At 36.4% G+C, this 144,179-nt stretch overlaps 1 long non-coding RNA gene across 1 annotated transcript; it reads right to left on the bottom strand.

The window, feature by feature from the left end:
• Positions 1-48,963: 48,963 nt before the first annotated feature.
• Positions 48,964-142,338, bottom strand: LOC139083124 (uncharacterized). Its single transcript, XR_011539695.1, has 3 exons — positions 142,162-142,338; positions 64,592-64,731; positions 48,964-50,279 (listed from the first exon to the last, which is right to left on the bottom strand). It is a non-coding gene; the product is annotated as an uncharacterized lncRNA (long non-coding RNA).
• Positions 142,339-144,179: the final 1,841 nt, after the last annotated feature.

Below are 144,179 nucleotides of genomic sequence, written 5' to 3'. Positions count from 1 at the left end.
AAGGATCTGAACAGAGATTTCTCCAAAGAAGATATACAGATGGCCAACAGGCATATGAAAAGATGCTCAACATCATTAGCTATCAGGGAAATGCAAATCAAAACTACAATGAGGTATCACCTCACTCCGGTCAGAATGGCTATAATTAACAAGACAGGAAACAACAAATGTTGGAGAGGGTGTGGAGAGAAGGGAACCCTTGTTCACTGCTGGTGGCAATGCAAATTGGTGCAGCCACTATGGAAAGCAGTTTGGAGTATCCTCAGAAAATTAAGGATAGATCTACCATATGATCCAGCTATTCCACTGCTGGGTATTTATCCAAAGAATTTGAAAACACAAAGGCATAAAGATACTTGCACCCCATGTTCATTGCAGCATTATACACAATAGCCAAGACTTGGAAGCAACCTAGGTGTCCATCAAGGGACGAATGGATAAAGAAGATGTGGTATTTATACACGATGGACTACTACTCAGCCATAAGAAATGACGAAATCCAGCTATTACTGACAACATGGAAGGACCTTGAGGGTATTATGCTGAGTGAAATAAGTCAGAGGGAGAAAGTCAAATATGATATGATCTCACTCATAAGTAGAAGATAAAAACTACAAAAAAAACCCACATAGCATTGGAGATTGGACTGGTGGTTACCTTTGGGGAAGGAGGGGGGGAGGGCAAAAGGGGTGATTAGGGTCACATGTGAGGGGATGCACTATAATTAGTGTTCAGGTGGTGAACATGATGTAATGTATACAGAATTCGAAATATGATGTACATCTGAAAAAAATAAAAATTAAAAAAAAAATAAAGTAGTTTATAATTTTATTTTAGTTTTTGAAAAAAATAAAGAAGAAATTCAAAAATCTTCCTTCTTATTAAGCTATTCTTTGGCTTGGCAAATCAAAAAATCATTATAGTTTCTCTCAACTTTTCAAAATTATCTTAATCTCATGACTTTTGAGGCTATTTTAAAATTTGATAGTGTATTGTTTGCTCTGACTGAGTTTAATTAACACATTTTCTTCTATGTCAAGCAATCTCTCTGCTGGAAAACAACTTTTTCATTAGTGACTCCAATAGTCTTTCCTAATCATGAACAATGTCTCTCTGTATATCTGTTTCTCTATCTATGTTTTCCCCTCTATTTAAGTTATTCATATGTATTTCCTTGAATTCCACTCCCCGTTCAAATTGATTTCTCTATCATATTCAACCTAACCTTATATTTTGACTACAGCTGAAGCAGGAACAGTTCAAATAACATTCCTGATACTTCACAGAAATTTTTAATACTTCTTGAGACTTTAAGCATAAGCATCAGATGATCTGGCAGCTGATACACGAGGCATCATTATGGATAGAAGAAGAAAGTACTCCAAACTGTGAAGCTCTGAGATGCTTTGAGTAGAGAAAGACCACTGCCACCTACCAGGCATGAAATTAAATGGGATTGTTAACTCATCAGTGATTCATAAACTTATCAGTAATTATCTACATAGCTTTCAAAAACACAAATTATTCCAAAAAACACCAGATTTCCTGATTTAGGAGGTCTAGGTTGAAGGCTTGGCATTTGTGTGTTTGACAGTCCACTCTAATAAAAAGGAAAACACAGGTTATTCATTTATTTCTAAATTTATAAAGAAGCAAAATAAACCAGTTTTTGGTATATTTGGTTCAGAAAACAAGGATGTGCTATGTAAAACATTTCTTTGAGCTTTTTTTAGAAAGAGGAAAACTTAGTCGCATAGTGAAGATTATCACTTTTCCCCTATTCCTTCCGAAGACAACTCAATATTTGAAGGGCATCTGGACAAGGAGACGCAGTAAAGCAAGCCTACGGCTTGAGAGACGAAATTAAGACTGCAGCAGTGGGCAGCTTCCATGCACCACTGTATAGGCTTGGCTTGGTGGTAGTGACTCAAGAATCTAGCTGAAAGGGGCCCCCTTGATGCAGGAAATGAGATATCCCTGGAGCTCTCTGATTGGGCCAATAAATTATACTGAGCTTAGGCCATTTCTGCACTATGTCTAGGAGGATTTTGACTCTTCTTGCATGTTTTCTTCACCTCATCTGTCTTCTAATGCGGACTATCTTCAAACTTTCTCCAATGGAAAGGAATGGTCCATCTGCACTCAAAGTGCACCAACTCTGAGCACTCAGAATTTCCTCTCTCACTAGTCAACTGAGAGACTTCCCCTTAAACAACAACTTACTGATAACGAGACCTCTCCTTTTGTCACTTTGCCTGCCAGTCACCCCTGGCTTGGTGCTGAGAAAATACACCATGCAAACAGTAATCATAGCTCTGCTCATGTAGATTTTGGGGCAGGGGGAGAAAATGAATTGATACTGGGCCTTTTTGATGGAATTAATTTAAAGGAGTGATATATCATAATAAATCACAACAGATGGCTCCAATTTAAAAATATTTAATGAATGAAAGAAAGAAGATCTTTAAAAAGTAAATTTTAAGGAACAACTGAGTGGTTTTTAAAAGAGTAATGTAAAAGCTGAGGAGTCATATATTAAAAATAAATTTAAAAATATACATACACGTATATAAAATCATGATTAACATAAATACTGTAAGAATTATAATTAAGACTTCAAATCAAAAAAGTAAAAAATTATTAAAGTAAAATACACTAGTGGTTGATCCAGGAGACCAATTACTCAAATGACAGAATGTCTAGAAGAAGGAAAGAATGTGTGGCATTATGAATATATGTATTGGGAAACTGAATCAAAGGAAGCCACAATTGTATGTTTTCCCCAAAAGAAGTCTCTGTATGATGAGCAAATTTAACAAAATAAAGGTGTAGCCCCCAAATGTTTCCTCCTTAAATATTCTAACCTTTAGAATAAAGAAAACATTATGCAAATATCAAGATAGAAAGAACTGGCTATGTATAAATAAAAATGATAAATTATAAATTGCATCAGATTTGTCATTGCAACATTTATCCTGTAGCCTACCAAAATGCTATTCATGGATGCAAGCAAAGGAATACCATTTCAATAGGCACAGATTAAAATTATATTATAACCACGTAGTACAGTTTGCAGATTGCCAGTAAAAAGTATATACATTAATACTTGTGTATTAACAAATACATGAAATTGGAACAAGCTTGATATGTTCTAGAAAAAGCTAAGAAGCTCACTGTGTGAGGCTGCAGGATTTTAAATGAGAAGGACACTGCTCTGAAATTAAACAGGGAGATATGGGATGAGGCCCTGGAGTTACTGACAGAGTATTTAGAGCATTTTTAGCCATGCTTGGAATCAAGGATTTATTATAAAAATTAAGTATTTTTACTGTTTTGTTAGCTCAGTTGCCCATAAAGAGTTTGGCTTTTATCTCATCTGTGTTTATCAGACTTCCTCTGCTCCATGATATAGACCATTGGCCAAATTTTTTGTACACATGCTGTTAGTTTTCTTTTCTTCTTTTTTTTTGGTGAGGAAGATTGGCCTAAGCTAATATCTGTTGCCAATCTTCCTCTTTTTGCTTGAAGAAGATTGTCCCTGAGCTAACATCTGTGCCAATCTTCCTCTGTTTTGTATGTGGGACACCATCACAGCATGGCCTGATGAGCGGTGTGTAGGTCTGTGCCTGGGATCTGAATCTGCAAATGCTGGACTACTGAAGTGGAGTACATGAATGTAACGACTACACCACCAGCCCAACCCCATGCTGTCAGTTTTAAGCTTGAACATGATAAGTATTGTGGGTGGATGAGCACAAATTTTTCAACTACCACAAAAAAGAGGTGATACAGCCTGACAAAAAGTACCTATTCTAGAGTCAGGTGGGAGAATTTTAGGATAGTTAACCCACAATATTGCTGGAAATAAAAGTCTGACCACTAGCCCTCACTTCAAAGTCTTTGGCTGAAGCTAGCTCATTTATCTCTGTCCCAATATCCAGAGATGTTAGTAAAATGTAGGTTAGTAAGTTAGTAAGTTTGGGTTCTGGATGCAGATGTGGATTTTGCATTCCACAATCATGCATATTGTGGAAAATCACCCCAAACTAGGAAGAGTATTTAGACAGAGGGGAGCAAAAAAATGGAAAATGTTCATTATGGTGTGGATTTTAAAGGAACTATATGAAATGTGACACAGGCTGAATATTTAACATGTAACACTCAGCTTCAATCAGAAAAGCAGTATTATGCAGGATGAACACAGAGCAAAAAACCATAAGGAAAACCTTTAGCATTTAGCAAATGCATGTGGTGGGTGAAGGAGGCAAATGAATCAAGAAGAAAGACCCTGAGCTAAAGATCTAGGCCATAAGGATTTGTTCCTCTCAATATCTAAATGGATTTGGGCAAACGCTCTTGGAGCCACTATGTGCAAATCTGTGTAATGGATGTACTAGTCAAGATGGTTTCTGTGATTCCACATTTCCAAGCTTGAGAATGAGGTAGATTGGTGATAACCTACACCCAAAGACGTTAATAAAGAAAAAGGACGGTTACATGATGAAAGTGGTCTTTTTTTTTTTTTTTTTTTTGAGGAAGATTAGCGCTGAGCTAATACCTGCCATTAATCCTACTCTTTTTGCTTAGGAAGATTGGCCCTCAGCTAACATCCGTGCCCATCTTCCTCTACTTTATATGTGGGACGCCTACCACAGCACGGCTTGCCAAGTGGTGCATAGGTCTGCACCCTAGATCCAAACCGGCGAACCCCGGACCGCTGAAATGGAAGGTGTGAACTTAACCACGGCATCACGGGGCTGGCCCCAGATGAGAGTTGTTTTCAACATGTGCTGTTTGAACTGATAGTGAAGTATATCAAGTAGAATGCTTGGGGGCAGCTGTTTTGAAGATAAAGCTCAGGTGAAGAACAGCATAGGCATTAGTTTCATTTCTAAGCAAGGAAATGTTAAAGTTCCTTGGTTAGAACATTAACAACCAATTTTATTAGTATTTTACACATCATTAAATTAAACAAGAGTAACAAATGGGTCTTCAATTAGGTATGCTATTTAGCTAGATCTGTGAATATTAATAGAAAATTTTAGTTGCTGATTTGTATAACATATGCTTTTATCGTGGATTTGTTAAAATAAAGGAAAATGCCATTAGTAAAAATGCTTTGATTGGTTCTTGCATCTGGGTTTCAAAGCCAACGGTCAGCACGTTCTGTAACGGTGCCAGTCAGATTTAAAGCCAAAACATGTAAAGGGAATCTCAATAAGAGGACAGCTTGCCAACAGAGGAAACAAAGAACATTAATTTAGACTATTGACATAGATGTGCATACATAAGTACGGTTATGTGAATGCAAAAGTTAAGCAAACAGGTCAATGTACAACTTAAATGTTTGTACTACAGCCATCACACAAATTTAACAGTGATGTTATCAAAAGAAATAAAGGAATGGAATCAAAGTTCAGACACATGGCAAGTTATTTATATCAGAGATACACTTATGACCTTACAAATTATCACACAGACCACCTCATATTTCTAGAAATATATGAGGAAGACAAAGGGAGTAAAGGTTTTACTAGCTTGAGAAGGCACAGCTCATCATATACATTATCACTAAAACTACATAAGGACATTAAACGAGCACTGATTGATTATGGTCTGTGCAGTTTCAGTACCTATGGGCATATCAAGATCTAATGCAGAAAATAAAATATATGAAAACTGTGTCTTGAAATGTAGACAGTTTCTATGCACTTCACTGAAGAGTTTCTTTTTTACTACCATGAAGTGCTATCAGTTCACCTTGTTTTAATTTGTCTTTTTTCCTCCACTTATGTAAATACACGCTCCACAAAAATAGAGACTTTACCTGCCATTTTCACAATCGTATTATCAGTCCCAAGTATACTACTTGGTGTATAGCAGATGTCAATCAATGTTGACTGACTGACTCAATGGATAAACGACTTTCAATTTCTTCAACAATTTTAAGGGAACAAAATAATAGCCATTTTATGTTTGTTATAAGAATTCGAGGTACCATCTTTTAGAAACACATTTTGTTTATAACTTCAGCATCTGGCAAATAGTAGGAAATCAACTAGTGCTAATTCTCTCCTTCCTTTTTTCTGAACACACATATACTCAAGAGCTATCTCAGGTATATTTTTACATTGATGATCACATTACTCTCCATGACTAGATAGATGAGAGAAATTTTAACTTATCACACTTAAAATCAGACTTTAAAATTGCGTTACATATATGAAAGATGTATATTAGCAAAGCATTGCTTTCTTTTTTCTTTTTTTAAAAGAAACAAGTTTTGTTTTTTTTAAAGATTGGCACCTGAGCTAACATCTGTTGCCAATCTTATTTTTTTCCCCCTTCTTCTTCTCCCCAAAGCCCCCCAGGACATAGTGGTACATTCTAATTGTGAGTGCCCCTAGCTGTGCTATGTGGGACTTGGCCTCACCGTGCCCTGACGAGTGGTCTCATGCCCTCACCCGGGATCCAAATGGGCTAAACCCTAGGCCACCAAACTGGAGCGCACGAACTTAGCCACTCACTCGGACACGGGGCCAGCCACACATTGCTTTCTTATTACTTTTGTCAAACTGACTTGTAATAGAACCACATCTTTCATGTAATATAATGGATGGAAATATGGGATTTACAATTTAAGCATGTCAAATTAAGTTGAACATAGAAGTATTATATCAAATGTAGGTTTTCTACTGTACATAATTTTAAATGTAAACCTTTATGTCAAGTCAATGTTTTACCTAGTTATCTAGACCCCGGAATGTTTTTTTCTATTCATTTAAATCATTAAGAGAGTTATGCTATCCTTAGTTGATCCCTCAAACATTAAAGCATTTAAGATATACGTCTTTTCTATGTTATCTCAAAAACTCATACTTCATTATTTTCTCCATTGGTTTTAGTCATTTATACAATATTATAGCATATCATATTATGTTGTATATCATATCATGTTACGTTACAGATATCTATAAAATCTCTCACTGCATACCTATTAACCAGGGAGGCAAAGTTTGGGTGTCCTTAACAAGAATAGGTAATGTAGAGGCCGGCCCCCTGGCTCAGTGGTTAAGTTCACGTGCTCCGCTTCGGCAGCCCAGGGTTTCGCTGGTTCGGATCCTGGGCGTGGACATGGCACTGCTCATCAAGCCATGCTGAGGCAGCGTCCCACACGCCACAACTAGAAGGACCCACAACTAAAAAATATACAACTGTGTACTGGGGGGCTTTGGGGAGAAAAAGAAAAAAAAAATTTACAAATCTTAAAAAAAAAATAGGTAATGTATTGTTTACTATAATGTATCATCTTTTAGGTGAAATAATTGAAATGATGCTAGTTCAAGATTTGGATCGAATCTCTTCACATTCAAAGTCTTTGTTTTCCACACCTTTGACAGCGATATGGTTTCATTTTAGTATTGGTTTATTTGATAGCACTGAATGAGACGAGATTTGTTTTTATATTTCACATTCTCATTTAATGCATTCCTACAACACAGCTGGGAACACTTGCAGTCATAAACTCAAATGATTATGTGGTTTCTAAAATGAAGGAAAACTAATAGAACTGATGGAGCACAGTTTTTAAATCAAAAGTTAAAATGTTAGGAACGATTTGTGGTTCATTTGTCGCTTTAGGCCAGTCTGGTCATTCTTATCAGCCCCAATAAAATTAGTCCAGTTGAGTATAATTCAATTACTATGTTTAAAGACAGGTAGCCTCTCAGGAGGGTGGGAAAAACATTGTTGCAAATGTATTTTATGGTGCGTGAAATAGTTTGTATTTTTTACAGCATGTATAGGAAGTAAATAATTTTCCATTTGGTAGATGAAGCAAAAAGCTCAGTCAAAACTGCGCGGAGATAAATAATAGGAAGCAGAGTGAGATTTAGATTACAATATTACTTTTAATAGTTTGAGTTTATTTTGCTGTGATTTGTGTGTGTGTGAATGTGAAATTCATTAGATTCTCCAAGGGTGAAGTGGCTGATTTTTGCATCCATTCACATCTCCAATCGAAAATAAAATATGAATATATAAAACAATACAAAATATATAAATATTAACAGAAAATTAATAACCATTTGTAATAATGTATTAATTTTGTTCCATAGCAAATTAAAAAACCCAGCAGTTATAACTAATTGTTTGCTCTATAACAGATAGGGAAGGGACATTGCAAAGAACTATAGCAAGCCTGTAATTACCACCGACTGCGAATATCAGGTAAATGCCTACATGTAAAACAAGTTCCTCCAGGTGCACACAAGGTCAATGCACCAAACGTTTGGGACATTTCTCCGTACTCCCTCTCCTGGTTTGCATAGGCACTCAGGTTTGAAACAAAATATTAACTATCTTTGGTGTGAGATTTCATTATCTAGATTACATTGCTTAGTTTACACATTTAATTTTTAAAAGTCCTATTGTTTCTTTCTAGACTTTAAAACCATAAATTTATAGACTAGGATTTGAAGATAGAACAAACTCATACCAAGATATGCATGTATAAAATTGTTGGGTTTATTCAAAATCGATGTCATGAATTAAGTAAAAAATTGTAAAACTTCTATTCTATGTATAGTAGAAGTCCCCTTGGAGTAAAAGGCATATAGACTACATCGCACACACGAAAAAAGAAAGACAGGAAATAGGGAATTTTGGTCTCTCAGGTTGAGAGCAAATTTCAGTATATTTTGTTTTAATATTTAGGTAACGTAAAGTATAATGGTTACTGAAAAATACAAGCAACGTAAGGAGGGAGAAAGATGCTGTCTACTGTATATGAAAATATTCCTTCGAGCAACAAACACCATCCATTTAGTTGTGCTCTGTTCTTACTAGAACAAATCCCTAAAGGCAGGAAGTTTCAGCCAAATTTTCTCATTCATCATGAAATGACATTTTGCTTTCAGTTTCTATAACCCAACCTGGTTCTTTAATATCTGCCCATTTTATTATCTAACTGGTGCGAGGACCTAAAAAATAAATCTAAAAAGCCAATACATTTCTGCCAGCTGTGATCTGTGCTAATGCGAAAAGAATACATGGAAGTATTGGTGGGCATCTCCCTGTAAGCCGTATGCATGCAAGGGTGCTCTCACAAATATGCACAGGTACGCTTTCACAAATTGCCTTACTGACAATGTGGCTCCTGGGCATCAGCTGGTAAGCCTGACTTTGTTCTGTAATGCTTTTTTATACATTTTTAAAGTAAAATTCTTAAATATATAGAAAATGAGGGAAAGATACTAAACTATAATCAGTGTATATATTAGATGAAAATTATTAATGCCAATCAAATAATATATTTCAGAGCACTGTGGTTTAAAATATATCCGATTATTTTGCTAGCTCAGATCACTTTGCCTTAATGTTTATTTTGTACAGAGAAGAAAGAGCAGGATGCAGATGGGGAGAAAGAAAGATGCAACAGATGGAATTATGGGAAGATAGTGAACTCGTGTCTCTGAAATACTATCCTTGCACCCTGTTTCTCTGGTTTAAAAGAACAAGTGCAGCATACTCACAGAGCCTGCAGTAAACCTCATAGCCATGGTTTCAACCAAGATCTCCAGAGGTGGGTGCAAGTGAAGAGATTGGTCCTCTGAGCATTAGGCAATAGCTGGGGAAATGGTTTCAGAAGAGTAGGCTGTATATCCTACTCTGAGGCCCCAAGTATACTGCGTAACACTTTACCAGCTAGTTTTAACTCAGGCAGTTATTGCCACAGCATCCACTAATACGGGTTTGCCATCACCCAAGCACTCTCACGAGCCTGCCTTGTACAGATCATGAAAGAACACAAAATGCAGCATAATTAAAGAAAAATAATACTAGATCAACTTGTTGAAGGAGGGTCAGTAACCTGAAGAAGGAAGATATAGCTGAAAATACCGTATCAGTGGCTCCTATTGAATTATAACCAATGGAAAATACAGAAAAGCTTTTTAGGAAAAATATAATAAAAACTCCCAGTGACATAAAATTACAGTGCAAAAGCCTTCCAGAATTAAAAAGAAAAGAAAATGAAAATATGACTTTTAAATGAACATATTAAATAAAAAACCAAAAAATAGAATGCCATTGATAAAATCTAAATTAATGTTCTGAATGATGAAGTGGAAATATCCAAAATAACAAGAATGTAAGTTCCAAGAATGCAGGTACACACCTGCATACCTTTCTCATACACCTTCGTACCTTTCTCTACTTTAAGCACCTAAAACAGAACCCAGCACAGGGAAAGGGCTTAGGAAATGTTTGCTAATGAACACATAATCAACAGATAAAGAGTTAGAGATTAAGAATGAAAAAGAGTAGAGAAAACGTAAAAATTGAAGAGTCTAAACATGAAGAAAGAAGATCTAGAGGGAGAAAATCATTAGCTTATGATACAATAAAAAAAGAATGGTAGGACACATTCCCTGGCAGTGGAGATATCCACTATATATACATACATATATATATATATATATATACACGTGTGTGTATCTTAGTGGAAAATATAAGTGGTAGAGTAATACATATAGTGTGGTCCCATTTTTTTTAAAACAAAAACATAATTATGTCTTTAGATAATTCAAAATATTTTTAAATGAAGGAATCAATGTGAGTGTGAACTTGAATAAGGAAATGTAAGCAGACATTTATCAATGTTTACATCAGAGGAGTAGGGTGGGGGGTCCAAGAGTGGCAGTTTTTATTTCTCTTTATGCCTTCTGAATATTTTATTCCTTTTTATATTTTCTAATAAAGATCAATTCAAAAGGAATATACATTACACATACAAAGCAAATAAAGCTAGGTTATCCAAGATGGATGTTGGTAATCTCAGCAGCTGCGAGTCTAAAAGGCAGGTGGTATACTATTTGTTGATATTACTATAATATGCGAAAGTATAAGATTTGTTTGAGAGTGCAGACTCGGATTAAATTGCTTGGACTGAAAAAGCCACAGGAACATTGTCTTCTCTTTTCCTTAGTTTTTTCACCTCTAAAATAAGGATGAAAGTAATGGTGCCAGCCTCTTAAGATTGTTGTGAGGATTTATGAATTAACATATGCAAAGAATTTAGCAGAGTGGAGGGAACATAAGATCTTCATAGCCCTTAGGTGGCATTATTGTCTTGCCCAAACCTTGAACCAAGTATGGGGTATTTTAGCCACATCTAAAATCCCTGAAGAGCCTAGCAAATTGGAAGGTCAGAAAGACAGGTGAATTCAGTTTTACCAAAGAACCCTCCCTCACAAGTTTTCTCAGTCAGACTGGACTTGGAAGGCAAGCTGAATTCTCTCCCATTGTCCCCAGCCTGAGAGGATAATTTGAAACTGACTCTTTGCTCAAGGCCTGTAAGCAGTCTGGCCACTGCCCTAGATATCTCCCCTGGCAGCGCCCTGCAGGGAGCAGAGCTGGAGGAGGAAGCACCAACCCAGTGTGTTTTGGCTGAGAGGGAGATTTCTTAATACCTCTCCGCAGGCTCCCTAAATCTGAAAATGTTGCTGTAGATAATTCTAAAGGTGAAGTACAAATATTCTTGGGTCAGGTTACAATTTATATTTTCCTGCTAATGGGTTTTAGAGCTTTTCTTGAGAGCAGTTTTTCAAAGTCACAAAATATAACTGAAGTAAGAAGAAAGGTTTGTCACTGGAAAGCCAGGGGAAACTACTTCGCAATTCGGCCCAGGTCAGTACTGCCCTCACATAGAAACAGGCGTGTAGCGAACAGTCATCGACATCTTCCCTCATCCATTTGGTAAGAGCAGCTATTGATTACCTTGTAGGCCATTCTCTCACAGCTTTTGTTCATTTTAGAAGTTATGTAACTTGATGATACCTTTGATCCAAGGGAGGGCAAGAAGACAGATCTTCTGAGTCTTTGCTACAACTCTTAAAATCATAACTACTAATGTATACCTTGTATTGCTCATGATTTTGATTTTAATGTTTGCTTAAACTTATTTATTAACTGCCGTAACTTTTTTTCCTCTTTTGATTCAACATGGACTATATTTTGTTTACAGATAAATTAGTATATGTGTTTGCGTGCATGTATATGTGTATAACGCAGTTTAACATGAATGTCCTATACCTCTTTATCTACCCATCTACGAACCCAGAATGTCCTATACCTCTCTGTCTATCTCTATTTAGTGGCTGTCTGCTACTCTTTTGTAGGACAGCATAATTTACCTAAGTAAATCCATATTAAAGGCTACCTATTTAACAAAAGTTGTAATATACATGCTGTTGCATGTATTTTTGTGAATTTATCTTATTCTCGCTTAGAATAAATTTCAAATATAGAATTCTGGATCAAAGACTTAATTTTTTAAGTTTTTGGTACCTAATGACAAAGTTTGCAGTGTATTATATATACACAGGCACAAAAATATTTGCTCTTAGCCATTTTAAACTTTGACAAGTGGAAAGATGGAAAAAAATACATCAGATTATTGTTTTTCTTTGAAATTCTTTCATTATTAGTATGTGTGAGTATATTTTCCATATCACGTTTGGCACCTATTCCTTTTTCAAATTTTGCAAATTCACATTCTAAGCTGATTTTTCCCTAACATTTGGGGATTTTCTTGCTGATCTGTAAGGAGATTTTTATAAATTAAAGATATTAACCCTTTATATCATTTTGTATTTTACTCCCTCCAAGTTTGCTATTTGTCTTTATTTTAATGGATTTCCTTTTAGTCACCCAGAAGTTTTACATCTTATGTAATATGCATTCCAGCACCTCAGGGAGGAATTCCCCATCCATAAATTTCATGAACATTAAATATTCTAAATGTAAAGATATTTCCTTTATATCAGGCATGCAGAAATACTATTACATTCAGTATTTCACAATACCTGTCATTAGATCCACAGTTTAAACGATTAAATCTATGAAAAGCACAGAAAACGTCTTGGTTTTTCAGTTAGAAAACAACCTCCTGATAGCCTTTCACTGGCATCAAGAATTTCTCCAGGCCACTAAAGAGTTTTATAATCATTATCCAATTAATCACTACCACTCTTTTTTCAGAAAGAGAGAAGGCACATTTGTTAACCTTTGTTGTAGAGGAAGAAACTGCAACATTGTGCCATTTTGCCTAGCGACCTGTCATTCCACAGACCAGCAGAAGAGAAAAACTCCGCCTCTGCTCTCCAGACTCTTCTAACTTGCCCAGTCTCTTATTTGGCCTCAGCTACTGGCAGCTGGGATTTCAGTTATCACTCAACTGCTTAGATTCTGAGGGTCAACAGCACGAAGTACACTGGATTTGCAATATTCCTGAGCAGCCTGGGAGAACACAGCACACATGATCCCAGGACGCAGGAGGTAAAGTAAAATAATTACAAAATGCTGGGATGGAAGCCATCCCTCAGTATGAACATGAATAAAATTCTTAACATTGTCAAGAGCCCAAGTGTGAAAATTGTTAAGATAGCTGTCAGAATAAGTGCTGGGCGCAGTTCCAGAGTGAGAGGACGTTGAGATGCAACAAATACAATCTGTCCTTCAAGTTACTCCCATTAATGAAATTCCACCTACTGAGTACTTAATTGTGTAGAAGACTGTGCTAGGAAGAATTCTGGTCACAACATTGGGGGTTTAACACAAATCCAACATTTAAAATAATGAATGTGAACAAGAAGAAGAAACACTGTCTCCTCAAGTCCTTTTTGAATCTCCGTAAACAGACTGCCAGCTGGCATGTAGGAAGTACCAGATGTGGGTTTTTACAATTAAACCCCAAAAACATGGTTTGCCCACAAGTATAAGACAATGAGCTAGGGTAAAACATGGCATGTTTATCTAAACAATCGTCCCTTCATTCATTTCAGCTGTACACCCTAACCGATTCTGACTCAGTACTCCTATTATGATAATCATCATCTCATTTTCAAAGCATTAGAGTTGTTCTGATATTTTTCTTTATTGCCTAGATGTACAGTTTGGGTAAGTTGCACAGCCCCAGTCTGGATTATCCCTGGAGGTGCCTGGTCACTTACAGAGGCTCAGGGGATAGTCATTGCACTTGTTGAATCGCCTTACAATTAATATGCAAGAAATTCAAAAGTAAACAGAGTTCCCATGAGCCTCATGGACTAGTGCAAAAAGAAGCCAGACATGCTGGACCTGACTTGAAAACTGGTGGCTTCTAAAAGGTAGTAACTCCAATAAAGTTAGTGGGAGGCTCCAGACTGGGAGCACAATGTAACGAACTTCTGGATAACTTCTTACGCACCTGTCACTTTTGGTTAAAAAAAAAAAAAAACTACTGGGGACTAAATGGAAGAGAGTTGTTCACTTGCCTGGATCTCTGATCTATTTCCCCATTATCTTTATTTTTTTATTTGAATCATCATCTTAAATATTTGCTTCCCCATAATTCATTTTAGCACCATTCATTCCACCTCTAGTCAATGCTCCACTCTCCCTCTCATTTAGGTAAGCCACTCAGTGCCCATCCCATTTAAGATAGACATAAATGTGTTATAAGATGGACATAAATGTGCTATAAGATAGACATGTTTATATTCCGGAATTAACAATTTGCTAATTGAATGACCCTGAGAAAATTGGTTAACCATTCTGTGCTTCGGTTTTCTCAGTTGTAAAACTTCATAACAATACCTAGTTCATGTGGATTTTAATAGAAAGTGAATATATAACACTAAGTGCTGACAATATGTCAGGGACTATTCTAAGCACTTTCCATACAGTGACTCATTTAATACTAACCTTTAATATAATCCTCTGAAGGACAGTATCATCTGTACTTGACAGATGAAGATACCGCAGTGTACAGTGGTAAATAAATATCCAAGTGTTGCTTAACTATTTAGCGGTGGAGTTTGGATTTAAATGTAAATAGCTTCTCTCCATAGCCCATAACTTTAACTTCTAGCCTGTGCTAGCATAAAGTCAATAGCTGTTAGCTCCCTTCCCAATTTCACCAATCCTAAATGTAAAAGAAAAATAAAAAATGAAGGAGAAAGTGTAACTGACTAAGCATTGTTCCACCCAAGCTGACAGTTTAGAGAACGTTTGTTCTAGTGATTTTTATCTTCCAGGTGATCTTTATGGTGTCTTGACTGACTGTTCTTCATGAGGAATGAAAAGCAGCAGAACAGGGTCACAGATAGTAGCCACTGTATGTTTCCCATGGCACTTGATCATCCTTCCCTTCCAGGCTCCATCCCCCACTGTCTCACCCCAGGGAAGAGCTGTCTCTTTGGCAAAGCTTGCGACATCAAAGTAAAGACACCACTTGAAAACATATATTCCCTCAGTTCTCTGGTTGCCTGACATACTTCTATAGAATGACTCCAGCACAGTATGTTTGAAAGTCTTGCAACCAAGACATTTAGTTATCACCCCTCCGAAGAAGCATCAAGTCTCACTAGGAAGGCGTGAAATGAGAAGAAGGTGTTGAGGCTTCTATTATACCATCTCCAAACACCAATAAAGAAATATTTGTTTAATATTAAAATAATGTTATTTTTATGAGTCAGATTTTTGTGTTGCCTGTGTGTTAGTGTATACTGTTAATGATTCCAAACACAAGAATAAACTTCCATTAGATTCCTTTCATTTCTTAACTACAGGAATTCTGTACCAACCAGATAAAACTAAATTATGCTGTGTGACAAAACAAACACAGAATATCAGTGGCTGATAACACATGGTTTACCTCTCACCCATGTTAAATGTCAGCTATGGTTTGGCTACAACCCTGTTCAACCCGGGTTCAGTCAGGAACCCTGTCCCTCTTCACTCTAGAATGGAGTCTGAAGAAGTAGATCATATCTGAGACAATATTGGGCTGCAATAGAAGGAAAGAACAAATGGAATCACAAAATTGTTCTTAAAGCTTCTCTTCAAAAGTGGGATATGTCATGTCTGCTCATATCCATTGGCCAAGGGAAGTCACACAGCCAAGAAGCATGTCAGTGAAATAGGAAGTACAAGGCTTGCACAGAGAGGAGTACTAAATGCTTAGGGGAAAAATAACGTTCACATCATCTTCCCAAATACCTATACCTATGAAAACAAGGAGGATGTTGTTAGAAACCATGATTAGGTCATTTTAAAGAGAATCTGTCCCTATTATACGTGAAGAACATTCGAGCACACATGGTTCTGAAGTATCTTTATTTCCCTTGGAAAATACGTAATTCCAACAAGTAACTGGCTTATATATTTATTTCAAAGTATATTTCACAATATCAAAGGAAATTTCCTCAATCATCTTCCTTAATTGAGGTACTAAGTTCTTTATGCTTTTGTACATGTAGTTTCTCCTCTTTAACTTCAGAAATATGGCAGAGAGCTGTAAAACTCCCTAGGTTCAGGGATGATTTTGTTATGATAGGGGCCCAAAGAAGAAAGCACCCACAAGACAAATCTCTGGCCTTTTTCTTCCAAAAGCTTGGATCATTCATAGAGCCCTCATGAAGAGCATCAGTGCCCTTAAGAAAGGGACCCCAGAGAACTCCCTTACTCCTTCTGCCACTTGAAGAAGTGTGAAGACAGCCATCTATGAACTGGGAAGCAAGCTCTCATCAGACACCAAATCCGCTGGTGTCTTGATCTTGGAATTCTCAGCCGCCATAACTGTGAGAATAAATTTTTGTCATTTATAAGCCACAGAGTCTGTGGTATTCTCTTACAGCAGCCTGAACGGACTAAGACATTGGGCCATACTTAACTCAACATCCTAGCCCTACTGTTCTCCCCACTCACTATTCCCTCCTCCACGTCTTTTCTCTGGCTTCAGCTCCCACATGAAACATCCTTCCACTTCCTCTCTGCCTTCATATTTTAGAATTGAAAACTCAATTTTTTGAACGTTAGCTAAACTATCTTAAAATAAAGGACAACTAAAATAACTGTTGAGGGTTGTGATAAGAATTGAACGATAACTTTTCTGAAGTGCACAGGCCAGGATCTATCATGTGATTGATGCTTAAGAAATGCACATTCCAGTTCCTTTTTTCTATTTTTCTTGTAAACTTAATTGAATATTTCTACTTTTAGGTGATTATTCTTTACTTCAGTTGTTCTTTTTCTTATGTAGAAACTTACATCATGTACCACCACCCAATTATCTATTCATACTCACCATGGCTATTATTTCTTTACTCTTTTGTGCCTCTAGTTACCACACAGCCTGACACATTTTGCTTTTAATCCAGTCTCTATGCTGGTCCCCAAATTATTTCATATCTCATGCAAGTAGACATTATTAGACTGTGTTGTATTTGTTGGATTAAATTTCTGTCTTCCTTCTAGACTATAACTACCTTGGGGGAGAAATCAGTTCCTTTCATTTTCCTATCACAGTGCTTGGCATATTTTCTGAATAAAAGAATGCTGCTTTGAAACACTTGTGAATCTGTTTCACAGAGAAACAATAAAATACAACATAATATGAATACATAGATGAGTCAGAAGATCCGGCTGCTAGTCCATGTGCACATCCTTGATATGTGACCTATGGAAAATTGCTTGCATTGTCTGACTTTCACTTTATCATCTATAAAATGAAATAAAAAATACCTAGGTGTTTATCAAATTTACTTTTATAATGAAACAAGATAATGAATGTGAGATTATTCCACTTGCTATTGCTGAATAACAAACCACCACAAAACGTACTGGGATAAAGACCATTTTATTGGGCTACAGAGTTTGTGAGTTAGGAATTAATTATGGAAAGGCTCAGATGGAAGCTCTTGCTCAGGGTCTCTCTGTGGCTGTAGTCAGCTGGTAGCTGGGACTGTAATTATCTGAATGTTCTACCCTTGTTTGCTGGAACAGTCCTTTGCGTAAGAAATTCTGCTATCCTGAGGCCACATGCTATGAGGAAGCACACACCACATGTAAGCGCTCTAGTTTGCGGCACCAGCTGATTCCCAGATAATGCCATTTGGCTTATTCACATGGCTTGCAGTTGATTCTGGAGCTCACTTGGAACTTCAGTTGATGCTGTTTACTAGATAGAGCACCTATAAGTGACCACTCCACGTGGCCTGAGCTTCCTCACAACACAGCAGTCTCAGAGGAGCTGAACTTCTTATATGGGGGTTCAGGGCTCTAAGCACAAGTAATCCAAGTGGAAGACTAAAGCTGCATTATCTTTTATATCCTAGAAGCGGAAGCCATGAAACATAACTTTCCCTGTATTCTTTTGGTTACAAATAAAGCGCCCAGTTTCCCAGATATAAGGGTATGGAACATAGGCACGCCACTTACTGAAAGGGATGTCATAGATCCAATGTCTATTTGAAATCTCAATTGTATAATAAGCATGTTAAACTTAACAAACCTAAAGAGAACATTGGATTTCATATCCCAAACATATGCCCTATCAGAATTTTCCATCACTCCCCATCCAAATTAATTACTAAGACTTTTTCTCTTTGTTGCTACTTGTACACACACTTACTATGGTTTTGCCTGAGTACTTGGGACAGTTGTTTTTGCCAAGGTTTTCTCTTACAGACAGACGTATAGAAATTACAGGTTCAAAGTCTGTATAGAGCATTCTCCCATATAGCATTAGGGAAGTACAAAAGAGATACCAGCAAACTACTAATAGTAACTTTGTCTCTCAGCATGTAATAGGCAATATGCTTTTGTCTCTCTCTCTCCCCTCCCTGCTCTCCCTCTCGAACACATATGCACACACACACATCCAGCGTTTGTTCAATCTTTGCTCAATCTTATCAAAGGTGCTCATAACTGACTCACTGAAATGAGTAAATCTAAAAGGGACCAAGAAGGAAAAAACCGCACAGATGTGGGGTTTGTCTAAAGAAAGTGAGTGTTAATTATTTCAATATAAATTTTGAATCATAGATTCTTAAAAATTTAAAGGGACTGACACCAAAACCCAAAAGCCACTCTCCCTTCTTGGTGGCTAGAAGAGTTTCCCTTTTTTTTTAAGTTGCTCTCTGACCATTTGGCAATCTGTTCACTTACCAAGTGAGCGGATACTGAACAGTGTAAGCCATCCCGGAAATCCTGTTCTCCATACCTGTTATTAGTTTGGGTACGTGTGTGATGTAATTTTGGTTAATAAGGGGATGATTACTGAAGAGCTTCTAAGGAAGAGTTTCTTAGCTTTTCAGACAGCGATATGAGGAGAATTTCCCTTTTCTAACTTTGAAAGGGACTATGTGAGGAGGTGCTACCAGGAAAAGTGGCATTATACTGAATCAGGAAGAAATCTATCTTAAAAAAAAAAATCCCTTCAAGATGCAGATAAGACAGATGGAAGAATTTGGGTCCATGGTAATATCATTGAGCCATCAAATTAACTAGCCATGGAATAATCCTTTCTCTGTGCTTCTAGTCATGAGAAAAAATAAATTACTTATTAATTTAACCATTTTTAGTTGGGTCTTCTGTTAGTTGTAGCTGAAAGTATCCTAACTTATTTAGGGACCTTAGAGATTAACTAGCCCAGTCTACATAAGGAAAGATAAAAATATTAAGGAACTTGTTCCAAACCACCTAGCTCTTCTCTCTCTTTCTTTTCTCTCCTCTCCTCTTTCCACCCCTCCTCTCTTCTCCTCTTCTTTTCTTTCCCCCTTCTCTTCCTCCTCCATCTTCCTCTCTGTCTCCGTCTCTCCTTCCTCCCTCCCTCTTCCTTTCTGTCTCTGCCTCTCCCTCCCCGCTTCCCTCTCTATCATACACCATCCCATAAACATTAACCATGCACGTGCATGCACACATGCACACTCATTCAGTCTTCATGCAATTCTGCCGTCACCTCGTCCAGAGGAAGACAGAGATTGAGCACAACTGACTCAACTGAGTGCACACTTGATTTAACACATTGACTACCAAGCTAACCTGCTCATTAGATATTTAATAATTGTTTTTGTACTGTAACTTCCAGAAATTTTAGATAATGGGGCTATAAAAAGTATTTGGCTTTTCATGCAAAAAAATGATCTTGGATATATTAACTTCAGTTCAAAATTTAATACGTGCAATAAAATTGAATCTGTATACAGAATATATTCTGAAAAATGGGAGCCATTGAGCAGGCAATATTTTAATCGCTATTTATTTCTAATAAAAAAGAATCCTATGGGCTTAATAAACACTCACAATATTATTGAATCATAAAGTGGCTAATTAGTTTTGTGAATTTAAAGTGCTGTGTTTGCACATGAAAACTAATTACTGAGTATATGAAGCCCTGAATATTTTTTTCACGTACAATTCTGACGGTTGTAAACCTAAATGCACCCGAGGTTGGAAGCATTTCCTCAGCAACCAGATTTCCCAGAGTTCAACACTCAGTCAGCAAATAATTTTATATTTATGATATATACATATAGCTTTCCCCTCAAGCAGAATCACCAACAAATATAATCTCAAATCTTTAAGAAACATCTTATGTTTATTCTTTGCAGAATTATACACCACGGAATCTAATCTAACTTTGATGTATGATACGTCAGCTGTAGTGTTTTAATTAACACTAGCAGAATTCTGGCAATTACAGCACAGAGCACTCAGCTAACTGAGTTTAAATTCTACACACACGTCCTGGATCAATTAAGAATACAAGCACAAACACTTGAATAAAAAAGAAAGAAATCATTTACTTGTATATTTTTTCTAATGACAAAAGGAAAAACATGAAATTAAACAAATAATCACGGCTGATTCACAAAAAATAAATCCACACAAAACACTGTTTGTCAAATGGGCATTTATTTTATGCAATATACATCGGTCTTCAAAAGCTGGAGTTATTCTGCCTATAGTGTTATTCTCCCCAAGGAACCATCTGATGAAAGTATGTCACCATGACTTCACTGTCTTGTTCATTATTTGTCACTAGTCAAAAAAGGAACAAGAATGAGCTTCACTGTTTCTCTCGCATTTTCTCTAAACCTCTTTGGGATCTCCTCAGAAGGATATTTTATCTTAGCCAATTTTCACTTGAATAATATAATATTTCAGATGAACAGGGGAGAGAGAGAAAGAGGGAAGGAGGGAGGGGAGGGGTGGAGGGGGTTAGGGGGAATGGAGAGAGAGAGAGAGAGAGTTCTCCGGTATTAGCCTCACTATCTTGGAATATAACTTTACCTTAGGCAAATATACCAAAAAGGTAAATGTGTCTGTGGTCCTTTTATAATCTTCTTTCCTACCTTGTGTACTCCTTTGCTGTCCCTCTTGTGTACACCTTTGCTCTTACTACCTAACACTCTGATCTCTTAATTTCTCTGGATCTTTTCTTCTATGTAATTTCACACCCAGAAAGAAAATATTTCTACAATCATTTATTTATTCATTATACTTAAATATATGTAATTAATAAAGATTAATACACAGAATATATTATACAATTCATAGAAAAGGAGTAGATTCTGAAATTTTAAGTAATGGTCACCTGAAGAGATGGGAATACTTCCTTGATACTACAAGTAGAAGAGATATCAGAGTGAGTTCCCCTTTTCCTCTGTTTCAATTTTGTCTTCTTTTTCACCCCAACAGAAGTTTTCACCCATCTCCACTTCTATTTTCATACTTTACCCTGAATTTCAGGTATGCTTGGAGAATGATTTTATTTTAACAGCATTTAAATTTAGTCAAAATAAACCCTTGTTTTAAAATAGTGGACGTAGGTGATTCTGACAAAGGGTGTTTCAAAATATTCAGTCCTCGGTACACAAAATTCTATACTTAAAAAGTTGTTGGTCAACATCTACTTTTTTATTCTCATTCCTTATTCCTGTTTCAACGTTCCACACAGATCTTTTACATTTAAGACCACAGCCATTTCTGTCATAGGTTATTATCGTTTCATCTTTTTAAAGTAGAAACATGTGTTTCAGCAGGGAGACCATATAGTCCCCGGGATCTTCCTATGCAGCTGAGGAGTGCCGAGTGGTGACAGCTGATCATGCCTACACTGCGGTTTAGAACCCACAAGGCCACAGCAGCATGGACAGAGGTGGTGTTGACGGGGAAAATAACAGGAGCCATGACACTAAATGCTCTAATACTCGGAAAGGGTACCAATCTTTGTCATTATTTTCAGGAAATACATTCTTATTTTGAAAACTGCCTCTCTTACTTCAAATGGATATTACACAAATATCCCATCCCACACACATACAAAAGTTAAAGATTTTTATACAATCAACAAAGAAAAAGTTCCAGCAACTGAGCAGAGATTGACCTTTGAATAAAGCCTTGTAGATTATTATCAATTCAGTTAAGACTAACAACCAAAATACTGAGAAGACTGAGTTGCAAACGAAACCAAAAATCTTAGAAAAATAAATAGAATAGCCTCTTTCTTCAGTTTGTCCTTCCACTAGAGCACAGCCTTCACTCTAACACGCCACCTTTAAGAAACAGACATAGGCGCATTGAAGAGTTGAGAGGACAGTGATGAACTGAAGAAAAAGTTGAAAGAAAAAACTGAATAGAAAGCCTAATAATTAGTCAAGATAATCTTTAAGACATTATATCCTAATATTTCCCTGAAGTCAGTATTTAAACAGTGATTGAACTTTTTAAAGTTCATAGTTGAACTTAAAGTTATGGTTGGAATTTCTCAATAAACTTTATAAGAGCAATTAAAAAATGAACCACTCCATATATATTTTAAACCTTTTGTACCCTTGAGACTGGCTCACAGTGTTTACGATTTGTTGAGAAAAAGTTTAACAATTTTTTTAACACAGTTTCCAGTTACAAAAATCTCAATCTGATCAGTCCCTGTGTTTAATGAATGCTTAATTTCTTACAATCAGTCCTTATTTCCTTTTTTTTTTTTTTGAGGAAGGTTAGCCCTGAGCTAACATCTGCCACCAGTACTCCTCTTTTTGCTGAGGACTATGGGCCCTGAGCTAACATCTGTGCCCATCCTCCTCCACTTTATATGTGGGACACCTGCCACAGCACAGCTTGACAAGCAGTGTGTAGGTCCACATCCAGGATCCAAACCGGCAAATCCCAGGCTGCAGAAGCAGAACGTGTGAACTTAACCTCTGCGCCACCAGGCTGGCCCCAATCCTTATTTCCTGATAGGCATATCTCTGTCTTTAAAATTAACCTTTTGGCAGAAACTCAGATAATAAGTAGGTGCAAATATTTTTCTCATACTGGTCTTGTTAGTACGGTAAAAATAAACTGAAATGTCTCGATTGCCTCCAAAATAAGTGCTTCTTTCACATAATAAAATAAGAAAGAATTTGATATCTTGGGAAAACTCATAAAAGAAAACTTTGATAGATTTGACTATACGTAAATAAAACAACTTTGTAATACCAAAGACAACATATAAGCTGTTATATGACAACCTATCTAAATTGACAACCTATTTGCTATAAACATAAAAGAAAAATTGTTTTCAAAGTAAATGATGATGCTTACAAATCCATTAGAAAAATATAAACCACCCAATAAACAGACAGTTCAAGGAGAAGAACCCAAATCCTCTAACAGAGTTTTTTTAATGAACATTTTTCCCCACCCATAGTTTTAGCCAACGTTCAAGGTGCCAAAATGATATTCTAAAGCAGGTTTTGAAAATAGCATGAACGAATACCTGCATTTGTGACCTTTAGCCCATCACTCACAAGAAGGTCATAAAGAGAAATGGAAATTAGAGAGAGCCCTGGTTTGCTGAAAGTGGTGCCATGTGATTTAAGATTACAGAGCACTTTCATAGTTGAGGAGCACCAAGCCTGGCTGGCATTAGACCAGTGCCTAGGAAAGGGAAAGACTGTAGCTGGCTAGCTGCTCTGACATCAGTTGCAGAAAAGGGAATTTCTTGGGGGAGAGCCTGAACTTCCAAGTTTTTTCAGGGTGAAAATATGAAACTGAAGGGTTGGAACTGAGATGGCCATTGAGAGGCACATTGCACCCCAACAAAGAGACTATCCTGGATGTGTCACCCAAAGTCAAGAGCTGAGTGTCAAGTCATAAGCTGCCAATCAGAGGAAACATTATCAATATAACTGAAGATGAGAGATCCTCGGCAGCAGCAACAAACTTTTCACGGAACCAGAAGGCACCTCACGAGAGAGTCAGATTTAAAGAACCACCAAGTCCATGAAGCTTTATTTGAATAAACCATGTCTATTTCTTATTTTCCTTCCTCTACTATGAAGCTTAGTGACTGATGTGAGAGTGTTTTGAAACTAGAAGAGAGAAAGATATATTTATTATATGAGAGTAACCTATAAGATCATGGGACTTGTCCTAGATTTTTACCCAGGGATTGGGAAAATAGAACTGAGGTTTGGGTGTTTTATGAACATTTGAGAAGAAAGAATGAAACGGCTTTACCAATGCACTATATTGGATTCCAATTTTTTCATAAGTATTACAAACATATGAAATAAATGGTAACTTTACTAGTAATCAAAGATGTACATATAAACTAAAAATGAAATTTTATTTCATAAATATCAAATTTGCAGGAAAACTATAGGCTTGCAATATCAAGTGTTGACAAGAGCTTGGAGAAATGAGAACTCTCATATACTACGGTTGGTAGCATAAGTTGTTAGAGCAACTGTACATTAATAGCTAGTAAAATTTATCTCCATACCCAAATACCAGGCTAAGCAATTCTGCAATGCGTGTGCATGCTTAAGAATCTTCTACATGTTAAAAAGGAGACTTTTACAAAAATTCTTGTTATAGTCCTCTTTGGGAAAAAATAAAACACTTATCTAGTGGAATGATAAATTACCAAATAGAGGGTGAGAAACTATATCACGGTTAAAATTACTGTATTAGATACATGTATATCTATTTAAACATATAGAAATATAACATTGGGTAAAGCATTTACCAAAACATATGAAGAATTAAACTAATTATGAAATTTTAAAACACAGAAATAATGTTCATTATGAACATGAACTCATATATGTTAATGTAGGTAAAAATATAAACATAACGGACTTTAAAGATATATAATAAACTCATGGTAGTGTTCTCCTGTGCTGTCAAAACTGTCTTTGACTATATTTACTCTGGCTGACTGGATTAAGGGTGTATCTTAAATTATTTTTTTGAGTCTAAAACCTCAAATGTTTACATGGTTATCAATCACATCTACTCTCTATTATATTCTTACCACCGTTTCGCAATATAGATGCAATAAGTTATTCTGAGCTACAAGGATTTTATACTTTAAGAACAATGAATATTTAAGGCTCTATAAGCAATAAATTAAAAAATATTGTGATTTTAAATTCATTTTCTTATTTTTCCTTTTTAGTGAAAAGGTATAACCTTTATCACGTCAATGCAATACACTACTAGGCAGTATATTTATAGATATGATGTGTGTGTGCATGCGCTATCACTATTTTTAGAGCCATTATCTATCTCTAATTAGTTCTCTTAAGCAGTATTATAGATGGAAAAATTTGACAATATAAAACTGATCTTCACATTGTTTAGGACTACAAAGCTTTCCTTGTTTTTCAATGAAGTAATCAAAATCTATCCTTTATAAATTAATGATACAATTAAAACCATAGTTTCTATGTTCTCAATATACTGTTGTTTCAGACAGTTTCACTACAAAGAGACAACAGTTTCTTATTCTAATTCCATTGGTATAGAAAGTGAAAACAGTCACTCAGAACCACAGAATGTGTCAAGTTAGCCCAAAGAGAAGGCATCAGCAGTATATTGATTAAATGGATTTTGGTGCTCACTTTGTTATTCACTCAATGTAGGGAGAGCAAGTGACTAATAAAACGTTTTTTTCCTGTACCTTTTCATTTGCCTTACAAAGTGATCTGTGAGTTGCAAGTAAAGTAACACGAGTAAGGAAATCTGTGTCATTAAATTAAAACATATCATAAATAAGCTCCATTTCTCTCCCCTTCTCATTCTTTGGTTCATTTCTTTTTAGTGTAATGCTCCTGTCCCAACCTCACTTATTTCACAGTGTCCCAAATTATCATCACTATCACTAGTAATCCTTTATTTTTGTTGTGTAATTTTGACATCCATGGTCAAATACCATGTTAGCACTTAGATTTCAGACTGTAAGCATAAAGTATACAAACAATTGTATAATCAATCAGCAAAAATATAGTTCGAAGCGGCTTGATAGAACTACCCTTATTTATAGCTGGACTGCATGGATATTCCAGCTTGTCTCCCAAACAAAAATATTACCAGACTGGCTGATAACTAAAATTTAGCTATAAAGATGCTAACCAGTGTTGATTGCTCCTCGGTATAACTCTTCTGCTCCCTGAACTTACTTTATAAAGATATACAGAGAACGGACTATATAAGAAACTTAACCTCATGATACATTTCAGCCAGCATCATGGGAGATGTAATACAAAACACTAAAAACACTTTAAGCTGACTTAAAGAAGTAATCATTTATAAAATATTAAGCTAAGCAAAGCCACTCTATATGGGAACATATTTCCCTATCAAATTCTAGTTTATCTACTTTTCAGTAATATTCTGTTATAAGCAATGTAATTCTTTATAATGAAAGGGTGAAAGACAAGTATTTTGATGTTTCTCTTTTTGTATCATCCGTTGCTCTTTTATTCTTCTAGAGAAAATGGCATTCATGCATTAATTTTGAAAATTTGCAGATGGATTGAAGTGCTCTCCAATTTTTGACACGAGTGATATTGTTTACATTCATAGATATTCCTGCCAACACCCAATATCCAAGCATCATATATTAAATCAAACACCAACATTACATGAATGCATTTTTGGAGAGACAAATAGAATTGCGAGTAGCTCTCTGGTTGGCTGGCAATGAACAAGTCAGAGTCAAATACCTCTCACCACAGGTGGAAGGGCTGCTATGGCCCCAGCTTTCTAAAGTCACCTATATAGTTGCAGCTGACATACCAAGAATTGGAATGCAACCGTACTAAGCAACATTATTACACCAACTTCCCCCCTACTTTGCAAGACCTCTTTTATAGAAAACCCATACATATGAAGAATGGCAGAGAGTGAGATCCCTCTCTAGCCCAAACTGTGATGTCTCAGCTACACTCCGAGCCAAGTTCACATTTCTGTAGGATGCTGAAAGCAGCAGTCACCACATGCTTCCAGCAGCTGCGGAACTTGTCCCTCACGGTTCTAGCCTACGCTTTCTGACTCTTGCAAGTTGTTTGCTAAATCAATTATAATAAAAAATATGCCCAAATCATGTTCTGTCACTTGCTTGTCATCCTGCGAAGCAAACTGGGGAAGGATAAATCATCTCAGTTTTTACTTCCTAATCACAGCCACAATCCAGAAGAGACCTGTGAAAAGCATTCGAATGCAAAAGAACTATTGAAATTTTTCCTATGAAATTAAAGAAATACATGGAGCTAAAATTGTATGTCCAGAAGAACAAAAGTAAAATGTATGAAAGTCGAGTCAAGTTTTAAATTCCCACAAGAATGTTTCTCATCTTAATATGCAGTACTCAGCTTAGTACCCAGGTCTGCTCTTACCAATAACGTTTTGGATCTCCATTTTAATTGTCTCCCAAAGCAATCTGAAAAACTTGGATTTATATCCCAGCTCTGCCACTAAAATTTTACTTTATAAAATCATTTAAAGTTTCCGAGTCATTAAATGCTTTCACCAAAATAAGGATGATAGGGGCTGGCCTGGTGTCATAGCAGTTAAGTTCACACGTTCTGCTTGGGTGGCCAGGGTTCGCTGGTTTGGATCCCAGGTTCAGGCCTACTCATTGTTCATCAAGCCATGCTGTGGCAGGCGTCCCACATATAAAGTAGGGGAAGATAGGCATGGCTGTTACCTCAGGGCCAATCTTCCTCAGCAAAAAGAGGAGGATTGGCAGCAGATGTTAGCTCAGGGCTAATCTCCCTCAGAAATAAATAAATAAATAAATAATAAAAATTAAAAATAAATAAAAATTTAAAAAGTAAGGATGATAAAGATAAACTCACACAGCTATTTTAAGGGTTAAATAAGATAATCTATACGGTATTTCTTCTATATACAACCACTTCATAAGGATCAGTAATCTGCATGTTGGAATTCATTAGTGCTAGTTAAACCACTGCCATCTCATCTCCTGTGGTAGGCAAAAAAATGCAAATCAAATAGAATTCCTGTGCCTCATTTCTTTTTTCCATACCCATGTGATTGCCACCTCTGCCAAGGGCATTTTCTTTGTGACAATCTGAATTACTGACCACACAGAAAAAGACCGAATAGTACTGGAGGCCAGATTCTGCCAACTGATATGCACTGAAGCTTAGCTCAGAAAAGCAGAATAAGTTAAACTTTCCACGAACTGACAGCAGCATTTGTACATGATTTATGATCTGCCAATACCCTATCATCCATAAAAGTGTTTCTTTACAACTATATCTCCTAAGAATTTCCACTGGTAGTTATCAGACATGAACTTCTTCCCAGATTTTCTTCATAAAGCTATTTAATGACTCCCTGTTTATATTTATAGTTGAAGGGTGGAGTGGTCAAAACAACAGGTAGGATAATTTTTTAAATTTGCATATGTGAATTTGGAACACAATTTTGTATTTACAGGCAAATATATACCTTACTTTATCACCCACCATTAACCTCTTTATCTGAAATAATAACATCAGTTATCTCACTTTCTAACCAGACAGTATCATTTAATTCCAGTTCTCTCACTCAGCTTCTCCCCATAAATGGGTTGTTTGGTCTCACGATACATTCAGTGTTTTTTTTCCATCTATCAGACCCATGGAGGCTAATTTTCTTCCTCTCCCATCCTATACTCCATAATCCATTGTCCTTCAGTCGATCACTGGGCAAAAACTGGAGCCTTGGTTGAATTCTATTGTCATCTTTCACCAAGCCTCTATTTTTTTTTTTTAAAGATTGGCACCTGAGCTAACAACTGTTGCCAATCTTCTTCTTTTTTTTCTTTTCTCCTCAAATCTCCTCAGTACATAGTTGTATATTTTAGTTGTGGGTCCTTCTAGTTGTGGCATGTGGGACACCACTTCAACACGGTCTGATGAGCGGTGCCATGTCTGCGCCCAGGATCCGAACCGTCGAAACCCTGGGCCGCCAAAGCAGAGTGCTCAAATTTAACCACTCAGCCACGGGGCTGGCCCCTAAGCCTCTATTTTAAGCAGATTAGAGACACTCTACAACCCTGGCAGCCAGCCTCTCTAGGCCCCAATGGTACCTCCAAGGCCCATTGGCATTTCACTTTCCCATTTGCCTAAAAATTATTTTAATTTCATATCATGGAGAATTCCAAATATATACAAAGTAAATCAAATACCATAACAAACCCCAATATACCTATCTTCACCCCTTAACAAACATCAACCATCTGCCATTTTTGTTTCATTTAAACTCTGCGGACTCAGTAGCTTCCTAATTCTCATTTCTTTAAGTGATATTTGCATACAGTGAGAGGCAGAAATCTTAACAGTTCAATTTTGATAAATGGATATCCATGTAATCCCTACCATGCAATCAAGATATAAAACACTTCTTTCACAACAGAAAGTTCTCTCAAGTCCCTCCTTTATACAGAGGTAACTAGTGTTCTGATTTTTTCTCACGATAGATTAGTTTTGCATATATTACATTAGGTTCATTGATTTTCTAATGAAAGACTAGCTTATTTCAATCGGCATTATGTTTGCGAAATTCATCCTTATTGTTGCACATATGTTCATCTCCTTTTGGTATGGATATTATTTCATTAATAAATATCCTACAATTTGTTTATCTATTCATCTGTTGAGGGCATTTGAGTTGTTTCTAAGATACAGCTAATATGAATAAAGCTTCTATGAGCATTCTTGTACAAGTCTGTTGGTGGACATGTGCACTAACAAATAAAAATGGCAAGTAATAGGATATATTGGAGTGTATGAGGAAGCCATTTTGTGTAAACCTAATTCGGCCTGAACTTGTCTTTCCAAAAGGGCCTGACCAAGGCTGTTGAGCATGCATTGTATATCTGCTTTAGAGACTCCCCATGGCAAGAGCAAAGGCCTTTGAGATAAAGGTGCAACTTCCCTCCCCCTCCTAAGGATTAAGTATCTTTCCTTAGGCTAGAAACTGATTGCTGCGCTCACCTGTGACTGCCCAGCTTGAGACAATAGACTTGCCTCTTGCTACGGCCATCAAGATAGCAGACCCACTACCTGCTGTGTCCATCAAGTGCTGTGCCAACAGGGCAATCTTGTGACTATTGTGGGAGGGACATTCCAATCATATGTGAAACACCCTTTTTAAGGGTATATAACCACCCTGTGTACCCCCACTTCTTTGGAGTGCTCTCTTCCTTTGTGGAAAGACTCTCCCGGGTTATAATCCTAAGATTTAAGCTCAGAATAAACTCACCCAAATTTTCATTTATAGATTGGTTACGGATTATTTTCATCTATAGCACTCATTTTTCTGGGGGAAATATGTAGAAGTGGAATGGCTCTGTCAAAAAGTAGGTCTATGTTTATTTGGCTCTCTATTCTGATGACATGTAAAGACACAAATGCCTTTATTTCCAGAAGAGCACTGAGAGTCCGAGGCATGATCTGGCAAGAGAAACACACAAAATATCTCCACTGGATATTCCTAATCACTTAGAAGCAAGTGTCTGAGTGACCATGTACACTATACTTTTGACTATTTTTGCCAAACTAATGAATATAATGAGGTTGGCTGGTTGCTCCTAATGTCTCTGAACAAAGTAGGAAACTAAAAGGATGAGCTCAAGAATTCAAATTCCCAGCACAAGCACTGCATAAATGACCTGAGAGCTTCTATATCCACCTTAAAAGAGACCCTTATCTCCTGTAGCCACAGAGTTGAGATGGCTGAAATTGAAACTCAGAATATCATCCTGTGAGTGGCTGAACTGCAACACAAACTGAGTTCCCAGCCTCACAGGGTGTCTATCATTAAAGTTAGGGCATTAATTGGAAAAGAATGAAATCCTGAAAGTTAGAATGGTGATCTGCAGTATGATCCTGATGGAGCTGAGGACATGAGCAGCTAAATGCTGATAAGTCTTCTTAACCAGTAGAAGCAGCCTTCCTACTCCTAGAAGTGGCCTTCTCACCTCCCTCTTCTGAGAGGATTAATCCTGCATTGCCTGAGGAGATTGTAATGGCCTTCCCTGAGGGAGTGGCCTTGCAAGACAATGCCAGTTCTCCTGAGGACCAACCCTTCTGCCTCTCTTTGCTTATAGACTGATAACTAGACTCAAGTTCTAACAGACTCCTGCAGGTAAGGTATAAAGTGTGACCCATGAAGAGATGCACTACCTCTTCAGAAATCTGGGGAATATCTGTAGGAATGAATATTAAGGATGTGAGATAATTATGGAAGCAGCATAAAGTTGGAAAAGGCCAAATTTATTGACATGGGCCTACTAAGCAGGGATTCTGCATTTAATGCTGCACCCACCTGGGAAGTTCCAGAAGACATAACTTTCATGACAACTGTGAAAACTAAATTTGTGAAGGGAGCTCCAGCATCCATGAAGAACTCTGTGATCGCTCTTCTATGTAGACCAGACTTTATAGTGGGGCCAGAGGTCACTGAATTGGTAAATCTGAATGCAATGCGACTAATTGGATCCTAGATTGGCAGGAGCTCTAGGATTAACTACTCTAATGTACAGCTGAGTCAAAGCAGCACTCGTTACGGTCTAACATGCACAAATGATGGAGTTGGCTAGTTGAGCAAAGCATTCCCAGAAGTCAATAGACAGGAAGCCTACTAAATTCTTATTTGATCTAGGTAAGCAGAGAAGTTCAAGGTCAAGTGAACAAGAGTCTAACCTGAATCACAAAAACTGGGAGTCATCGGCCCTCAATCAATTCCCAGACTTGACCAGTTTACAAACCCAGATCCCCTTGAAGAACGACTCCAGTACACTGCCAACAATTTACACTGTTAATCTTTCTTTTTTCCCTCCCCAAAGGGATCTATAGACTTTACCATGCAGGCCAGCCATGCATTTGGAAGAAGGAAATAATCAGACTTTTTGGGAACTCCTGGACACTGACTCTAAACTGACAATAATTCCGAGACCCAAAATGTCACCGTGGTCTACCAGGCAGAGCAGGTGTTTATACAGGTCAAGTGATCAACGGAGTTATAGCTCAGGAGGCCCACCTCACCTTGGGTCCATTGGTTCCCTGAACCTATACTGTGGTTATTTCCCTAGCTCCCAAATGCATAATTGGAATAGACATAGCAGCTGGCAGACTCACCATATTGCTTTCCTGACCTGTGGAGCGAGGGCTACTATGGTGGGAAAGGTTAACTGGAAGCCACTAGAACTGCCTCTACCTAAGAAAATATGAACCAAAAGCAATACCACATTCCTAGAAAGGACTGTAGAGAATAGTGACATCATTAAAAACTTGAAATATGCAGGAATTGTGATCCTACCACATCTCCATTCAAATCTCCTATTTGGCCTGTGCAGAAGACAGATGGACCTTGGAGAATGATAGTGGATTATCATAAGCTTACACTTCTAGTAATTCGAATTGCAGCTGCTGTACCAGATCTGATTTCATTAAGCAAATCCACACCTTCCCTGGTATCTGGTATGTAGCTATTGAGCCAGCAAGTGACTTTTTCTCCATCCTTGTCAACAAGGTCTACCAGAAGCAGTTTCTTTTCAGCTAACAAAGCCAACAATACACCTTCACTGTCCTATCTCAGAGGTATATCAGCTCTCCAGTCCTAAGTCATAATTCAGTTTGCGAAGATCTTGACCACTTTTCCCTTCCATTAGATATCACCCCGGTTCATTACGCTGATGACATTATTTTTTTTTTTTAAGAATTTTATTTTTTTCCTTTTTCTCCCCAAAGCCCCTCGGTACATAGTTGTATATTCTTCATTGTGGGTCCTTCTCACTGTGGCATGTGGGATGCTGCCTCAGTGTGGTTTGATGAGCAGTACCATGTCCACATCCAGGATTCGAATCAACGAAACACTGGGCCGCCTGCAGCGGAGCTCGTGAACTTAACCACTCGGTCACGGGGCCAGCCCCCTTTTATTTATTTATTTTTAACTTTATTTTTCCTTTTTCTCCCAAAGCCCCCTGGTACATAGTTGTGTATTTTTAGTCCTGGGTCCTTCTAGTTGCGGTATGTGGGATGCCGCCTCAGCGTGGCCTGATGAGCAGTGCCATGTCCATGCCCAGGAATCGAACCCTGGGGTGCAGAAGCGGAGTGCGCGAACTTAACCACTGGCCACGGAGCTGGCCCCGATATTATTCTGATTGGACCTAGTGAGCAAGAAGGATGAACTACTCTTGACTCATTGGTAAGACATCTGTTGTGTCAGAGGGTGGGAAATACATCCAATAACAATTCAGAAGGCTTTTACCTCAGTGAAATTTCTATGGGCCCAGTGGTGTGGCGAATATAGGGAAATCCCTTCTAAGGTGGAAAACGAGGTGTTACACCTGGCCCTTCCTACAACCCAAAAAGAGTCACAAAGCTTAGTGGGCCTCTTTGGATTTGGGAGGCAATATATTCCCTATTTGGTGAACTACTCCAGCTCATTTACCAAGGAAGCCAAAAAGATGCTAGTTTTGAGTGGGGCCTAGAACAAGAGACAGCTCTGAAACAGGTCCAGGCTGCTGTGCAAGCCGCTCTGCCACTTAGGCCATACAATCCAGCAGATCCAAAGGTGCCTGAAGTGTCACCGGCAGATAGGGATGCTGTTTGGAGCCTTTGGCAGCCCCTAAAGGTGAATTGCGGCATGGGCCCTTAGGATTCTGAAGTAAAGCCCTGTCGTCCTCTGCAGATAACTATTATCCTTTTAAGAAACAACTCTTGGTCTCCTACTGGGCTTAGTAAGAACTGAAAGCTTAAACATGAGCCACCAAGCTATCATGAAATCTAAGCTAACCATCATGAACTTGCTGTTATCTGGCCCACCAAGTCATGAAGTTAGGTATGCACAGCAGTACTCCATCACCAAATGAAAGTGGCATTTACCCCACAGGGCTTAAGGAGTCCCTGAAGGCATACGTAAATTACACAGAGAAGTGGTCCAAAAGTTCACGGCCCCTACTCCTGCTACACTATCTTCTCTCTCCCAACTTGAACCTATGTCCTCAAAAAGAGTTCCCTGTGATCAGTTGACAGAGGAAGAGAAGACTTGGGCTTGGTTCACAGATGGTTCTGCCCGATATTCAGGCACCACCCAAAAGTAGACAGCTGTTGCACTACAATCTCTTTCTGGTACATCCCTGAAAGAGAGTGGTGAAGAGTAAGACCAAAAGAGTTCCCCCTATGGCACCATTCGCCAGTGTGATCAGCAAGTTACCTGGTGGCAGGTTGATTACGTTGGACAATTTCCATCACGGAAGGAGTAGAGTTCTATTCTTACTGGAATATTTATTTACTCTGGATATGGATTTTCCTTCCCTGAATACAATGCTTCTGCCAAAACTACCATCCATGGACTTAGAGAATGTCTCATCTACCATCATGGTTTTCCACACAGCATTACTTCTGGTTAAGAAACACACATCACAGCAAAAGAAGTGTGGCAATTGGCCCATGCTCTTTAATTCACCAGTCTTACCATGCACCCCACTATCCTGAAGCAGCTGGTTAATAGAACGGTGGAATGGCTTTTTAAAGACTCATTACAGTGCCAGCTAGATGGCAATACCTTGCAGGGCTGCGGCCAGCTTTTCCAGAAGGGTGTATATGCTCTGAATCACCATCCAATATGTGGTGCTGTCTCTCTCATAGTCAGGATTCATGGATTCAGGAAGTAAGGGGTGAATATAGGAGTGGCACCACTCACAATTACCTCTAGTGACCCACTAGCAAAAGTTTTCCTTCCTGGTCCTGTGATTTTACACTTTTCTGTCCTAGAGATCTTAGCTACAAAGGGAGGAAAATTTCCACCCAGAGACACAAGGATTCCATTGAACTGGAATGTACGACTACATCCTAGCCATTTTAGGATCTTGTGCCTCTAAATCAACAAGCAAAGAAAGGAGTTACTAAGCTGTCTGGGGTAACTGATTTTGACTACTAAGGAGAAATTAGACTGCTACTCCATATGTCTGGAAAACAGGAAATTCCTTAGGGTGTCTTTTAGTATTACCATGCCCTGTGATTAAAGTCAATGGAAAAACTACAACTATCCAATCTGGCAGCACTATTAAGGATCCAGACCCTTGAGGAATGAAGGTTTACTCATCAGGTAAAAAATAATGACACGCTGAGGTGCTCTCTGAGGGCAAAGGGAATGTACATAAACATGTTTGTTTTCTCCCCCATATATTAATATAAATATATCTTAGTATTTAAGTGTTCTTAACTGTATATCATAATATCTAAGCTACAATATTTCAGAGTAAACATCATTCAAGGACTTTACCGTGTCTTCTGGAGAAGGAGTTAGTGTGTTGTCAGTTGGACTCAGGATAGCTGTATCATGATAGGTAGAATTATGACCTTGTTATTTTATTTATTTGCAGTTTAAGTATAATTTAAAGAGATGCATATAGATGCCAAATTGACAAGGGGGAGACTTGTCATTTTATGTGTCAACTTGACTGTACTCAAATATTTGGTCAAACACTCTAGGTGTTTCTGTGAGGCTGTTTTTGCATGAGATTAACAATTAAATACATAAACTGAGTAAAGAAGATTGCTCTTCATAATGAAGGTAGATCACATCGTATCAGTTGAAGGTATGAACAGAACAAAGGCTGAACTTCCCTCAAGTAAGAGAGAGTTCTCCTGCCTAAGAGCCTGTGAACTGAAACACAGGCTCTTGCTCTTTCTACAGCACCTTCTGGCCTTCAAACTTTAACAGGGAATTTGGCATTTCCAGGTTCTACATTAGCCTGCTGGCCTTCTGACTCGAACTGGAACATCAGATCTGCAGATTCTAGACTCACCAGCCTTCATAATCACATAAACTAATATTATATATATATATATATATATATATATATCTATCTCCTATTGGTTCTGTTTCTCTGGGGAATCCTGACCAATATAGTGTCTTCCAGTGAGTATGTGTTTAAATTGGTTCAAGTCCAATTTTTCATTTATGGTTATTGCTCTGTTCTGAGAAATCTTTCTTTGCTTACAACTAAATCTTAAAGATGTCTTCTATGTTTACTTCTTAGAACTTGATGGTTTTAGTTTAATTTTTAGATGTATGATCTATCTGGAATGAACATTTCTGCTTCTTGTGAGGGACAGGTAAAATTTCCCTTTTTCAATATGGATATTAGCTTTTCCAGAATCCAGAAAGGACTATCCCTTCCCCGCTTTAGAGCACTTTTCAAAAATCAAATGACTGTATAAGTGCAATACTATTTCTGGGATGTCTTTTCTGTTGCACCAATATATTTTTTATTCTTATGCCAATAATACAATGTTTTTGTTATTGCTCATTTATAAGAATTCTTTAAATCAAGTAACGTAAATCTTCCAAGTTTGGTCTTCTTTTTCATATTTATTTAGGCACTTCTTTGTCCTTTGTATTTCCATATAAATTTCAAAATTTTCTTGTGAATTTCTACCAAAAAAGCAGCTTCTGTGACTGTAATTTGCATTAAGAATCCATAGAACAATTTATGGGCAACTAAATCTTAGAAATATCACATCTCCCAATTCATAAACATGATAAAGCTTTCTAGATTATAGATCTTTAAGTTTTCTGAGCAAGGTTTTATAGATTTCTGGGTAGAGTTCTTGCATGAGTTCTTTAAAATTTATTCCTGAGTGGGTTTTCTTTGATGCTACGTTGTTGTTTTTACTGTTTTATTTATATTTATTTAAATTTTGTTTTTAATTAATTGCTGCTATAATTTAAAAATAGAAGTAATTTTTTTATTTTCCAACCTGAGTAGTCCTAGATGTTGATATTCAGATAGCTTAGTGTATTAATATGCTTGGATGCCATAACAAAACACCATAGACTGGGTGGCTTAAACAATGGGAATTTATTTCTTGCAGTTTTTGAGGCTGTGAAGTCCTAGATCAAGAAGTCAGCTAATTTGGTTCCCCAGTGAGGGCAAGGGCCCTGTTCCTAGCTTGCAGATGGCTGCCTTCTTGCTTTGTCCTCATTTGGTGAAGACAGAGAGATGGGAAGCAAGTTCTCTGGTTTCTCTTCTTATAAGGACACTAATCCCATCATGAGGGTCCCACCCTCTTAACTTCATCTAAACCGAATTACTTCCCAAAGACCCAGTCAATCATCAAATATCATCACATTGGGGGTTAATTCTTTAATGTATGAATTTTACTGGGACATAATTCAGTCCACAGCACTTAATATTTTCTATTAAACAATTATGCATTCTCTAAGTAGAAACACTTTTATTTCTTCTTTTCTGATCGTTATGCCGTTTATTTTTCTTGCCTTATTGCAACGGCTAGGACCTCCAATATGATAATGAACAGAGGTGATAAGAATGACTCTCTTTGCCTTGTTTCTGACATTAGGGGTAAAGCATTGAATTTTATATCATTTAGGATGTCAAAACTTTTTTAGAACATCTTCTATTCTAAAACTCTCCCTGATCCATGTATCATTATCACCAAGTGATCACATGTTCTACTTGACCAAGAAAATAGAAGCCAACAATAAGGAACCATGTACTTTATGTTCCATGAATACAAACACAACATGTTTTTTACTGTCTTCCCTCCCACTTCCTATTACAGTGAGAGAGGTTTCCCTCATATAGTCTAATTCCTGTGCTGTGAAATTCATACCTTTCCTTTTTTCAAGACTGACTCTCCTGGTTATTCATTCTATTTCAGTGTCTCCCTTTCCGCTGCTGACCTCTTACCATTTAAAAATCTTCAATTGTTCCTTCTCCCGTATTTCATAAATAAGAATAAGTAGGGGCCAGCTCCGTGGCCAAGTGGTTAAGTTCACGTGCTCCACTGCAGCTGCCCAGGGTTTGGATTCTGGGTATGGACATGGCACCATTCGTCAGGCCACACTGAGGTGGCATCCCACATCCCACAACTAGAAGGACGTGCAACTAAGATATACAATTGTGTACGGGGTTGGGGGGGGGGGGGTTTGGGGAGATAAAGCAGAAAAAAAAAAGATTGGCAACAGTTGTTAGCCCAGGTGCCAATCTTTAAAAAAAATAAATAAATAAGTAAATTATTTCAATCTTTTGTTCCCCTCTAGATATTTTCTATATTGTTCTTGCCAATAGCATTCAAACTTCTTCAAACTGGCATCTACACTCATAATATCACTTCCTCACCTCCTACTTATCTCTCCAGACCTGTGTTTGTAATTATTCGCTAAACATACAGTTGGTTCCAAAGTACCTCAAACATAATCTCATTTAAACTGAATTAATCATTTTAATTCAAACTAGAAACACCCTAACTCAAATAATCAAAATTGACACCCGGGAATCTTACTGTCATCCTCTTTCCTACTCACTCCTTCCCCATGTTCAAGTACTCACTAGACTATCATAATCAGATCTCATAAATATCTTTCAATTTCCTTCTAATTGACTCTCTACTATGTTCTCTAGCCCACACACACACATACAAAAAGCCTTTTAACTACTCGTTTGTCTTCCAGGATTGTCCCCTGTAAGAAAAGAGTCTAGGCGTTTACCCAGAGTCCACTCCCCATGGACATTTTTTTTTCCCCATTCCAGAACCTCACTTTTCCTAAGGATGGTAATTTGCCCGTTCTCCCTGTCAGCTTGAGATGTCATGTGACAAATTTCTGGCCAATATGAGATCAGAAAATGTGTAAGACTTCCAGTTCATTCTTCTTCTTATTCCTTGATGCTTGGAATGAGAATATCTTGGTAAGAATTCTGGTAGCCTCTTGGATTAGGACATCAAAAACCATAGTGTAGCGTGCCAGACCAGAGAGCTGTAAAAAACTGGGTCTCCGCTGTTTTAAAAAAGATCCCATAAAAACTCTGCAATAAAACATTTTAAAATAAAACAATCTCTGATATATATATAGAGAGATAGATATAGATATAGATATCTATATATATCTTTTTCATGCAATAGAACACCTTCTTGAATCTAGGCCACTATGGTGGTCTGATCTCTGTTTCATATACATATAAATTAGCACTAAATACTAATCACTACATCCATTCAATTCTATTTACCATATTATAAGCCAAAATAATCTCATCATGTCATTCTTCTTATTAGAACCTCTAAAAGGCTTCTAATTACCATAAGACTAGAATCCAAACATCTTAGTGTGGCACAGACGATACTTTTTAATCTGGAAAATGATTTGTTCTCCAGCCTCCTCCATATAGTTTTAAATCCAACAATACTTAACTACTTAAAGGTCTTCTAGTGTTTTGTGTTTTTTCAATATTTGGGCCTTTACAGGATATTATCTTGGCCCTTCCTCTTAACTTTTCTTCAATGTTATTTTTTTTAACAGCTTTATTGGGATATAATTTATACCATAAAGTTCACCTGTTTAAGCGTGTTTGAGAATACAATTCAATGGCATTTAGAATGTTTAGAGAATTATGCAACTGTTACCACAGTCAAATTTAAAACATTTTCATATCCCAAAAAGACATACTGTGCCCAACAGCAGTCATTTCTCATCCTCTTCCCTCCCTCCTCTACAAACTCTGGTCAAACATTAATCTACTTTTTGTCTCTATAGATTTTTTTTTTTTTTGAGGAAGATTAGCCCTGAGCTAACATCTGCCAATCCTCCTCTTTTTGCTGAGGAAGACTGGCCCTGAGCTAACATCTGTGCCCATCTTCCTCTACTTTATATGTAGGATGCCTGCCACAGCATGGCTTGACAAGTGGTGAGTAGGTCCACACCTGGGATCCAAACCCGCAAACCCCAGGCCACTGAAGCAGAATGTTCAAACCTAACCACTGCACCACCAGGCTGGCCCTCTACAGTTTTCTTATTCTTCATTTTTCATATAAATGGAATCATACAATATGTGGTCTCATGACTGGCTTCTTTCATTTGGCATAATGTTTTTGAGGTTCATCCATGTTGTAGCATATATCAGTATTTCATTCCGTTTCATAGCCAAATAATATTCCACTGTATGGACGGACAATATCAGTTGATGGACATTTGAGTTGTTCCCACTTTTTGGCTATTGTGAACAATACTGCTCTGAACACTCACATACAAGTCTTTGTTTAGACATAAGTTTTCAATTCTCTTGGGTATATACCTACAAGTAGAATTGCTCGGTCATATGGTAACTCTATGTTTTAACATTTTTCAGGAGCTGCCAAACTGTTTTCCAAAGTGATTGTACCATTTTATTCAATATTATCTTTTAACTCCTAATTCTTCTTCAGAGTTTATTTTATGTTTTTTTGCTGAGGAAGATTCATCCTGAGCTAACGTCCACTGCCAATCTTCCTTTTTTTGTTTTGCTTGAGGAAGACTGGCCCTGGGCTAACATCTGTGCCAATCTTCCTCCATTTTTTAGTATGTGGAACACCACAACAGCATGGCTAGTAAGTGGACTAGGTCCATGCCCAAGATCTGAACCCACAAACCTAGGCCACCAAAGCAGAGCATGCAGAAATTTAACTACTTGGCCACGGGGCTGGGCTCTCAGAGTTTAGTTTAAATATTAGTTCATCTATGAATCAACCCTTCCCTGATCCCTCAAGGCTGTGACGAGTGTTCCTTCTGTGTGCTACCAAGTGAGAACTCTTTATCCCTATTATGGTAATTATAACCCTGAATTGAAATTTCCTCTTTATCTCTTTCTCATAGACCACACTTTGAAAGATGCTTAAACGAAGGGACTGTGTGTGATTCACCATCCTCCCTACTTATAGAACATTTTACATAATATATTTTTGTTGGATATATATTTTGTTGAATATATTTTTTGCTGAATTTTAATTGGAAATAGAAATACAGCAAAGCTTCTACTTTTTATTTTGTTATTTAATGCCATCAGGTCTTTCAATTTTAACAGATATTTACTATAAAAGGGTTAACATGACTGTGGGTAAACACATGATTTTTAAATATAACAGCTGTTACATTTCAGAAGAAAGCATTCTATCCTTCAAACTTTTTTTTTGGTGAGGAAAATTAGCCCTGAGCTAACATGTTGCCAATCTTCCTCAGCAAAAAGAGGGAGATTGGCCCTGAGCCACCATCTGTGCCCATCTTCCTCTATTTTATACTTGGGATGCCACCACAGAATGGCTTGATGAGCAGTGCGTAGGTCCGCACCTAGGATCTGAACCCGTGAACCCCAGGCCGCCGAAGCGAAGCGCATGAACTTAACCACAGCACCACCAGACCAGTCCCATCCCTCAAACTTTTGAATGGGAAGAGCTTTTTGTTACTCTTCAATAGGATATTTTTGCACATAGGCAGGCACCTTAACATCTGTGCCACTTTGTTTTGAATGTTTGACAGAGACATTATTCAACAGGTACCCCAGCTGTCAAAGCGTGCCATTTGTGAAGCTTCAACAAGCAGCAGAAACTCTTCAAACTATCATTGCACCTGAGCAGGGGAAACCTCCGCTGGGAACTACTGCCTTAAATGTTTCAAAGCATACATAGGACACTTACACTTTTCAACATCAGCTCTCCAGTATTCCTGCAAAATTGGTCTCTGCTGATCAACTCCGTTTTATTTTTCACCTACAGTGACAGCAATATGATTGATACTGTTTACTGACTTTTCAACAAGTCTTTAAATACTGTCTTATCTTTGACGTTTCACTTACCTCTGGCGCCTTACTTGTCAGTTATTTACATCGTGTATTAATTATTTCTTTATTTAAAGGTGACCTTCTTCTGAGAAGTCACATGTGCTTGATGTATATTTTTTGATACCATGAAAATACTTAGTAGAGATAGGAGGGAGGGATGAAAATAAATATATATATATATTTAAGAACAGTTTTAAACTACTTCTGAGAAGCATACTCCAAACATTTGCTATACAAGAAAATTTCTTCATTTAAGGCACAATTTTCATTATTTTACGGAAAATATTATTTCAAAGAATGTTGTGCCATTTAGGATATGAGATGAGACAACACTCATTTTCTAATTCTCTAAACCTCCTATCGCTCGTCTATTACTTGTCTCCAATGGTGATTCCTTATTCTTCCCCATATCCTAAAGCAGAAAACTTGAAACAATCCTTAAGATCACCTTCTCTTGTTCACACATTCATCAAATCCTATTAAATCTACTGTATTTACTTATTCAGACAACTCTTACTAAGTACTTGACACATGCTTTGATGTATGGTAAGTTGGAAGCACAGGCTCAATCTGCATGATCCCTGAAACCATGGATCTTATGAACTGGTTTGAGAGAGACAGACAGACATTAATCAAATAATCTCAACAGCAACTGCAGTTACACCACAGACATATGGAGGAGAGGTCCTCAGTGCTCCTAGTGCATATAATAAAACTTCACTTAAGAGATGGTGCCTTGTGCTCAAATAGGGAGGAAGAACAGGCAATGTGTGGATGAAGGGAGGTTTGGAGCATTTTAGCAGAAGGAGTAACATGTGCAAAGACTCAGTGGTCAGAGGGGTGTGTTAGGTTTGAGATACTAACAGAAGGCTGTGTGAAAAGTGAGACTGGAAACTTTCAAAATGAGTCTGAATAAGTTCTGTAGGGACTTGTCTATGTCAAACCTTGTAAGATATATTCAGGAATCTAGTTCTTAGCATATAAGGTATTTAAAGCCAATGATTTATTTTAAATATAAAATGGTAAAATAAGGAACCGATGTGATCAGATTTGAGTCTTGAAAGGAGATCACTTAACTGTGAAAAAAAGATTAGAAAGAAACAGTAGTTGGATATGGGGAGATTATTTCAGATGCTACTAAGAAAAGATGGTCTTTAACACAAACACACAAAGATGGTGTTAAAGATCACTTTTTGTTACCTAAATTGTAAAGCTTGGGGGGAAATGGGAAAGGAGCAGGTTTAATGGGGTAAACAATCATGAAACTTTAGGACATGCTGATTTTAAGATGCCTCAGAGAAGGCCAGTTGGTGACGTCAAATAGGCAGTTAGACTCACAGGTCTGTGCCTAGAAATTCTAGGCTGGAGATATAAATCTGAGTTAACTGCATATAGGAGATCATTAAAGCCAAGATGTAGAGGAAATTGCTTAAGTGTGAGAGGAGACTTAAGGTTGGGATGTGATGATCTTTAGCACATAACATCTGAGGAGAGAACAATGAAATTAGAAAGGAAAGCAACAAGTAAACTGATAGATGGAAATAAAATCAGAGAATGATGCCATAAAAGGCAAAGAAAGAGTATTTCAAAAGAGACTGGATGGCCAAGAGAAATGAAAGAATGTATCTAAACAAAAACTTGCATACAAATGTTCACAGCAGGATCATAGCCAAAAACTGGAAACCACCCAAATACCCATCAACTACTGAATGGTTAAACACATTATGGATTAATATTCAGCAATAACGAGCAACAAACTAATGACATATGCAACAATATGGATAAAGATTAAAAGTACAGTGCTAAATGAAAGAAGGTAATGACAGGGCCGGCCTGGTCACGCAGTGGTTAAGTTCACACGTTCTGCTTCGGCGGCCCAGGGTTGGCTGGTTCAGATCCCCAGTGTGGACATGGCACCGCCTGGCAAGCCATGCTGTGGCTGGCGTCCCACACATAAAGTGGAGGAAGATGGGTATGGATGTTAGCTTAGGGCCAGTCTTCCTCAGCAAAAAGAGGAGGATTGGCAGCCGATGTTAGATCAGGGCTAATCTTGCTCAAAAGGAAAAAAAGAAGGTAGTGACAAAATATGAAATTCTAGCAAAAGAGAATATAATAATGAAATAAAGAACATTAATGCTTCTCTGGAGCTCAGAATGAGAGGGGAGAGAGGAGGGAAGATTGACTGAAAAGGGTTAGAAGGCAACTTTTTGGAGTTACAGAAATATCCTATAATCTTGATTACCATGGGGATTAAATGGTGAGTTATATATTATGCAAATTACATATCAATAAAGATAGACAATCAAGGGAGTTAACAATATCAAAGGCTATTGAGAGGCCGGGTGTGACTGAAACTGAAAAATATTTATTAAGTTAAACACTACATACATATTTTCTTTTATCAGAATGATTGTGCTAGAAGTTAAATCAGAGTGATTATTTGTAATGACTAAAGTAATCTGTAATGACTAAAGAAACAGAATAACTTTTCTAAACTTTAAGACAATTAATCAGTTACTTCAGTATCTATTAACCATTTAATTCTACATCCTTACTCAACTTGCAATAAACACATATAATGTTTTTCGTGATTAATATAAAATCTATTCATAAGAAGTAAACATTTAATTTGTAGTTACATAAATGCAATTATATACATTTAAACTTTTGGCTCCAAAGCACAGTCAAGTATCATTATTAAAATTTTGTTATATCAAATACAATTTGCATTAATTACGCTATATTCTAATTTGAAAATTGTTTATTTTTAAAAAGTTAAAATTGTATGTTAACTGTAGGAGAGAATAAGATTGATTAGAGTATTTTTAAACATTTGTGATTGTATAACATAAATAATCATCTTTGCTACGAGAAAATGGGTGTCAGTTTACATATTTAGACATTTTACAAGGCACAATTTTATACCACATCTTGAGAAAGAAAAGTACAGTTCACATTCAAAGATTACATCATAAAAATATTTTATATATGTATAACTGATCAGATACAATATTGTATTAGTCAGACCAACCAGGCTAAAATATATTTTGGTTTATTTTATTGACAAATTTTGTTTTCGTATTTTAATACAGTAAATAATAGGGACCTCACTCCTGATGGAATAGCCCTAGTGGAGAGGAACCAAGAAAGTGTAGCCTTGTTCTGATGGGCAAGGGCACAACATGAAGTGGGACAGTCAGTGCGCACAGCTGAGCTTCTTCCAAGACTGGAGTGATTCAGGACCCTATCCCTCAATACTTCCACCAAAAGACAAGCAATGCTTGGAAAACAGGTGTTGGACAACAGCCAGGCCCTGGCCTTAGAGCCCTTTTTTTAAGAGGAGACCTTTTTTGGTTTGCTTTTATTTTGCTTCGCTTTGCTTTGCTTTGTTTTGTTTCCATCGCAGACGCTGTCAACCATATCCATATTGAGGAGGGCATGGAAAAGGCTATAATCCCCTACTTTAGGATTCCAAGCGGGAGATCAGTGCTTTGGCTATTGTGTCCACGTGCCATTACTATCATTTGTGTTTTACTGTTTTTCTGACTTCTTGATATTGGTTGGAATTTGCAGAGAGCCTCGGGCAATTTAGCACAGTCCGACAGTAAATTATGTAAGCTCATAGCTAAAAAACACCTATGATGAATCATCTCTCACTAAGTGTTTGCTAGCTTATCACCTTAAGCGCAAGAATAATCTTCACAATATTATACCTGCAATTTTATGTAGATCTCCTCAGGCACCCTGAAATTTTTAATTTAACTGAGAGTTAAGATCAAACACCTAAAATAGTTTGTGTGCAAATACACTTCAAATCCATAAGTGACTTTAATTCTTAAATATTTGTTTGCACATTCAAGTATTCACATAAAAATATTTCAGATGATTGTGGAGCGTATGATATATTTCACTTGAAAGTGCATTATTTCTCTCTAAATATAACAAAATATATAAAATATATTTACATAAAATATAAATTCTTGCTAAATATCAAATTCATTTTGGCAATCAGTTTTAGAAAGATGTTTTCTTCATCCCAATGCTATATCCATGAAGAAACTGGGGTACACAAAAAGCATGAAATATATACCATTTTGCATGATGGATACTGAATAATCCATATTTCCTATCCATTCCATAATTGAATTCTCAGTTAGGCTTCTGATTTGGTGATTTAAGAATTTGCATCAGGGGTGTGGTTAGCTCATAGTCTATCCAAAAGGACCAGAAAATCCATATTGGAGGCAATGCCCAATATCATGCAAAAAACTAACCCAGTGAAAACACCAGAGCCTTGAGCCATAGAAACCAAACACTGAAACCTGCACCCTAACACCGGACATTGTATTCTGCCTCTATGAGAGATGCTGCCACTGGTTCTGGAAACTGGCAGAGCTACTATGACCCATCAGTAAATACGTTCTGCGTAATCAGCCTTCCCTATGTTTTTAGATCCAGATTCACCATCCAGAGCAGGTCCATCTGACTAGTGGAGCATACATCTGATGCTCAGGCTGTAGCTTCCGGGGAAACGGTGAAAGATAGGAGGCAGAGATTTCAGCTTCCATGGTGAAGAGTCATAGAAAATGAAGGATTCCTCTAATATGGGAAGGAGTTTCAGATGTTGGTGTGCCAAATGAAAAAAGAAAATTACTTCAGATATTAGTAATGATTTTCTAGAAGCAAAGGCTATAAAATATTTTCTCTATGCACCAACAATTACTTCTATTTGTTCAAAGGGTTTCTGGTGCAATACATAAGCATTAATTAATGCTCACAGGGTATAGCTTACTTGACATTCTTTAATTATGAGTCAGCACTCCATAACGTAGGATTACATTAGTTAACAATTGTGAGGGTCTAAATCTTACTAGTGTGGCAGATGGAAGTTCATTACAATGTAAAAACTCCTCAGTCAAACGCAAAAATGAAAAAGGAATTTCAAGCACATGTTTCCATAAAACCTTCAGATTAATATCTAAAGAACAGTAAAAAGTATGTGGGACTTATCAAGACTTTCTGACTGGGCTTGGTTTCCATTGTGAAACTCTGGTAGAGGATGGAGGGACCATTAGAAGGATTATTTTTATAAATGACTTTGAGACAGACCTACATTTAGATTCTGGCCAGTCCATCTGAATATGTAACTCTCTGGAACTCTGCCTCTTCATATGCAAAGTAGGGTAATAATACCTACTTTAAACATTTGTACTAAGAATATGAAAATGACGATGATGATGATGATGGAGAACTGAGTTTATTGAAAATTCTCAAAAGGAAACTATATAAGTATAGTGTGGTATAGATGCATTTTCTTAATCTCCCTTTGCTCTCAAAATCTCAGGTGGATTCCATAACTTTAGTTATGTCGATGAAAATAATCCATAACCAATCTATAAATGAAAATTTGGGTGAGTTTATTCTGAGCTTAAATCTGAGGATTATAACCCGGGGCCTTTCTTCCCAAAGAAAGAAAGGGCACCAAAGAAGTGGGGTGCACAGAGTGGTTATATACCCCCAGAGAGGATGTTTCACATAGGATTGAAATGTCCCTTTTACAATAGTCGCGAGACTGCTCTGTGGGCACAGCGATTGATGGAAACAGCAGGTAGGTCTTCTGTCTCAGTGAACACAGCAGGGTGGCAGTCTGTTGTCTCCAGCTGAGTGGTCACAGGTGAGCTGGGTGGTCAAAGGTGAGTGCAGCAATCAGTTCCTAGCCTAAGGAAAAATGCTTATCCCTAAGGAAATGCTAATGTGGGGGGAAGTTGCACCTTTATCTCAAGGGCCTTTGTTCTGGCCATAGGAAATGTCTAAGCAGATATACAGTGTGTGCTCAATAGCCACAGTCAGGCCATTTTGGAAAAAACAAAGTCAGGCCGAATTAGGTTTATATCAAATGGCTTCCTCATATACTCCAATATATCCTATTGCTTGCCATTTTTATTTGTCAGTTAGTTAGCCTCCATTTACATCCTTTTTCTTTTCATCCTCATCTCATTTAGTCCACATTTACTAGGACCTCAATTGTTTGGAATGCAGAGTCCATACACTGCCTTTAAGATACCCTCTATCCCCCTCCCCCAGGAATACCTTCTCCAGTGTGATGTGCAGGGTCTAAGGGAGAGGACAAGGTCATGTGACTATTTAAACGATCATGAATGTTGACTTTTCTCTGTTGGGTGTTTCTTTGTTATGGCCAACAATTTCAGGTCATTGATGCCAACATTTTTAGGGGTTCCCCCACAAGGAGATGCATGAAGCTGTGCAGGCTGTGATCTGCACAGGATACATCCAGAAATGAAGGTGAAAGGAGATTGATCCAGCCTGTGCCCTGGCACTGGGCTGTACTTGCTCAGAAAGGTGTCTTTTTCTACTTTTTACGAAGAGCTCCTATGGACTACCAGTGGCCCTGAGCACGTGTACATTTTCTGAAACCTCAATGGGGCCTCTCCACTAAGTATTTTTTCTTGATCTGAGAAACCTGCTCTTACTCCACCTTTTCCACACCTCGCTTGGCTGCTCACCCTGGAACTTTGCAACTTCTGACTGCTGAGGTCTTCTCACTCAGCCCTCTAAAGTGGGAAAAACAGCAGGAGAACTCAGATTCATCGACTCTTCCCTTTGTGCACTTGATCCTCAGAAAATTTACAGCCCCTCGTCACTGCAAACAGAGGAGCACAAGCCAAGCGATGACTCGGCCTCCTCTCTGTTTATTTCTCTCAAATGTTGAACCGAACCAGCTCACTTGGAATCTCACTTGGAATCTTAGACTCCCTTTCTTGAAGAAACTTACAATTTCTAAAACACTTAACTCCCCTGTTCACTAGGCCAAGGAGAAAAGGGAGTGGAAAACTCCTTTCCTTTCTTTTACAAAGGAAAAGAAAAAAGGAGTGACCACTCACCATGAGGACTGCAACTCTCCCCACAGCCAGACACCCATAAATCCCTTCCTTCTCCTCCTCCCTTCTTTTGCTTATACAGACTGAGGGAGAACACTGGAACACGCATGATTACAGATATTGCTATCGCTGATTCTTCTGTCTCTTAGAAAGTTTGAGATAAGGAATCTGCACACAATTGTTAGCAATTTTCTACATACTCTGGGCCTTAGACTTCAAGGTTAAGAAAAACAAAATAAAGAAAAACAGAAAAAGTCCCAAATCAACAGAAAAAAACCCTACTGATAAGTACATAGTAAATGCTTAATTAATGTTCATGGAAACTGAATCTGAATATCTTTAGTTTATAGAATCCATTTATCATATTTGTTTACAATATTAATGATGGAGATTCAGTGTCTAATTTCTACGTAAAAAGCATATAATATGTCAATCACACCTCAATTAAAAAAATAAGAAAAAAAGGCAGACACTGCAAATAACAGGCTTATATTATATTTTGTCTAAAAGAAAACTCTGAATTATCTAACATAGTGGCTAAAAGTTACTCTAGAAATTACGTAGTCCAACCACCTATTCTAAAACCTCTCAATCTGATCCTTAGAAAGGTTCCTGGAAGCCTATACCTACAGTTTTAAAATGCTCAATTAAACTGAGCACAGCTTAGAATCAGACAGATATCTATATCTATATATCTATATCTATATCTGTATCTATATCTACCTATATACCTGTGCCCTGGCTTCTCTACTTAATAACTATGTGATTACTGAAAACTCACTTTACCTCTTTGAATCTCTGTTTCCTCATCCATAAAAAAGTATTCATAATAAGAATAAAATAGTGAACATGTATCTCTTAATATAAGAAGACAGAATTATATAAAAAGTCATTTAAGGTATAAGGTCTATAGAAGATATGAGATATTACCTGTCACTTGTGTCACATATCATAATTTACAAAATGCCTTCACGTATAGTCTCTCACTTAGTATGTCATTTAATCCCTTATACAATCTTGTGAGACAATTCTGCAGCTTCTTATGCCACTGCTGTTATACCACACTTCATCCACTTACTCAGTGTGTGTCCATAAAATACGGACGTGACACATCATCTCACAACGTTGACGTGACGTACGACCCTGTATGTCTGGGTGTGAACTCAATCGTCTAATATCCAACATATATTTCTTACAGAAAATGCCAAATCATGACTAGCCATTCGCTCATACATATTTAAACTATTCCTCCCACTGATAAAACTATACCAAATGCCTTTATATTCATACTGAAACTTTTAACAGTCTAATGCTTTATCTCTGCTACACATATAGCACTTAATTATACTGCATATTTTACTCATATTATTTCCTACATCTATATCTGAATATTCAAGTTGATTGTAAGTCTTCTGTTAGCTGTAGACTAGAATAGCATATACTAGCATGGAGAAATAACTACACTAAGGGACAAAAGGCTGGCGATCTAGCTGTAGATTCATTATTTACTTATTACACGGCTCTCAATTAAGTCCTGGACCCCATAGTCTTGCTTGATCTGCTCACAAATGCCATTGTATTGCATATCTGATCAGCACTGAGGTTTTTGGGCTGCCTTTAGCCTTTCAGTGTCACAGTTCATTTATCTGTAAGATAAGGAGAATGATATATTGAAGACAAGCTCATAAATATTAAAATGTAAACACTGAATGTAAGATATCTAACATGTGTCTATCACATACAAGGTAAGAGGTGCTCAGGTGATATGTTCCTTTTCTCTCCCTCTCTCTTTAATCTCCTACAATGTCTAGGCACTGTTTTCAATGGAAAGTGAAGCCAATACTCTCACTTTCTCATTAAACTATCAAAAAGTTAAATATATACATGTATATATATATATATATATATATATATACACACACACACACACACACATTTTTGTTTTGTTTTGTTTTTTGGAAAATACATCAATCTTATTGATGATAAATAAACACAATTGCTCAGCCACATTTTACAAACACTGTTTGATATGCTCCACACTTCCAGGAGAAGGTAATATCCACTAGTTAAAAAAAAATAACTTATCCTTTGACAACAGATTGGTAACACCTACAGAAACAGTTAATTTTAAGACTTATGATATCAAACATGACGTACAGTAAACTAAGTAGAAGTAGGAACTGTTGTCTTGAGGAAGTATATATAACCTGAAGACAAGAGAAAAAATAATATTCAACAGAAGAATTATGCTACTTAATTGCATTCCAATGATACTGGTTTTAAGACTGTTTCTAGTCCTGGATGTGGTGGGCGAATAAACTGGCTTTCATCGCCCTTGCTTAAGGTTGAATGAGACTGCAAATGTAGCTAGAGGAATGATGAAAGGAAAAATTAATGAACATAAATTAAAAATTCTTCTTATGCCTGTACTGATAAAATCTCCTCATTCTCTAATGGGTTTCCCTTCCCAGCCCACCTAGAAGCATCTGAGTCTTGCAGTTTTGCTTGATCTGTCCCACCCATGCTGTTGTACCCTTCACCTCTGACATTGGGGGTTTGGAGATGGTATTATCCAACCCTTCTCTCATTGACTGAGCTAAGAGAATCAGGTAGGAGATGAAAAACATTAGCGAGAACTCAGCAAGGAAGAATGAGAGAAGTAGGAAGAGAGAGATGTCTGCAGCCGGTGGCACTATTTTATAATAGAACACAATAACCATTTTCAGAGTAAGTATGCTTAGGAACTTCAGAATAAAATCAATATGCCAGCTGTGAAATACAGCTCTGCTGCAGGCAAATTTTTTTTCAAGAAAAAAAAATCTTAACAGATTTTAACAAAAATAGAAAGCATATGAGTGAATTTATCCCCAGAGACTGAATGGTTCCTAGGAACAGAACATAGCAAGAAAATCACTAGCTGCCCATTACGTCATGCTTTAAGCATAAAAGGAAGCATGGCGGGCCCATGGCAAGATGGACCATCTCTGCCAGAGAGGTGTGAAATCAGTAAGAGGCCTAAGGGCTCCGGCTTACCTTTGAGCTCTATCCATCCCCACCTCGCCTCACACTACACACACACACTCCCTTCACGGGGTTAATATTAAATGGCTGTTTAATTTTAAAATACTTACTTAATTCTAAAACGACCAGGCACTTTCATTGGCTTGCTTTAGATAAATTAAACAGTTTGTGTTTATGTCCTTTATTAGTTTGACTGTGTGGATACATTTTCTCAGTTTAGATTCCATTAGGGATGGTGCTGCCTTTTAGATCCCTTGGATGTACTAGAGAAATGGGAGTCATCACACACTATTGGCAGAGGTGTAACTAATGGCCCTCTCTCAGAGTTTCTGACTCAGGGTGTTGATAAATGTACACTAGTAGGACTCGCAAAAGTTAGCAAAGTTCTTACAGAATTAACAGCCAGGCTGCCAGTATTTCAAAGTGGGAAAAGACAGCACCTGCCAAACTGTCCAGATATTATTTTGTGTGTGTGTGAATAGACTATGAGATAATGATAATGATGACAACTAATAATTTTGACGCAAACTATGTGTCTGACACTTTCCTAAGTATGTTATGCAGGTTATCTTTTTTTAAATTTAATTTAATCCTGCGAGGTAAATGCTATTATTATTTCCTTTCTACAGCAGGAAGTAGAGGCACAACGCTTTCTAAAATGACAGAGTGAAATGTTTCTTCCTGTTCCACGGAGAAGACTTGAAGCTAAAAACACTGTGTAAACACTGTGAAGAGAGTGTGGGTGTGATGAGAGTAATGAAAGAATACAATGTGGATTAAAGTAAAATATCTAAAAATCCCTCATAACCAGAAATTTGAATAGAAATAAAAGGGTTATTTCACAGCAAAAGATAAATACAAGGAATCATTATTGTCCTTTACCCTCCTCTCATGGAAAAATGCAGAAATCAGATGAAACAATATATTTATGGATGAAGAACTGTTTCAAGATTTATCCCTAAAAATTTAGTTTAGAATTGTGGATACTACAGTCTCCCTCAGAATATCACTTGTTGCTATTTTCATGAATGAATTATTCATCTGGATAGATTTTATTCGTGACCTATTATAACTCTCTTCTGTCTTTAAGTCATATGCAGTTTCCATCTCACAAACTGTTACAATCAGAGATGGGTTTGTAATTTTTGACCCATGTTCAATAATAGCCTGTTGTAGGTTAATTTTTTTCATCTCCTAATAAGAGAACAGAACAAAAACAACAAAAGTAGAATAACTCAAGAACACATTATTTAAGAGTTTTATTTGTTGCATGCACTCTCCAGTTTGCAACAGGATTTACCACTCCCTAAGATTTTACACCTGGCAGCTTACATACATACCTAGTGCTTAAATACTCCCATGCGTTAAAGACATTTTTACTCAAATATAAAAGAAAGAAGTGCTGGTCTGATCTGATGAAGGAGAAAGAGGGCAGGGTGGTGGGAAGAACAGCGTCACTCTGTTTTGGCACACTTCACGGCTTGTTTTTGGCCAGCCCAGGAGGCTCTGTCTCCTGAGGAGGAATTACCAGCCCAGGTTGTAGGAGGTGAATTCAGAGCACCTGAGAACGTGGTGCCCTGCAGTTCCATTTTGAAACCACTCAGGGCATACAGAAACAGGCTAACCTTTGCTCAGTGAAGTAGGAGCCCTGAACGCCTTCCTGAGAGCCAGGATGCAGTCAATTCTTACTTGATGCTGCCAAAGATCCTGTCAGGGACTGTGATCTCCAGTTCCAAAGAAATACTGCTGAGGACGGGATCATGGGAAAACAGCAGAAATTAGTTTTCCCATAGTATTCAAGATTTTTTCCTGAAGTCACCTTTGGGCTTTGGTTTGGATCCTTGAATAAAAAACATATATTTCAACATATACAAAATTATTGTACTCATCACTGTCTATAAAGAAATAACCTCATCATAAGGCCTTCTTAAGAGAAGAAACAAGAAGAATGACGATCAGAGAGAAAGAGAGAGATGCTAGCAGTGACTCGCCTTGGGGTTAGTACGTGATTTTCTGAACCTGTATGCCTCACGATGCCAGTGTCCGTTATAGTTGTAGAAGTTAGCACTCAAGGTGTGTCAATTAGCCACCTCATATTTTGTGAAATGTATATAAGGAGGTCACAATCTCAGGTTATAAATGCTTCAGTACTATGCTTCTGAAATCACAAACATTTGACTAAAGATGAGAAAATAGTTTTGTACTTTCTTCACTTTCCAAAGAAGTGGGCACCACAATATGTGCACTCTAAGTATTGCCCTTTCAACCAAGTTTGAGAATTTAACACATGATAAATGATAACAATTTTCTGATACATTTTCCACATATATATTGAAGGATGGTTTAAAAAAGCTTAAATATACTGTCTAAGGAAAATAAAAACAAAAACCACCCCTCTCAAAAAAAGGGATATGAATAATCCTGACTCCTACACTTTCCTTCATTTCCCAATACGTAAAATGTAGGAAAGTAAAATCTCAGATCAGTCCCACCTGCCTTGTTAGTAAAGTATGAGACATATCCTGGGCCACCTGCACAAGACTTCTATGACCAAATCATAGTAACCAGTGTCTACTGAGAGCATTACTCCTTTCAGGTCTTATGTACCCATCTATTGTCAGCATGTGCCTTTGATTTGATTTTTAGTGGTGGGAATATCTTTTCTGGGTCATCTATTTTCTATTGAGAGCTCAGACACTAGTTGGCCAGCAGATCGTCAACAGGGTAAAGGAACACCATTACTGGGTTAGACCCACGGTCCATAGAAACCAGTGTTTACTGCAAAAAGCTTTGAAGCACCCACAAGAAGGAACCATTGCAGTCCTTTCCTGAAAACTATCACAGGGTTTAGGACTATCCAAGCTTCCCTTAGGAGCTTTTAGGGCCCTGTCAACCATATAGTCATTCAGTTATTTTAGAATTCCTTCATTTTTCCTCATCGGTACCGATTCTTGAAGCAATGGATGATTCTTACCACAAAACATACAAACAAAAAAAAGTCTGAAATTAAGCTGTTAGTTGTAGAACACATAACGCCCCTACCTTTCCCTATGGACTAATTGTCTTATTTAGGAATGACAACAGCGGAGGGTGCTTCATTGCTAAAGAGATTTCAACCTCCCTAGAAGCCACTAGCCCATCTTGCTTCATGCCATGACTCAATCTCTTGCTTCAATATCTGCTTTTTAGGGCTTCCACAAACTATGTGAGCATCTAGATCTTCTTTAAAAATTTTTTTCCTTTGTTCCAGTCTTCCCAGGGTTTGGCTCTTGACTTGGCTTTCCTTTTGTTTTTCTGGTTTCAACCCTGCCCTCCTACCTACTCTGTGGCTTCTAGGTTTCAGTCTTTGACTCTGCCTCTACCAATGCTGTGCTTGGTTTTGAGGGATCCCTCACAAGAAGGCTCCTCTTACCTACTCCACTGAAAAAACTCATGCTCACATGGAATTAGCCTTTCTGGTACCAGCATCGATTTATGTAATGGGACTTATTTTTCTGTGGTAACAAGTAGCATGCACGATTAAAATAAACAGAAACATCAACATTAAGATAAGGCTTGTGTTTACAGTGATCTTGACTACAAAATTGGAAAGTGATGATAGATCAACTTGTGAAGACAGTATTCTTACTTATGTGTGGCAGTATTATTTTGTAAAACATGGACTTGGAGGATAGGAAGACCTCCGTGTATGCCAGTCTAGAGATGTTCCTTAACACCTCAAATCCTCAGTATCTTCAACTGTGAAATAGGGATAATAGTACTTCTCTATCAGGGCCATTAGTTCGTTTTCCATGCCAAGTGTCTGACACAAAATAACATTTAAGTAGATTAGTAAAAAGTACCAGTAGTCTCAGTACAGAGAGAGTATTACAATCATATATTTAAAAGTAGTAGTTTATTTGTTGATTTAATCAAAAAGATTAAATCAAGAGACAGAACCAGGTTATTTTGATCAAAAAAAATTCTGACAAATGTTTAAGCAGATGGCCAAGAACAGTGATTTGGAAGATATAAAAGACTACCCTTCATACAGCTCAAATAGGTGACACCCTGGGACTCTGGCTTCAGAGTGACGAGGGACGCTGAGGAGTGACCTGATTGAAAAGCATGGCCACAATATTTTGCAGCAACTTCTTTCAAGAGGGGACTCTATTGGCGCACCTCTTCAATTACAGTGGCCTTAAGACCTGCTTTGAACAACAGATTGTGACAGAAATAACCTTGTACAGGTTCCAAAGCTTAGGCCTCAAGGGGTACTATGGCTTCTGCCTCTACCTTCTTGGAATGCTAACCTGAGACTGCCATTTAAGAATGACAATCTGACCGACTAGAATATGAGGGGAACTGAGAGTGTCCCAGGGGACATCCAGCACCAGGTGCCACAACTGTGAGGGACCTTTCAGCCTAGCCATCCTTTAGCTGAACGTAGTCACGTGAAACCACCCAAGCCATGAAATCATGAGAAATAATAGTATTGTTGGTATGAACCACTAAATTGGGAGAGTTTTTATGCAGCAATAGATAACTGGATCACTACTGAAAAGTTAATTTATAAATAATTGAGAACCTTTTCTCAGGAAAGGATATAAGTAAAGTCAAATATATAGCATCGTTTTCTGAAATATTTTTCAGCAATAGTTGTCTGAAGTATTTTACATCTCTGGTTAGAGAACCCTAACTTATGGAAATCTTATAACTACACAATAAAAAATGATTATCGTAGGACTATAAAGTTTGGTTAAAAAAACTGCTTCAAATCTAAAGATTTGTGCTTTCATGATGCCTGTTAGAAGTCACTGTTTGTGTGACGGTCACCAAAACTGCAGTCCTTATTGGCCTTCACAGCCAAATGTGTCCCTTTGGGATCTAATTCCATTTAAAAACTGTAAGGTGCTTATAAGCAGATCTTAGTTTAACAGTGGTTTCTTTCTTTCTTTTTAATTTTGTGATTGTTTGGTCTTTATTAAGCCTAGAGAGATGAGAGAGAGAGAAAGAGAAAGAGAGAGAGAAATAGTAAGAGAGAGAGAGAGATAAATCAAGGCTGGTTTCAGAATGTCTCTAATCTTCTAATGTCCTGGAATATAATTAGAAAAAACAGTCATTCCTAAAAGAAAAATGGAGGTGAGATAAAGCTGTACACTCTACAGCTCTTAAAACTGAGGGAGTTATCTGCTGCTTTTTAGCTTTTCCAATCCTATAAACCTCACTAACATTATAGGTAAGGTGAGAGACAGAGGATCAAAATAAGTTAAGGGAGAATATATTCAGTCCAGCTTAAAATATTCAAAATGATAGTACTGAATAGAGAAGATATTCCAAATGCCTTTTACTATGGAACATGATTTTTGGCTATTTTCTAAACCTGGTAAATTTCATCGAGTTGACCTTAGATAGTAATTTCTACACACTTCTTTTTTCAAACTGATTAGGAGACTTTGCCAACATTGACAGTGTCAAAAATATTACAGACTATGATTTCTTTAATGTAAATTGAGTAAAATTCACTTATTTTGATGTATAGTTGTATGAATTTTGACAAGCCCCTGAAGTCTTGTTATCTACGCTCCAGTCAAGATGCAAAAAATTCCCTCATGTTGTTGCTTTGTAGCCAACCCTCCCGCCTACTCTTATCCCAGCAAACACAGTTCTGTTCTCTATCCCTATGGTTCTGCCTTTTACAGACAAGACCATGAATTTTAATTACACAGCTTTTATCATGTAGAGATGATCAGTCTTTAATAAGATAAAGCAGCATTTCTCACAAGTGCTGAGTTGTCTTTGGAGGAAAAATTTTCCTTTGTAGCTCCACCAAGCTGTGATTTTCAGGTTGGGTTGAAAAAGCTTTACCGGGGATTATTCCTTAAGATAAAAGAATCCTCTAACTCTGGAATAGAAGATTTTGGGGAGCTGAAAGGAACCTTTAAAAGCTAAAGGAAACAAAGGCCAATGAGCCATTCATGCTTTAACAGAGGCCATCTACCAGTTTAGAATGAATTTTACCTTTCTTCATTTTAAAGAACAGAAAGGAAAGACTAGAGGAAATAGAATAAGAGGAAGCCCAATAAAAATACAAGTGGATATTTACTATGTGCTCACTCACTGGTTAAACAAGAGTTTAGCAAAGCATTTACTATGATGGCAAGGATTTTTCTAATTGTTTAGATGAAAGCAAAGAATTTAGAGTAACAAGATCTCTTCCCTCATGCTGTTTATACTCTGATGGAAAAACACAGACAATAAATAAGTAGGCAAATAATTTAAGTATAATTATAGGTTGTTTTATATACTATTATGTAGGTTTGGGATCTTCTAAAAGCTTACAAGTAGTTGAGGACGATTAGTTTAACTGGGGGATGAACCCAGCAACACCAGATTATTGGGGAAGCAAGTTAGGGAGCGGAAGGGAGCCAATAAAAACAATGTTATCAGGGAGCTCAATGCCTCTCGGGAACTCTGGCAGAACGTGTAGAACAGCCCTCAGATTTATTCTAATCTAAAGATGAAATAGCTAGTGTTTCTACCCACTTCCGCCTATTTTTCTTCAATTGTTTTACTCCTTGTTCTTCAGATTGAAGAATTTCTACTGATCTATCTTTCTACTAATTCATTATTTTTTTCCTGATATTTCAAACCTACCATTGAACACATTGAGCAAATTTTCATTTCAACTCCAGAATTCTATTTTTCAATTCTAGAATTCCCACTGTTTTATTTCTATTTCTCCTTTGAGTTTCCCTATTTGCTAAACCATTATAAACATTTTTTTCTTTAATTTTTCAAACATGGTGTCACTCAATACTTTAAGCATATTTATAACAATTGCTTTGATATGCTTGTCTGTTCAGTCCAATATTTGGCTTACTTGAGGTCAGTTTCTACTGCCTTTTATTTTTTCTTAGTATCAGCCATTTATTTTACATTACTCATTCTATTTTATATTTTAGCAGTCAGCTAATGATTGGGCATATATTGTACTCAAAAGCCTCAGGCCCTATGTGTTTCTTGGGGAGCTCATTTAAACTTCAGCCAGTTTTCCAATCTTCCTTGGCTTTAACTGTATACCAGGCGCTCTCAGTTCTCCCTGCATATGTGTGGACTTTTCTATCAGTCAGGCAGGTTCAGATGGTTATGTGTGTACCTCTTATTTCTAAGCTCTCCTCATGAAACTGTCAAGTATGCCACTTGCCCCAGTTCTGACTGCAACTTCTGGCTAACAGATATGTGAGTTTCCCCTCTGTTTCCTATAATTAGCAAATTTTACTGATAACGTCACTAGTGTATAACTTTCCACTTATTGCCCCAAATAGAATACATTCCTTCTGGCAACATGACTGCTGATTTCGATGGCCAGATCTACCCTGGTAACACTACCTTCTTGCTGCCTGAGTTGGGTGGTGTTGATTAGAGTGGTACCCGGAAAGAATGCCACAGACTTTACCACTCTTCCAAAATTGCTAGCAGTTTTTATAAATGCATGCCTCTCAATTTGTTTGTTTGATTATTTCCAGAGAATATAGTATGATTTTCAACCATTTTGCCTAATTTTATACTTTTTTAATTTTCAGGAGAGAATTTGCCAACTTTCATTTTATTATATTTTTGGTTAGGAAGATTGGCCCTAAGCCAACATTTGTTGCCAATCTTCCACTTTTTGCTTGAGGAAGATTATCGTTGAGCTAACATCTGTGCCAGTCTTTTCTAGTTAGTATGTGGAACAGTGCCACAGCATGGCTTGATGAACGCATGAACCCCAGGCTGCTGAAACAGAGCACACAAACTTAACCACTATGTCACTGGGCTGGCACCTGCCAACTTTTTTAATATTACTATATATTGAGGTCTCCCTCACCCCTCCCTAGTTTTTTTATAGTAGTACTGGAAAAAAAATATGGTGGATGGGCTAAAACATATTTTTATCAGGTTTCCCACTAAAGCAAGTCATATAAATTCTCACTTTCTCAAAATTCTTGCTGTTTTTTACAAATGATGCTTACTAAAAAGTGGTCAATATAAAGTAGTGAGAACTCAAACTGTGGGAAGAAAATGTTGATGTCTTTATAACTGCATCCACACTGTCTCAATGAAAAAATCGTTTTTCTAAGTTATACAGAGAAGACAGTTGTTGCAATAGCAACTTTTCTTTATTCCAACTTATTTATTGGTAGCATGGATAAAGTAAAAATAAAAGAAAAACACAAACTCATGGCAAATACTTATTCTCATCTTTGTTTGTTTTCTGATAAAGTCCTAGTAACTTAGTGTTTTTTAATTATGTGTTCCAATTTGAGGTTTTCATTTTGCCCTGAGAATGCATACCTGTGAAATCCACCTTACAGCTCTCTTGTACTGATTCTTGGCTAGATTACATTTCTCTGAAAGCTTTTAGTTTGTAAGTTGTTTTTGAAAATAAAATGTGATTTTCATTATACTCATCCCTCATTTAAAGTCATCTTTTTTTATTGAGTCACAACTTTTACCCCGTGTGCCTTCTTTAATCCATTTTCTTTCAAACTGCAAATTTATTACTTCTTTTAAATTTATTAACTTGCCTCCAATGGCAATTTATACAAATGAAATAATTATTAGCATCTTTGAATTCAACAAAGATTATTTAGGGCAATTAAAAATCATCTGAGACTAAGAAAAGGGACATGTAATTGGGAAGCAAAGCAATCTGGCAAGGTGAATACATCTTGAAGTCTCCTGAGGCACACGAATTACAACAGGGCATGCTCTTTTCTTCGAGATGCAAGCTGAACTAAGAAAACTAACATTATATATGTATATACATATTTACATTTGTATCTGTGTATATATAGTAAACATGTATTACAAGGCTTATCAAAGAAAAAATTAAAGAGAAAACTAAGAAAACATTATATATATGTATGTACACAAGTGTTGTGTGTATATATATATGTACGTATTAGCAAGACGTCAAAAAAAGACTACAAACATTTTTTTTTAATATATTGCCAAATCTTCCTATATATTTAAACTTGCAAAAACAACAATAACATCAGGGAAAATTCCCCAAAATGGGAAAATAACAGTGAAAGGTACTTGAGAAGATAAGATGGTTTACAAATGCTTAGGCTAAAATGAAAAGTAAGAGTTGGTTGTATCAATTACAACGCCCCTAAACTAACCAAAATAATACAATTGGAGAATCAAGTTTTCACAAGAGAAATGGAAACTAAAATGTGAATGTTTGGGGGACAGCGAAAAGACAAAAGTGGGTTAAAATCTTAAAACTAGGATAAAAACAAAAAAACAAATTCTATAAAGTCTTCCAAACAGGGCAATACATCATTTTTCTAAAATATGTTCGGCCACAATTACCTTTGGAAGCTTCCAAAGAAACAAGTTTTTATAGACTTTTTGAGTAACCAAACCTAACATTATTATGAGTCAGGGTCTATTTCTTCCATAAGAAAAATCTCAAACCAAGATGAAAAATATTACCTCGTTAACTTTGCCCCTCATAGTTTTACCATGGTTATTTTTCACATATTTTTTAAAGTTACATTTGTAAAACGTATAACATGTCTTATTCATCTGACTCAATTAGCATGATATCATTAATGTAGTTGATCTATGAAGGAAGACAAGTTAGTCTAAATCAGGAATTAGCAAATATTTTCTGTAAGGATCAGAGAGTAAATATTTTAGATTTTGCAGGCTAAGAGGGAAAACTGAGCAGATTTACTCACTCAAAAGTTGACAGTGTTTTTTAAATTGTACATTATATATTTAAAAATGTAAAGACTATTCTTCATATACATACGCTACAAAGAGAGGTGGCAGGCCATATTTTGCTGACTCGATCTAGATCTCTTTCAAATATACTATCATAGAGGGCAAGAATGTCAATATAGTCCTGATGCAAAACAGTAAACCTGTATTGGTTTCCTGAATATGAACTCTTTCTGACACTTTTTTCCAATCAGATTACAAAAGAAGCAATCCCCAACCAGTAATTACACATTATTCATCAGAGAACATGTTAATCTGTTCTAACAAAGATATTACACCTGGCATGGGAACTGCAATTGAGACTATTTGATACAGTACAGAGTAATCTACCCTCATCCTCCAAGGTCCATCTGATTTCTGCAGGGGCTAGAATGATGTATTAAATGGAGATATAATTGAAGGTATGATGGGGACTACCATCCCTGCATCCTTTAGATCCTCAAGGATGGCACTAATCTTATCAATGCTCTTCCTAACAATATCATTGATTTATTATGTTGGCCAGGGAAAGGGGATAATTTCAGAGGTTTCCACTTGGCCTTCCCAATCATGATAGCCCATATTCCACAACAACTTAGGGTTACTCCAGGTACCAAGTGAATCAATCCCAATTATACACTCTTGGACTGGGTAAACATCACCATGTGGGCGTACAGACCTAGTGGACACTCTACAAACCTAATGTAAGCCAAGATTCCATCTAGTGGCTGGACCTCACATGTTCCCATTCTAACAGGTGGCCATGACAACACTTTGGTTCTCTGGGTATCACCTTGGACCTTGTGTCTAATCGTCCTTGAAATGTTTGAGTATCTCTCTTTCCCCAGTGTGTAGTTACCCAAGTTAATGGCCACAGATACCTTTGGGGAAGGGCTGAAGGAATCATCATCATTTATAATTACTGTGGTATTGCAGGTTCCTTTTTCCTGGAGATGAGGCTTCCTCTTTATTCAGTGGGTTCCAAGTGTGAAAACTATCTCAGGAAAGGAAACTAGGAAAGGGGTGGTGACACTTTATAGGGGTGACTACCCTTAGGTTCCCAGTAGTTCATCATTGCTATCTTCCCATAGTACAAGCTTAGGTGTACTCCTCTTGGCTGGCCATCACTTTTTCCCCTTGACTATTATGTTCCATCAACCATCTTCCCAAGTTTCTTTGGCCCAGGTCCCTTGGCTGGCACTCTGACTCTTTCCTTGTTTACAATAATTCTGTCCATGAGCTTCAGTCAATTAAGCATTGACTCATGGCCTCTATAGGTTCCAAGTTCTATGATTCCCATTACTTTCACTGAGCCTAGTTTCTCCTCAGCCCAGGATTACGAAGAAAAGCCAACAGGGAACATTTTAGTGATGCTGAAGCCAGGCCCTCTTACCTGTTATCTATCAGCCTCGTTTTGCTCAAGTTCTAACGAACATACCAAACCTCTGCTAACTAATCAGTGTAGGTCTATACCACTAGCTATCTCTCCTCCAGTATTAGGTGTCTGGCCTGAAGTCCTGCCCATTAGAAGAATTCTTTCCTTCAGAGCCACATTCTGAATGGATCTGAACTGCAGAAGTATTTCTCTTCTGTCTGATGCTAACGTATCAGGCACACCCACGGTAAACCAGATTTGACCTATCTTTCTATGACAAGCTGTCATAGGAAACACCTCATGATAACAGTGTAGATTGAAGGATGGTTAGAAATACAGTAGCAATAAGTATTATGGTAGATTGAGACACGTGCTCATGCTTTTTTCCACTTACAAGGAGGCCATTATTGTGTTCTCTATACAGTCATAGGCCACTTAACAAGGAGGATAGCTTCTGAGAAATGCGTCATTAGGTAATTTCCTAATGACAACTCCTCTAGGTTGTGCATACATCCTAGAGTGTAATTACACAAACCCAGATGGCATAGCCTACTATATACCTAGGCTGTATGGTACTAATCTTATGGGATCACTGTCGTATATGCAGTCTGTCATTGACGAAATGTCATTATGCACTGAATGACTATACATTGTTAGTATCCCAATACAAGAACCTCAGCATGAGTATCTGTCAGGGTCTAATTGGAAAACAGAAACCACTTGAGGATTAAGAGACTCATTTTAATCTAGGGAATTGGTTGTATCATAAAAACACTGAGAAGCCAAGCAGGGGACATATGAGGATATCTGTCAATAAATCCAATTATATGAACTATCATTGAACTTAAATTTTTTATCCATTTGTAGGAATATTATGCAGGCTTATTAGAACAATTTTTAAAGTGGACTTCATGATAATATTTCAAGATTTTATAGATTTTATGCCTTGTCTCATAAAGCAATGACTTAAAAAAGCTTGATTTCTAAGTAATCCCATAGGAAAATATATTTACTTTAACATCATGTTTCTTCTTTATAGATATCCAATCCTAATTATCAGCATATATTAAGCTTTGAATAAACTTCCAAATTTACCAAATTTGACTTTCTCTGACCAAATCATTCTGAACAAAACTGGTGTCAGTTAACTAATGGAAAGAAAAAAATATAAACTATTCATTTCAAACTGCTATCTCATGTGTCTCAGTTATTTGCATACTACTTTAAATTCCAATTTAGCATCCCATTTGCAAAATTGGCTATTTGGACCTTTTTACATTCAAACCTGTTGTAAGCTATTATTAATGCATTTACAGCACACTACTCGCAATGGCACCTTGATAAATTGTAATCGGCATTAGCTAATTTTCTTTTGTAAGAGCTGTAACTTCGACGAACCTACGGATATTGATCATTAGCACAATGATCCATGTCACAAGCATCTCCATTTATCACGGCCTCATTTTCATTAATGACATTAGTAAACATTTTAATTCACTTCCTCAAGTCAACAGGATGTGATAGAGCTTTGTAAATAAATTCAAGGTTTGGGGGAAAGTGAAAAATATTTTACATTTACTGCAATGGTTACGCAAAAGCTTATATATTAGCTGAGGTATCATTCAAGTATAAATGTATGCTGGATATTTAAAGAAGTAATTTCAACCTTTAAAATTGATGCCCCCCTTACTGGTATCTGCCAATATGCCATAAATACTGCGCGGGTTATTTTTTCCAAATGTAAACTGATGGTAAAGCATGTGTGTCACATCTTAAAACAACCCTTTCCAATCCAGAGTGTGAATAAAGCCAGAGTGAGAAACTAACTTTTGTTTCATAGAAAGCACTTTCTCATCATGGGTAATCCAAGGATGTTCAACCACTTCAGTACACACATCGCAGATGTCTGCAGAGACGGAGGCTTCTGCTGAGAGTATTCGAACAGGGAATTGCATTTCCTTTTGCCACTGAAGAGAATGGGGGAAAAGAGAACATTGTTTATGATGAAAAACAAATTAGGAGCCCACATCTAGGCACCCCTCAGAAGTACCAGTTTTATTCCTACCACAGTGCCTATTATTAAGCTGTATACTGTTAAGCAACCATTGATGAAAATACTATGCTATGACTGCCTGATAACTCGATACGATTTATATCCAAAAGGTAGCATAGTTACAGAGAGAGGCTTTAAAATCAATGTGTTTACATGCACTCACTTTTGTAGACGTCTTTATTTTAACTGTCTTCCATCTAGAATACTTATGGAAATTTAGTTCATGGTTCACTACACCTTGAAATTGCTTAAATGCCACAACTGACCTGACAGAATCCAAGATTGGAAATGTGGAAATGGAAAAGAGAAATGTATGATATATAAAGCAATATGCTGAATGTCTGACTAGAAAATTCTCTATAGCCTCCCTATTCAGCTAGCATTGGTAAAGCCAGTGCTGACAGTAGGTAATATTTATTTCTCCATGTATTTTTCAATTTGATCCCAAAATAACTGCTATTAAATTAAAATAACGACATAAGTAAACAATAAAATTTTTCCACTGTTTTTCATCCATGTAGATGTTACTACACCGGACAGGCTATGTAGAAAGACAGTTAACTGCATGACTCCTGGAAGCAGACTGCCTGAGTTCAACTACTACTTAAATGACTTTGAGCAAGTTACTTATCCTCTATTGACTTTATTCTTCTCAATTGCAAATAGGAATAGTGATTTACTTACCTTATAGGTTTGTTATGAGGATTACATGAGTTAATACACCTGAGGACATTAAGAAATGCCTAGAACATAACAAGAACACTGAGTGTTACAAAACACTGTCTCTTCCATGAACCTCTGGGAAACTACGTGATTGAGGTTTGCTTGTGTTGATCAGAAAAAAGCAACATCTTTGATGGTGAATTCATCTGTATACACGAAGCACCTGATGTGCCATTAAATAATCATTTGGACATGGATATAGAGAGCGGCTTGGTGGTTGCCTGAGGTGGGCAATGGGGGAGAGCAAAATGGATTGAAGGGGGTCAAAAGGTACAAATTTCTACTTATAAAATGAATAAATCACGGGGCTATAATGTAAAGTTTGATGACTATAGTTAATAACACTGTATTGGATATCTGAAAGTATCTAAGAGAGTGGCTCTTGAAAGTTCTCATCACCAGAAAAGAAAACCTTTGTAACTATGTATTGTGATGGATGTTGACTGAACTTATTGTGGTGATCATTTTTTGCTATACAAATATTGAATCATTATGCTGTATGTCTGAAACTAATATAATGTCAATTATACAATAAAAATTTTGTTTTAAATATATTGATTCTGAGTCATTATTTTAGTAAGATTTTGTATCCTGTTTTATTTTATTGCACTATATTTATCAATTATTTGGTATGTTATGATGTGTATGCTCTAGAAAGAGAAACATTACATATACTGGGTTTTTATATAGTGACCTTTCAGAGCGGTCTAGCGAATTACTTATTTCATAATGTGTCTTCTCTGATTCACAAAATCAAACTAAGTTTTAGATGACAAATTAGATGTAGGGAAAGTCTAGGTGTTCTAACCTTTTCATAAAATCCACAGTCCTAAGGATATTCAATAATTACTGAACCACATTAGTTCGTATTTTTTTTTTTGTAGGTTATGGACATAGTAATATAATGATATAAACATAGAAAAAAGTTTACTTTTTTCATGAATATGCTCAATAGCTTAAAATTCAGCTTGAAAAGAATAAACACAAGCAAATCACTATAGGATTTACTAATTATCACTAAATGTGATCACTATTTCTAAAATACATTGAGCATCTCTAAATTTGGGGGTACAATGTTTTACTTTCACATATTTAGGATTTCCTGATGTTTAATTTGTTCTAATAGGGTCTGGCAAACACAACTGACACTGGATTTCAGGTATTTTCCTGGAAAATAAAATAATTTATCTCATTAACAAGGTCATTTATTTCATCATAAAATCCTATCAGAGAACAATAGTGAGACTCACATTTGGCTCCCTTCTTACCTGCATATGGCAACTGGGGTGACCTCACCATTTAAAACCTCATAGTGAATACCATTCACTTGAAAACATCAATTTCAGAAAACAGAATTGTACTGCCATATTTACATTGGACATTTATTTTTGGATTAGCAATATAAAATGCTATGTTAAACAAATAATGGCTTCTTAATAAAGTTGCATTTTCGCTATCTACATTTCCTTTTGCACATGAAGAGTTGTGGCTAGCCATGTGTGTGTGTGTATGCATGTGTACGTGTGTGTATACACACTCCCAGTACATCATTTTGGCATTCTACCTTGACATACTACACAGGATGACGGTATGACACAAGGGAGCTAAAGCATTAACTAATCCATTCTAGGTCTGCCAATTGCTCATTTAGAGAGTGGCAAACATTCTAAAAGGAAAGGTACTAAGCTTTTGTATTGTCATATTTGTAGGTATACATCATGCAAGGAAAAATGAAATGGTTAATGATACAAGTAGACATAACATAGCAAATTCTCTAATATTGCCTATATTCTCTAAACTAAATATCTATACCACTTTCTGAAAAATTGCTCAAGTTCTCAAAAATTCCCTATGTATTACAGTTTTTCTCAATTTGTCTTGCTACTATGTCTGCATGGCAGAGATTTTTAATGTTTCTTTATTTTCCTCCTTCTCTTCTTTCCCTCTTCTTTCTTTCTTAAAAGAAAATGGGCTTTGTTCAGAATTTATTCTCCAGATTGTCTTCAAGATGCTTTTCCTTTGGCAAAGGACACCTCTCTACTCCTGCTCCCATTTGCCACATCTCCAACCTCACACTACGTTTAGTTTTCAATCCTCACTGAGTCAAGAGTTTGATTAAATAGAGCACTTTAAATGTGTTTACGTTTTTGCTTTCCATAGTGGTTCATAAAGCATGTAACACTGTGATAACACAAATAATACCCTCCCAAAGATGTCCACATCCTAAACCCTAGGACCTACGAATGTATTGCTTTGCATGTAGAAGAGACTTTGCAGATGAGGTTAAATTAAGGGTCTTGAGATGGAAAGATTATCCTTGATTATCTGAATGGGTCCAACGTAATCACAAAGGTCCTTCTAAGAGGGAGGCAGGAGAATCAGAATCAGAAAAACAAGATGTAAGGAAGGAAGCAAATGTCAGAGAGGAGAGAAGATGCTATGGTGCTGGCTTTGAAGATGGAGGAAAAGGTCATGAGCCAGGGAATATAGGAGGCTTCTAAAAGCTGGGAAAGACAGGAAAAAGATTCTTCCCTACAGCTTCCAGAAGGAATACAGATCTGAGGATCCATTTTAAACTTCTGACCTCCAGAACTGTACGATAATAAATTTGCATTCCTTTACACCACAAGTTTGTGGTAACGTGTCACAGCAGCAATAGGAAAGTAATACAGACATATATGAGCACTGAACACATTCTTTCTGATTGCTTTCTCACCTCCATTTTCCCTTTTCCTTATTGTAGTCAGACGTGTTATTTGACATACATTTAATATCTTCCCACTTCCCTATCTCCTCAATCACTGACATCTCAAACAATCCTATTTTTCAGTGATTATGAAGCTCCTCCAACTCTACAATTTCTTTTATTTACTTATAGGTGGTGGAGAGTTGAGAAAAGCCAGAAGAATGCTGAAGATTGCTAACAAGATAAAAACTAACAATAAATTGTAAAAATATATAAACTAGCAAAAGTGTGTGCATGTGTGTGTGTGTGTGTGTGTGTGTTCCATAGCTTTGATTAAAGGGGCAGGTGGCACATGTACCAACACTTCCTTAAAAGGCATAATCATTAGTCATATTTTCTGATTTTGATATGCTGTATAGAAGCAGGTACTATCCAATTGTTAAATTTGATTACTATGATAAAATTCTGAATCTAAAAGAGGGACTTGATATTTATTACAGTATCTAATAATATATGCAATAATAATTGTACTAATAATAGCATTTTAAAATAAATACTGAGTATATACTCCATGCCAGTGATTTTCATATATTATCTTATTTAATTCTCAGCATAATTGTCTAAGACAGGCACTATTAGTGACTTTTATAAAAGAGAGAACTGAGAGTCCTCTTTGTCTCTCCCCCTTCCAGTCTACAATTATTTGGACACTTATCGCTTGACAAAGGATATCCAGACAGCATCTCAGGACGTCTGAGAGACCCACGCGACTATACATCGGAAGGCGGACGGACTTTCCTCCGGGAGGATGTGGAAATAGGTGAAAACTCTCTGACCCGACGAGCAGCCTAGTACCCGCAAGCGGCTTTCTTCCAACGGACGCCCCCAGAGGATCTACACACATCTAGGGCAGAAGCGAGCACACAACAGAGGCGCGACGGTGGAAACAGGTGACCAGAACCCTACCTAAACCCCCCGCAATTACTCCTAAATGCAGAGGGAAACTTTGGAGTTGCACACCTGAGCCCGCGGGGAGAGTCTCTCCCCGCCATTGGCGGGGAGACCCAGCCTGGTGCTCAGGGCGCCCGGAGGGTCCCAGAGAGAGTCGCTGAGGGTACGGAGGTCTCCAAGCTGCCATTGCCCGCCCCGTGGGACTAGGGATTGCCGGAGATCTCGGAGAGGACCAGGGCTGGGGGAAGTTTCAAAGGCCGGCTCTGCGACCCGGACGGGAAGCGCCGGAGTTCCGCCCGGGCAGCAGACAAAGCTCTCTGTCTGCCATTAGCAGAGGGGCCACGCCGAGCATTCACGGCTCCGGGAGAGGCCCGGAGAGAATCCCAGAGGGCGGGGTGACCCCCAGCTGCCGTTGCCCGCCCCGTGGGACTAGGGATTGCCGGAGATCTCAGAGAGGACTGGGGCTGGGGGGAGTTCCAGAGACCCAGCTTCGTAGCCTAGGGGGAAACCCTACAGGCTCACAGCAGCCTTAGGGAAAGCCTCTGCACAGCACCAGTAGAAGGCACCCAGCCACCAGCCACAAGGCTGGAAGACCCCAGGGCAAAAGCAGCATAGCTAGGTGAACTAACCACAGACTGTAGAAGATGCCAATAGCTCTCCTGCGACCCATAGAGGACAAGTGAGATTTTGTGGGTGCCGACAGCAACGGAGCGACAAATATAAGTGATCCCACCCCTGGCCGCTGGAAAAGCCCATAACACCATTGCAGACCCCAAGGAGAGAGCACATCTAGGTGGGCTGCAACAGTAGGCACCAGCAGCCTGAAGCCCCCCTGTGACAGCCCCCACAGCAGAGGAGGGAATCCAAAGGGCCACTGTGGCTACGAGGAGGGGCCCAGGCCCAGTTAGCAACTGCGGACAGGGTTCCTGGTTGGTGCAGTATAAACAGCTGCTCCCCCACCGCAGCAGCTGAAACAAGTGAAAGGAGCAACTAAACTCTATCTCCATGCGAAGGCACAAATCAACAACATCAAGCAATATGAAAAAATACATTAAATCTCCAGAACAGAAAGAAAGTAACAAATACACAGAAAACAATCCCAAAGAAAATGAGATATATAACCTAAATGATGATGACTTCAAAACAGCCATCATTAAAATTCTCAATGAGTTAAGAGAGAGTTCTGACCGTCAACTCAACGAGTTCAGGAGCTATGTCACAAAAGAGTTTGATACGATAAAGAAGAACCAAACAGAAATATTGGAAATGAAGAACACAATAGAGGAGATTAAGAAAAATCTAGATGCTCTGAACAGTAGGGCCGATAATATGGAGGAAAGAATTAGCAATTTGGAAGATGGCAATATAGAATTGCTGCAGGCAGAGGAGGAGAGAGAAGCAAGACTAAAAAGAAATGAAGAAACTCTCCGAGAATTATCAGATACAATTAGGAGATGCAACGTAAGGATTATAGGTATACCAGAGGGAGAAGAGAAGGAGAAAGGGGCAGAAAGCCTATTCAAAGAAATAATGGCTGAGAACTTCCTAAATCTGGTGAGGGAGATGGATCTTCAGGTGACAGAAGCCAATAGATCTCCAAACTTTATCAATGCAAGAAGACCAACTCCACGCCATATAGTAGTGAAGCTAGCAAAAGTCAACGACAAGGAGAAAATACTAAGGACAGCCAGGCAAAAGAAACTAACCTACAAAGGAACCCCCATCAGGCTATCAGCAGATTTCTCAGCAGAAACTTTACAGGCTAGAAGAGAGTGGAATGATATATTCAAAAATCTGAAGGACAAAAATCTACAGCCGAGAATTCTCTACCCAGAGAAAATATCCTTCAAATACGATGGAGAAATAAAAACTTTCGCAGATAGACAAAAATTAAGGGAGTTCATTGCCACAAAACCTCCTCTTCAGGAAATCCTCAGGAAAACCCTCACTGCTGAAAAATCCAAAAAAGGAAAGGGGCTACAAAACCAAGAGCAGAGGAGATAAGTAGAAGGACAACAACAGAGAGTAGCAGCTCTACATCAGAACAGATTAAACCATGGGATGAGAAACAAAGGAAACTGAAGAAAAGCGGAAAACAAGACACAAAATGGTAGTGGTAGGCCCCCACATCTCAACAATCACTCTAAATGCAAATGGATTGAACTCCCCAATCAAAAGACACAGAGTGGCAGGATGGATCAAAGAACAAGATCCAACAATATGCTGCCTCCAGGAAACACACCTCAGCCCCAAAGACAAACACAGACTCAGAGTGAAGGGATGGAGAACAATACTCCAAGCTAATAATGAACAAAAGAAAGCAGGTGTCGCTATACTAATATCAGACAAGGTAGATTTCAAAGCAAAACAGATAAAGAAAGATAAAGAGGGACAGTATATAATGATAAAAGGGACTTTCCACCAAGAAGACATAACACTTATAAATATATACGCACCCAACACAGGAGCACCAAAATTTGTAAAGCAACTCTTAATAGAACTAAAAGAAGACATCAACAACAATACAATAATAGTAGGGGACCTCAACACACCATTAACACCAATGGACAGAACATCCAGACAGAAAATCAACAAGGAAATAATAGAATTAGATGAAAAATTAGACCAGATGGACTTAATAGATATATATAGAACACTTCATCCAAAAACAGCAGGTTACACATTCTTCTCAAGTGCACATGGAACATTCTCAAGGATTGACCATATTTTGGGAACCAAAGCAAACATCAATAAATACAAGAGAGTTGAAATAATATCAAGCATCTTTTCTGATCATAATGCTATTAAACTAGAAATCAACTACAAGAAAAAAGCAGAGAAAGGTGCAAAAATGTGGAGACTAAACAACACGCTTCTCAACAAACAATGGATCATTGAAGAAATTAAAGAAGAAATCAAATTTTATCTGGAGACTAATGAAAATGAGAACACGACATACCAAAACATTTGGGATGCAGCAAAAGCAGTCCTAAGAGGGAAATTCATCGCAATACAGGCCCACCTCACTAAACAAGAAAAAGCTCACATAAGCAACCTCAAACGACACCTAACAGAACTAGAAAAAGAAGAACAAACAAAGCCCAGAGTCAGTAGAAGGAGGGAAATAATAAAAATAAGAGCAGAAATAAACGATATTGAAACAAAAAAGACAATAGAAAGGATCAATGAAACAAAGAGTTGGTTCTTCGAAAGAATTAACAAAATTGACAAACCCCTAGCCAGACTCACCAAGAAAAGAAGAGAGAAATCACAAATTAATAAAATTAGGAATGACAGAGGAGAAATCACAACAGATACCAATGAAATACAAGAGATCATAAGAGAATACTATGAAAAACTATATGCCAACAAATTGAACAACCTGGAAGAAATGGACAAATTCCTAGACTCCTACAATCTCCCCAAACTGAATCAGGAAGAAATGGAGAATCTGAATAGGCCAATCACAAGCAAGGAAATAGAAACGGTAATCAAAAACCTCCCCAAAAATAAGAGTCCAGGACCAGACGGCTTCTCTGGAGAATTCTACCAAACATTCAAAGAAGACTTAATACCTATTCTCCTCAAACTGTTCCAGAAAATTGAGAAAGATGGAGAACTCCCTAACACATTCTATGAAGCCAACATCACCCTGATCCTCAAACCTGACAAGGACAACACAAAGAAGGAGAACTACAGGCCGATATCACTGATGAACATAGATGCAAAAATCCTCAACAAAATTTTGGCAAACCGATTACAGCAATACATCAAAAAGATTATACACCATGATCAAGTGGGATTTATACCAGGGACACAGGGATGGTTCAACATCCGCAAGTCAATCAACGTGATACACTACATCAACAAAATGAAAAACAAAAACCACATGATCATCTCAATAGATGCAGAGAAAGCATTCGACAAGATCTAACACCCATTTATGATAAAAACCCTCAGTAAAATGGGTATAGAAGGAAAGTACCTCAACATAATAAAGGCCATATATGATAGACCCACAGCCAACATCATACTCAATGGACAAAAACTGAAAGCCATCCCTCTGAGGACAGGAACAAGACAAGGGTGCCCACTTTCACCACTCCTATTCAACATAGTACTGGAGGTGCTGGCCAGAGCAATTCAGCAGGAAAAAGAAATAAAAGGAATCCAAATAGGTAACGAAGAAGTAAAACTCTCGTTGTTTGCAGACGACATGATCTTATATATAGAAAACCCCAAAGAATCCACAGAAAAACTATTAGAAATAATCAACAACTACAGCAAAGTAGCAGGGTATAAAATTAACGTGCATAAATCAGTAGCATTTCTATACACTAACAATGAACTAACAGAAAAAGAACTCAAGAACTCAATCCCATTCACAATCACAACGAAAAGAATAAAATACCTTGGGATAAACTTAACCAAGGAAGTGAAGGATCTATACAATGAAAACTACAAGACTTTCTTGAAAGAAATTGACGATGACATAAAGAGATGGGAAGACATTCCTTGCACATGGATTGGAAGAATAAACATAGTTAAAATGTCCATACTACCTAAAGCAATATACAGATTCAATGCTATCCCAATCAGAATCCCAAAAACATTCTTCACAGATATTGAACAAACAATCCTAAAATTCATATGGGGCAACAAAAGACCGCGAATTGCTAAAGCAATCCTGAGCAAGAAAAACAAAGCCGGCGGAATCACAATCCCCGATTTCAAAACATACTACAAAGCTACAGTGATCAAAACAGCATGGTACTGGTACAAAAACAGGTCCACAGATCAATGGAACAGAATTGAAAGCCCAGAGATAAAACCACACATCTATGGACAGCTAATCTTCGACAAAGGAGCAGAGGGCCTACAATGGAGAAAAGAAAGTCTCTTCAACAAATGGTGCTGGGAAAACTGGACAGCCACATGCAAAAGATTGAAAATTGACCAGTCTTTTTCACCACACGCCAAAATAAACTCAAAATGGATCAAAGACCTAAAGATTAGGCCTGAGACAATAAGTCTTTTGGAAGAGAATATAGGCAGTACACTCTTTGACATCAGTTTCAAAAGAATCTTTTCGGACACTGTAACTCCTCAGTTGAGGGAAACAATAGCAAGAATAAACAAATGGGACTTCATCAGACTAAAGAGCTTCTTCAAGGCAAGGGAAAACAGGATTGAAACAAAAAAACAGCTCACTAATTGGGAAAAAATATTCACAAGCCACTTAGCCGACAAAGGGTTAATCTCCATAATATACAAAGAACTCACACTGCTTAACAACAAAAAAACAAACAACCCGATCAAAAACTGGGCAGAGGACATGAACAGACATTTCTCAAAAGAAGATATGAATATGGCCAATAGACACATGAAAAGATGTTCATCATCGCCAATCATCAGGGAAATGCAAATCAAAACTACACTAAGATATCACCTTACACCCGTTAGATTGGCAAAAACATCCAAAACCAAGAGTGACAAATGTTGGAGAGGTTGTGGAGAAAAAGGAACCCTCATACACCATGGGTGGGAATGCAAACTGGTACAGCCACTATGGAAAACAGTATGGAGATTTCTCAAAAAGTTAAAAATAGAAATACCCTATGACCCAGCCATCCCATTACTGGGTATCTATCCTAAGAACCTGATATCAGAAATCTCAAGAGTCCGTTGCACCCCTATGTTCATCGCAGCATTATTTACAATAGCCAAGACGTGGAACCAGCCTACATGCCCAGAAACTGATGATTGGATAAAGAAGATGTGGTATATATACACAATGGAATACTACTCAGCCATAAAAAAAAGACAAAATTGGCCCATTCACAACAACGTGGATGGACCTCGAGGGTATTATGTTAAGCAAAATAAGCCAGTCAGAGAAAGACGAACTCTATATGACTCCACTCATAGGTGGAATGTAGTATATTGATAAGGAGATCTGATCGGTGGTTACCAGGGAAAAGGGGGGGTGGGGGGAGGGCACAGAGGGGGAAGTGGTGTACCCACAACATGACTAACAAAAATGTACAACTGAAATCTCACAAGGTTGTAATCTATTATAACATTAATAAAAAAAAAAAAAAAAGAGAGAGAACTGAAGCACAGTAACTTGCCTAAAGTCTAATTCATTTATATTTTGAATGTCTTTGCTACCTAGACGAAAATTTGTCACAAGTATGTTCACAGGCCACTTACATTACTTCTGAAAGACTATTAACATATCTAACTCTTAACCAAATTTAAGAGCTGTTAATTTAAAATTCTCATTTTTTAAAGTAATGGGTTTAGAAGTATTTAACCTATGAAATAATTGTCTATTTTAACAATCTCTTTTATTTCCAATGACAAAGTTGTTTTCAATTTGACAAAATATACCATGTTCTTTATTGTCAGCAAATGACATTTAACAGAACGTGATAAAAGATGAAACTGACATAGCCTAGGTGAAAGGGGAGGGAAATGAATTATTTAAACATGCTTCTAAGTAAAAATAAATAAACAGCTAAATATTTTATTTTGAAACAAGTTTTATCTAAATCACAGTAGCTTACTATTATTTTATGATTGATTTATGATATGATATAATTGATGATGAAGCTGTCTATATTATGGCTGAAGAGAAACACATCAGACTACAGTAAGTGTGGGAATCCACTTAGATGCGTCACCTCCTGCAGGCTCCTACCCCTGCTTTGCCTGTTCATTGACATTACCTATAGTCGCTGCCAAGCAAGTGCATTTCCACAGGGAATTTGTCATCTGTTTTTGTTAATGTTTTGCCTGCTGCTTTTACTGGGTTGGCAGCCATGCTAGACACTGACTTCCAGTTATTTTTTTTAAGACAACTGAAAAAAAAAAAGTTGTAAACTGTCAGTTCTCATCCATCATGGTATTATCATGAACCACTCCGGCCATGGACCTCATCTAATCCATTCTCCAGCCTTAAGAAAGGATTATATTAAAAAAAAAAAAAAAAAAAGCAGCCCAAGATCTGTGGGATATTTAATCTGTTTCAAAAGCCTCAGGGAAAGACTATGGAGATGTTTGGCATTCCTTTAAATGCCATATGGCAATTTGGTTGGTTGATTATTTTATGATGTTAGTAAATATTCATTATTTGTATTGGCTTTAGTCAGTATGATCAAAATAGGTAGGATGAGAAGGATAAATTATACATAAAAAAGAGCTAATTAGCACAATTGTGAAGACAATTAGATTTTGAAGTAAAACCATGGTTTTGAAGTAAAATCATGCGACAGTTTAAGAAAGATACTGTGCTTCATCAGAGACAGCTAGAAAGGAAACTGGAGGATGTGAGTTGCCAAGGCCAAACACCAGTTAGTTTCAAACATAACTGTGAAAACTAGTACACAGTACAATTTATCCATGGGTTCTAATAGGATAAACAGAATTTAGTCAAACTATGTTATAATCTTTAAAATAAAAAGTACAAGTGCCCTAACTCATTGACTAATAAATCTTTACTCCTATAAACACTTCAATACATGTTTGCCTCTACAGAAACTGGAGTCATGCTGCCATACTGTGGTTAGTGTTAGAATTATGCAATCGTACATATGTAGTATTATGTGGTCAAACTGCCGGTAATAGACTACCTAGATAGCTCCAATTCTTTAATCATCCCTTTACCTACATCCTTTCGCCTGTGACTTTGATGTCCCTCCCACTAAGTGGATGGAGTATGCTTCTCCACACCTTGACTTTGAGTTCAATCCTGTGACTTGCTGTGGCTAATGGAATGCTATCAGGTAGCAAAAATGTGTTTGCAACGGGGCGTACCCCTTGCAACTCTTGACATCTTCATAAGAAGACCTTCTCCAGATAGCTTCTGCTCCTCAACCAGGACCACAGAATGAGCACATGCAGAATATATGAGAGAGGACATCTGAGAGCCAACTTCAGAGAAACCCCATCCAGATCCATGCTTTGAAGCAGAGCCATCTAGCCATGTCTGTCTGATCCCTGCTAATCCACAAACTCATAAACTAAATGAATGGATGTGATTGAAATTTTATAGTTTGCATTGGGACATTATTGTGGCAATGGATAATTGATACACTGTCTTTCCATGATTTCCATTTATTACCTGAGTAGCTATAATCTTCATATCTAGTTTGCACTTGCCAAGTATTTGTTGAATAGATGATTGACTGAACTAAAATACTACAAACTCCTGGAGTAGTAGTGTGTATTCTTCTAGAAGAAAATTTCTAGTTATGATTTAGAAGTAACATTAGAACAAGGTTAAAACTGTTGATTTTTCTGTGTTCTGCTTAAATTATTAATGACAACTTATACTCATGTCTATGTTCTAGAAAAACTGTATAAGTATGTATAGTCAGGGTACTGTGTTTACTCGAAAAATTCGTTTTGTTTCGCTGTTTGCAATTTGATTTACAGTTAGTTTCATTTGTTCTTTTTCACACTTGATTTTAGAGTGTGCATTCTGGGGCCTGTTTAAGAAGTCATTTACTGAGCTCTCAGGGATACTGTCCTGTGTTATCTTCCAGAAGTCATATTGATTTGCTTTCACATTTTGATCAGCAGTCCTCTTGAAGTTGATTTTTTTTTCAGTTGATTTTTGAGAGCAGCTTTAAGGTAGAGGTCAAATGTAATGCTTGTTTCCAAATAGCCCCAGCATGAATTATTTAAAAGACCATATTTTCCACTGCTCAGAAATGTCACCTCTGCTTTAAACTGGTGTCTTATATGCAGGTATCTAGCTTGGGATTCTCTATGCTCTTTAATGGATTTATTTGCTTATATTTGAGCCAGTAAGACTCTTATTTACTGTATATTTATGATTTGTTTTTATACAGATGCTTTCAGGAAACAGGACAAATTTATTATGAAAAACTGTTAACAAAGGGGCTAAAAAGATTCCACGTGGTCCAGAAATATCAAAATTCAGAAAGTACTTACAACTTGTAGGTTAAATGAGTGTGAAAAAAAGAAGCCAGTGGAAGATAATGGTAGGCTGTGAGTTGACCACCGACCCCCGCTGGTCCTCAAGAGCTGCTGCAGTGAGTGCTGCCGAGCCTCCTGGACTCCATTCATGCACTGCCAAGTGGGAAAAAAGGAAAAAGACAAAACCACTACCACCACCACCTGGCAGGGAAGCGCATTCTCCTGTTCTGGGCTTGCAGTGTCTCTTCAGCACCTACCATCATCAAAGGTTAACATCAAGCCAGCTGGCAAAGGAGCAACATTTACAGACTCCAACCCCAGTACCACAAATCAGGGATGGGTGGATCTGGAGCTGAGGGACAGTAAACTGATAATGGGCACAGTCCTGACAGCTGGTGGGGTGATTCCTCCAGACTTGTTTTAGATGTATTTGGACTTTCACATTTTCATATGCATTTTCAATCTGATTGCTAATGTTCAAATTTCTAAAAACTTTTTAATTTTAATTAAGAACTCTTTGTAAATATTGATCAAATTGGAGAGAACTGAAATGTTTACAAATTTGAATCTTTTAATTCATGAACATGATAATTCGCTCCTTTACTCATCTTTGATTTCTCTCAAATTATACACTTTTGTTTACAGAAACATTTTATATCTTTCATTAGATTTATTTTTATAGTTATTTTAATTATAATTTTTTAAAACTATTTTTATAATTATTAATTCTGATGTTTTATAATTAAAATCTGAGATTGTTTTTTGTATATACAAATACAACTTAATATGGCAACCTGTTTAACCAACTTAGTTGATCTGAAGAATCTTTTCTAGTTGTTAAGTTCACAGCCATATCACCTAGAGATGATGGCAGGTCTACTCTTCCTATTCGTTAGTTGTCATTATATATTTTTGTTGCTTATTGTACCAGCTAGGAATGGTACAGTGTTAAGTGTAGGTGGTGACAGTAGATAGCATGTATCTTGTTCCTTATCTCAGCTTTCAATATTTCAAAATTAACTATGATTTCTTGTAATTGAATCTTTTACCAGATTAACAAATTTACTTTCTACTCCAGATTTGCTAAAGACTTTTACCCCAAACAGTACTGAATTTGATTAGTTTTCTTGACGTTAAAATGGTCATCCTTTTTATCATTTAATATAGTCAATTAAATAGATTTATTTTCAAATATTAAATAAGCCTTCTATTTCTTGAATACTGTCAACTTGATAGTAATTATTTACCTTATATACAGATAGGCAAAATTTACCAAGAAATCATTTAAGTTTTTTTTTTTTAACTCTAAACATATGAATGAGATTGGCCTGTTCTTGGTATTTTATATTAATTTTCATTGAGATAAATATATTCAGTAAAGTGGAGAGTTCTTAATTGAATAGTCTGATGAGTTTTGACAAACGTATATACCTGGGTACTCTAAACACCAACCAAGACACAGAAAGTTTCCTTACTAATCTTTTATGACAATGCTCCCCACTCCACCCAGAAGTAATCACTATTTTGATTTTTATACCATTGATCAGTTTTCTAAGTTCTTTATTTTTATATAAGTGTAATAATAACATATCTTCTTTTATATCTGCCTTGTTTCACTCAGGTGATTGTCTTAATAGAGTTGCATGTTTGCACACATTAATTGTTCATTCTTTTATTGCTGAACGGCATCCCATTGCATGAATCTAACAGAATTTGTTTATCCATTATCCTGTAGGGTTGGTTGTTTAGCTACCTACCTATCGCATTATGAATAAAATATGAATGGACGTTACTATACAAATCTTTCATGAAAATCTATTTTAATTGAGCCATAGGTCAGCAATTGTCAGTGGAATTTTTTATCTTAAGGAAGAACACCTACCTTTGTTTAAAAGAAATTGTTTATCTATGTGTCAACACGATAGTAGTATTTTATACTACCAACTGCAACGTATGACAGATATATTTATTTAGCATCGTCTGTAATATTTACTGCTATTTGACTTTTCAATTTTAACCAAGGTAGGGTATGTGTAGTGGTATTTCATTGAGGTTTTAATTCGCTTTTTCTGATGACTAACAATATTAAACATCATCTTATATTGTTTCACATCCATATGTCCTTGTAGAAATTCCACGTTCAAGTACTTTTCTCATTTTAACTGAACTATTTTTATTTTTATTATTGATTTGTAGCAATATTTTTGTCTCAATTTGATTACGTTTCCAAATATATTGTAAACTCTTTCTCCCAGTCTGTGACTTGACTTCTCATTTTTTTAACAGCATCTTTTGATGAACAGAAATTTATAAGTTTTATGAAGTCCAGGAATTTATTTTAACTATTTTCCTTCGATCTACACATCTCTTCTACTCCTCCATCATAAATACACTCTCCTATCTTTTCTTTCAAGATCTTTGAAGTTTTATCTTTTATCCAGTTTACGTTTCTTTTGCTTGGGGTTCTTTGAGGTTCTTGGACCTGTATCTTTATAGTTTTCATCAAATTTGGAGAATTTGTAATGATTAGTCCATCAAATAATGTTTATCTGCCCCCTCAAAAAATTTTGGTGACTTCAATTACACATATATTAAACTGCTTACAACTGTCACACAGCTTACTGTGATTTTTTTCCAGTATTTTTTTCTTTGTGTGATTCATTTTGAATAGTTGTGCTAGCTGTGTTTTCAAGTTCACTAATATTTTCTTCTGCAATGTTTACTCTGGTATTAATTTCATACAGTATATTTTATACCTTAAGCATTATAGTTCTCATCTCTAGAGTTTGTCTTTTTTACATCTTCCATTAATCTCCTGAAAATAATCTTTTTTCTACATCAGAGTTCAAGAAACTAGTCCATAGACTGAACACAGCCTGCAGCCTCTTTTTTAAAGAAAGTTTTGTTGGAACACAGCCATATTTATTTGTTTACATATTGTCTATAGTTGCTTTCATGCTCCAACAAGAAATCGGAATAGCTGTGATAGAGACTGGCCCACAAAGGTTTAATTATTTTAAATCTGGTTCTTCACAGAAAAGATCTGCTGATCTCTGCGTTTGATCCTTGAACATATGGAATACAGTCTTGACAACCATTTCAACATCCCCTTCTACCAATTCTAAACTTGTGTCATTTCTAGTGTGGTTTTTACTGATTAATTCTTCTTCTTTTTATGGTTCAAACTGTCTTGCATCTTTGCATGCATGACAATTATTGAAGGAATGCTACACATTAAGGCTTGACTTAGTTTGGTGTGGGTTATTTTTGAATTCTTATACATATTTTTGAGATCTGTTCTGAGAAACAGTTTAGTCATGAACAGTTTTATTTCTTTAGGTTTGTTTCTTTTAACCTTTGCTTTGTAGAGGAAAGCATCATTAAATCTAGGTCTACTTAGGGCAAACTTTTCTGAGCGCTCCATCTGATGCTTCGAACATGAGAATTTCCATTCTGGCTGGCGGAAATGGGAACTCTCTCTATTCCTCTTGAGAACACCATGTATTTTTCCTATTCTTTCTAACGGTCGCTTGGTTTTAGACTTCCACTAATACACTGAGAAGTTGGTTGTTCTTTTGAAGATAATATACCTTTGTTCTGGCTGCTTTTAAGATAGCCCTTCTTCTTTTAATCAGAAGTTTAATCAAAATGCGTAGGGTGTTCTTTTGCAGATCAGATTCCTGTGTTCTTGTGATCCTAAAATCTTGTGGTTTGATGTCATTTATTGGATCCAGAAAATCCCAGCTATTATCACTTTGAATATTCTTATTTCCTTTGTAACAAGATTCTTAATACTTTTTGTGACAGGGACACCCTTGACAGTCTTATGAATCTCTAAACCCCTTCTCTGATTAATCTTTTAAAATCTTGCATTGTAAGTTACACAGAGTTATAAAGCAAATTATTTACATTGAAAGTTATCAACATATTAACAAAAGCACGATATATTAATAATTACTACTAATATCTAAAAACTACTCTAAATAAACTAATTATGAGCATCAATATTGTCAAGAGATATCTTCAACAACAATAATAATATGAACATATCTGTGTTTTCTATTGGTGGCAAATCTCAGGCTAATAATATTGTTGAGTATACCAATTTTCTTTTTTTAAGATTGGCACCTGAACTAACAACTGTTGCCAATCATTTTCTTTTCTTTTCTGCTTTTTCTCCCCAAATACCCCCCAACACATAGTTGTAAATTTTAGTTGTGGGTCCTCCTAGTTGTGGCATGTGGGATGCTGCATCAGCATGGCTTGATGAGTGGTGCCATGTCCACGCCCAGGATCCGAACTGGTGAAATCCCGGGCCACTGAAGCAGAGCACACAAACTTAACCACTCGGCCATGGGGCCGGCCCCCCACCTATATTTTTAATGGAAGAAACTTTGACATTTGAGGTAGAGATTAGTGAAAACAAATATGCAATTTTTTCCCATCTCTATTAGTTTCCTAGGTAGAGCTGCCATAATGAAATACCACAGACTACATGGTTTAGAACAACATAAATTTATTGTCTCATGGTTTTGGAAGCCAGAAATCCTAAGATGTCAGCAGAGCCACGCTCCGTCTACAGGTGCTAGGGAAGGGTCTGTTCCAAGCTTCCCTCCTAGCTTCTGGTAGCCTCAGGCATTCCTTGGCTTGGAGATGGATGTCCAAATTTAACCTTTTTATGAGGACAACAATCATACCGGATTAGGCGCATACCTCCTCCAGTGTGGGCATACCTCACTTCACCTTAACTAATTACGTCTGCAATGACCCTATTGCCAAATAAGGTCACATTCTCAAGTACTGCAGTTAGAACTTCAGCATATGGATATTGAGGGGATACAATTCAACCCACACCGCCACCCAAATTCACTGACCCCACGTAAAGAACCCCTGTTCTAGGGAGGATTTACATTTGATTGCACCATGAATATGCTCTGACAATGTATATCACCTCAACACACTTTTGTGAACTGAGTTATTTTTTCTTTCTTTCTTTTTTAGGTGAGGAAGATTGGTCCTGAGCTAACATCCATGCCAATCTTCCCATATTTTGTTTGTGAGATGCTGCCACAGCATGGCTCGATGAGTGGTGTGTAGGTCTATGCCTGGGATCTGAACCCACAAACCCCAGGCCACTGAAGCACAGTGCATGAACTTAACCACTATACCACCAGGCCAGCCTTGTGCAGTGAGTTATTTTAAAGTTGGGCTTCATTCAATCTCTATGAGAGTTGGTTTAATTCACTGTCTCCTTTCTCTTTGATGTAAACTGTCAGGAATCCAAACCAAATCCTGGGGTTTTATGAAGGCAACCATTTCTTCTGCAGTCCATTTCATGTACTCCTAATTCTTAGGGGAATTAAGAATCAAAGAAAAATCTTAACCTCTCAGCTTCCTCTTCTGGATGTAGTAGGTGATTCTAAGGAAACAGAAATGCTGAATGTTGGTCTTTCCTTTCAGTTTTCCACTTGATCTTGGCCTGTAAGTCTTCACTGCCTTAATGTCTCTTATCCAACTATGATATTTTTCTTTTGTTTCTAGAAAAAGAAATCCTCTCATAGCTATCTGTTAAAGCTGTATATAAACATCCCCGTACAAAGTAACTGTTTTCATTGTTGGCCATTATGCTCTATTTTTTAACACCTCCTCTGTTTTTTATCTTACGGGTTCTTTACAACTGATCAAATTTTTCTTACTGAGATGTCTACCAGAAAATGAAGCGTCAAAGTGTGGACAACAGGATCAGATCACATGCGCTATTTATCCTACCTTTGACCTGTCTTTTTTATTTTTCCTTTACTTCTATCTTCTTTGCCATTTTTCAGTTTTCTTCTGTTCATTTTTTCCTTATTAATTGTATATATTTTGCAAAATTGTTGTCAAGAAATACATTCAATAAAAATATATTTCATTAACATTTTATAGTTTTATCACTTTCATATTATCACATTTTCTACATAAATATTAATTTTATTTACATATTCATTAACAAATTCTCTATATTTGAGCATTTACCAGGTAAACTCATTAAGTTCATTCTTTTGTTAATATACATGTATTAACTGGTTACCAAGTGTTAGATTAATTTAAACATTAAATTTCATTTTAATATATTCATGATTTAATATTTTATAGAAGAAATATACAGCATTTCAAAAAGACTATTATTAGAGGCAATTTTTAAATAGACACTTTTTTAGATAATTGCTATAGTAGTCACTGCATTCACATTTCAGTAACAGAGATCTAGCATCTAGCAATATATACGATAGGAAATATGCGTAGCTTTTTAAAGAAAAAAAATTGTTTCAACTGGAAAACAGTTGCATAGCTTTGTGCTTCTTACGTATAGAAATATGTGTAAGACAACACAAGAAGAGGGAAAGAATACAGCTAGAAAAGAGAGGAAATATAACTTTAGCTTCATCTTGGCAGGTTTTCTTTCATGATATTCAGAAGATAGCTGGCATGATAACATAGACACATATAGTACATAGAAAAGTTAAGCTGTGCAAAGAAAGCCCATGGCAATCAGTGGAATATCACGGACTAGTTAGATCATTTGAAGACCTTCTGATGACAAAGATGCCTGCAGTTTCAGAACCTGGATATGCTGGAGAAGGAATTCTAACTCCAAGGTGAGGTTTGATGGTCAATTTAAAAAAATGATTTTCTCAAATTTGTGAGTTGAAATGTGTGAGAGTTTTAATAGCTAATGGAGGGAATACAAATTTTGAAAGCTGTCAATTTCTATCTAGGCATTTACTCTTAAATATCTCACTTATGCATTATTTATTTTGAATGCCTTTTTGATCATTTGGTTTGAACTATCATTGTCAACCTCCTCCCTCTGCCTTTCCTCCTTTCAAAAAAAAAGAAAACTCTTACTTTGTTTATCAATGTTCAATGATACACAGGAAGAGAGCAAATGACATAATGAATACCCATGTATCTATCAAGTATATCAGTAATTATCAAGATTCTGCCAGTCTTCTTTTATTTATATCGCTATGCTATGCTGTTTTTTCTAAGAACTTCAAAGCAATTTTTCAGAAATCATATTATTTTACCTAAAAATGTTTTGAATGTATTTTTAATAGGGAAACAGTTTTTTATTTCCATGAGGGTTTCATGGTATATAAGTATGTCAAAACTAATCAATTTGCATACCACATATGAAATTTGTTTCATGGTTATACCACAATAAAGCTGTAAAGAATAAACTGCACACATTTTGCTACATTTGTATCTAGGTATTGTATACATTTTATTGCTGTTATAAAAAATAAATACAATTGCTATTTAATTTTTAATTCTTTTTTGCTAGTATACAAAACATATGCTTTATTTTTATATCAACCCCACAACCATGCTATTCTTTAATGATTTTTAACAGTTTATCTCTTGATTGTTCTGCAATTCTTGTGTATAATGATAGCTTTAATTTTTTCTCTAATATTTACATATATTATCCTTTTTAATTTGCCTTAATCCATTGGGTAGGATTTCCAATACAATATTGAACATAAGTAACAGTAGAAAACTTTTACATTTTCCTAGATTCAGTGGGAAAGACTCAATTTTTCACCACGTTATTGGTTGCAGGTTTTTCCTAGATGTACTTTATGAGACTGAAAACAAATTTTGTCCTGTTTCCAGTTTGTTTATAGTTTTTTGAAAAATTTTTTAGTTTATGTGGTTTTTAAAAATGTGTTGAATTTAGTCAAAAAATTTTTCCTCATCTATTGAAAAGATTATGTTTTTCTTCTTTGTTCTCTTGAAGTTGTGGATAAAATCTACTGGCTTTCTAATGTTAAACAAATGAGGCGTCCCAAAAACAGACCTTCTTTTATCATAATGTATAATTGTTTTTAATACCAATGGATCCAATTTATTTTCGCATCTGTATTTGTGAGAGATATTGGCTGCTTTCAGGTTGGTTGTTCATTTGTTTTTCTGGTACTGCCCTTTTCAAGTATTGATATTAAAATTATGCTGGACATATAAAATGAGTTTGGAACTGTTCTATTTTTTTTCTATCCTATAGAGTATTTGTATATGATTTGTATTTTTTTGTTAAATATATGCAAAATTTGAACAGTGAAGCTATTTAGGACTGGAGTTTTCTTTGTGAGAAATTTTATTACAGATTTAACTTATTTTATAGAGACAGGACATTTAGTGCTTTTCTCTTTATTCTCTTTTCAGCTTTTCATGTATTTTTCAAGATCTTGATCAATTTCACAAACCAAGTCATTTCATGTACATTTAGCGGTTTTACTCAATATATCATCTTCTTTAATTTACCATTTTGTTATTACGAAATATCTGCTTATCTTTCCTTATACTTTATACCTTCAATTTACTTTGTCTGATATTAATATAGCTATCATTGCTATCTCTGGTTACCATTGGCAGGTATATACGTTTTCATCTATTGCTTTCAATTTTCTTGTGTTCTTATACTTAAAGAGCTTATCTTATAAAAGAAATTGTGAAGCTGAAGGAGTTGGTACCTTAATGATTGAGTAAAAGGTAGGAAATATTTATGAATTTTGTTTTTTAATTCTTAGTAACATTTTTTCCCCTGGAGATACAGGTATTTTTTTTCTTTATCTTTAAAATCTACTAATTTTATCATGGCAAATCTCCAAGGTGGCCACTGTAGGCCAATATACTAAGTTATATAGCAGGCCTTTTCAATATGAAAACGTAGGTCTTTTAATTCTGGAATGGCCTCTTGGAGTATGGTTTGCAATATTAAATTTGTTTCATTATTTTGTTTTTTTTCTTTATAGGGACTCAATTTACATATATGGACTTTCCTTGCCTATCTTCCGTATTTCCTCTACCCTTCTAGGTTATTCTGGCTGGAATTAAATGGACATAAGACAGAATAATAGGAGAAAGTCAAAGTTTAATAACATTCATACACAGAATAAACCCAGGAAAACTGAGTAACTCGCCAAAATGGCCAAAGCCACCACTTTAAATACCACCTTCAGTTAAAGACAAAGGAGGATTTGGGGGTAGTGGTTTGGGACTTCAAAAGGGATGAAATCAATTCACATGGAGATGGGAAAACAAATGTTTGGTAAACAAATGTTTGTCATGCCTTCCAGAGATAATGGGGCATGGAAAGGACTTTGATCAAATAGGCCTTGCTAGTTTCCACCCTGTCTACCACACCTAGTTTGGATTATACTACAGTTATCTATGGTGATAGTTCCTTCCTGAAACAGGGCTTCTATCTTAAATTCTTTTAGGCAGTTGGGGGAAGGTCAAAGTTTCTTCCTGAATCTTTTGTTCTTAAAAATAATCAAGCCAAAGAGACACGTTTTGTGCCAAATTGTGCTTTCCTACAAGTCTTTATTTTCTATTTCTTGTTTGTGCTCCTGCCTTTACTGAATGACCTTTCCTATGCTTTCAGTTGAATCTAGGCTATTTGCATATGTGTGTATGTGTTCTGTAATTTAGAATTCAGTTGTGAAATGACTTTGTATTTTTTCCAATGTCTTTCATGAGTCTGACAACTCATTTTTTAGTTTATTTTTTGTTTCTTTAAATTATTTTATTGACGTCATTGTGTAAATGTCAGGTGTACATCATTAAATTTCAGTTTCTGTATAGACTGTGTTGTGTTTACCAACAGTCCAGTTTTTATCCATCGCCATACATATGTACCCCTTTACCCCTTTCTCCCTTTCCTCCACCCCCTTCTCTGGTAACCACAATCTGTTCTCCTTATATATGTGTTTGTCTATTGTTCACATATGAATGAAATCATACAGTATTTGTCTTTCTCTGACTTATTTCACTTAGCATAATACCCTCAAGGTCCATCCATGCTGTCACAAAGGACATAATTTTCTCATTTTTATTACTGAGTAGTATCCCATTGTATATGTATACCACATCTTCTTTATCCTTTCATCTGCTGATGAGCACTTGGGTTGCTTCCACATCGTGGCTATTATGAATAATGGTTTGATGAACATAGGGGTACATATACCATTTTGAATTATTGATTTCATGTTCTTTGGATAGTGGAATAGCTGGATATGATATTCCTATTTTTAATTGTTTGAGAAGTCTCCATACTGTTTCTCATAGTAGCTGCACCATTCTGCATTCCCACCAGCAGTTTTTGAGGGTCTCCCTTCTCCACATCCTCTATTTCTTACTTTACTTTATTATTCATTTATGATCTGAGTTTTTGAATGTCTTCTTTGAAGCAGTTTCTTTTAAGGTATACATAAATGATTGTTTATGGATGTTTAACACAGATTGATATGTCTCCTGGTGGTTTGGCTTGGTTTTGTCTTTTTAGAAGAGGAAGTCATTAACTAAAATCTTGTAATTCTCGTTTCCCATTTTCTCCTTGTTGTGGTTTATGTGTTTTGCAAGCAGCTTTCTATACATTGGGAGATGTCTCATATTTTACAGAATCAGCACCAATACCAAGTAGGGATGACAAGTTTGGGTTGCTTATTAAATTGTTTAGTTCAAGTTTGCCCTCTCTCGTCGTTACAGAGAAGTGCAGTTTCTATAATGGCAGCTTTATTTTGCGGGGGGACATCATCATATCTTCTACTTCTTTGATTTTTCTTCTCCTCCTCCTTTTTCTCTACAAAACTTTTTCTCCTCTTGCTTCCTTCCCTTGCATTGACATTAATCATCAGAGGAATTCCTCCAAAGTTCCCTCCCTTTTGCCCCATAAGTGATGAATTTCTAAGTCTGTCCTCGCATCCAAGGTTCTTTTTTGATTTCAGGGCTCAGATCTATTTTCAATAGTCCCTACTTAGCATAGGATTTGCTCTTTCTGATGGTATATTTATCTCTGTCCCAACAACATTTTGCACCCAGAAGTTAGCTTTTTTAGTTCAGGATATTTATTTGTCTACTTACATGTAAATTAAAGTGTTGGTGTGTGTTAATATTAGCTCTCCTAGGATGAATTATGTGTGGTTTTATTTGTTCAATTTGTTGATCTGTATACTTTTCGGAAAATGTGTGAAAAGACGTGGATTTAGGGAATATTCATTTTTCCTTCACAAACAGAATTCTCTGAAACTTTCTTTTAAATGAAATAGAGTGAAATAAAGCAAAATGGAATAGAACAGAAATAGAATAGACTGAATTACATTCACATATAAAGTATATGGTACGTGCATATGTTTGCACATGAGCAAATATATGTATTTATTTATTATACATAATCTTTATTGAATTTTGATAAATACTCTCATTGTGGGTTGTGGTTAAAAGAAAAAGTAGAAAAGATAAAAGCACTGCAGTATGTTTGGGACTATTTTGGCCAAACCACGAAGAAAGAATTTCTGATGGAGAGAGGTAAAACAAGACGAATTTGGGTATACAGCAGAGAGAAGCATTTTGCACTAACAAGGGTAAGCTGTCCAAATGCTGCACACTGAGGTAATATGTCAAAAGAGTCGCCCTTCTTTAAACAAGATCTTGAACATCAAATTCAACTAAATTTGATCTTCCTAAAAACTCTAGAGACTGCACGATCATCAAATAAAAACAACAGTTTTAGACTGCGTTAATAATCTCATTTTACTTTGAATATAATAAGATCTGATTTTCTTTCATCAAAATAACAGAGTTTGTCCCATATGACCAGAAAAACCTTTACATACCCTAAAATTTTCCATATGCAAAGCTTTCCTTACTCTATTTTTTTGATTGCTGTTTTTATTCAGTTCCACGATCCTAAATAACCATAATTAACTTGCATATGTGAAGGCATTAAATTATACAAGCCCTCATAGAAAGGAGAAATTCATACAGTTGAAAGTCATACAAAACGTCTTTACTGTATAATTTTACTCTTTATTGTCTAAATAATAGGGTGCAAATAACATAGAATTCAAAAAATAAAGTTTCTTAATTAGACCTAATGGACAGCTAATCCATAGTTCAGTGTTTTCTGGTGTTTCTTAATATAACCTGCCATATTATGAAAGTTAGAATGTAAGTATACATTTTTGAAAAATTCAAATTTCCTAGCTGAGAAAATTATCTCACTACTTTGTCATATTATTTAGGGGCCTGTGAGATTCTGATCCTAGGATGGAGCAAAGCTATAATAACGACAATTCCTTGAACTTTTTGCGTGCATCGTGTACTATGTTACACATGAGTAATCTGTTCTGATTTAATTCCTATCACAATCCTCAGAGGTATCATTGTCCCCATTTTATATGTGAAGTAACTGAGATTTCAAGGTGTTAAATTATTTGCTCAAAGCTACACAGCTTGGGAGATGAAAACAAACTCAGTCTCAAGCTTCCTGCTGCCCCTCTTTTCAGGCTGGCGCTCACTCGATTCCTCTACCCCAAACTGCAACCACGTGTGTTCCCCACACAGAATGAGCCCCAACTTCATCTTCGTGCTCCTGATGATAAATTTTCAGAAAAGAATGCACTCCATACAATAAATCCCACTGGTTCATTTTAAGTATATTCACTGCCTTTAAGGAAGCGGGTCACTTAAGATCCATTTTTATTAAGCATAAATTCAGCCATACTGTGAAAACCTGATCTTTTGGATGAAAAGTAGATAACTGTGCCAGAGTGACCGTTCTTTCAAGCAGTCATTTGTGTCACCCTGACGATGTAAGCCTTGTAGTACGCTCTTACGGTACCTAATTACTCAATCCATGCCAGAAAAGAAAAAAAACATGTTTTCAAAATAAAATAGAGAGCCTTAACTGAGAAGGAAAGGGGTGGGTAACTGATGTATTTTTGAAAGAGAGCAGTCTGAATTTTGTACCCATATTCTTGTGAGATGAATCACAAAATCACTATATGATGAAACGAAATATTCAAGAAGCTCAATGAGCCCCAAGGAGAAAAACAAGCATACCAAGGCACATTACAGTCATGCATCACATCCTGAGAAATGCATCATTAGGCGATTTCATCCTTGTGTGAACATCATGAACATAACATCATACATAAACCGAGATGTTATAGCCTACTACACACCCAGGCTATATGGTACTGATCTTATGGGACCACCTTCATATATGCAGTCTGTTGTTGGCCAAAACATCGTTCTGTTGCACATGACTGCATAATCAAATTGCTGAAAACCATAACAAAGAAAAAATCTTTAAAGCAGCCAGATAAGAAAATTTCATTACAAACAGAGGAATAAAGATAAATGACTTCCTATCTGAAACAATGGGAACCGACAACAGTGGGAAGTGAACCCATAACCCTTCTCTACACTATGTTCTAACCAAGTTAGCTAATCAACCATGTCAGTATCACTAAAATAGCTAGACTAGTCTTAAAGTTACTTGATTCTGTTCTCATAGTTAAGAATTAAAGATACAAATCTGAAATGCAATAAGCTGCAGAGGAGCGGGCTTGGGTCTCAATGGATCCAAAAAAGTGATATATTTTTTCATCAACTCATGTTTATGTTTCATTATTTCTATAAGCATCTAATAAGGTAGTATCATTTTTTTTTAATGATAAAGAAACCAAAACCCAAGAATGTAACAAAACTTGACAACAAGGTAAAGAAAAAACATTGCAGAAGTTAGATATACTAATTATAGAACATTTAGAAAATGCAGAATAGTCTAAAGAAATAATACTTAAAATATTCAGTTCTATCACCCAGAAGTAAATGCCACTATTAATTTTCTGCCTGTTTTCCTCCAAACTTCTTTAAAATATGATTGAATTGAATTTATGTATCTGTAAGATAATACAACTCTGACATTTATAATATAAATCAGAGTTAATGCTATTATGTTTCTCACACAATAGATTGTCTTCTAATTTTCTAAAGCAAATGTTTACTGACCTATAACAAAGCATATTGTTTAATGTTCAGAACAACCATATATTCATTGCAATAAGTGACTTGTGAAATTAAAATAAAAACTATATAGCTTATAAATGGAAAAAAAATGAAATCAAACCCAAAGCTCTTTGATTCCAGATCCTGTGAGCATAATCATTACGTTATACTTTCCTCTAACTAAACTGTACCTGGAAGACACTGTTCGTGACCCTTGGAACAGCAGCAAACACGACTAATCTTACCAGCGATGTAAGTGTCAGGGATGACCAAAAGCAAACTGAAAGTAGTTTAATTTCTTATAAGTAAAAGTAAAGACCTTATATAAGTTTTCTCTTTTTTTCCTCATTCCTTTTCTCTGTCTTGACTACTACTTTCAAGTAAAATAGATACTGTTACCTCTGGAGAATTCAGGAAGTTTGCTTTTTAAACTAGCAACATAGAAATTTTTGGGGGCTCAAAGAGTCAGCTACTTCATAACTGAACAAAGAGCAAAAAGTATATATTCTTCTCTATTTTCTGTCATTGTTTGAGCACATTTGTCCAGTATCAGCTAGTGCCAATGCTGATTAATAGATATAGTTAAATTATTGTGATATTTACCTTGCCAAAGGAAAAGAAGCAAGCTGTACTTTGATGTTTGACTTTTTTCTATAACAAGAGTAAAAAAAAATTCTCTCTTCAACTTTCACAAATGTAGAAATGGATTTCCACACGGAGATGAATTTTACAAATGCGGAGAATAGTATTTGTTCCAATTTTAAAATGCATACCGTGCATTTTCAAATTATTTTCACTGGCTCTTTCTTGCATGCTTTTGAGGTAGATAACTTGTTCTAATTTTGTTGGTATATATTCAAATTCACATGCAGAATTTCTTTTGTGAAGTCATCCAGAGGATACAGGCTAGAACAATGTGTTCAACTGAACAATATTATCTCTACTTCACAGATGACAGAACTGAGACACAAAAGTAAAATGACATGTTCAATGCCACAGAATGAGTCACTGGCAAAATCGGGATTAGAACTCACTGACCATGATTTCCAAGACTGAATGTTGGCAGAACTTCTGCCACATGTGACTAGAGATAATTGTTCTGTAAACTCCAAAACAAACATAAATTTATTTATAATATTGGTGCAGAAATAAGACAAATTTCTATTTAGAAATAAACACAATATATAGATTTTTATCATGGTAGAAATGGATTTGAATGCAACATGTGACCCACGGTGTATCCAATTTGGGTAAAAGCAAAGTGTACTATAATTCAAAATGTATCTATATTACAAATTCACCTTTCCATTTAATGAAAGTATAAACTTTGGACCATATTCCTAATGTTCAATGTTTCAGATCTAAAAGTGATAATTTCATATAATTCCATCTTATATATGAATAGATACAAATATAATTATGTAAATAGTTTATTTTCTCCTGAAAATAAGTCTTAAATTCATAGCTTCCACGTTAATCCCCAAACTTGGTTCCCCAAATGCTAACGACTATGAATCTCATTTACATAATATTTCACGGTCTGAGCTTGCGACAGCGCAGGGAGACTTCAAATTCCTCTAAACTACTACTGTCCTAAGACACTGGTTCTCAGAATGATTCTGGGACCCTTGGGAGTTCTGGGGATCTTTTATAGGGTTAATGTGGTCAAAGATATTTTCCTACTACTAAGACATTTATGCGCTTTTTACCCTCTCTCATGCGTGTCTCTAGAGGCTGTATCACATTCAATGACATTATTGCTTTGAAGACTAATGTAATGAGTGCTTGTGAATTTTCATACCTTAATTTTTTTTCAGTTTCAATTTCTAATATGCTAAATAGCAATTATTTGGATGGCTATGGATATATATATATATATAATCAATTAAATGGATATGGCTACATTAAAAAAAAACTCTTTGAAGTACTTGATAATTTTAAGACTGGAACCCAAGCTTTAGACCAAAAAGACTGGGGACTACAGTTCAAAGGAAATCAGAAATTAGCAATGGAAACAGATGCACAAACAAATAATCGCAGGCAACTATAATGCATGCCAATACAGCATTATATAGAGAATTCAGTGGAGATACTGAACGGGACTAATTCTTCTGAAAACTAGGGAAATTTCTAAAAAGAAGTAACACTTGACCTGGACCAATTTGGCTAGTGAGAGTGTGTGGGGGCTAGCCTCGAGGGAATCCATTGTGTTAATGTGATCATTTATGTGATCAGAGCTGACATGGCAAGGTTTGGGAATTTGTAACAGTAAGGTCAAGTTTTGATGTGGCAACTCGCCGAGTGCGGTGGCTTCCTAGGTACTGCAACAATGGCAGTGCAGAGCCAGAAGTTATAAAAGCTTCCCATTATAGAAGATGACTTCCTAATTTTAAAAGAGGAAACAACTCCCTGGCGGCCATTTTTGAGGTATAGCTCTGAGAATTGTTCTGGAAAATTCCTTTAGGTTTACAAAAGTTTTCAAATAATTCTGTAAGCCATTTAATAACCTGAAATAAATCCATTTCCTTATAAACTAGTCACAAAATATGTTTGTGTTCGTCTGAACTCTAACCAGTAAGTTGTGTCTTTCCAGTCAGGAGAAAAAGGTGTTTCCATGGCAGGAAGGACTAAAATTCATTAAGAAAACGTTGTGTCCAGGGAATGGTGAAAAATCTAGTCAAACTAACACTTAGCAAGCACGGCTGTAACTGACAGGAAATGATATAGAAATGTGGGTAAGGTACAGAGTGTGTAAGACCTTAAATGTCAAGTTGAATAATTTATACATTATCCTTTGGGGCATGTGTTCTTATATCTACCTACAAGTTTTTTAAAATATAGATTCCCATGCCTCACTCCAGATATGCCTAATCGCAGGAATGTGTATTTTATCAGAGCTTCCCAGATAGTGATTAGCCAGGTTTCTGACCTAGACTCAAACAATGAGAAAATGGTTGAAGGCAGGGAACTGAAGCGATCAGATACGTGCAGTAGAAAGAATTCTCTGTGTTTGCTACTGTTAATTGATTGTGAGACAGAATAATAGGAAACAGTGAAAATATTCAAGAATCTGTCAATAACATAGATTATAAAACAATAACTGGGGAAAGATAAATTATCGATTCAAGAAGTATTTTATGTGACCCTCTTTTTTCATGCATGTCTCCCTAACTACAATATATTTTCCTTGCATATAACAATTGTAATAAAATATTTCAAAAGTGCTCTCTTATCTCAGTTTTGAGACCATATTTAAAAAACTCTCAATTCCTCTTTACAGGAAGTTTGCTAAATGCACATCCCAACCGTCTACCTTATCGGGCTCTAACACTTCTGGGTTACAACATACATACACAACTTTCAGAGCTCGACCACAAACAACTAGAGACAGCCTATTCTTCCTTGGGCCTGTGTACTCATTCAAAATACCCAATCCACAAGAAGCCCTCCAAATCCAGCTAACCGTACCCCACTTGCCATACAGAAGCAGCTGCCTACACTTCCAGCTAGTTGGTACCCTTTGCCCAGGTGCAACTCCTCAGGTGGCTCTGCTCTGCAGTCTTCTCTTGTTGGAAGCTGTAAGGGATGAAGAGTTCTGTCTTTCCTCTATTCGGGAGGCACTGCACTGTGTCCCGCCATCATCAGAACCTAAGTCATATTAAAATGGTAAAACATCTTCATAATAACATAAATCTTTCCTTTTTTTTTTTATTCTGCATGCACACTCTTAGGAATAGCAGAATACATGGAAAGGCTCAATAATTTACTCTTTATATTAAACTAAAAGTGTATCTTTTTCACAAATTCTAATTCACAGGTAGCTAATTGCATCATCTACTGAATTTAGAACCAATAAATATAGATCTGTCAGATAAAAGAAAGCTTTCCTGGATAGAGGAAGAGTCAGTGAGATGCTGACTCTCTACATTGAAGTTTTAAGACAATCCTCAACTCTCTTTGCATTTGAACATCTGTTTGTTCTGATTTTGAATTTTTCTTTTAATGGTATATTTCCTAAAATTATTGCACCCATCTCCATCCTCACTGACACTCTCAAACTCCCTTTGCCTGCTCTCCTTTTTCTAGTGCATGACAATGACTATCTCCTAACATGCAATACAATTAACATATGTGTCACGCATGTTCTTCACTGTCTGTCTCTTCTCTCCTCACTGGAATTTAAGCTCCACCAGGGCTGTGAACCTTGTGTTATGATCACTGATGGAGCAAAGGATAAAGATCAGTGCTTGTCACACAATATGCGCAGAATATTTTTTTAAATGAATAGATAATTGAAAGAATCTGTACAAGGGGGAATTATTGTCTTTTCTCCAGGGTTTAATATTGTTATTCATATCAGAGATAATACACATACTGTGTTTGGCACATGACAGGCCATTGGAACATATAAGGGATTATTCCCACAAATAAAAGCGTTTAAAAACAAAAAACAGGGGCCAGCCGGGTGGCGCAGCGGTTAAGTTCACATATTCAGCTTTGGTGGCCCGGGGTTTGCTGGTTCAGATCCCGGGTGCAGACATGGCACTGCTTGGCAAGCCATGCTGTGGTAGGCGTCCCACATATAAAGTAGGGGAAGATAGGCATGGATGTTAGCTCAGGGCCAGTCTTCCTTAGCAAAAAGAGGAAGATTGGCAGTAGTTAACTCAGGGCTGATCTTCCTCAAAAAAAAAAATTTTAAAAAAACAAAAAACAGAATTGCTGACGTAATAGTTTTTTCTCTGATGAATGACTAATAAAATCTCTGTGGGTTGGATAAAGCCTTTGGCTTGGCAAAATATAAAGATATCGCCTCTAAATATGATGTTTATAGAATTAGAAAAAAATGGGGACCAGAAGCTAAAAACAGAAATCCCAAATAATATCAGAAATTTAAAATTATCACGGGAAGGAATGGGATGTTTCAAATTGAAAAAAAAAATGATCACTCCTCCTGTTTATAGGTTTCTCAAGATCATATGTGTGGATCATATATGTATGATAAATAAAAACATCAAATAAGTATGTATATATATAATTACATGTCTATGTTTACTGTACCCATAAATATGTTTATTTTGGGGGTACTGTCATCTGCAAACAGACAGTTTTATTTCTTCTTCATCTTTACCTCTTTTATTTCTTTTTATTGTCTTATTGCACTAGCTAAGACTTCCAGTATGATGTCGAGTAGGAGAGGTGATAGAGGACATCCTTGCTTATTTTCATCCTTAGTGGGAAATCATCCAGTTTCTCACCATTAAGCATGAGACCTGTAGGTTTTTCCCAGATGTTTTTTTAATCAAGTTAAGGAAGTTTCTTCTATTCCTGGTTTCTGAGAGTTTTTATCATTTAATGGGTGTTGGATATTGTCCAATGCTTTGTCTCCGTCATTTTAATAGGATTACGTCATTTTTCCTGTTTATTCTGTTTATATGGTGAATTTTACTAATTGATTTTCAAAACTGAATCTAGTCTTGCATACTCAGAATAAATCCCATTTTATTATAACTTTTTTATATTTTTGAATTTTATTTGCTGTTATATGAATTGTGTTTTTACGCAGAAACAATTTATTCTGTAGTAATAAATAACTGATAGAATTATAAAATACTTTTTACTGCTATTATAAATGGTGTATAATACTAAATAATTATGTTAAGTTAATGCTGTCCTACAAATTGGATTTTGTATATTGATTCTATATCTAGTCAAATTCCTAAATTACCTAAAATTATTGTGCTTTTCTATGTATTTGAGCATTTCTCCTATGAAAAAAGATGGTATTGTAACGTTTTTTCTAATCCTGTTAACTCCTAATTTTTGTCTTCTTTTATTGCACTGTATAAAACACATATTGGTCATTATATTGACCTGCCCTACTTCTGTATGTTTTACATGATCTGGGAGCTGGCCTGTATTTGGCTAAATTAAATCTCTGGGAATTCTAAGGGATATGGATCTAGAATGATAAATCCAAGCAAATTTTTTATTTGCTTCTTCCAAGGCACCAAAGGGCAATACCAACCTTGAAACACATTAAGTTTTCGGCCTGCATTTTTTTTCTTTCAAGAGAATGAACAAGCAAAATCAGCAAGAACAATCCACTAATTACAAATTCTCACAGGATACTATTATTGTTTCCGATGAGCAGGTGAAGAAACAGATTCCTCATGGAGACCTTTGCAGGAAGGGAGGAGACCTTTGCAGGAAGGCAAATTTTCCCACATAAATCCTCTCAGTGAGAGCACAGCACCCTTGGGTGTCCCACGTATGGGAAAGTGTTTCTTTACAGCTCAAACCTGCTTAGGTGTGAAGCTGATATCCCAATTCCCAGTGATTATTATTCTCGCAAAGGGTGATTTAGCATTTGTGTTGAACAAGTTCTTATTGCTATATTTTATACTTCAATTAACCTTTAAAAAGAACGTCTCTGTGTTCTCTGATTGACTTGTGATCAATGTTCTCCTTGCATTTACATTAAAAATAAATGTTTATTGAATTCTGACTATGTGTAGAATATGTCAGGTGAATTGAAATGAAACACAGATGCTGACTGTCCTGTAGCTTACAATCTATTTAGTGTTATGCACTCTTCACGTCTAAAGCAATACTACAAAGTCACATATCAAAAGATGCATAGTGAAAACAAACGTATCTAATAGCCTATGAAAATACGGCAGGAAAAAAGTGAAGGTATAATCAAAGTGGGATGCAATGAATTAGGGACAACTATTTAGCGAAACAAGAGATCAAACTTGTTTTAAAAGAAGATAATGAATATAAGCTGATATTTTTTTTAAAAAAAGAAAATTTTCCAGAATCCTCAACTGAAAATGTGGTTGTTAAAACGCTGTTTTCCCAACACCTCCAGCTAGCGTAAAGATGCCTGGTTGCTCACAGAAGAGATTCTGCTTCATCCCATTGCTTTCTTAATATACTTTGCTATATTTGTTTTACCATTTTATCTCATTTGCTGGGTTCTGTGATTATTTACTTCTGAAATTACTTCAAACATATGAACACAAAAAATGATTGATTTAAAACATGGAATTTGGCAAGTGATTGCACATAATGTGCTCTAATTACTTGCAGTGGAGCTTTGATCCTATGAATTTTTCATAAGGATTAAAAAGTGCATAGTAAGTAATTAATTGGTGATTTTTTCTTCATTTAAACAGTGAATATGTTTGTAACTTACAGATGAAGACAATTCTTCTGGTTGACTGAAATTATAATACATTGTCAAATGGTATGTAAACGTATCGTTAAAGCTATTAGGACCTCCTAAATAAATCGTGAATTTACTTCAAATGACTATAATTATTTTTACCAATGGGCTGTTAAAAATCCTAATGAGTGGGCCGGCCTGGTGGTGTAGCAGTTAAGTCTGTGCACTCTGCTTCAGCGGCCCAGGGTTCACCGGTTCAGATCCCAGATGCAGACATACATACTGCTTATCAAGCCATGCTGTGGCAGCAACCCCACATAAAAAATAGAGGAAGATGGGCACAGATGTTAGCTCAGGGCCAATCTTCCTCAGCAAAAAGAGGAGGAGTGGCAGTAGATGTTAGCTCAGGGCTAATCTTTCTCACACACAAAAAAAAAAAAACCTAATAAGACTGAAAATTTTCTATTCTATATGCACATATTCTAAATTTCCCCCCAAATATATGTAGTTTTAAGAACAATATGGAATGGTAAGCACTAGACAACTAAAATCAAGGTTCTCTTTGGTCCAAAACTATAATTAATTTTTTTTCGTCTCATATCTTAAAGAAACTTTAACTACATTTCAACTACTTTCAAGGAAATTCTTGATAATTTATTGATATATTAGAGGTATCAAATTGAGAGAAACTGAAAGAGAAGAAAAGGGAGGAGGAGGAGGGGGAGGAGGGAGACGAACGGACAAGAAATTGCCGTGACCAATAATACATGCTCAATTCATAACAGAGGTACTACTTGCTTTTTAACAATATAATTAAAAATTATAATTCTTTTCTCAATATAAACGTTGCATTTATTACTTTTACTTTGAACCAGGTTATGACTTTTAGGCATAACTCACTTACTTTAGAGCCTAGTATACCGAACAAGTCAATATGTGAAGTCCACATACACCTAGACACAAAAGCAGTATTTGCTTAGCATTAGAGGCAGTTTAAATTACGAATAATCCGATTAAATACACACCCAGTTGTTAACTGTTCCATTCAGCTAGATCAGTCTCCTAGGGATGTCATAACAAATTACCACAAACTGGGTGGGTTAAAACAAGAGAAATACATTCTCTCATGGTTCTGGAGGCCAGAAGTCCGAAATGGAGACGCTGGCAAGGCCCAGCTCCCTCTGAAGGCTCTGGGAAGTAATAAAGGAGTCCCTGATCTAAATCAAGTTCACAGTCCAGCATGGCAATTTCCACTAAGTTTTAAGGCCTGAGTATAATTCTCTGTGGCTTGACCTGCCCTCTGGGCCCGTGGAAGTCCTGCGGGCCCTACCTCTGGGCTGTCTTGGGCCCTGACTCTGTCCTCTGAGTCTGCATCTGAGCTGTGACACAAACGTCATTCTTTCTTTTTCTTGAAAAGTAGTGCATGTTTGTAACTGAATAGTTCTTAGTCCATTTCCTACCTACAGAATCCCAGATGTCTGACAGCTTCGCTTCATTTTGCCCTGTGTCTGTCCCCTTCAGTCCCAGCTGGAAGTGTGTCTGCTGATACAACATTCTCAAAACTCCTGTTGGTCTTCTGTAGATGTCAAGGGGATGGATGTCAATACACAACAGAGTTCTCCACAGATCCTCCCTGGATAACCCCATCTCTATTCCTGGCTTCTCCTGAGACGGCTGATTGGATCCAGGAAGCAGGACTAATCTGTTTAGCACAAGATTGTCCAGCCACACCCTTGGCCTTGTTTCCAGAGTACACTCTCTGGAAAGACTGAGAATTTCTCAAATCATCAAATGCTGGTTCTTTTATGCTTAACTGTTCCTTCCTCCATTTATCTATTTCCTCTCACATTTTACTATAAGCATCAAGAAGAAATCAGGCTGCAGCTTCCACACTTTGCTTGAAATCTCCTGAGCTAAATACCCAAACGCAATGCTTACAAGTTCTACTTTACACACAACAAAATACAATTCAGCCAGGATTTTTGCCACTTCATAACAAGGATCATCTTCCCTCCAGTGTCCAAAAACATGATATACAATTGCTACTTCTTATTTCCTTTAATTTCATATTTCCACCAACATTCTGTTCTTGATAATATAATGTGTTCTCTAATACAACAGAAGCTTTCTCGACTATCTTCTTCACTTCCTTCTGAGTCTTCAAAAGAATTACTTCTAATACTCATATTTTTATTCAGGGAAATTTAGACTTTTTCTATGATGTGTAACAAACTTCTTCCAGCTTCTACTCATTACCCAATTCCAAAGATACACACATAAAATCAACTGACTGTTCATGTTAATTACATTTACAAGATACCTTCACAGCAACACCTAGATTAGTGTTTGATTAAATAACTGGGTACTACATACAGTCTAGCCAAGTCAAGACATAAAATTAAACATCATGCTGACCATGCCAAAAAAATAAAATACATATTCTGCTATTGTGCAATCTTATCACTTAGTTAATACAGGAATTTCTTCTAAGAAAGGAATGATATTAAATATGACCCTGTCTCCATCAATCCACTTTCATGCCTTCAGCAAAAATATCCCTCCCATCTCATCTCTACTCTATGTAATGTATTCTTTGTGTTGCCAGTATATCTCCTAAGTAACTATGATTTTGACCAGAACTGACATTTGCTATTACCTACCTATTTATGTGAATAATAAATTAATAAGTGGAGGCCAATATTTGAAACCAATTGGAATACCAAAACTAGCAATTACAAAAAAATGCTTCTAATTTCAAATTAAGAGAGAATAATATTCCCGAAAATACTTAGGAGAATGTATGACTTTCTTTGATAAGGTGTTTTAATAGCATATACTAAGTAGAGAGGTTAGAAAATAAACAAATATAAAAGGTAAATAAATTCTATATAACCAATAAATTGAAATACAAAAGAAGAAGAGAAACTAGTCAGAAGTTGAAATTCACAGTAAGTTCCAGTGAGACAATTGGGGAAGTGATATACTGGGGAGATGAGATTATTTAAGAGTAGAACCAACTGAGAGAAAAGCAACATAAATGCTGAACAGAAAAGGAGCAGTTACCTAAAAGAGTAAAAGAGAATTAAGTATAGAAGTAGAAGGTGATTAGATGGGTAACTGCTAACTTTGGGGAAGAGTGAATTAGCTGGGGAGGAACAATAGGAAGTTAATGGAAACTTGCAGGAGAAAAATACAAAATAAGTGAGCTGAAAGAATCAGATGAGCAAAGACCCATCAAGTCACTATATTATTTCTCTAGGAATCAATGTAAAGTGTTTTGAGCTGCACTCAAGGAGATTCATATGAACAAATTGGCCATTTCTGCAGCCTGCCCTGTCAAAACTGGCCAGTTATAAACTCAGAGTATGAAAAATTGTTAAGTCTGCTTCCAAAATTTTGTCTGACAGAGATTTATTATTGGTTCAGAGCCCACAATGGCACATTAATCCATAAGTATCTGCAATCATTCAGTCCATTATTGCGGTTGACAATTATTGAATTAAATGCCCTATGATCAACAGCAAGACTTACTAGTAACATTCAACTATTTTATTAAGCCCAACCCAGTCTGTTCCTATAGTTAGAGCCTGGTTTGGATATAGCCCGAACTCATAATAAATCATCATATTTATCACCTCAAGAATAGTAAGGCACAATAGTAGCCTTAGTTAAGTAACTTCGTCCTTCTCCGGAATTCCATATTTAAAAGGAATTGGCATTAGCATGTGTATTAGTCAGCTGGGGCTGTCACAGCAGAATATCACTGACTAGGTGGCATAAACAACAGAAATTTAGTTTCTCACAGTTCTGGAGGCTGGATATCCCAGAGCAAACTGCCATCAGGGTTGGTTTCTGGTGAGCCCTCTCTTCCTGGCTTACAGACAACCACCTTCCCACTGTGTCCTCCTATGGCCTTTCCTCTATGTGCATATACTTCTGGTGTCTCTTCCTCTTCTTATAAGGCCCTGGGGCCTACTGGATCAGGGCCCCACCCTTATGACCTCATTTAACCTTAAAGGACTTCTTAAAGGCCTTATCTCCAAATACAGTCTTGTTGCAGATTAGGGCTTTACCATATTAATTTGGAGGGGGATACATTTCAGTCCATAACAACACGAATAGCATAAAATAAGAGAGAGTGAATTTTTTATGTTAATAGCACGTCTGTTTAGTTGTGATAATAAAGCTCTTTACATTAGCAGCAATATTAGTCTCTTGCTGGCAGTCAGTATCAACAACAGATTTTTTCCTCCAGCAAATGGATCTTTTCTTCTAAAGTCTTCCCGTAAATCTGTGGATTGTTAAGCAAATCTCCCTCTGTTATAAACATTATGCAAAAAAATTTCATACTAAATGAAATTGCACTCTAGCTGCTAGAAGTGCCATCACCAAAATTATCTGAGAAATCTAAGCATAATTTCACCATACAAAACAATTCCAATAGGATAACTTTTCTTTCTTGTATTTAAGCTTATAATTCTTTTAACTTTTTGCAAAGATGCCCATTTACTTACCGAAAGGAATTATATGTTTAATATGTTGGCATAATAATTCATGAAAACAAAAAGAGCAGAGTGAACTTTTTGTAATATTTGGAGTCCTTTCTCTAGCATTAATTCTTCCTTTTACTTCTGGAATCCGAAGTTTGGGTTGTAAGATATAACTATACGAATGACATTGCATGGCTTCAGTGGGGCTTTTGAACACTTTCCCAAGTGCAATTTAAGCCTGAGGCATCCATCGCCTCAGAGGTACAATCAAATTTGAATGTGGACTCCTGGAAGGGGGATGTCAGGAAGTCCAATAGGGTTTATAGTATAAATGGTTTGTGAAGCAGCAGGAGAAAAGAGCTGCTGAATCGCCTGGAGGCTCAATGAAGGCTAAGTATTTTCATTTCCAGAAGGATATCCTGAGACTAAAGCTCTCATCAGTATATTAAAACAGCCACATTCTTCTACTTTTCTTCCCCACATTCTTAATCTGCACCAGAGAAGCAATAATAAATAATTCTTAGAAGCATGGAGCTTATGGAGAAATCTGTCGGGAGCTTATTTTTAGAACATCTAGGCACTGTTTTCCTGGGTATGAAATATGCAAAAATCATTCTGCAGGGCAAACTATTAAGGATTCATATATATTATCTTACTAATGCTGGACTGCTCACTATAATATCCTCCAAAATCTATCTTTTATACCTAATTTAAATTCTGCAACTTTCCTTTCTATTAGATCAATATCCCTGAGTGCAGAAACCTGTGGATAGCACCTGTTAGAAAGCTTTTTTCCATCAGATAAACTGGATGGAACACGTATTTCAAGTCTCCAGTTCTCCTGAACCCAGCTATGTATGCATCTTTCACAAAAGTCTTGGAATGTCTTTTTGCACAAGGAAACAAATACTTATGTTACTATTCTAAGAAAAGAAGACTCCTATTTGAGGTCCCTAATTATGTCGTATAAGCCACAGAAAAAGTCTTTTATGACTAGCAAAAGGACACTGTGGCTAAACCTCCTTCTGTATTGCAATTTGGATACCAGAACATAAGAAGTTCTGCTATCAGGGTTTACTAACTTCTTCCCTCATACCATGAAAAGGGCACCGAACAAGCTTGGGAACTAAGGGAATTTCTGTTTTATCCCTACATCCTTACTGTCCTTAGTAAGACTTAAGGATATCTGAGTAATTGGGGTTCCCACTACTGGGCATGTTCAGATTAAAGAAGTTTGGGTCTTTATATGCCTTAGACACTAATTTACAACATGGTATCAAGACTTTGGAGCCACCAGAAGTAGGAATGATATTTTATGGAAGAAATATTTAGTGATAAAATCAGATGATAAATTCTAGTCCGTTGATTGATTCCTATATTTATTCATAATAATTATTTAGTATCTCTACATGTCAGGCAGTATTCTAGATACTGGGGATACAGAATTAAAAAAAGCCCTGTCCTTATGGAGCTTAGAATCTCACAAGAGGAGGCATACTAAATAGATACGTTACACGCACTGGGGAAATATAATTAAAAAAAAAAATCTTCTCCTAACCCAGAAAACTTCTCACAAAGGCAGAAGAGCAAGAAAACAATTTTGTTGTGTACCACATGTAATCTGCTAAACACTGCAAAGACAGAAAGAAACGTCACCCATTTATAAGACAAGCAGATACAACCCATTACACATATATTCTGCAGATAAACATCACTGGACCTCAGGTATGATGATCTGACAGCACTTGTCATTATGCATGGTTCCTTCTAAATTCACTTGGTAATTGGAATGGTGGACTTCTGATTTTGCTAACTGGCTTTATCCAAAGGAAAAATAAACTTCTCATATCTTTATAACAAGAGGTAGTTTTGCAAGTTGGAGAGAGGCGCTTACCTAAGTTTGGCTCCTACCCTTCCACAAAAAAATGAGAAATAGGGTCATTATCTTCCTTGATGATTACATACCAGGGCTTGCTCCCAAGTCCTTGAGAAGGACATTCCTGGGTCTTAAAGCTGGCAAGAAGTTGTTTTGCTTTTTAACAAATTTACACACATTTTAAAGGACAAAAAGAACTTAAAATTACAAGTTTTCTAAAGTAAATGCTCTAAGAAAAGTGAGTGGAGAAAGTCTTTTATTTTCAACCAGGAGAATTAAGCTTCTTATTTTTAATTTGCATTTGCCCTTATAATCTCTTTCCGGTGTTACTATAAAATAGTAGCATTACAGTTTTCCAGTTATCTCCATTGCTATTTTTACCTTTCTCTGGGCAAGCTACAGACATCTAAATATCCAGCAAGTCCAAAGAAATTAAAGAAACACTTTCTTTGAAGTTTATGATAAAACAATCTCTTGTTATCTATTTCACTCTTTAGCTTTTTTTTTCTGGAGTAACCAAGAGATTTATAGTTTTCTCCCCCTCTCCTTGAGAAGACTTTGAGGTTAAGGAAAAAAGCTCTGCCCCAAAGGAAATTTTGTTAATGTTATCTATGTTGTACCAGTGCCTTGGAATTGAAAGAAAGACATTGCCTCTTCAGATATTGAAACTCTTTCTAGCTCTCTCTTTCTTTCCATGGAGAGAAAAGTACTGGACTAGGGTACTGCGATAATGTCCAAAGGCAAAAAAAGAAAAAAGGAAGAAAACAGCACCATCTGTTTCTCAATGGAATTTCCAGTTGTCATTTCCACTCATAGCAATTAGCTGGAAATACCATCTATATAAGAATATGGTAAGATACAGACCTCAGTCCTTCTGGTAGAAAAATTTTCAAGTCTTAGAATTCATTTAGAGAACTAAAGCCTTCTATTATTTATCAAATGATCCATGTTCCAAATGTCTGTGGTTATAGGAAGCACATTTAAGGGAAGGAAAAGGGAAATAATCATGAGATAAAATGCATAGTAAAAACAGCTATCTTTCTAATCTTAACTATTTGAAGGATTATTAGCAAAATTAATCAAAACACTTTGCCACACTGGCTCAGTGTTGTACTATTTGGAGTACTCTGGAAAGTCTATGGAATATTCTTGAATTTTCAGCACAATTCATCTGCTACCTCTTAGCTCATATGTCTTAGCATCTCCATGATTTTACTCCCTCTGCTCCAGCCACACCCACCTCCTCCCCATTCCTGTAATTCAGTGGTTACTCTCCAGACCCAGAGCTCTTGTCCTGCTTTTCTCTTTGCCTGGAAGATACAACTTTCCCCCCAACTCAGATACCCATTCACAGAGCTCACTCTTCTGCTTCCATTAGGTTTCCCCTTGTAAGTAATTTTACCGTAGAGGTTTGATCTGAATGCCCTGTTTAAGTAACACCCTCTCCTTTACGACTAGAACTTCTCCCATCTCATTTACCCCGCCTTGTATTTCCCCTAGCACTTGGACAACACCTGACATGTGTAAGGGCAAACCTGACATGTGTGAAGTACACACTGAGTCACACCCTCCTTTGTAACCTCTACTGAACTCTCTTCTATTCAGAAGTGTTATACAATTTTCTCAGTAGATCTGGATCTAAAGTCGTTTTCCCTTCTTCTCACGTTATTACATATCTGTATTTCCCAGGCCATTGTGTGCATATTTATCCCATAGCATTGTCTACCTTCAATCTTTTACTATAATGTTGAGCTATGTACAAAAGTTTCTACTACAAGAATTATAGGCATTTGAACGCAAAGACTATGTTTGTCTCTCTTGAAACCCTAAAAGTTCAGTTGCTTACAAATTGCCTGGTACATAAGATGTATCAAATCATTAGCTGATAAATGTTAATATATGTTCAAATACATCTAAATATTAAAATCTATAATTTTATATAACTTTGAATTATTTAATAATAAAGCCAGTTTTTAAAATATTGCAGAATGAATTAATTAACTTTCACAGGAGACTTCTGGAATTTGGCTCATGGAATTGTCTTATCCCAATAATACACTGGGCTTACAAACCTATTCTTAAAGTCATTTGAGAACATAGAGGTGTCCAGATTCTTCTTATGTAACACTGTATAGACAGCCTCTTCCTTCGTTTTCTAAGGATAATGGACCTATTATTCTGCTTCTAAATAAGGGGCCCTTCTGAAGAAGAGCCAATTTTCTATACATTGTCCTTTCTTGTTTGAGATTATTCTGTATACCTGCAGGATTTGTTACTGCTAATACTGTTTCCTTTTTCTGCCTTTAGACACTGTCATGGTAACTTGGACCAACACCTTTTACTCCATGGAAAGAAAGAGAGAGATCCAAAGAGATTCAATATCTAAACAGGCAATATCTTTCTTTCAATTCCAAGACACTGTTACAACGTAGATAACAATGATAAAATTGTTTGGGGGGATAACTTTTTTCTTAACCCCAAAGTCTTCTCTGGGAGGAGAGAAGGCTATAAATCACTTGTTTACTCCAGAAAGAACTACGCTAAAATAATTAAATAACAAAAGATGCACTTTATGCCAAACTCTATATGTGGTATCTCTGAAACAATTAAATAAAATAAAAAGACGAATCATTCTTTTCAATCCACGCAGTATTAAAAGAAACCTCCCCCCAAATTGGATCACTTCATGTAAAAAATACACACATAAAATATTTTAAAAACTTAAAACTCCTATATCATTTATTACAGGATATCTGGATAGTTTAGTATTTTATATGGTAAAAACGAGGGATATTTTCTTTATGTCAACTAAAGACGATAAATTGAGTCATGGTCTCATTATTAAAATCAGTAAAGTCTCTTTGGAATTTTTTTCTTCTCATCATATGTTATATATGACAGTTATGTTAAAACCCCAAAATGAATGAATGGATAGATCCACGGAGATGTCAAGCATGGTGCGTAAATTTATGTATACTTATTCAAATATTCTGAAAATATGTTACACGCTGGAAATAGTTTTAAGTCTAGCAGAGGGGACCTGTTACCTGATTATTAAAAATAGATCTGGTTTCTTTCAGCAATGTCTTAAGGGATTATGTTCACTCCTGCATGCAATGGAAATAGCACAGTGTAGCAGAAGAGCTCCACTGTGGAAGTCTATGACTTCTATAGGGGAGGAAGAAATATTCTTTTACCTTCTAGGTTTTTCTAGTTGACATTAAATTAACATTAAATTGACATGAGACAGAATAACAGGAGAAAATCAAATTTAATAACATGTATACACAGGATAAACCTAGGAAAACTGAGTAACTCACCAAAATGAACGAAGCCACCACCTTAAATTACCATCTTCAGCTAAAGACAAAGGAGGATGTTGAGGGTAGTGGTTTGGGACTTCAAAGGAGTGGAAAGTAATTTACATGGAGATGGAAAAGCAAATGTTTGGTAAATAAATGTTTGCCATGCCTTGCAGAGGCAATGGGACGTGTTGAGGACTTTGATCAAATGGGCCTTGCTAGGTTCCTCCCTGTCTACCACACCTAGTTCATGTTATACTATAGTTATCTATGCTGATAGTTCCTTCCTGAAACAAAATTAAATTAAATTCTTTCAGGCAGTTAAGGGGAAGGTCAAAGTTTCTGTCTGAGTCTTTTGTTCGTAAATATAATCAAGCCAAAGACACATTTTGGGGTGGCAAATTCTGATCCTCCAAGCTTCTCTCTAGTCAAGGTCCTATCCAGTCACTGATAATTGACCTGTGGCCAAACAGTCATTCTTCCTGAGATTCCAAGTGTTTTTTTTATCAGGAATTAAACAGTATGTCAAATGAATACCAAAAGACATGTAATGGTAAAGCACAATTAAATATAAGAATTTGTTTTCAGTCTCTCCATAGTGATTGGTTACTCAAATCTATATACTAATGTAGAAGCCGAACAGAATTAAAATTACTCTCCAAAAACCTCTCAGATTCAGTCCTCAAACCGAGTTGCACTCCAAAGCAAAATAGTTTTTATCCCCAGATGCAAAAGGAATTCCTTGTTCATAAGAGTAAAAGAGAGCTGGCAGACAATCTGTTATTTAGGCTTTCAGCAGAGAGAAAACTCCATTTTATTAGATTCTATTATGTGGAATTCATGTCTATTAGAGATCGAATTCAGCATGTCCTCAGTACTCTGGCACATTCTACTTGACATATCTTGTGAATATTAAAGGATGCATTTTCATAAGTGGGTTGTCTTAGTCCAACTGGGCTGCTTTAACAAAACGCCACAGAGTGGGTAGCTTAGAAACAACAGAAACTTATTGCTCAGAGTTCTGAAGGCTGAAAATCTGAGATCATAGTGCCAGCATGGTTGGCATGGGCCCTCTTCTCGGTGGCAGAAATCTCATTGAATCCTCACGTGATGAGAGGAACTGTGGATCTCCCTGGAGCCTCTCTTATAACGTATTAATTCCACTCACAAAGGTTCCACACTAATGACTTAGCTCCTTCCAAAAGCCTCACATCCTAATATCACCACCTTTGAGCGCTAAGATTTTAATGCATGAATTTGCAGGGGACACAAACATTCAGTCACAGTATGAGTATAAAGCAAGACCAAGAAAAGCCATAAAGACATTCACTCAGTGGCAAATGTAGGGAGAGTTCATATTCTGGTCTCTTACCTTATCACTTAAACTGCCGGTGAAGCATATCTTATTGGCAGCAGTTTTAGGAATCTATGCATAATTCTGTCACAGAGAAAACTGAATTCTTTTACTTCTTTGAGAGAACAGAGAAACACACACACAGGCTCACAACTTTATATGGGAACTCCTTTCAAATAAGAAAAGATTCATTCAAGGTACTATAAGGTAACATCTGTGGCATTGAAATTAGAATGAGATAATGAAATAACATGACCAGACTAATTTGAATTAGATTGTAGGGTGGAAGATATGAGCACGTCTCACACTGAGCGTGGCTTGTCTTATTACTTTTCCCCATGAAGCCCTACTGACGGATTCCTTCGAACTCATAAAAGTGAGATCAATACCAAAATCATCCCTCCACCATTAGAAACAAATGCTGGCTAGCTTTTCTTTGACATGTAATATGATAATTTGGATTTTTTTTAAGTGGGTGCTGATATGTGAGTGTCAGGCTTACAATGCAAAACATCAGGGTTTAGAAAGTCAGGATAACTCACTTCTTAATAGGCAATGTGTCCTGTTGCTCGGCTGCAAAAAATGGAGATTGGCAGTTTCATTACTTACCTTAGGAATTCTCTTCCTTTTAAAAAACAATTAATTTTTGTCATTGTTTGGTCTAAATTACTTACTTTTTTCCTAAGGAAGGTACAGTAGGACCTCTTTTAGACAGATAATTACTACAGTCCCTGGGCAAAGATTGATCTACTTTTTTGTTTTCTCTCAGAAGACACTGTGTTTGTTTTACTTATTCTGGCTTCTGGTTTATGTTAAATCTATAACATAAATGTTAAATGTTAAAGACACATTTACAAAGATTTGTATTCATATGATATTCTTCTCCAAAACACTGGCAAATCTCTCTTGGTGAAGGTCACTTACTGATCAAGAATTGGAGAATTTTATAAATATTCCTGAAACATAGGCCACCAGCAGGGTATCAAATAGATTTTGTACAGAAAATAAATCTGTAGCATGTCCTGCTTCACGTTCAGCCAGAATGGTACAGTTAATTACTTATTGAATCAAAAATTAAATCTATACATCCCTTACTTCAGCATGTCATCTACTCTACTTGATTCACTTTACCTGACTAATGAAAGGATTGTGTTTAGATAGTACAATGCATGTGTAAGCTGAAAAAATATGGTAGACTCAGGATTTCATAACTTTCAAACAAATGGACAAATACTTTGCACCACAAATTTAAATCCTCAGCAACACAAATTTTTCCTAAAATTAAGGCAATCATTAAGTAATCATAACAAAACAAGTACAAAAAGAATGTAGCTGAGTAAAAAATAAATGGAATTTGTAAGAGAATGCTTGACAAAATAAGTCTAAACTATTTTGTAAGGCATAGGTCATTGTAATCCAAGTGTCCCTCAACAATAAAAAATAGAATTAAGGAAAGATCTTCATGAAGTTCTAATTTTAGAGACCAATAATGCATGTTTTGAAATATTTTCATTTATTTATAACTGGCATTGTTTCAGAACTGGAGCATACACACAATTTTAGGGTAAGTTTAAGTCATAATTTTAAAAGCAATATAAAACTCTTTCAACATTTTGAAAAGATTTACATATTCTGTTTTTTAATTGGTTGATGTCTTTGTAAGAATGCATACACTATATAAATGTATATACATGTATATTTAAATATATATACACACATAGCTACATAATTTTATCATATATCTAAAATAAGCTTATTTAGATTGATAATGGTAATTTATATATTGTTACACTACTTGAGATCATTGCCTATGGAATACGTATTTTTAAACCCCACAATGGCCGGACATTAAGCGTTTGTTCAAAGAAAATTTATTACAGTGAAATCAACTGAAACATTGATTTTGTATACAGTATGTCTTTTAAAGAGTAATGCAAATAGATATTTAAATACAATAGATATTTTAGTTTAGTATTAAAGGATATAAATTACAATTCTTAAGATATCTTGAATGTTTACTTACTTCTGAATAGAAAATAAAACCATAGGCAATACAATATAGAATGACCTCACTGAAACATAACTGTCATATTTTCAAGAGTTATGTTTGCTCTCTAGTAATAAACATATATGGAATAGAAAAAAATGAATTGAAATTTTACTAAAGAAACACAATATTGAGAATATGTACTACATAAAGAAAAATGAGGTAGATAGATGAGTAGATATGTTGCATTACATTATACAACATCTGCTAAAAATATTAGAAAACTGAAATAAAGAAAGACTGAATGAAACACAGGAGAAAAAATGTGATGGTATGGATTTTCCAGGGAATATGTCAAACTGGGTAGTTTTTGAGAATGTAGCTATAATTAATCAGAGAAAGATTAATACTTTAAATTTTAAAAAATTCTAAAATCTTTTTAAAAATTCTGTAATAAGTTTTTATTTTATATGAAAAACCTAGAGCAGAATTTAGTACATTTTGCAATTAAAATGATGAAATGATAAAGAATCAAGGCTGCTGAATTCAGCCTGGATCAATGATGTTTTTGATTGTCTGGGTTATTTTTGTTTTTGAGATTTAAAAAAGTGAGACCCTCAATAACAAATAATCATATATATAGTGCTATTTTACTCATTCCTATCTACATCAGAAAGATATCATATGCTGCTGACTAGTCCATTTCATAGATTCCTTATATAATTTTGTTATAGGGACATTATTTCCTTTGGATTAGGTTCAGTGTGTACAGAGACACCTTATCTGTTCCCTGGAATACAGGTACCTGAGGTCCTCTGCACCACAGTATATGTCCAGAGGTCCTCAAATTCAAAAGTTATTTGGGAGTTGCTGGGCTGGAGAACAAGGGGTTGGTGTTCCCTGGAAGGTCTCTGCTGACCTTCAGTGCAGGAATAAGCCTTCAAGTCTACGCAAAGTAGTCCTTGCCCTAAGTAGGAGCTTCAAACATGAGAATGTAAAACCAAGTGGCCTTGAGCTGCCAAGTTTAATCTAAAGCATTTAAATCCCTAACTCAAAGTAACTTTTTTTCTTGTCAATTTTTCCTCTCTCAGTTATGACCCTTTCCTCTATTCCTTTCATTAATCAAGTGAAGCTTATTTTGCTTGTTTATATAAAAAGAAATGTTTGACGGGTCAGGAAAGAGCTGTTAGAGTTTATCTAATTCACTATGAACTGGGGTTCACTAGTGCTAAGGAAGCCCTTGAAATTAAAAACACAAAGTCTACTGAAAGCCCTCCTCTGAGGACGGAACAAGACAGGGTGCCCACTTTCCCCACTCCTATTCAACATAGTACTGGAGGTGCTGGCCAGAGCAATTCGGCAGGAAAAAGAAATAAAAGGAATCCAAATAGGCAACGAAGAAGTAAAGCTCTCGCTGTTTGCAGACGACATGATCTTATATATAGAAACCCCCCCCCCCAAAGAATCCATAGAAAAACTGTTAAAAACAATCAACAACTACAGCAAAGTTGCAGGGTATAAAATCAACATACATAAATCAGTAGCATTTCTATATGCTAACAATGAACTAACAGAAAAAGATCTCAAGAACTCAATCCCATTCACGATCGCAACAAAAAGAATAAAATACCTTGGAATAAATTTAACAAAGGAAGTGAAAGATCTATACAACAAAAACTACAAGACCTTCTTGAAAGAAATCGACGACGACATAAAGAGATGGAAAGACATTCCATGCACATGGATTGGAAGAATAAACGTAGTTAAAATGTCCATACTACCTAAAGCAATCTACAGATTCAATGCTATCCCAATCAGAATTCCAATGTCATTCTTTACAGAAGTTGAACAAAGAATCCAAAAATTCATATGGGGCAACAAAAGACCCCGAATTGCTAAAGCAATCCTGAGAAAGAAGAACAAAGCTGGAGGCATCGCAATCCCTGACTTCAAAACATACTACAAAGCTACAGTCATCAAAACAGCATTGTACTGGTACAAAAACAGATGCACAGATCAATGGAACAGAATAGAAAGCCCAGAAATAAAACCACACATCTATGGACAGCTAATCTTTGACAAAGGAGCTGAGGGCCTACAATGGAGGAAAGAAAGTCTCTTCAACAAATGGTGCTGGGAAAACTGGAAAGTCACATGTAAAAGAATGAAAATCAACCATTCTTTTTCACCATTTTCTAAAATAAACTCAAAATGGATCAAAGACCTAAAGATTAGGCCTGAAACAATAAGTCTTCTAGAAGAGAATATCAGCAGTACACTCTTTGACATCAGCTTCAAAAGAATCTTTTTGGACACCATAACCCCTCACAAGAGGGAAACAATAGAAAGAATAAACAAATGGGACTTCATCAGACTAAAGAGCTTCTTCAAGGCAACGGAAACCAGAACTGAAACAAAAAAACAGCCCACTAATTGGGAAAAAATATTCACAAGTTATTTATCTGACAAGGGGTTAATCTCCATAATATACAAAGAACTCACACAACTCAACAACAAAAAAATCAAACAACCCAATTACAAAATGGGCAGGGGACATGAACAGACATTTCTCCAAAGAAGATATACGGATGGCCAATAGACACATGAAAAGATGCTCAGCATCACTAATCATCAGGGAAATGCAAATCAAAACTACACTAAGATATCACCTTACACCTGTTTGAATGGCAAAAATATCCAAAACCAAGAGTGACAAATGCTGGAGAGGCTGTGGAGAAAAGGGAACCCTCATACACTGTTGGTGGGAATGCAAACTGGTGCAGCCACTATGGAAAACAGTATGGAGATTCCTCAAAAAGTTAAGAATAGAAATACCTTATGACCCAGCCATCCCACTACTGGGTATCTATCCTAAGAACCTGAAATCAGCAATTCCAAAAGTTCCATGCACCCCTATGTTCATCGCAGCATTATTCACAATAGCCAAGTCATGGAACCAACCTAAGTGCCCAGCAACTGATGATTGGATAAAGAAGATGCAGTATATATATACAATGGAATACTACTCAGCCATAAAAAAGGACAAAGTCGTCTCATTCACAACAACATGGATAGACCTTGAGGGTATTATGTTGAGTGAAATAAGCCAGACAGAGAAAGATGAACTCTGTATGACTCCACTCATAGGTGGTAGTTAACATATGGACAAAGAGAACTGATTGGTGGTTGCCAGGGGAAAGGGGGGTGGGGGGAGGGCACTAGGGGTGAAGTGGTGTACCTACAACATGACTAATAATGATGTACAACTGTAATTTCACAAGGATGTTAACTTTCATAACCTTAATTAAAAAAATAAGTTAAAAAAAAACAAAAAACACAAAGCCTATGTATTTTCTGGAATGTAAGGAGCAAAATATTATCAGTTCCCTCATGGTAAACCACCTTTCCTCTCCCAAAATAATGGAAGAGGGAGTTGCTGGTCACATGTGTAAAACCAAAACAAAATTAAACATCCAAAAATTGAGTTCTGAGCATATCATCACACCAGTGGATTTGGGGTTTTTTTTGTCAAGATATCGAGTCATAATTGTATATATAGATTTATCAGTCAACCAAAAGTAAAGATAGCTGTAAAGCAAGGGGTAAAGTATTCTAGAGAATTGATAAAAGTCGAGTACCAATCCTGGGTTACTAAATCAGCCAATACGGATTAAGCATTCAATAAGTTATCTGGATTTTTATTTAATAAAAATGCATGTGAAAAACTGGTTTCAATAAAAACGCAATATAGGTTAAAATAAATACAGAAGAAAGATATTGGATCAGCTTGAATTAAAGACATTTGCTACAACAAAGCCAAAGAAACTAGATTTTCTAAAAGAAAGTGCCATGGGGCAACAGGAGTTCTGATAATTGAAAAGTGAAGATAGTACATTCAGTTTAATCAGTACTGAAAGTAAAGGAGGTTATGAATTTGGCTTTTAACTCAGATAGAAGTAATTTTAGTAGCTAAAGCATCTTGAAAGACAAAGGAAAATGATCCATGTGGAAGTCTAAGAGAGAACAAATATGAGAGTTATTTAAGTACTGTCTAGTGAAAACAGGCAAACTGTGATATGTGAACCTGTAAACTAGATTTTGGTAATAGAGAAACTGCCATAACATTCATCATGGGACTTAGAATACAACCGAAAGGGAAACTCTCTGATTAAAGGTAATTCTTTCTCTATCCCTCAGTCTCGTCTGGCATCCAACTGTTTCTAAATCTCATGTGAACACAAAACTTTCATGTCTTATCTTTTCATTCTTCTCTGCTCCTGCTTTTTGCTAAAATGTTTTTAGCTCAGCTTCACAACAAAAAAATATTTGATTCTGTAAAGGCTTTGGGGTTTTTTTTTAATATAAAAATTCCATTAAAGTGAATAATCAGTATGCTCTTACTTAAGACAATTCAAACTCAATAAATTAGATTAAGTAATCAAAAACAAAGAAATCAACTTTTGGATTCTACTCAGGATATAGAAAACTGGAAAGAACATTACTCCTAGGTTTACAATAATACCAAAAATTTGGACAAACTGCAAGTTTATGGCTCCGCTTGAACTTATCAGAGAGCTGAGGTCAAGAGCAACCAACTGCCCAGAAATCTAATGAGACAGACTCCTGCAGGGGAAGATGGGACACAAGCACTTACTTACCTGAGGCACACCGAATCAGCTAAAACAGTTAATGAGTTAGTGGAGGCTGAGTGTGGACTAGCAAGAGAGTGTGGAGCCCCTGGGGCTGGTCACAGAAATAGGGAGAGCTTACACCCTCTTGCAGGCTCTTCTCCACTAGCCTCACTATATAACCACAAAAAAGGGAGAAAATGAGGAAGGAGAAGAAGAGAGAGGAAGAGAGGGAGGAGGAAAGGGAGGAGAGGAAAGAAGAGGAGGGAGAGAAGGGAAGGGGGAGGACAAGCAGGAGGAAAACAGGAAGACAAAAACAAAGACAACTGATGAGAGCCCTGACAAAAGTCTGTCTCATGATGCACGCCTGGGGGAGGGGAACACGGGTCTGTATAGGAGAGACAGGAAACTACCTGAACTCTTGTCATTATCTCCACTACAGAACTAAAGCCTTAATCTGTGGGAGAAAGGGCAAGAAACACCTCCCCCTGAGGACACTGGGGGAAACCCACTGCAGATGGGGTAACAGAAAAGAAAAATACCCTCAGGAAAGGCAGGAATATATTCTGGGTGCAGAACTAAAGGTGACAGTGTACAGGATCAGCAAGATTACACCTCTGAGACATAAAGAGGCAGTGTCTACCTAAGACTGAGCCTTCACAGGAACAATGGAGAATGCTCCCCTAGTTTGCCACCACCAGGCTAACAAGTGTCTTGTTAACAAGGTGACAGTGGAAAAATGCTGGGAGAGTTGCATGAGTGTGGAGACACACCATATCTGAGGAAAAGGAAAAAGGGAAGGCCTAAGCTGAAAGAGGAGCAGACACAGATAAAAATCCCATCAAACGAGTCCAGACCCCCAAAACAAAGCACTATGAAAAGAATTTGAGGTCTGTGGTGCACTTAGGGTAACCACAGCAACAACAAACCTAAGCCCAGCCCAACTTTTAAGGAGATTCATTTAAACCATACACTAAAAGCCTAGCAGAAGAAAAGATGGGTCTATTTCCAGGCATAAACTCTAGTTACTCCATTCTACAATGTTCTACGTAAAGTGTGTGACTTTTAACAACAACAAAAAAAGTATGAAATATATAAAGCAAGAGAAAACAACACACTGCCAAAATTAAAAAAAACTTAACAGAACCAGATTCAGATATGACAAAGAGGTTCAATCTAACTCATAGGGTACTGAAAATAACCATGATTAGTATGCAAAAGGCTCTCCTGGAAAAGGTAAAAAACATGCAAGATCAGATGAGTGACAGCAGAAATACGAAAAACTATGAAAAATAATAAAATACTAGAAATGGAAAGCAAAATAACAGGGATGAAGAATGCCTTTGAAAGGCTCACCAGCAAGTTTGATACATCAGAGGGTAGAATCAGCAAATTCATACAGGTTAATATAAAATATCCAAACTGAAACATAAAGAGACAAAGAGTTAACAAAAATGAACGGAGCTTCTGGAACAGTATCAGATGGTCTAACATATGTGTAATTGAAACCCCTGAAGAAGAGACAAAGAATATGGTGGGAGCAATAGTTTAAGAAATAGTGGCTCAGAATCTTTTAAATTAATAACAGACACCAAACACAGATCCAAAAAGCTCAGAGAACATAAAGAAGAATAAATACCAATAAAATAACATTTGGGACTTGCAGTTCTAGCCCTGACATCTGGAGAGCTTAGAAGTTCTCACTTCTATTCTAACAGCAAGAAAATGCTCAAAGAACTGAAAATCAATAACTTTTCTTGGATACATCAGAGAACTAAGGATGCAAGGCCAATTGTCACCCTGACATCTGGAAAAGCAGGCAAATCCAGAGAGTCACAGTCAAGATTTGCCTACCTGGAGATGAATCCACCACAGCCATAAACTGATAAAAATATTTAAATGTTAACTTTGATGAATTATGGGAGGCTGTGAGTACTAGTAGCGTGAAAGTGAAAAACTCCAGGGGCTATGTTCTTAGAAGTAAACTTAGGTAAAACTTTCATGAGTTTTACCTCTGGGATCCCCAGTAGGTTCTGAAGGTGAGAATTCAAGAAAGATCCCCATGTGGCTCTGGCAGTGGGAGGAGATGAATGACATTGGACAAAGGCCTGCTCTCAGGGAAAAAAATTTCATCAGTCTTATCCAACTGGAAGGACGTTCACCCCACTCCAGCTCCCTCTAACATTCGTGTCTCACCTAAAGTGTGTGTGCAAAGGGGAAGCTATTGCATTGGGAAATGCCTGTGAAGGTCACAGCTCCACGTCACTTGCCTGCTAAAAAGCTGAGATTTAATCATAACATATGATAGAATGCTTCCCTTCCCACACACCTACTTAGAGAGGCCCAAACTTAAGAGGAGACAAAAACAAAGACACTAGAGGAATTGAAGCCTGTGGTATCTATACCTAGAGCAAAGAGTAAACACAGCCAACTTATAGTCAGATTAACATTACCTCACACTACATATCTGGCTTTCCATTAAAAATTACAAGGTATGCCAAAAGGAGAGTAAAAATACAGTCTAAATATGCAAAGCCAGCATTAAAATCAGAATCAGATATAACACAGATGTTGAGAATTTAAAATAACTAATTAATATATTACGGGCTACAATGGGAAAAATTAAACAATATATAACTGATAAAATAAGCAGAGAGGTAGAAACTCTAAAAAAGAATCAAAATAAAATGCTAGAAATTAAAAACATAGTGACAAATGAAGAAAGCTTTTGATAAGTTTATCAGTAGACTGGATATGGCTAAGCAAAGAATCTCTGAGCTTGAAGATGAGTCAATCAAAACTCCTCAAACTGAAATGCCAAGAGAAAAACAAATTAAACATCCACACACACACACCAGAACGCAATACCCAAGAAATATGGGGCAATTTCAAAAGGCATAAAATAAATGAAATTGGAATACTGGAAGAAGAATATGAAGTAATAGTGGCCAAGATTTTCCAAAACTAATGACAGAGACGTCAAACCACAGACTTAGAAAGCTCAGAGAATACCAAGCAGGATAAAAACAAAATCTACACTCAGGCACATCATACTGAAACTGCAGAAAACCAAAGACAAACAGAAAATCATGAAAGAAGCCAGAGGAGGAAACAAACAACACATCTTACTATAGAGGAAAAAGGATAAGATTAACAACAGACTTCTCATCAGAATCCATACAAGCAAGAAGAGGGTTAGGCAAAATAGTTCAAGTACTGAAAAAAATAATAATTCTGAAGTCTATGCCCAGTGAAATTATCCTTTAATAATGAAGGTGATATAAAGACTTTCCAAGATAAAAACAGAACAAATTTATGACCAGACGACCCAACCTGTAAGAAATGGTAAAAGAAGTCCTTCAGGCAGAGGAAAAACAATACAGATCAGAAATTCAGATCATCAGAGTCTACACAAGAGGAACCTAAGGAGACAGGACAAGTAAGTGTAGCATGGTTTGATGGATGGCTTCCTCTAAGAGAACAACTAAGGAAATCTAAATAAAGTACGAACCTTAGTTAATGATAATGTATTAATATTTGTTCATTAATTGTAACATAAGTACCATATTAACGTAATTTATTGATCATGGAAAAATAAGTGTATGATATATGGAAACTATACTATCCTTACAATTTCCTGTAAACCTAAAAATGTTCTAAAATAAAAGTTCTTTTAAACCAACAAACAACAACATCGTGGCATACAACATTCAAATTGCTGAAAACAAAATATAAACAAAATCTTGAAATAGCCAGAGAAAATGATGCTTATATAGATAGCAACAAAGGTATGAAGTACAGATTTCTCACCAGAAACCACATAAACCTGAAGGCAGAAAGTGATAACTTACAATGTTAAAACTCTAAAACACATGCACACTCACACAAACACACTCGCACACATGTGCGCATGCATTCACAACTGTCAACCTAAAATGCTAAACCTAGCAAAATAACTTTTAAAATTGAAGGATAATTTTCGGGTCTAGCTAAAAGGAAACACTACTCTAGTTCTAAATCTTCCACGGATTACAACTAAAAATCCTGGAAAGAAGGAAACAGCTATCTGTTTAGACTCTGAAAAACAAAAAATGACAGGTGGAGTAGAAGGGAAATCAAAACCCAAATAATGGCAGACACGGTGATGATATCTTTGTTGTCGTTTCATACATTCAGGTTTAGACTCTATGATGGCTACTATTCCAGAACTGTGCAGCAAGCAGAGATGGAAAGTTTTCAAGAGAAATCTCTCTCTCTCTTGACAGAGGTCCAGGAAGGGAGACTGTGGGAGTAATTCTCTTTTCTGTTTTTTAACCCTCCTGGTTCCACGCATGTTACAGCAATGAGCTTCACTCTGAGATCAGCAGAGGCCAAAAACGTACCTAAAATTCTGAGAGAAAATCCTATTTCACCAAAGCAACTGGGATGTCCACATGGTCTGAAGCTATATGAGGAATTTCTGCTCTCTCTCTCTCTATCTGCTTGGACCCCAAAGCAGACCCATTTAAAGGAAATGTGTGACAACACGGGAAGGTTAAAATGCCATACTTTCAGCCAGAGAACCAGGAAAAAGGAGTCCTAGGAGCCACAGAATTGAGGAAACCTAAGGAGAGAAGGGAGATGGAAAAAGAGAGCTCCTAAATCTGTGTACAAAGTCTCAGGCTTGTCTCTGAGCTGCACATGTGTGGAAGTGAGTTAGTTATTGTGGTGTCACCCTAAACAGGTTGATTACCTGCTAAAGGAAAGTAAAATAAACAAACAAAAATTAAATAATCTCCATAGGGTTTTAACAGAACCCAAATTCATATAACATAACAGCAAAAACGTTTACAATGGAATGTGAAATCTCTTGACACAATAAGAACCAGGAAAATTTCAACAACTACCAAGGAAAAAGAAAATCAGCAGGCTTTAACCAGAAGCCCTCCCGAATGAGGTGCCATTTGCCAATTCTAGAACAATTTAATCAACAAAATAAATAAGTTTAGTAATGGATTATAACCCATAGATTAAAATAAAAATCCTTGTTTATACTAAGGGAATAAATAAATAAGTAAATGGGGAGAAGGGAAACTTTCCTTATAGGTGAATGTCAACTCATCACGCCTTGTTCTAGGTTACCATAATAATATTGCAACTGATGTCCCTCTCCCTCGCTCCATTGCCATCTCAACATAAACTGTCACATTTCTGCCAGGATAATTTTTTTAAGTATCAAACGGATGACATCATTCCCTCTTTAAAAGTTCTTTATTGCCCTTAGGATAAAGTGCAAACTCCTTATTGTAACATCAATACTCCCCAAAATGTGCCCTTTCTTTCCCTCAACACCAAATGTGCCTCACATTTCAAAATGCTAAATTTATTAAAGTTTCTCAAATTTATCATATTCTTGAACACCTCTATAACTTCCCTCTACCTGGGATCATTCTATTCCTCGTTTCACCAGGTCGGCTCCTTGAATAGAAGGAGAAACATGCTCCATGAGACCATCTCGCGACTGGAGTAAGCATTCCTGCAGCACAATGTAAACTTTTTTAATCGAACTTGCTATAAATTCCCCTTTAATTTCCAATGCCCTTATCACATACAGAACACAAACATTAGTAAGACACAATTTCTAATTTCAAGGGGCCTGCATTCATTTGAGGGAAATGTTAAAATATATGAACAAATAGTATAATTTTATTGCTCATGCTTTCTGTACGGATTTTTATAAAACCTAACTTCTAAAACTCTTAAAAGTAACCTTTCCTTCGACAAGTCTATGTCAACAGCCTCTCAAGTGATCACCAAAACTTAATCTCATATCCCTCTAAGGCATTATCAACACTGCTGGCGGACTGATGTTTCTAAAATATAGATTGGATCCTATAACTTGCCAGCTTAAAAGCTTTCAGTGGCACCATGTTGTCTAAGGGACAAAATTCAAACTTTGTGACACAGCCTATTGAAATCTGAGTCTAAATTATCTTTCATGCTTTATCTCTTACAAATCTTATGGTGGTTCTAGTAACAGCAAATCATATCATTCTTTGAACCTATCCTGACACCTAACACCTCTTGCCTCTGCATGTTATTAATTTTTCTTGAATACTGGTCTCCACTTGGAGAATCAATCCTACCAAAACTACATTTTCCTTGACTTACTTCTCCCTGATATCATTACTCATTACTTTATAACCACAAATACCTACTAAACACTCATTCAATAGCACTGTTATGCTATGTTTTCATTTTGGAATACATATCTATTAGACTGGAGATTCCTCAAATGCACACAGTATGTTTATGCATCTTTGTGCTTCCAAAGGCTTACCACAGACTACTTTATAAGTGATTAACACGTTTGTAAAATGAATGAATGAAAAAAATGAGTGAATGAATGTACACATACTCATACACACATATATACTTTTATCCATCTTATTTTTATATTTAAATGTAGTTTACATTATACATACACAAATATGGTATTATACATACAAATGAGTATGATATGTACATGCACAGTTTAAATAATAACACTCATGTATTCACCATCAGAAAATGGGTACGTTGGTTTAAAGAAATGTTATACGGCTTGCCATGGTATAAATTTGATATTATATAAGCCCTTGGATGATGATACTACTGGCAAAGGCATTGGAGCAGAAAAGGTAAACCCATACCTGGAATAGATGCCAATTTCAATAAAGATGGACTACTGTCCCCAAACAGTTTGGACAAGATTGATGTAATCAATCTAGGACCAGGTGGTTGATCGGTCCCATTAGTTGACTTTGCTCTACTGAGTTCTCCATGTTCATCTCTGATATTGGCAGGTTGAGCACTCAGCTCTGACAGTAGCTAGATCTAATGCAGAGAAAGGGAAACTCTGCTGTTGTACTATTCTCTTCATGGGCTCATTGCTCAAGCACTGGGGTGGCTAAAAGCAAATTCTGGCTAGTATCCTTAAGAGGAGTCCTCTTGTCTCTCCTGGTGTTAACAGGGCCTCCTCTAGTTTGGATGCTCTAAGGTAGGTAATGAGAGACAGATTCCCATGCTTTTTGCCACATCAATGATCCATCCATGTGCCTGTTCTGTAAAGTTCTTATTATTTCTTTACTGCATCCTAATTTTGCTCTTTGCGGGCCCCTGACCAACCAGCCTAGACATTTGTGACTGCTCAAGTGTCTGTGTATCTAAAAGTATAAAAGATCACATCTAGGGGCTGGCCCCGTGGCTGAGTGGTTAAGTCTGTGCGCTCTGCTGCAGGCGGCCCAGTGTTTCGTTGGTTCGAATCCTGGGCACGGACATGGCACTGCTCGTCAAACCACGATGAGGCAGCGTCCCACATGCTACAACTAGAAGGACCCACAACAAAGAATATAAAACTACGTACTGGGGGGCTTTGGGGAGAAAAAGGAAAAAAATAAAATCTAAAAAAAAAAAATTCTAAAAAAAAAAAAAAAAAAGATCATATCTACCCACATGTTGCTCAGTTGGTCACACTAGGAGAATTTCTTCTTACCACTGTATTCAGGGCCATTTTGAGTTAGGGTGTGATAAGGTAGAAGTTCAGTTTCATTTGCAGCAATACATAAAGTTAGTTTCTTCATTTAGGGAAACCCTCATGAAGCCATAGTTATGGGCTAATGGAGAAGCATTGCTTCCAGGGAGTAAGTGAAACAATTTATACTTCTTCATGTAAATTACTGTTCCATCTGGACCTGCCAAGGCTCAAATCCAAATATACCATTTCAAATATACACTAAATTTTATTGTACATGTTTTATCTCATCAGTGCAGACCTGCTCTCATTGCACAGTCAACAGATGTTCCACAAGTAGTCATTCAATTTCTACTGGGATTTGTAGCAAATAAGGGTCTGGTTTTCAGAGAGCAACAGTCCTCTGCTGCAGATGACATGACTTTGAGATACAGGCAACAACTGTCTTTAGCCTGGATACTTCTGACACCACTGAACTTAAGAGTAATGTGGTCCAAGAAGCAGGGCATCTTTCACTGCACTAGAACAGTAGTTCCAAGTACGAAAGACCCACTAAGTCCTGTCGTTCTGTTGGAGTGGTAGGATGTGTGACGAACAATACATTGTCCTTTATTTAAGAAAGTAAATCCTCATTGATGTTCCAGGCCTGTAATCTTCTAGGAGTTTATTTACTACTTATGGGATACATGTAATTTACTAGGGTATCTAAAATACTTGTTGAACACCAGGTACAATTAGCATAACATAATCATAACGTAATCATTATTAATAAACGTAACGTATTATTAGCAGAAAAATTAGCATAATAATCATCAATATGGTGAACCACCATGATGCCCCATAAAATGATAAGAGATGCCAAAGGCCTCAGGAGACTATAACATAGTAAGAGAAAGAGAGTTACCACAGCCCTGATACAAAACTGTGAAGGAATATTGGTTCCCTTCCTTTAATAAAATGCATTACTTTGATATTTTATTGATGGAGATCAGAGAGAATGCATATTCCACATTAATAGGGACATCTGAGTACCAGAATTTATGTTGTTCTGTTCTAGAAACACATCCAGTGAAACAGTTTCAAATGTGGGATCACTATTTAGAGTTACATTAATCCTCTATTACCCACCATAGTTTATCTGTGGTTTGAAAAGGCCACACAGGTGGGCTGAATCGAGATATCATGGAAACAATCCCCTCTGACTCCTCAAAGACTTTAAGGACGTCACTAACTTCGGCAACTCTTCCTGGGATGTGGTATTCCTTCTGATTTGCTACCTTGGACCTGAGGGTGAGTGGGAGGATGCTGGGGCAGTGCTTTGGCCCTTCCTTCTGCAACAGCTTTTCCTCAACAGGGAAGGAACTAACCAGATTCTAAGTATATCCATTCCATCCTAGTGTTCCATTTTTTGAAGAGTATTTTATAATCTTGATAAAATGTATTTTATTATTTCTTTTAATTTACACATGATTCTTTTTCTGAACCATTTATTTACTTAATTTTTAAACAGCTGTATTGAAGTATAATATATGTACAACAAAATTTACCCTCTTTGTGTAAAATTCAATGACTTCTTTCTTTTTTTTTTTTTTTAAAGATTTTATTTTTTTCCTTTTTCTCCCCAAAGCCCCCAGGGACATAGTTGTATATTCTTCGTTGTGGGTCCTTGTAGTTGTGGCATGTGGGACGCTGCCTCAATGTGGCTTGATGAGCAGTACCATGTCCGCACCCAGGATTCGAACCAACGAAACACTGGGCCACCTACAGTGGAGCGTGCGAACTTAACCACTTGGCCACAGGGCCAGCTCCTCAATGACTTCTTTCTAACTTACAGATGTTTCTATTTAATCAGCGTTCTCATCTCCAGGCCTAGCCAAGCACTAATCTACCTTCTACCTCTCTAGATTGCCTTTTCTGGATAACATCATTATTCACATAATTTGATCTTCAGGATTTCTTATGTTAGTGAAGATTTTCTAAATGTAGACTCATTATTTTAACGCTCATATAAGTCTCTGTAACTTTGTCAGCCAAATGTAGAACTGAGCACCAAGACTCCATAGAAACTTTAAGGATGCATACATACTATAAAGGGTCTCATAAAGGAATTAAACCCAGTAAAAGAGTTCTCACAATGCAGTTCACAGCTTGACACCTCAGGACTGTGCTTTAGAGAGTTTACCATCTGTTTGTTTTTGTCACCAGTTATATACTATGTTGCTTTGATAATGAGTGCTAAACTCAGAAGTACTCAACTGTTATTTTCTTCCCCATCGATTTTTTAATCTCAAGGTGACCCAGTCTGATGTATGCCTATACCCGCTATACAAAGTTCCCAATATATCCTAGCAGGCAATACTAAAGGTAATAAAAGTTGCAAGTCATCTATCTAGAACTACCTGGGTAATGAAAGCTTATTTCAAGGAACTGAATAGATAAGATATTGATTCTGGTGAAAGACAATGTATGCTCAACTCATGGTCTGGTAATAGAAGGAATGGAATTAGAGAGGCTGGCTGTCACCACAAATAACCTGAATCTCCTCATGAACTAAGATGGTTTCTAAATGTGTAAAACTTTCAACTTGGAGGAACTTAAAAAATATAGCACTGCCAAGTAAAGCAGAAGGAATGTAGAAGAGGATTTCATTATTTAATTACAAAACAGATACTTGGTGTAGCTCTTCAATTAAGATTAGCCCAAATTACTATTCTGTATCACATATTAAACTGAGGAAACTTTCCTTCTCCATTATTTTGTCAAAGAGAAGTTGATTTTTTTGTTTTACTTGTTTTATTTTTAGTGTCTAAGGTCCCCAGGCATTAAGTGTTAGAGACCCAGTATTGAATAATGAATGAAACACAAAAGCACCTGAGTTTATAGAACTTATAATCAAGTGGAAGAGACAAAAAAATAAAATAAAAAGCCAAATGTACTATGATTGTCAGTAGCCAAAAATGCTACAGAGGAAATTAATGGTGTAAGGAGAGAGTTTCAGGAAGGCAGGGCTACTTTTTTGGATAGAATTGTAAGAAGATGATATTTGAGCAGAGAATTAGGTAAGGTGAAAGAAGAGCCATATGAATATCTGAGTGTGAGCTTTCTAAGCTGAGGGGAAATCAGGTGTAAATCTTCAAAAGAAAACATGACAGGCATTTTTTGGGGAAAAAAGTCCAGAATATTTGAACAAGAATATGAAAAGTCAGACATGAGGTCTCAGAGTTATCCTGGGACCAGGTCAACTGGAGTCTTACAAGGACCTTGCTAAGTACTACGGAGGTACTTCTAATTATGGTCGGACAGCCTTGCAGAGAGTTTGAGTAGAATGACAGTCATCTCTGAAAGAAATAGTCTCGCCATTGAGAGGAGTTGCAAAGAGAAGAATCATAGAGACTAGTTTGACAGAGTACTGAACTAGTTCAAACGAAAGATAAAAATGGTGTGGATTAGAATTTTAGTGATTACATTTGAGACAATATGTCAAATTTAGTGAATAATTCAAAGATAAAGTATAACAGATTTCCTTATGTATTGGATGCAGCATTTGAGAGAATAATCAAAAATGACTACAATATTTTGAGTCTGAGAAATTCATGGATTGGTAGTCCCATATACCTAGATAGAAAAGACTGGGAGATGAAAAAATTCATGGAGATAATGTGGGAATCAAAAGCTTTAACTTGGATATGTTAAGTTCGAAACGCATATTGGACATTCAGAGAAAAATACATGTGCCAGGCAACTGAACAGTCAGAAGATAGAGAAAGGATGAACTTTTAAATAAATATTTATGTGTTATCAGTACAGAGAAGATTTTTAAAGCCAGGGGTCTGGATAAAATTACCAAAGGAAAAAAAAAGACAAAAAAACCTGATCTGCAACCTTGGGACATTATGGCATTTCAAGGGCAGAAAGAGGATGAGAGGAAACAAAAGAAGCAGTGATCCCTACCAGAATCCAAGAAACAAACTGTTTCAAGGATGAAGGAGTGATCAACAATGTCAATTGCTCTGACAATTCAATTAAACAAGAAGTGAATTTTAACAGATTAACTGCTATAACATACAGCCCCAAATCTCATGGGATAACACAAATGTTTATCTCTCATCTACACAGAAATTACATGTGTATTAGCAGAGGGCAGAAACAGTGGGGGCTTGCTCCACAAAGTCATTTGCATGCTAGCCTTCTGGCTCAGGAAGGAGTAACTGTAGTTGTAGGAGCAGGTCACCTTTTGGTAGAACAACACAGCCAACCTCTAGCAATTTGGCAAGAAAGGAACTAGAATAAATATCCCTACCTCAGCCTCTTCCCTCCCTCTTATCTATTGCTGATCCTTCCATTGATTAAATTCAACAGATAGATATGAGCCAAGGAAGGCACTGATGCAGTTGATAAATTTAAGAAAGTTGGAGAGAGGTTAAGAGTAGATTTGGTGGGGCAAACATAAGATATCAATACATTATTATTTTAATTGTTAGAATTACGTAAGAAATACTGATATGTGGCTATTTGTTTTCCTTTTGTACAAGTGTCTCAGATATTCTTTCACATAACATACACTATATGAATTTAGAGTCAGCTTTTCAATTGCACACACAAAAAATTGTGGTATCATGATAATTGGAATTTCTTTGTATTTATAGATTAATTCATGAACAATTGATATTTTATGATACTGAGCCCTCACATCCATAAACTTTGCTTATTTCATTATTTATTTAGATCCTCCTTTATGGCATTCAACAATGTTTTGTAATTTCCTACCTAAAAACATTGCACATTCTTTCTTAGATTAATTTCTCTGCATCTCATAGATTTGTTTTGCTTTCAAGTGGAATATTTTTCAGACTCTATCTTCCGATTGGTTATTGCTGATGTATAGGATCACTATGGTTTTCATCAATTTCTCATGTCTGAGAGAACGGTATTATCATTAAGCTCTATTTAGGTATTTCATCTCTTTTTCCAAAATATTTTTTCCAAAGAAATAAATCTGCCATTTGTAAAATGTCTTTTATTTTGTTTTATATTTTCTGCTATCATTTAATTTGAACAAGTTTTCTTTGTCCCACTCTCATCTCACGTGACTTTGTCCTCTCATTCAGATCTGTACACTTAGTTTAGATACCTTTTATGAGGTTGAACAAGTTCTAATTTCTTATTTACTAAATGCTTCTTTTGTTTGTTTTAAGGAATGAGTATTGAGTCAAAGTAAGGAATTCATTTTTGTAAGATGATTTTTTTTTCTTTCATAGATTGATGTGGTAAATCTTCCCATGTGAGATTAATTTATGTATCTATTTAATTAATTTGCATTCTCTGTTCTTAGTTGTCAAAATTATATTCTCATGAAATGATATGCAATTTTTCCCACTTACAAAAGGTACATTTTGAAGCTCTGCAGCTCCATCGTCTCTTTGAACTGTTAATAAAATCACTTTCGTGGATGTCTGAGCTTCTTATATATTCATTTTTGTGAGGAAATGCAGAATTGGTGAAATATTTAAAGTTTTAAATTTCATTAGTGGATATTGTTTTACTCAGGTATTATATCTAATCTTCATTAAAAATGGAAAATAAGTAAAATTGGATTTTTTTTAAATGTATTTGTTTCTCAAGTTTCCTCGTTCCCTCCTTCACTGGAACTGGTAAAGTTTTACACATCCTACTCTCTCTCACCACACTTTTTTCCATATTCACATTTTAAACTATAGCTTTTATTTATGTTCTTTCAGGGACTACTCTTAAACATGTATATGTCTAGATATATCTATATAATATATAATTAAATATTATACATTAAAGTGTGACTTCTGGTTCTAGACTTGAGTCAGAGGCATCAACATGAATTCATATTGTATGTTATTGGGGAATGTTAATGCATACACAGATAGACAGATACAGAAATAAATATAAATGTGTGTATATGCATGGGTTAGTATACATACATTTCCTAGTTCTCTCTACTAACAGGACCTATAGACAGTGTCACTCCTATGGCACATCTAGAACCCAGATTCATTTTTTATATTCCATTTACCAGTAAATGGAGCCAGGGCTCACTGGAGAAGTGGTTAATTCCAGAGCTTGGGCAGGACAAAGACAGTATGAGCTTGGGGTATGTTGGGGTGCCAGAAGGAAGCTCAAAGTTTATGTTTTCAAATATGATAAAAAATTAAAGAGAAATTCTAGTTAATTTTATAATAAAACCCACAGCTTTGAGATATTTTATAAAAGTTATAAAAAGGACAAAATTTGGTTAACATCTACAGAGGAAAAATATAATCTACAGATTATTTTGACAGTTATTGACATTATTTAGACATTTAATGTAGTAATTTTTATCTTTTAAGTCACACTTACAGCTGTTAAACCAAAGTTTATTTAGCTTATATCTTCAGGAGATCTTAGTATAAAATTTTTATTAATTAAAGTGAGTTAGACCTCTGAACACAAAATAGCAATTTACACTGCTACACCGATGTGTGTAAAAGAAAAAAGTAATGCATAATTATTTCCAGGCATATATCCTGTTCTCTATGCCCTCTTTCAAACAGAAATCAGCCCCTTTGACGGCTGAGATTTTATTAACTTAACTCAAGTTAATGGTGTGAAAAAATGCAAATTCCTACACCAATGATAACTGGATTGGAGTGGGAGAAGGTATTGCTCAGATAGGAAAGGAAGATGACACACAATACAGAATGCGAGGGGGCAGGGCATGTGAGTCAAGGACTCAGGATTTCAGGAAGACTGTAATTGGAAATTTAGAGTTGGGATGAGGGTAGTTTCAGGAAGCCTTTTCTGTAAGGAATTATGAAAGAGGTCAAAGGCAAACTCTAAGAAGTGTTTTGTTAACCATTACCCCGCACACAACCCCCACATACCTTCTCTTGGGGGTTTCTGAAAAGCCTGAGTAAAATTTTGAAATGTTTACTTCTGATATATTATTTCTTTAATTAGATGGTGGGTTTTACCAAAGAGTAGCACCTATATCTCTCACTAAATATTAGTTTATAGTAGAATATAAACCGTGACTTTAAATTAATGAATTTGTTGAGGTATTCCAAATTTATGGTTATGTTTTGTTATCAAATATATACAATGGTTCAGAGTTAGGTGATCAGAGAAGCCTTATCGAGGAAGTGGGGAACGTGATAGCATAAAGGTGTATTCTGATTTTGCTTTTGATTTAACTAGTACTTAGAAAAGCCAAGGGCTTCAACTTCACTAAGATTTACACAGTTATGGAGAGAGAATTTAGAGAACTGAAAGGTTCCAGAACAGTACAATGCAGGTGTGTCACAGTCATGCTAACTAATTCTCTCATGCTTACTTCCCTTTTCTTGCTACCTCTTTTATCACTGATTCCTTGACTCCCTTCAGTTTAATTGTAATGATGGTCCCTTCAGATTTCTGGAAACATGAGTCCTGTTTTAGTTAACATAGCCTCATGCTCACCACGCAGCCTCTCTCACCACATGATTTAAGTTACACTCTGCTTAGAAGACGGCCTTCAGCAAGATGGTCATGTGTTGGGCAGTCTGATTTCACATTTATTATAAGTCGTCACTAAGAATGCATTTTCATTTGTAATAATGCTTTGATACCCCTTATTTCTTTTTGCAACCAAGGTGCTGAAAGTATGAATGACTTTCATGCCTAAATGTCATGCTATAAAAATATTAATAAAAGGCAATAGTGAAAAGGGGATAAATATTGTGAGAAAGCCCTAAGGAAGCTGATAAGAAAGCTAAGTTAAAGGACACCCTGAGACAGAGCCTAATGCCATAAGCTGATAGTGCCTACACTGTATTTATGAGTGAGTAACCACAGGAGGCCACTTATGTAAATTTATTGCACGGAAATGTCTCCCCAATCATCACCCTAAAATAACTCCCTCACTACTTGTGTAAGTTTCTAAAATTCCATATCACTGACTCTCAAATATTTTTTTTTCCAGAATTATTGGTTAAATGGAGGGTAATAACATAAGAGTTTAAAAGTATGTGGTTTAGTGTGATTGAGAGTAAGAAGATTAATGAAAATACTTTAATTCCTAATATGCACACAATAAAATGTGATTATGACGTGGACACTAGCTTCAGAGTAGAAATAAACATAGAAGGATATAATCAATCTATTTAAAAAGCATAAACACAAATTGGTTAAAGTGTTAATAAGATACTAGGGAAGGATTCAAGGAGAAAAATGCATTTAAAGTCAGCCTTTAAGGGGGGGAAGAAGAGCTCTATTACAGGATAAATGAGATCCATTGCTTCTATTAAAACTGAGAGAGGGAGAGACTTGATTTCAGAAAGAAACTGTTAGAAAGAAGTGATGTGCCCTTCTGCTTGAGAAGATTTTGCAAAGGTGCCAATCACTAATGTGCAACTCCTTTGTAATGACAAGTTAAGAAAAATGCATATGGAGCTTCAATAGAATAAGCCCAGAACTGATATATGTTAAGGGTCAAATTCATGTAAGGCAGTTGACAATAAAATCAGCCACAGTTTTGCTGGTTTCAAGATTCTATAATCTAACAAGAATGGTTGCAAATCCAGCTAGTTTGTGAACTCGAATATTTTAATTTTAGTTCCACTCTAAGGTCAAAATTTCAGGCTATCCAGGACACGTGGGTTGGACACAGGTCACACCTTGTCCAGACACCCTAGGTCAAAAAGCAGAATGCTTCTAATTCCTACTTAATTCAGTGGGTGGAGCAAGCAGTGTTTAGATAGTTTAATTGATTTTTTTTTATTTGTATGTAGCTCCCCTTAGAGTATTAAGAGTCCATCTGACCTATATATGACTTCTCCCAAACTGGAAATGGGTTTCTTAAGGTAATCCAGCAAAACTGGTTTACTGAATTAAATAATTCATCCAGGAAGTATTTGTGCAAACATTCTGAATATAAGTTGCTATGGGAACTGTTAAGAAATAAGAAATGACCCAAATAATTCACTTAAATAAAATAGTAGAAAAATGAGGCAGTCTGTGACTTCATGTATTCATTGATATTTTCTGCTGTCAAGAATTTGAAGTTTTATGAATAAATATGTCAAATATGTGACTTGCTTTTGCATTTGAACTGCAATATGAATAAATAAGCACTTTTTGGTCTATAGAGGAAAAATATACATTCCCAAAAAAGAGATTAAATATAAAAATACTAAAAGCAGATAAGCTTTAAATAATTTGATTCTTTATAACTTTCATAAGATTTTGGGGAAATTAAATTTTAGGGCATCTTAGATTCTATAGGCCGCTTACAATCTTAAAGCAAAAACGTAACGTGATTGATTTTACTCTGAAATTGATATACGTCTGCATTGCCATATTAATATGTAAGAAAATCTAAACTTTTAAAATACCACACTGTATTTTTAAATATTTAAAATTATTTGCTATAGAATTTCAATGTGTGGTTTAAAAGATACCAGGGAATTATTTTAAGATATCTACTGAAGCACCACATTTAAAACTGAGTTAGGTTTACTAAAGTATTTCTAAGTAAACTTAAAGTAAAATGGAAAAGGCATTAGCTATCTTACAAGGACTATTAAAAAAGAAATTGGATTATTGTGATAATATTTAAATAAATTTTGGTATTTTACATTGCTTCTGTAAACAATAAAAATGGAAGAAATCATTTTTATTATTATTCTACGACCAAAGATATATATAGCTCACAGAAAGCATATTTCTCTCAATTTTATAGAGACTAAAAATCATATCAACTTTTTAGTTTAGATTGATGTAATTGTTTTTATCCATAATATATTTTATTTGAATTCTTAACGTGGTAGATTGATGTATGAATATTATATTTACCAAAGCCAGAATATATATTGGCAACTTTTCCTCACCAATGTGATACTGAACTTGGCTGATTTTGACTGCTGCTCTGTGTGGAAAATGATGCAAGAAGTCTGGATTATAGTTTTGACCAATATAAACAGTTTATCTTTGAATAGAAGACATAATCCTTTTTATAAGTGTAAAATAAACCTCTAACCTCCATCCATTTTATAACACAAATAGTTATCCCATATACAAGCATATGGATAGAAAAACAACTCAAAAATCCATGTTTGACAAATGGCGCATCTTAATGAATTTGATCTCATACGTAGTAAATTAATTGTTTTACTTACTATAAAGGCTTATTCTAAAGTAAGGAAGCAATTACATAAAATTCTGGTATTGTGTCTCTTTTAGTCATTGAAATCATCTTTACAAGTTTAGTTTTTATCCAAAGTTAAAATAGATATATTACAAATGGATTTATAAGACCTACTTTTCATATATAAGTAATATATAAACAAGTTCCATTGCAGTGTTCATGTAGGTAATCTTTCCTTTGCATAGTCTTGGTTTTTCTGACAAATTATATAAGGCCATCAAGAATGTGTATACTTGAACCTCATTTTTTTTACTTTCTTTTAATTATGCTTTGATTTTATGCTCTCTGAATGAGAAATATCCATTGGGGTAAAAACTCATTACAGCACTTATTGCATCGCTATTATGAATAAAAGCATTTGACTTGTTATTTTGTATGTTTTAAACTTTAGAGCTAAATATTTAGCCATATTTAATAACTATGTACTTTTGGATCCAAATTTCATTTTTATCCTATTATACAGTAAATGCTATTGTAAGTGATCTAAAGACTTTTTTTGGAATTGTGTGCTCTATAAGAAACCGTGCAGATATATATAGCTATTATCTTTTATATCTAAAATACAAATTTATCTGGACCCCTTCATATGGAATTAGTACCAAATCAAAGCTTGGAAAACATCCGCCTACCACCTACACTGGTCCACCATCTTGACACTTTTGTCCTTCTGTACTCTGAATATCACACAGCTCCCGTGAGCATTGGAGGGATGCTTTACTTGACCCTATTTTTTCAACAACACAGACATCAGTGTTTATCACAGTGTCTGCTGTGATAAAACCTTAATGACAATAGGGCGAATGAGGAAAAGCAGTAGGTAAGCAAGGTTCAGTGTTGTGAAACACAATAAAGAAAAGTGAATAAAAAAGGAAGAAATAAAGCAACAAATAGACAATGAGGAATTACATGTTTCAGATAAACAAAATGCTCTGCTGAGACCAGTAGGTTAACGCCATGAAGAACACAGAAATCAAATTTTATTCTCTTTTTCAATCTGAAAAGAAACAACTGCAAAACTGAACAGCTGCCCAAGAACTTCTATTTTCTCATTTCCTCTTTCAAATTATTTTATCAAAAGCTATGTCAACTATATTTAGCTATTTCTCTCTCTCAGAAAATTCTGGACCCAATCCCATAATACCTTTCTTTCGATCTCAGTTCATTCGCCATCAGAAGTGCAATCATCCCAGGTGACTCAAATTTACAGGGATGGTTATGCCCATATTGTTCAATATATCTCTTCATCTGATCCCAGGCCCCAGCCTTCCCACTTTACTAATCTCTTTCAACAAGCCCTCTGGAATTCAAAGTCTGTCCTCATCAAACTCCCACCCCATATCCTCAAAAATCTCTACACTTTGTTTTCCCTTTATCTTCTTATTCCAAGTAAGCACCGGCTGTACACTGAGCACATCACAATGTTTCCCTGCAGTCCACTCAAATGCAGGCTGAGAGAAAGCGCTTTTTTCCTCTCCAACTACCCCAGGATCTAGTTTTTTATGTTATATGACATTCTTCCTCCCTCATTTTTTCTACTTTAAGACTTCTTCTTTCTTTTTACCTCCATCCTCCTTTAAAAAGCTCAGGTCTCTGAAAACATGTTGCTGTCTTCAACCAACATATCTTCTCTTTAACCATCACTTTTGTCACTTTTTGGTTACATTAATAGTCATGTAAATGATAAATTCAGAACACTAGTCTTTTAGTTTCTTGGTTTCCTTAGCTCAAACAAATTTTCCTCAATCTAATTTCAATCACCCATTCACCTCTTTAAGATGTTGAGTTTATCTTCATCAATAGCAGCACTGTTGCTCAAACTGCACTTTTTGACATCCCGTTTCCTGACCACCATCTCTTATCCTTCCAGTTCACTTACTCCAGCACACCCACGCCAACAGCTGTCTAACCTCTCTCGGCCTGCCAATCCATCACCACATGGTAACCACATCCTTACAAACATCCCTAACTTCCTTGCCTCTCTTCTATTGTTGGGTTAGCTGGCAACCTGTTTGATCCAAACTGCAGGCTTGCCCCATGTTTATAACCAAGCAACTGAGCATTTCTGGAGAAAATCAAACCACCATACTGAGTGGTTTGCTTCAAATATGTAGCCACCAATCTCAAATAGACACTAAACACTGACAGGCAATCGCACTGTGTTACACATAAACTGATTTTCCATTTTCCGATATAGCAATTTCCCATCTTTTCTCCTGAAAAGGTAGTCTATGACTCAGTCATACTTCATGGACAAAAAATTGCAAGTGATTTTCTTGTTTCCATCACCAAAGCTGTAACTACCTGTGCTGTCTTCCTTTTGACAGTGTGAACATAGAAGTATTTCTATCCTATTATGGATCATGGCTTTATCTATATGCAGAATCCCATCCTTTCCACCTAAAGAAAATCTTTCCTGTAATCCTCCCGATCTTTACTGTATCAGCAGTCTCCTTCTATTCTATTGCATTATTTTGTGGGTATCCAAACATGCTCTGATATTATCCAAATTTAAAAAAACAAAAATTCTTGATCACGTGTCACGCCCCCATTTCTCAGTTCAATCTCTTAAAAAGTTGCCCATATTATTGCCTCCCCTTTCTCATCTCTCATTCTCTTCCAAACCACTACATTCATGTTCTTATTTCTACAACACACTGAAATTGGTCTTAAAAATAACACGTTACCAACATCTTGCTTGATCTAATGGTGAGCTTTCAGTTCTCATCTTAACACAACTCTCAGCAGTATTTCACATTCCCTTCATCTCGTTACAAAAAATATACACAAACACAAACACACACACACATATATATATTCCTCCAGATACCATGGCATGGCATTTATCTGGCTTTCCTCCAAATCCTAAACAGTCCTTCTCAGTCTTCTTTGCCGGCCATCCTCTTCTATCCAGCTCTTAAATGTTGGAGCTCCTCCAAGGTTTTCTTCTCAACCCTCTCTTCTATGTACGTGCTTTCCTTAGTTTTTTCCATGACTTTGTTTTTTTAACATTGTATGTATTTACTCTTTTGTTTGTTTATGTATAAAAATGTTTACCACGGAAATTTTCAAACATACATAAAAGATTCATCAACCTCATTTTTTTATAACCCAGCTGCGTAGTGACCAATATAGGATGAATCTTGGTTCATTTATAACGCCTATTAGCCACCCACCTCAAGTTGGACCATTTTTAACCAGGCATATATCATTTATCCCTTACATAATCCAAAGGGTTTCTTTAAAAACATAGCCATAAAACAATGATCTATTTTCCTTATATTGAATCAGTGTTAAAATCTCCTTGATTGCCCCATTTCAATAATTGTCTTTTTACATTTGCTTTGTTTAAATCATCATCCTAATAAATTCCAGAGATTGAACTTTTTTACATGGTTTTTAAATTTCTTTTAATCTAGAACAGATCCCTCTCCCTTTTTACCCCAGTTCACTTCTTGAGGCTATCAGTCCTTAGTCTTACAGAATTTCCAACACCCTCTCTTTGGCTAATTGCATCTTCATGATGCCAGCAGGTTCTCAACCTCAATGCTTTCTGTAAACTTAATTAGACCTAGAGATATGATGCAATTCATAGTAAATTTTTAGACAGGAATATTTCATAGGTGGTGCCATTTACTTTCAGTTGCTGTGCATTTCCAATCAAGAGATACATTACGTCTGTCTCTTTAAGCAGTTAAAATTGATCAGCAGGCTCCAATCTTAACCATTCATTGTAACGCTTTTCTATCAACCTTTCACCCAATGATTTTAGGAGCCACTGAAGATCACTTCTTATCATTTATTCCCTTTGTCTACATGTTTTTAAATGCCATATATGCTGGTGACTGATTTCATATTCACACTTCCAGCCTTCATTTATATCCAACTATCTATAAACCTTCTCTGCTTGGAGGTCTAATACATGCATCCAAGTTAACTTTGCCAAAAAGAAATACTAGTCCCTGCCCTTAATCCAAAACCAAATCATCTTACCTCAGTAAATGGATGTATCAGGTGGTGAGTTTCTCTTCCCAGAAACCTAGGAATATTCCCTGACTCTTCTCTTTCAGTCTGTATAATCTATCTATTATTATATCTCATTGGCTCTACTTTCCAAATATGTCCTGAATAGAGCAAAATCAGGTTGCATGTCCTGCTACAACACTTAACCATTCTGCTATAATCTCACTCCTCACCGAATACAATCTTCTAATTACCTTCCCCGCTACCATTCTTTTCTCCTACATATCAGCCAAAGTGATCCTTTTAAAAATAGATCTCGTCTTTTCCCTATAAAATCCCTCCAAAACTTTTTTTTATTTCAATCAGCATACAACCCAAACTCATTAGTATGGCTAATCATATCTACCTAAACAGGCACTAATCTCTCAATCCTCCCCTTCTGTACTTACACTGTCCTTAACCTGCTCATCAAACACACCTACACTGTCCTTAACCTTCTCATCAAACTCAGTGCCTGTGTTCCCATCCAATGCTTTTATACATGCTAGTCTCTCTATTTAGAATGCTCTTCTCAATATCCTCATGACTCCCTCGCATCACTTTAGTGTTAAGCTCAACAGATCTTTCCTGAACCCTCCAAGTAAAGCAGCAACCTCATCAACTCCTAATCAATTTCTGTCATATTACCATAACACTATTGCATAGTAATTATCATTATTTGAGTTTGTCTTATACATCAGTTAATTAACTCATGTAATTCTTATTTGTTTCCTCCAACTAAAATATATGTTCCACATAATTAAAGGACTCTGTGTTTTTCATCTTTAAACCTAGAACAGTGCCAGACACATGGCTTGTAGTAAGAACTCAGTTAATTGTTGAGTGATTTGCAATAAAAACATCCATTGAAATAACTTGCAAAGAAAATTTTCTAATGAATCAAAAGTAGAGGACACAAATTTGATTAAAATAAAGCTGAGAACTACTCAAATTAAATCCAAAGGCATTAAACAAAGGATGTTTCAGCATTAGATATGATAAGTTTATAAAAGAAAACATCTCAAAAATGATGATAATCTGCTTCAAAAGAGAATTACTTAAAAATCATAGGATTAAGGAAAGACTTTGAGAAAACTGAAAATTTTCCCAAGTATATGTTTGCAAATAAGTTCTCTTTATGGTCTTATTCTGCAAGTCAAGTATGATATTAAATTCATCTTATCTTAGTATGAAATATTTTTTCATAACGATCATCTCCAAAATTAAATATAGAAATAAAACCTATTTTATTCCATATATTTTATGATACATAAATAAATTTTCATAAATATAAAAGTTACAGTTATAATCTACACTTTATTGTATGTGCTATTTTAAATTGTTCAGTGTTTAATCTAAAGTCCCAATGCAAGCTTAATATTGCTAATTACTACGGCATTTCATTCCCGTTTTTAGTTTACCCCTTTCTAGTACCAATTATCTGAAAATAGTAAAAACCACTTGTACATATTTTATATTTTGCATTTACTTAAAATTAAATCTACCTTAAAGGCTTTTTTTCCAAATTAAAATAGATAGATAAAAACATCAAGAACCACGCCAGACATACATAGAATGTGTTCAGTAAATGTGTTTCCTTCACTCTTGTATAAATACACCTAAATTGGGTGTGGGGAAGGAGGAAGCAGATTTAATTTATCTCAGTGACACTTTTTAATTAGGCTTCATCTAATCCTCTGGGTTTAATTGTGTGTCACACAACATAGCTTCTATGTCTTTTCCCCAAAGAGACAAGCCCCCTTTATATGCACTTTTACCATTGGGTTCATAGCAGACAAAACATAAGCCTTAGAAATGGTACATATATTGACTTTACTACTTACAGTAGTTGAACACTGTTGCACTTTGGGGTAAATGTCTTAAGTTATTTTAATATATTTTATTACTCATAAAATTAAGCTTATCATCATATCTCATAACTATTTGACAAGGTTGTTAGGAAGCTCATATGAAATCACAGACATACTATTTGAATGATTGTACCACTGTTCAAATTGCTGTTATTGATTAGTAATATTAACAAATAATTTACTAGAAGGGAAAGGTCAATTTTCCTGTGTCTTGTTCCAAGTTCAATCTTGAAGTAATCTGTAATACTGAGGGGCATCTCTCTGTGGCTATAAGGCTTAATTTTCCCTTAACTTACTTAAGTTCTGTTAACTCATAATGATGACAATGAAGAGTTTGTTTTACCACTGTCTAGCTCATCTGGGTTCTGCATTACATTATATATTCAGCATATCAACACTAGGTTAAACAGGTATATTAGGAAATAGCAATTTTTTAAAAAATCAATTTGAATGAGTGACTAAATATTAGGGCAGTTCTATGATTGTTGAATATAGTGAACCACAAGACTGGAGAATGTGTTTCTAAAAAATTAATTGCTTCCAGGCCTGCTTGTCAGTTTCCATAGTAACAGGCCATATATTGCGAAGTAAAATATTTAATTGCTTATGGTAATATTTTCCATAGTTTCTATTCTAGAATGGTCCTTGAATTGATAATGCATCCATCTAGCAACCACTGCTGGAAAACACATTTATCTACTAACTCAAAGCTTGATTGGCATACTCAAGGCATCCTTGTGACATAAAACATATTTCTTTTCATAATAATTGAGACCAGTAACCAAGGTATTGATCAGACTGCCTCATGGCTGATTCATGTGGTTTGTCATATTTAAATAGCTATTGCTAACTAATATGACAGCCAAAAACAAAAATAGATTAAATTAACATGACTGATGTTTATTTATTTATCTGGCTACAGTCCTGTATGTTGCAGCTTGTTTAGTATTAGATGTTAGATAACTGACTCTGAATGTCTTAGTAATATTTCTAAAACCTTTTCACTTAGTATTAACTCGATCTAGAACAACATTCCAAACCAAAAACAGGTTTCTTTTACTGCCATAAACAGGTCCAACGGTAAAGAAAGTTTAACATCTAAAAACATAACAGCATCCGTTTGCCCCACAGCTACAATTCATTTAAAAATATGTAACCATCCTCTTTCTTGTAAGCTTTCCACAAACAGACTTAGTATTAAAATTCAAAACAACACGCTTTTTTCCCACGAGCATACATTAGTCAGTCATTGCGTGATGCTATCAAATTAAAATAATTTTGGATGTTCTCTACATGGAAAGAGAAGACCCCTAGGTCTTTTCTGTTTTCTCCCTAGGCCCCTTTACTCAACTGGGAAAAGGCATTGTTGTAAACGTTCAAAAGTCTCTGGAGCCCATGGCAGCGCCTGGCACGGAGCAACCACTCAATAAACGCTGACAGAGATCCCAGACTCATGAGCCTTCAAACCTCACCACTCTCTAAAGCAGGATTCCACTGAAACCGAAAAGCTCATAATCCCTGTTCACAGACGTCCCAGGTATCTCCATTCACCTCAAGCTCCAATTAAACAAACTTAATTTTAATCCACTGTAACAGTCAAAAGACCCTCATGCGTGAAACAGGACTGGTAGGATGCGGGGACACAGGGCCTGTACGATGACCAAAGATTTGGACGCCAAAATCTGAGACAAGCCACGCTTGCCAGAAAACAATTAAGTTTCCTCAGAGCTTAATGCAAGGCCACAGAGACTTGGGATATGGGCTACCTCGAATGGCCACAGGAGAGGTACCTAGAGTCAGCTGGTAAGGGTTGTACTTGGCCTGCGCTAGGCCTGGCACCCACCTTGCTCCTCTCCAGCTCCAGCTGCAGCGGCCGTGTCAGCAGTCTGCCTCCAACGCCTGCCGCCATCTCTCCTCTCAAAGCCAAAAGTGAAGCGGAGCGCAGTACGCGTGGCATTGGTGTGGGGGGCCCACCCCGGGCTCTGAAGCCTCACCACAGGGAGACCCAGCCGCTGCTCTTAGGAGAGCGTAGCTCACGTGGCAGTCACGTGATGCATGCGGGGCGGGGCCACGCAGGTGGTTTTGACTTCCCAGTTGTTGAGAAAGAAGCGCGTGGTTTTTGGTTGTGGCGGCTTTTACCTTCCCCAGACCATAACTTTGTTTAGATGTAGCCTTTTATTGGCTTGGTTTCTGCTGCTCCTCGGTACATCCTTTGCACTTTGGCACTTTTCTCTGCCCAACAGTGTTAGAGTTTTAGGGGATGGTTTGCTTTTTGTGGGGCTCAAGGCCGTAGAATGTGGCTTTGTGTTCGCCTACTCTGCAGCTGCTCTCAACAGCCTTGGATGCCAGGAGAGCTCACGCTTCTCTTCCACCTCTCTTGCCCTTCTGGCAGCAACATGACTCCATCTGGTTTTTGTGATATAGTTATAAAACAAACAAGAAATGATTTTAGTGCAGCAATGCTCTCGGTCCCTACTACACATCAACCTTATCCAATCTCCCCCTATAGTTTCTGAAGTTATAACCCCAACAAAAATAAGAATAAACGTAGAAGTAACCGATAGCTTACATGAATGGAGGTCACTGAGTTGTTTGTTAGGTACATGATATAAACTTGACCACTTCTCCAGCAACCTCAGTTTTCTTGCCCAACTTCCCCTCATAGAGTCTCTCTGGGAGTTTCCTTTTCCCTACGGTTAAGCAGTGACATATCACTACCTAATTTTACAAAGAAATAAAGAGTCCATTGTTACATGATTTACTCAAATTCACACTTTATTAAAAAATGAATGCCTATGTGATAACATGTTTAAGTTTGGTTTATGGAAAATAATATCCAAGCAGAGAACCAAAGCAATAAAACAAAAAATGGAAAGGAATGGATTGGAATCTCTAAATCCACCTGCTATGGTTGGGGGGGGGGGGGGGGCGATGGGCGGTGCACATGTGTGTTTGTATCCTCCTTCCATTGTTTGCTGAGAAATATTTCATAAGGCTTACCAATGATGTTTGGGTTTTGTTCAGATTTCAGAGCTCATGTACCATAATATCTTTCTTCTATGAATCACCTACTACCTGAGGAGCTAGATCATTCTTTGACAATGAAACTTGACAAAGGGTTTTTCAATGTCTGGATCCATTGACTTAATCAAACTGATTTCTTGTCTCCACTTTGAAGTAAAATGTGTGCAAATGTTGGGTGCATGTTTGTGTGTGTGTGTGTGTGTATGTGTGTTTCTGTATGAGCTAACTAACCTTATAGGAGCTGGGTAGATAGAAAAGTTAAAGAAAGGTTGAACTCTGACTCATTGTATTCAAAGCAAAATAAAACAAAAAATATCTCCCAAAATGTCTGTAATTTTTCCCTGGGATTACTGCTACTTAGCCATAAGACTTTTATCTGGAAATCTGATTTTCAGCATTAAAGGGTTAACAGTAGGATTTGGTATAAATTGAGGCAGGACATGTGCCGGGGAGAGATAACAAAAGTTCAAGCAAGGATAACTTTTCTGTGGTGAGACAGGAGAATAGAAGGTGTTCAAGTACCTGGCAGTAGAAGGCTTTGGATGGCAGGTGAGACATAATCTCCAGATTCTGGCATCATGTAATAGGCAGAAAGATGTGCCCGGATTTGATATGTTAAAGGAAAGTTCATTGATAAGTAACTGGTTCTAGCAGTTTGATGAACTATGATTTCTGATCATTTTTACTTGGAGAGAATGTAAGCAGACATTCACATTGGGTTAGACAGCAGAAATCCAGTCAAGGGAGATCAATTCAGCAATAGGTCACCAATTTCCTACCATGCGGAGGACGATTTAGAACTTGAAAATCTGTGTCCAGAGATACAGAAAAAGTGAA

This window comes from Equus przewalskii, chromosome 4 (assembly GCF_037783145.1).
Source record: "Equus przewalskii isolate Varuska chromosome 4, EquPr2, whole genome shotgun sequence".
Lineage (NCBI taxonomy): Eukaryota > Metazoa > Chordata > Mammalia > Perissodactyla > Equidae > Equus > Equus przewalskii.
This window is presented reverse-complemented; position numbering and strand designations above follow the sequence as displayed.